The sequence below is a fragment of the Mesoplodon mirus genome (genome assembly GCF_964341445.2).
Source record: "Mesoplodon mirus genome assembly, chromosome: 5".
Taxonomy (NCBI): domain Eukaryota; kingdom Metazoa; phylum Chordata; class Mammalia; order Artiodactyla; family Ziphiidae; genus Mesoplodon; species Mesoplodon mirus.
The window spans coordinates 46,946,748-47,079,463 of NC_138980.1; the positions used below are offsets into that span (position 1 = coordinate 46,946,748).

General features: G+C 43.6%; 3 protein-coding genes and 1 pseudogene across 6 annotated transcripts; 2 read left to right on the forward strand and 2 right to left on the reverse strand.

The window, feature by feature from the left end:
- Positions 1-20,576: 20,576 nt before the first annotated feature.
- Positions 20,577-37,044, forward strand: LOC309805047 (interferon-gamma-inducible GTPase 10-like). Its single transcript, XM_082622875.1, has 2 exons — positions 20,577-20,753; positions 35,423-37,044. Exon 2 carries the CDS (start codon positions 35,443-35,445, stop codon positions 36,685-36,687), a length of 1,245 nt encoding a protein of 414 aa, XP_082479001.1. The 5' UTR covers positions 20,577-20,753; positions 35,423-35,442; the 3' UTR covers positions 36,688-37,044.
- Positions 37,045-68,939: 31,895 nt separating this feature from the next.
- Positions 68,940-109,755, reverse strand: ZNF496 (zinc finger protein 496). 3 transcript variants are annotated; one of them, XM_082620278.1, is made up of 10 exons: positions 109,518-109,755; positions 109,175-109,338; positions 107,631-107,747; positions 106,856-107,282; positions 106,247-106,430; positions 100,296-100,372; positions 81,056-81,188; positions 80,403-80,510; positions 79,190-79,303; positions 68,940-72,360 (listed from the first exon to the last, which is right to left on the reverse strand). In XM_082620278.1, exons 4-10 carry the CDS (start codon positions 107,243-107,245, stop codon positions 71,606-71,608), a joined length of 1,761 nt encoding a protein of 586 aa, XP_082476404.1. In that variant the 5' UTR covers positions 107,246-107,282; positions 107,631-107,747; positions 109,175-109,338; positions 109,518-109,755; the 3' UTR covers positions 68,940-71,605. The 3 variants fall into 3 exon arrangements, with proteins under 3 accessions (XP_082476404.1, XP_082476405.1, XP_082476403.1); XM_082620279.1 differs by having other exon boundaries at positions 81,056-81,167; positions 109,175-109,400; XM_082620277.1 differs by having other exon boundaries at positions 109,175-109,400.
- A 214-nt stretch (positions 109,756-109,969) lies between these two features.
- Positions 109,970-112,993, forward strand: LOC309805331 (uncharacterized protein; the record flags this gene model as incomplete). The annotated part of the gene is made up of 4 exons (XM_082623257.1): positions 109,970-110,357; positions 110,796-110,844; positions 111,287-111,363; positions 112,801-112,993. Exons 1-4 carry the CDS (start codon positions 110,347-110,349, stop codon positions 112,991-112,993), a joined length of 330 nt encoding a protein of 109 aa, XP_082479383.1. The 5' UTR covers positions 109,970-110,346.
- Positions 112,994-120,491: 7,498 nt separating this feature from the next.
- On the reverse strand, positions 120,492-120,883 carry LOC309804135 (nuclear transport factor 2-like; annotated as a pseudogene). Its single transcript has one exon. The product of its transcript is annotated as a nuclear transport factor 2-like (transcript).
- Between the last annotated feature and the right edge of the window lie 11,833 nt (positions 120,884-132,716).

Genomic DNA, 132,716 nt, shown 5'->3' on the forward strand with positions numbered 1-132,716 from the left:
TTTTGTAAACAGAAACATCTAGTCCATAAGTGAGACAAGGGGGTGCGTTTGCACCTCCGGGGCAGGTCCTGGCAGCACCTCTCAACTTGCTCTCCAATCCATTGAGTTCTGGTCACCCAGAGCCACAGCCTCATTTTGAAAGGAGACACAAGAGAAAGACAGTTCCTCACAGCCTCTCTTGTACACTCACACTGGCACTCAGGTAAACTCAGGTGAGTGCCTGTACACTCGAGGGGGAGGAAGATGCCCCCAGAGAGCCCCTGTGTCCTGCTACATCCATTGACAATAATGACGTCACTTTACCTGTGAATGGTGTTTCGCACCTTACTGAACACTTTCAAAATTTCATGTGGTCCTTGTACCAGTGTGGAGGTGCATGCAATTTACCCGCGTTTTCCAAATGAAGAGATAAAGATGTAGACAGGTGCTGCTAGATGTGGAATCAGGACTCATGTGCCATGGGCTCTTGCTCAACGTTAATTTCAAAATTAATTAATTTTCAGCCCTTCCTGTAGGAGGACAGCCTCTGTCCAGGAGATGGTAAAGCCCTAGGGTGGGCACTGGGATGTTCTCAGCCTAGTATCCCCAGAAGACAGGCACGGGGTAGTGCTTCCACCTTTGCTGAATGAGGTGTTGATATTGTGGATGCATAGTCTCTAATCACGGGAGAAGCAGTGGGCAGCACAGCTTGGCCATCAGCTCTACTGGGCACCGCTTAAACACTGATGGTCCCAAACCCTGCTGTTATACCTGGTGGGACCATGGACATGGTGAGCTGCTGGGATGAGAGGCTGGAGGGACAGGTACCTGTCTGACCCATGGGCTTGCTCTGGTCCTTTAGGAACCTCTTCAGGAGGTAGACACACTCATGCCCCAGACCAGACTTCCTTTGCTTTTCAATGGCCACATTGCCTCCCAGTTGCACTTGGTGTTGAGGGTGACATGATGGCAGCCATCAGTCTCTAAGTGATGTAGTCCTGCACATCAGAGCAAACTGACAAAACCCTTGGACGCTGCCATCAGCCGGGACCTTGAATCTGGCCATGAGCTGGAGAACGTGAACCCTGGAAGGCCCCAGCCTCATCAAGGGTGCTCTGGGGTGGGAGGTGGGGGGCAGGTGAGAACCCAGGGGTCACGCAGGCTGCCTCACACACTGGTTTTCTGCTCAAAGCCTGAGGACCCTTTCAGGTACGAACGAACTTATTTACAACTCAGAAGTAGAGGCATGATGTAGAAAACAAACTTATGGTTACCAGGGGATAAGGGGTGGGGGAGGGATAAATTGGGAGATTGGGACTGACATATATACACTACTATATATAAAATAGATAACTAGGGCTTCCCTGGTGGCGCAGTGGTTGAGAGTCTGCCTGCCGATGCAGGGGACACGGGTTCGTGCCCCGGTCCAGGAAGATGCCGCGGAGTGGCTGGGCCCGTGAGCCATAGCCCCTGAGCCTGCGCGTCCGGAGCCTGTGCTCCGCAATGGGAGAGGCGACAACAGAGAGGCCCGCGTACCGCAAAAAAAAAAAAAAAAAAAAAAAAAAAAGATAACTAATAAAACCCTGCTGTATAGCACAGGGAATTCCACTCAATACTCTGTAATGGCCTATATGGGAAAAGAATCTGGAAAAAAAAAATAAAGAGTGGATATATGTATATGTATAACTGATTCACTTTGCTGTACACTGGAAACTAACACAACACTGTAAATCAACTATACTCCAATAAATATTAAAAAAACAAAAATGATGCATATTCAAACACATTGTCACTATTAAAATTTTATTATTGAGAATATTTACTATTTGAAAAGGTTTTATGTATACTTAATATGCAAAATAAATGTTAAAATGTAAAAAAAAAAATGCCTGAGGACCCTTTCAAAACGTGCAGTTTGTATTTGTGCTTTTCGGGGACATTGAAAGTGGCTGACTGGAAGCCCTCTGAGTCTGTTTTATGATCCTCCCCTCTACACAGTGCTTTTAGGTGAATTGCCCATTTTTCAGGGTTGCTCCCCCCACCCCAACCTTGACAGCCTATCCCTCCCCAGGTTACTGGAACTGGCCAGCCAAGCAGGGGCTGCATTGCTGCCCCCTGACCTGCTGGGTGAGGTGAGAGGCCCTGGACCTCAGGCCTGGGGTCTCTGCAGCGGGATGCTGTGCTGCCTCCTGAATCACTCACCTTGGTTGTCACTGAAGTAGCCCATCATGGCATGCAGGTAGTCCTGGAACAAGCACTGCCGGCCCAGCACCCAGGTCAATTCTACTCCCAGGAGGCTCCCTCCTGTCTCAGAACCATGGCATCAAGGACTCCACGTTCCGATGCTCAGTGTCAGACTAAGTGACCCTCTGGTCCTCCAGGCACATGAAGGCAATGTACCCATGTGCTGGGCTGAGCCTCTGATGCCACATGTGGAAGAACAACAGAGAGTGGAACACTGGGAAGGGCAGAGGGTCCCATCTCTAGGTCACAAGTGACCTGAGTTGTTCTGACATCACTGGTTCAAGCCCTCTGCATGATCCCCACTCTAGAGATGAGGACACAGAGGCAAAGAGAGGCCCCTGCTCATGATCACAGAGCTGGGAAGCAGTAGTGCTGGCTTAGAAGCCAGACCATGAGGTTTCAGAGCACACAGAGGATCCCTGCAAATCTGGAGGGAAACCGCAGTGATTTTGCCACCGCACTCCCACCCCTCAAGGACTCAGAAGCCCTGGGGTCCAGCCCCGGGTTGGTCCTTGCTAACTGTGTAACTTGGAGAACAGTCTCTGAAATACTAAATCTCTTTTCTTTTTGAGGCAGGTGGGTGGGCAGTGACTTGGGTGAAGGGCTGGCTGGGGACCGGAAGAGGTGGGTATACACAGCTGCACAATGGGAGTTGTGTCACTAGCAGCAGAGCTGGGCTCTGGGGCTTCCCCAGGAACTAGGAGTCCTGGGGAATCACACGGGACTCCATATCCCTCTACATCTTGCTGCACCTAAAATCCGGTAAGAAGGAAAGGAGACAGGGAGGGGAACAAAAGCCACACTAGGAGGGTTTGGACAAGGGGAAGCAGAGGACAGGGGCCTATCCAGGTTCCTTCCTCTAGAGATGGCCCCTTCTCGGAGGTCACCATCTAGTCTTGAACTGATTTCAGCTGCTCAATCCTCCACCTCCCAGTGTGGGCAGTGCTGTCAACCCTCAGGACGTGATGAAATAGAGGTAGCCCGGGAAACCTAACTGAGGTGAGTTATACTTGGGAGGAGAAGGAGGGTCAGGGAATAGCCAGGCTCCTTTAGAAATGCATTCTAGGGGGCCCCCTTCCAGGGCCCAAGAGTGGGCTGTTGTCTAACACTCGGAAATGAATTGCCTGAGGAGATACACGTACTGACAAAGCAAAAGACTTTATTAGGAAGTGGCACCTGGGTTGAGAGCAGCAGGGTAGGGGAACCCAGGAGAACTGCTCTGCCATGTGGCTTACAGTCTTGGGTTGTGTGGTAATGGGGTTAGTTTTTGGATTGTCTCTGGACAATCATCTTGCTTGCCCATATTTAGTTTGACTCAGGGTCCTTCCTGGTGGCACACATCTCTCAGCCAAGATGGATTCCAGTGAGGAGGATTCTGGGAGGTTGGTAAGACACAGGGACTGGTGTCTCCTCCCTCCTTACACCCATCACCCAGGTTGCATAACTACCACATTTACTTCATCCTGATGCCGAAAACTTGGCCTCTGTACACCAGTGCTGAATCGAATCTCAGAGACAGAGTTTTGGGTGAAGTAGAAAAGAATAGCCTTATTGCTTTGCCAGGCAAAGGGGGACACACAGGCTCATGTCCCTCAAAACTGTGTGTCAACCTGGGAGGATCTGGTGAGGAGTTTTTATAGCAATGGTTCAAGTGTGGAGTTGCTGATAAGATTAAGGTGTATGCAGGGCCTGCACTCCTTTAATCTGGTCTCAGGTAATCTCTTGAGAAGCTTCTGTGGTTCTTGAGGTTGTCAAACTGTGACCTCTCTGGAGTGAAGAATGCTTCATCAAGTAGTTAACATCTTCCATTTGGTGGGGGTTTTAGTTTGGCAAAACAGATTAAAGATATTGTTATGTATAGCCCTTGATGGGGAATGAGGACCCTGCCCCAAGGCTGCACTGTTGTTTCTTGACTGCTCCTCCCTTGTCTCAGCATCCCCTGTGTTCTCTGATTAACAACTGTTTGAACCTGCCCTTTGAAACTCAGGAAAGGTCATGGAGGCTGCATGGAGCCTATTTCCTACAAACAAGAAATGGGGAACACAGAATGGCTTTTATGCCCAGGAGCCCCTCAGGGTCCTGCTTGGTTACAGGACCTTGTCACATTAAACAAAATTAACAGTTATCCTTCGTATTGCTTAATGCCAGATGCATAATTTAATTTTCATAATGGATGTAAATATGTCTTTTTTATAAAAGCATTTATTTATTTATAAATTTATACAATTTTTGAAGGTCACACACCATTTACACTTATTACAAAATATTGGCTATATTCCGTGTTGTACAATACATCCTTGCAGCCCTTCTTACACCCAGTATTTTGTACCTCCCATAAATATGTCTTTTAGAGCAAGGTTTTGGAATCAGGATGTAAATAAGGCCCATTCAGACTGCTTCTGTATGTACCCCCATGCTGAAACTGAGCAGGGTCCTGTGGGGCTCTCCTGGGCACAAAAGCCTTTCCAGGTCCCCCATTTCTTATTTTCGGGAAAGGACTTAAGCATCCTAGACCTTTCCTGAGTTCCAAAGGGCAGATTCAAACAGCTACTGATCAGGGAAACAGGGAATGCCGAAACAAAGGCATTTGCAGAACAGTCAAGAGATTGTAGTGTAGTGATTAAAGCAGGATCCTGGTTCCTCCTCACGGAACATACATAACAGGGCTTCCCTGCTAGCACAGTGGTTAAGAATATGCCTGCCAATGCAGGGGACACAGTTTTGAGTCCTGGTCTGGGAAGATACCACATGTCACGGAGCAACTAAGCCTTTGCACCACAACTACAGAGCCTGCACTCTAGAGCCCGCGAGCCACAACTACTGAAGCCTGCATGCCTAGGGCCCGTGCTCCGCAACAAGAGAAGCCACCACAACGAGAATTCCGCTCACCGCAACGAAGGGTAACCCCCGCTTGCCACAACTAGAGAAAGCCCATGTGCAGCAATGAAGACCCAGTGCAGCCAAAAAAAAAAAAAAAAAAGGAATATACATAACAGTATCTTTGAGTTCTTCTTCAGGAACTAAAGCCCCCACCCAGTTGGAGGATGGTAACTTCAGGCTGAGCACAAGATTCCTGGAAAACCGCCCTCTTACCTCACCACCAACCAATCAGAAGAAACAACCCTGCAGCCCTCACCCCGAATTTTACCTATAAAACCTTCTCCCCCCAAACCATCAGGGAGTTCAGGGTTTTTTAGAGCATGAGCCACCCATTCTCCTTGCATGGTCCTGCAATAAACCTTTCTCTGCTCCAAACTCCGATGTTTCAGTTTGTTTAGCCTCACTGTGCATCGGGCACATGAACTTGTGTTCAGTAACAATACTAGGCATTCCTTTTCTTGGTATTTTCTTCTCATGGAAATGAGCTCTAGAGTCTACTTTTGCTTTCTGTTTCCTAATAATCATTGTAATTGAAAGAGACCGAATTTGCTTGCTATTTATCAGATGCTGTTTACAACTTACATGGGACAACATTCTTGCCCCTGGAAATGCTGAGGATAGAACTTGGGGTGTTTCCCTTGTTGACTGTGTAGACTGAAAAAATACGTGCAACCTAAAAGTTGAGAGTTATGTTTTATTCGGTGGAAATTTTTAGGACTTAAGCCCATGAGGCAGCATTTCATATAACCCTGAGAGGACTGCTCTGAGGAAGTGAGGCAGGGGGTGGGGGAGCCATGTCATATAGAAGTTTTGCAACAAAGGGCAGGTGGTCTGAACATCAAAAGATTATTGTAAATTAGAGAAAACCAGATATCCCAAGTTAAGGAATTTAGTGCTTTTCTATGTATGGGAAGATGCAAGAGTCTGGGCTCACTGAAATCATTCCTTTGATATGCACCTCAGCCATCTGGGGCCAATATCCTGTGTTTTCACATGCTGAGTTTCCTCAGGGCTCACTGTGGGGAGTGGCTGCAGTCTGATGGCTGCTAGGTGGCAGGTATTCTTCCCTTCCTGAGTTCCTTCAGGGCTCACCAGCTCACCATCCATGGTGGCTGCATTTGTTGATGACAGTGACATCCTTTGTTTACTGATATGGCAGGAACTATTCTATTTCTCAACTGAAAAATATTGCACAACATAAAGTTGGGAGTTACGTTTTAATCATTGGCCTTATTGAGGATGAGAGCCTGGAAACAGCCTCTCAGATAGCTCTGAGGGATAAACTGTTCCAAGGAGGTAAGGCAGGAGCCAGCATATATAGGAGTTTTTGCTAAAAAAAAAAGCGTGTAGTCATACATCGAAAGATTACTGCTAGGGCTTCACTGGTGGCACAGTGGTTGAGAGTCTGCCTGCCGATGCAGGGGGCGCGGGTTCGCGCCCGGGTCTGGGAGGATCCCACATGCCGCGGAGCGGCTGGGCCCGTGAGCCATGTCTGCTGAGCCTGTGCGTCCGGAGCCTGTGCTCCGCAACGGTAGAGGCCACAACAGTGAGAGGCCCGCGTACCGCAAAAAAAAAAAAAAAAAAAAAAAAAAAAGATTACTGCTAATCACAAAAAAACTAGACATCTCAAGTTAGTGATTTTAGTGCTTTTCTATTATCCACTGGAAAAAAATGCACCATGTGAGAATTGCAAGTTAAGTTTTATTTGGGGCAAAATGAGGAGTATAGCCCAGGAGACAGCGTTCCAGATAGCTCTGAGAAACTGCTCCAAAAGTATTATATATGATTTTGGTGAAGGGGGGTATGTACACGCAAACACACATTTTGGCAGAGCCTTGCTGCTAGTCACGAGGAGCAGATGCCACCATTAATGATTTTAATGCTTTTCTAGATATGAGAAGATGCAATAATCTGGCTCATAAAATCTTCTCCTGGGAATTCCCTGGTTGGGGAACTAAGATTCCCCAAGCCATGTGGCATGGCCAAAAAAAGAAAAAAAAAGGGAAAAAAGTCTTCTCCTGAAAATATCTAACCATCTAAAAGCCTGAGGCTTCCCTGGTGGCGCAGTGGTTAAGAATCCACCTGCCAATGCAGGGAACACGGGTTCGAGCTCTGGTCTGGGAAGATCTCACATGCCGCGGAGTAACTAAGCGTGTGCGCCACAACTACTGAGACTGCAAGTCACAACTACTGAGCCCACGAGCCTAGAGCCCGTGCTCCGCAACAAGAGAAGCCATTGCAATGAGAAACCTGCACACCGCAAAGAAGAGTAGCCCCTGCTCGCCACGACTAGAGAAAGCCCGTGTGCAGCAACGAAGACCAATGCAGCCAAAAAAATAAAAAAATAAAAGCCTGTTTGCCAGTTTTTCCCAGAGCACAGAGTGCCTCACTCCTGATCTCCACCCTGAACTCGTTTCAGGGTGTGTTGAAGGTTAGCGGCTGCAGTGGCTAGTGACTTAATCCTTGTAGAGGCAGATGGCAAGTGCCAGTTTTTAGTTGGCACTATGTACTGGAAAGAGATGATGCAAGAGCTTGGGCTTATTGAAGTCATTCCTTTGATATGCATCTTAATTATCTAGGATCAGTATCGTGTATTTCTCCATCCTGAATTCCCCTCAGGGTGCAGCTGCAGTGGCTGGTGGCTTTAAGGTCCCAACATCCTTTGTTTACTGAAATCGCAGGTGACATTCTTCGTCAGCGCCCTCATGTGAGAAGAGGATATTGATTCAGACCAGGTCTCCTGGGTTCTGTGGCTCCAGCAGATTTAGGAACCCCCTGAGATTGTGTGAAATGTTGAGTGTGTGCTTTTTTGGGTTGGTGGCAGTGGTGGGTGGGGGATGTTCTTAAAGATTTAATAAAATTCTTTAACAAAGACCATTTGACTAAGGAAAGGTAAGTGACAACTGGCTTAGAAGGGCACTCCGCCAAATCCTTTCAAATGAAACAATTCTGAGATTCCACTGCCAAAGGAGAGGGAAAGAAAGGGAGCACAGAAGTGGGAGAAGAAGGCTGGTAAGGACAGAGACAAAGACTGAGCAAAGAGAGAGAGTTATGGGGAAGGCAGATTCCATGATGGGCAAAGGTAAAAACCTGCTTTTAATGTCAAGCCCCCTTGCACCCTGCCTGTGTTTTCAGTGCAAACCCAAGCGGAGACCTCAGTGGGTAAAAACCAGCCCCAGGGCCAAGGTCTGGGCAGGATCATTCAGAATTGGCCCAGTTGGAACCACACTGTCCAAAGAAGGCCAAAGCCAAACTGATCATGCATCATCAATTACCAGGCAGATTACTCCTATTAACTTTGCATTAGTGAAGTGTAAACACCTCATCAGTTTTCATGTTGGATTGGTCCTAACAGTTTAGAAAAAAAGAAATTGTAATTCAAGTTTGTTAATTTACTTATTTACATGAATACTCGTTAGGTCAGCTGGCCAGTTAGTCTGCCAAGTAAGCGAGCATGAAATGAGCCATTACACATTTTGAGCCATTACACATTTTGGCTCTGATACAGCAGTCTGACACCTCAACTGTCATAGAACTTAACTTTTAAAAAATTATTTATTTATTTATTATTTTTGGCTGCATTCTGTCTTTGTTGCTGTGCACGGGCCTTCTCTAGTTGCGGTGAGCGGGGTCTACTCTTCTTCGTTGCGGTGTGCGGGATTCTCACTGCAGTGGTTTCTATTGTTGTGGAGCACGGGCTCTAGGCGCGCAGGCTTCTGTAGCTGTGGCGTGCAGGCTTCAGTAGTTGTGGCTCATGGGCTCTAGAGCACAGGCTCAGTAGTTGAGGTACATGGGCTTAGTTGCTCCGCGGCATGTGGGATCTTCCCAGACCAGGGCTCGAACCCGTGTCCCCTGCATTGGCAGGTGGATTCTTAACCACTGAGCCACCAGGGAAGTCCTGGGACTTTGAGAATTTTATTAAATCTTTAGGCAGCATCCCCCACCCCCACCCACCCCCACCCCCACCCCCACCCAAAAAAAGGCCACACTCAACATTTCACACACAATCATAGAGGGTTCCTAAATCTGCTGAAGCCACAGAACCCAGGAGATCTGGTCTGAATCCATTTTCTGTTTTTCTCACATGAGGGTGTAGACAAAGAATGTCACCTGCGATTTCAGTAAACAAAGGATGTTGGGGCCTTAAAGCCATCAGCCACTGCAGCTGCACCCTAAGGGGAATTCAGGATGGAGAAAAATGGGATAATGGCCCTAGACAGTTAAGATGCATATCAAAAGAATGATTTCAATAAGCCCAGACTCTTGCATGTGCCCTTACATAGAAAAGCACTAAACTTATTAACTTGAGCTGTCTGCAGTTTTTGTGTGATTAGCGGTAATCTTTTGATGTTCGACTAATGTTGTTTTTTTTCCACAAAATCTCCTATATATCCTGGCTCCTCCCTTACCCCTTTGGAACTGTTCCTCAGAGCTATCAGAGAGGCTGTTTCCTGGCTATTAGTCCTCAGTAAGACCACCAAATAAAAGATAATTCTTCACTTTTAGGTTGTGCAATTTTTGTTCAGTCAACAAGGGAAACATCCCAAATTCTATGTGTGGCATTTCCAGGGACAAGAATGTTGTCCTCTAAGTTATAAACAGCATGTGAGTAAATAACAAGCAAATGCAGTGTCCTTCAACTACAATGATTATTAGAAAACAGAAAGCACAAGTGGACTCTAGAGCTCATTTCTACAAGAAGGAAATACCACGAGAATGCATCCCTGGCATGGGGAGAGGTACAGACAGAAAGGGGACTGAGTGGGCCTTATTTAGATGCCAAATCCAAAAACTAGCACTAAAAAGATATACTTACATCCATCATGGAGATTTAATCATGCACCAGGCATTAAGCACTACCAAGGATTACTGTTAATATTGTTGGATGTGACAAGGTCCTGAAATTCTGTAAGAAAATGCCCATGTTTTTTAGAAATTCCTTCCTGAGTTATGTAGGTGTGGAATGGCAAGTTGTCTAGGATTTGCTTTGGGATTAAGTTCAGCAATGAAATGGACAGAGATGAAGCAAATGTTGTAGCTATGCAACTGGGTGGTGGATGTAAGGAGAGGTCTGTATATTCTTCTTTCTACTTTAATGTTTGTTTGAAATGTTTCTAAAAACAAATGCTTTTGACAAGCAAATGTAGTTTTTAGGAAGGCAGGCCTAGGGCAAATACACAAGTGACTTTTATTTCAAGTGGTAATAGGTTGTTATTTTTCTGCCTCCAGTGCTTCCAGCTGCTCAAAGTATGCACTTAACCCTCTTCAGGAGGTGTGGTCCGCATTCCCTCCCCCACCAGTCTTATATTTATCCCTCAGTGCCCAGGGGTCCTGCAGCCAGTAGAGCAGGCTCTGGGCCTGGCCTCAGCACAGGGCTGAGAAGTGTAGTGGCCTGGTTTCCTCTCAGATGACCCATCATCTTGTCCATAACCACAACAGAACCTGTGGGTGAGTGACAGTGGTGTAGTAGGATCAGGTCTGCACGTCACCCACATTCCACAGCAACCCCGCTACCAGTAAATAACGACTTCTGAACTAGAGGATGGTAAGACCAACCTTGTGTTTGTGTATGTAACATTGTGCCACTTATATTACCAGAATGTAGGTTCTTGTCTCGTTGAAGAAAGAATTCAGAGACAGGACACGGAGGCCAAGAAAGCGAAGTGAGGATTTATTAAGCTATAATACACTCTCAGAAAGGAGAGCAAGCAGGCTCATGTGAGTAGCTGCCCTGAGTTCCTTTGGCAAACTGGTTAAAAATGTTTGGGTGGAATATTCACTGGGGAGGGAGGGGCATATTTCCTGATTATTTATCCCAGCTACACCTTCCTGAGGGGAGGAGGGATTTTTGTTCTTATTTGTCTTGATTAGAAGTGTCACGGCCTTGGTGCATGATGGGAACTTCTTATCTGCAAGCCCTGTTGGTTGCTTGGACTGAGGTGACCAGGCACTGGAGCCTACTGGCTTTTGGGGGAGCTCAAGCCAATGACTACTCCCTGATACCTCCACCACCAGTGTCCTCATCCTTAGAGTGAGCTGCAGCCACCTCCAACCTCCCCAGTAAACCCTGCAAGAATAGCAGGTAGGTCTGGTCCAGGCTCCTGTGAAGTTACTGATTATTCCCTGGGTCCCAGTATGCATGAGACCTTGTGTGTACCATCCAAGAGCAGAGTCTCTGTTTTAATTTTATTGTATTTGAGCAAAATACATTTTATTGTAATGTAGAAGTGTCTTCCAGTGTCTTAATTTTATTGTAACGAGCAAAAAGTTACATTCCAATACCAGAGATTCTCACCTTTTGCCACCATTCTTTGTCTGCCTCTAGGACCCTGTCACGACAGATGTATGGTTTTCTGTCAGTCCAGAGGTTTCTGCTTTTCTTTGTCTGCCCAAGAACCCCCGTCATTCAAAAGATGTATGGTTTCCTGCCACTCCATCCATGACCCCCCTTTTCTCTGCTCATATCTAGCTATCTGCCTGCTCTAACTCTTAGAAAGCACTTGCTTACACACTTGCTGCAGTCCCTACACCAGCTGCTACCTCTATTGTACCTGCAAATCAAAGCAGAAACCAGCAGGCTGCAGACTCTCAACACAAGCAAGGAGGATGCTGCTTTTCCTGCTTTGCCTCGTTTACACCACCACCTGGAAGACACGACAGAGGGTCCAGGAAGTCCCAGTGGAAATAAGGGGTCTTGTATGGACCAGAGTACTGCCTCCCCTACTCCATTCTGGGCTCCAGGTTCCTGGGATCCGGGACCTTGGGACCTAGCACCTTACTCCCAAGGACTTGGGAGGAAATTCACTCATGAGCAAAGCTGGTAGGAACAGAAAAACCTCTATATGGCTGAAGAATTAACAGAGCCAGAGAAACTGCTTAGACTCCTCAGTTTGTTAGCAAGCAAAAAATGAGGTGATGCTGAGCTGGGCAGGCACTCACCCATGGAAGAACTTGCAGAAGTCTGGCATTCCTGAGGAGAGAATCCAGTACATCACTGGAAGGAAAAGCAAAAGAAAAATACAAGTCTGGTTGCAGCAGAGATGATAAGAGAAAGTTTTCCTGTGCTGGCCTCCCCCAAGAAAACACTGAATGGAAATGATTTATCTGGTGAAGGTGACCGCTCCTGTAGGGGAAAAGAAAAGCAGTGAGTGAGTATCCAGCTTCTTCATCTGATCAGTCAGGGTCGGAGAAATCCATTTCTTTGCACCAGCACCTTTAGTACTAAGGTGGGAGTTCTAGTACTAAGGTGGGGATAAGAATTTAAGGTATTTTAAAGGGATTGTGCTGAGCAGGAAGTCATCCCATGAGCCTCTGGGAGTACCATCCCCAGGGATCTCCCTACCAGGCCCACTGGCAACCCAGATGGGCACGAATGCCAAACCCACACGTCCCCACTCTGCTACTGGCTCCTGTGTGCTCCCAAGTGCATCTGGGAGAACAAGTCCTGGTAGACAGGGAGTGGGGTCTGAAGACAGGATATGATGGTTGGCAAGAGGGACATCACAAACTTGTCTATAGTGCCACCTAGTGGAAAACAAAAGAGGGGTTTCACAAGCCAGCCTGGTGTATTGTAAGGACCAGAGAAAATATAAAAGCTTAAAATTTTGTCTACAAAGGGAAGCAAGAAGAGAGGAGCAAATAATCCTTCACAAGCACAGAAGAAAAACTGAGATAATATCAACACCATAGAACATAACACCACATCTGCTGAAGGCAAAGAGCAAAGAGTGAAGGTGATGTCTGCTACTTCAAATATGAAAGCAGCATTGCATAACTAATATGAAAATAACCACATAGGGAAATAATAGCATCAAAAAAGAAACTGATAATTCTCAAGTGTACAAACTCAAAGGCACAGAATATTGTGATCTAAGTGATAAAGAATTCAAAATAGCAGTTGTGAGAAACTCAGTGAGTCACATGAAAACTCAGAAAGACAACTCAATGAATTCAGGAATAAAATATATGAACTAAGTGGGTTATTTGCCAAAGAGATGGAAATTTAAAAAAAGAACCAAACAGATAGTCTGCAGCTGAAAAATTCAATGAATGATAAGAAGAATGCAATAGGGAGTATCTGCAGCAGGGCAGACAAGGTGGAAGAAAGAGTAAGTAACTTGGAGGATGGGAATTTTGAAATACACAGTTAGAAGAGAAGAAAGAAATATAATTTTAAAAGATCAAAGAAAGCCCATGTGGAGAGAAGGGACAAGATGGCAGAGTAGAGGCATCTTGAGCTCACTTCCTCTCATCAGAACACCAAAATCACAAATAACTGCTGAACAACCATTGATGAAAAAGACTGTAACCTACCAAAAATATATTTTACATCCAAAGACATAAAGAAGACACTACAATGAGATGGTAAGAAGGGAGCACTCACGATATAATGAAATCCTATACCCCTGGGTGGGTGACCCACAAACTGGTGAATAATTACATTGCAGAAGTTCTCCCACAAGTATGAGAGTTCTGAGCCCTATGTCAGGCTCCCAAGCTGGGGGTCTGACATTGTGAAGAGGAGCCACCAGAGCATTTGACTTAAAAGGTCAGTGGGGCTTGATTGCAGCAGCTCCATAGAACTGCGGAAAACAGAGACTCTGATCTTGGAGGGTACACACAAGGTCTCATGCATACTGGGACCCAGGGAATAATCAGTAACTTCACAGGAGCCTGGACCAGACCTACCTGCTATTCTTGCAGGGTTTACTGGGGAGGTTGGAGGTGGCTGCAGCTCACTCTAAGGATGAGGACACTGGTGGTGGAGGTATCAGGGAGTAGTCATTGGCTTGAGCTCCCCCAAAAGCCAGTAGGCTCCAGTGCCTGGTCACCTCAGTCCAAGCAACCAACAGGGCCCACACAGATCTGCCCATAATATAAACAGATGAAATGCTCCAAGCAAAAGACACAGACTGGCTGAATGGATACAAAAACAAAAACAAACAAACAAACAAAAACATATATGTTGTCTAAAGAGACCCAATTCAGATCTAGAGAAACATACAGATTGAAAATGAGTGGATGGAAAATGTTATTCCATGCAAATGGAAATCAAAAGAAAGCTGAAGTAGCAGTACTCATATCAGACAAAATAGATGTTAAAATAAAGACTGTTACAAGAGACAAAGAAGAACACAACAAAATGATCAATCCAGGAGAAGATTTTACAATTGTAATATATATACACCCAACATCGGAGCACCTCAATATATAAGGCAAATACTAACAGACATAAAAGGAGAAACTGAGAGTAAGACAATAATACTGGGAAACTTTAACACCCAACTTACATCAATGGACAGATCATCCACATGGAAAATCAATAAGGAAACACAGGTCTTAAATGACGTATTAAACCAGTTGGACTTTTACTTGATATTTATAGAGCATTCCATCCAAAAACATCGGAATATATATTCTTTTCAAGTACACATGGTACTTTCTCCAGGATAGATCACATGCTGGGCTACAAAGCAAGCTTCAGTAAATTTAAGAAAACTGAAATCATATCAAGCATCTTTTCCAACCACAACACTATGAAATTAGAAATCTACTGTAAGAAAAAAACTACAAAAACACAATCATATGGAGGCTAAACAATATGCTAATAAACAACCAATGGATAAGTGAAGTAATCAAAGAGGAAATTAAAAAATACCTACAGACAAATGACAATGAAAACACAATGATCCAAAACCTATGGGACAGAGCAAAAGCAATTCTAAGAGAGTAATATATAGTGATACAGGGCCTCCCTGGTGGCGCAGTGGTTGAGAGTCCGCCTGCCGATGCAGGGGATACGGGTTCGTGCCCCGGTCTGGGAGGATCCCATATGCCGCGGAGCGGCTGGGCCCGTGAGCCATGGCCGCTGGGCCTGTGCGTCCGGAGCCTGTGCTCCGCAACGGGAGAGGCCACAACAGTGAGAGGCCCGCGTACAGAAAAAAAAAAAAAAAAAAAAAGTAATATATAGTGATACAATCTTACCTCAGGAGACACGAGAAGTCTCAAACAACCTAACCTTACACCTAAAGCAACTAGAGAAAGAAGAACAAACAAAACCCAAAGTTAGTAAAAGGAAACAAATCATAAATATCACAACAGAAATAAATGAAATAGACTAACAATAAAATTAGAAATGAAAAAGAAGTTACAACAAACACCACAGAAATACAAAGGAGCAGAAGAGACAACTACAGCAAGTATATGCCAATAAAATGGACAACTTAGAAGAAATCAAGTTCTTAGAAAGCTACAACCTTCCAAGACTGAACCAGGAAGAAATACAAAATGTGAACAGACCAATCAAAAGTACTGAAATAGAAACTGTGATTAGAAAACATCCAACAAAGAAAAGTCCAGGACCAGATGGCTTCACAGATGAATTCCATCAAACATTTAGAGAAGAATTAAAACTTATCCTTCTGAAAATTTCCAAAAAATTGCAGAGGAAGGAACACTCCTAAGCTTATTCTACAAGGCCATAATCACCCTGATACCAAAACCAGTCAAAGATATCATAAAAAAAGAAAAGTACAGGCCAATACCCCTGATAAACATAGATGCAAAAATCCTCAACAAAATGCTAGCAAACCGAATCCAACAACACATTAAAAGCATCATGCACCATGATCAAGTGGAATTTTATCCCAGGGATGCAAAGATTCTTCAATATAGGCAAATCAATGAATGTGATACATCACATTAACATATTGTAATATAAAAACCATATGATCATCTCAGTAGATGCAGAAAAAGATTTTGACAAAATCCAACACCCATTTGTGATAAAAACTCTCCAGTAAGTGGACATAGAGGGAACCTACTTCGACGTAATAAAGGCCATATATGACAAACCCACAACAAACATTCACAATGGTGAAGAAGTGAAAGCACTTCCTCTAAGAGCAGGAATGAGAGAATGATGTCCATTCTTGCCACTTTTATTCAACATAGTTTGGAAGTTCTAGCCACAATAATCAGAAAAGAAAAAGAAATAAAAGAATATGAATTGGAAAAGAAGAAGTAAAACTGTCACTGTTTGCAGATGACATGACAGGATACGTAGAAAATCCTAAAGATGCTACCAGAAAACTGCTAGAGCTCATCAATGAATTTGGTAAAGTTGCAGAATACAAAATTAATACACAGAAATCTCTTGCATTCCTATACAGTAAAAATGAAAGATCAGAAAGAGAAACTAAGGAAACAATCCCATTTACCATGATATCAAAGAGAAAAAAATACCTAGGAATAAACCTACTTAAGGAGGCAAAAGACCTATACTCAGAAAACTACAAAATGCTGATGAAAGAAATCAAAGTTGACACAAACAGATTGAGAGATATACCATGTTCCTGGATTGGAAGAATCAATATTGTCAAAATGATTATACTACCCAAAGCAATCTATGGATTCAATGCAATCCCTATCAAGTTACCAAGGGAATTTTTTACCGAACTAGAACAAAAATCTTAAAATTTGTATGGAGACATAAAAGACCCCGAATATCAAAGCAATCTTGAGAAAGAAGAATGGAGCTGGAAGAATCAGGCTCCCTGACTTCGGACTATACAACAAAGCTACAGTAATCAAAACAGTATGGTACTGGCACAAAAACATTAATATAGATCAATGAAACATGATAGAAAGTCCAGAGATAAACCCACGCACCTATGGTCAACTAATCTATGACAAAGGAAGCAAGGATATACAATGAAGAAAAGACAGTCTCTTCAATAAGTGGTGCTGGGAAAACTGGACAGCTACATGTAAATGAATGCAATTAGAATATTCTCTATCACCATACACAAAAATAAACTCAAATGGATTAAAGACCTAAATGTAAGACCAGATACTATAAACACTTAGAGGAAGATATAGGCAGGACACTCTTTGACATAAATTGCAGCAAGATCTTATTTGACCCCCTTCTAGAGTAATGAAAATAAAATAAAAAATAAAAAATTCAACCTAATGAAAGTTAAGAGCTTTGGCACAGCAAAGGAAACCACAAACAAAACAAAAAGACAACCCACAAAAAGGGGGAAATATTTGAAAATGAAGTGACCCACAAGGGATTAATCTCCAAAATATACAAACAAGTCATGCAGCTCAATAAAAAAAAAAACACAATCAAAAAATGGTCTGAGATCTAAGTAGACATTTCTTCAAAGAAGACATACAGATGGGTAAAAGCTCATGAAAAGATGCTCAACCTCACTAATCATTAGAGAAATGCAAATTCAGACTACAATGAGGTAACACCTCACACTTGTCAGAATGGCCATCATAAAAAAATGTACAAACATTAAATGCTGGAGTGGGTGTGGAGAAAAGGGAACCCTCCTACACTGTTGGTGGGAATGTAAGTTGGTACACCCATTGTGGAGAACAGTATGGAGGTTCCTTAAAAAACTAAAAGTAGAAGTACCATATGATCCAGCAATCTGACTCCTGGGCATGTATGTGGAGAAAACCACAATTCGAAAAGATATATACACCCCAATGTTCATTGCAGCACTATTTACAATAGTCAAGACATGGAAGCAATCTAAATGTCCATCAACATAGGAATAGGTAAAGAATATATGCATGTATACAATGGAATATTAGTCAGCCAGAAAAAAGAAATAATGCCATTTGCAGCAACACGGATGGAGCTAGAGATTTTCATACTAAGTGATGTAAGTCAGAGACAGACAAATATCATGATATCACTTTGCTGTACACATGAAACTAGCAAAACATTGTAAATCAACTATACTCCAATAAAAATGTTTTAAAATTAAAAAAATAGTATGTGAGAAAATGTATTACATATTTTGACATTACCATACATAGAAAAAAATGTGATACATATATACAATGGAATATGACTCAGCCGTTAAAAAGAATGAAGTAAATATCATTTGCAGCAATATGGGTGGACCTAGAGATTATCATATTAAGTGAAGTAAATCAGACAAAGAGAAATATTATATGATATCACTTCTATGTGGAATCTAAAAAAATGATACAAATTGACTTATTTACAAAGCAGAAACAGACTCAGTCTTAGAAAACAAACTTATGGTTACCAAAGGTGAAAGATGGGGGTGGGGGATGGATAAATGAGGAGTTTGGAATTAACATATACACATTACTATGTATAAAATAGATAATCAACAAAGTCTCTCTTGCCAGTCTCTCTTGTCCCCACAATGATTTCTCAGTCTTTCTTCCATCATGGCATTGATTGTCTCTATATGTCAGAGAGAGTATTTCTCTGATGTACCCAAACTATGGAAGGAGGGAAAGATTCATGACTGACTGCAGAGAAAAGAATATATGCAGCACCAATTTGGAAAGAACTGAGTTATTTTTCTTTTTAGATTCCTCTAGTTACTTACATAATATAATGATTACCTACACACTGAACAACTATCCCAAGAAACAGAACATCTTCAATAACTATACCTATCTATGTGGTCCTATTTACTCCATGCTCTGTCACCAGCCCCTGGGTAACAACTTCATGAAGTACGTGTTTATGATTGCTTTCTTTCATTTGTTGTTTTATCACTGACATATTCATGCCTTAACAATATTTTGTTGTGTTCTCCTGAAACTTTATTTAAACGGCATTATACTGGTTCTTAATTTAAAAACTCGGCATTATGCTACTAATATTTATTTATCTATTATATCTATGACCCATTCTTTACGATGCTGTAGAGCTCAATTTATTTATCCCTTCTGTGTCATTGGCTATCCTCTCCTTTTTCACAGTTATGAAGACTGCTGTTAGGACCACACTTCTACATATCTTCTGGACATTTGTGCATAGTGACTCTTAGGTACCATCTTAGGAGTGGAAATGCTTGCTCTCAAGGTGCATGAATGTACAGTTTTATAAAATTAAGCCATATCAGTTTTTCAAAGTGATTGTATTTTTTAAATTTTTATTATTTTTTATTAATCAAAGTGATTGTGTTGATTTACATTCCCAGCAGGAATGTTTCAGAGATCCAATTGATCCACATTCTCACCAATACTTGATATTTTCCAGCTTTAGTTTTTCCAATTGAATTGATGCACAATGTCATCTCATTGTGCCCAGATTTTCATTTTCCTTGTTACTAAGGAGGTGCTAAACCTTCTGAGTACTTACTGGCCAGATGTGTTTTTGCTTTTGTTTTTCCTGAGAAAGGTCTATTTATGTCTTTTGCCCACTTCCACACTAGATTGTTTCCCATCTCCTCAGTGATTTGTAAAATGTAAAAACTACCTTGTTTCCATTGACCCTTAGTTGACAACATTTGTGCAAATATATTCTCCAGGTTTTTGAAGATTTTTTTTTTCCTGTCAATAAGCATTTCTTTTCATGAACAGAATCTTTTCATTTTAATGTAGTCAGAGTCACCCGGTTTGTTGATCTTTTCTATCCAGTTATCATCTGGGTATCTTGTTTAAGAAAATTTTCTGAATCCTAAGATCAGCTATAGTTTCTTCCAGAGTTTTCCATTTGAAATTTAGGCCTTTCCTCCTCTAGAGTTGATTATCAAAAGTGATATAGGTAGGGAATCAGTAACGGTTTTCCATATGGATAACTAGTTTGTCCAACTCCATTTACTATACAGTGCCTTCTTTACACACTGACATACGATGTACTTCTTCCATTCAACACAATTCTGTAAATCCTGAGTTTAATACAGTGTTCTGTGCTGTGTTCTGTGGGTCAGTTCATTCATCCCTGTGCCAGCACTCAAGTACAGCATTAAAGTATACTTTATTTTTACAATGTATAAAATATACATGAAAAATACCATATATGGTACAGCAAACCCTCCCATTTCTTCTTCTTCTAAAGAAAATTTGGTATTTTCTCCTTAATCTTCCATGTAAATTTAGAAATCCAGGCTCCCCCCTCCTCTCTGTGCCCAGCTCCTTGCAGTTTTGCCTTGTGTCCCCAGAGCCCCTTCTGGTAGTTTGATTCACTCATCAGATGTGACCCCATGACCCGCCAGAGTGATCCAGGCCCCGGGTTGACAATGTGGCAGTCAGGTATAGGTCTCCTAATGATGAAAGAACAAAAAGACAGAGAAAAGTTAGAGAAATGCTTCTCCCTCATTCACTGGAAGCTTTGAAAAGTTTCTCACAGCCTTCTTTCCTCCCTGTTGTCGGTGCTCCCCTGGGTGTCTTGGCTAGGTGACCTCCCAGGGGTCCTAAGAGACCTGCCTTTCCGGGCCTTTAGTACCTCTCTGCCCTCTCCTTACTCACTGATCCTCTGGAAGTCACACTCTTGTATTTTCTCTACAGGAAAATGTGGTGCTGTAGAGAAAGACATAAACATGATTCCCCTGGTTTCATTTTCGTTTCTGGAAATGTTGGTTTCAACTCTCAATCTTTTCTTCCTAAGGGAGGGGCTCAAGTCAGAGGCTATTGTACTTCCTACTCCCTCCATCCTGGGCCTCATTTCCCAGGCAGGACCGAAGTTTGCCAGTCCTTGCTCTCTACTGTGTCTGCCTTTATCTGGGCGAGGACAGTTCTCTGGATTGTTCCTGTGCTGGGGGCTGCAGGGAGCACTTCACCAGACTCTGCATTTTCTACTGTTTTAGTGGAAACATTCGGGTCGGAGCTCTGACCAGAAATGTCTTTTCTCTCTTGAACTGGTGAGTGAGCAAGTTTTTTGCACTTTCAGGGATGGGATGCTTGTTTTTTGTTTGGAGGCCTGAGGGGCAGGGCTGGCTGTTGGAGACCTGTGGCTTGGTGCAGAAAGCCTGGTCATCCTTCTCAGGTGGTTAAGAGAGTGAGGGAGGGCTGAGAACTGCCCAGAGCTGGGGCAATAGTGGTGAGAATGGGAGGAGTGACTGGATTCTGGATAAATTTGATCAGGTTGCAGGATTGGGGGTGTGAAGTGTGAGAGAAAGAAGATTATGCGGACAGCCCCATGTGCAAATGAGGGGTGGCATTGACATTATCTGGCAGGGAGAAGTCTATGGGAGGAGAGGGATGGGGGCTTGAGATAGGTTTGGTCTTGTTCAGTTACTAAAGATCATCCTAGACATACAAACAGGAGATGTTGTATAAACAATAGGATATTTAGGTCCGAGGTCAGGGCAGATGCCTGGGATAGAGATATAAATTTGGGAGTTGCCAGCACATAGATGGTGCTGGACAACATGGGACAGGTTAAGATAACCTAAAGGGCGCATGTATGTGGAGCAGGGTCAGGACTGAGCCTGTTGTAGGGGAGGAAATAATTTTCCTCTACCCTTGTAGGTTCTTATGGCTGGTTTCAGAATTAAAATGCCATGAGGCAGATTAATAGAAGAAAAAAACAAATTTAACTTTGTATGTGCAGGGGTTCCATAATATGAGGCACACCTGCGTTCAGGCAATTGAGGCTTATATGCTATTCAGACTTCAGGAGAAGGGGTAGGAGTCTGGGACTTCAAAGAGGGAAGTCAGTTTACAGGAAGATGGAAAAACAAATGTTTGGTACACAAATATTTGCCATGCCATGCAGAAACAATGGGAAACAGAGAGGACTTTGATCAAACAGGCCTTGCTAAGTTTTCCCAAGTCTACCACACTAGCTCATAGTCTTTGTAGAAATCTCTGGTGGTAGCTCTTCTTCCTGAAATAGGCCCTTTATCTAAGTTCTTTTAGGCAGTTAAGGGGAAGGTAAAAGGTCTTTCTGAGTCATTGGTTTCTTAAAAATAATCATCCTAAAATAATCCTATGCCAAAGAGATACATTTTGGGACAGCAAATTTTGCTCCCCTATGCTATGGGCACCCCAGTTTCAGATCACACTGTGTGGGGGGACGTGCACACAAAGCAAGGAGTGGTCGGCCACACCCACTTCCTGCTTTAGTTTAACAAAATGGTGTTGGGGAGGAGAAATTTTTCCTCTACCCTTCTAGGTTTCTGTGGCTGGTCTAAGAATTAAATTGACATGAGACAGATTAACAGGAAAAAAAAAAACAAATCTAATTACTAAACCTATGAAAGAGGGCTCCAGAAGAATATTGGGTGCAGAGGCAGTCAGGCAATCAAGGCTATGTATTCATTCTGAGCAAAGGAGTTGGGGCTAAGGGTGTGGGACTTCAAAGGTGAGGAAGATAAGGCACAGGGTAATGGGAAGAGGAACTGTTTGGTAAATAAGTATTTGCTTTGCCATGTAAAGACAATGGGACACAGAGAGGAATGGGAACAAATAGGCCTTGGTAAATTTCCCAGTTTACATGTCTAGCTCATATTTTTTTAGTTATCTCTGGTGACAGCTCCCTTCTTGGAAAAAGCTCCCCATCTAAATGCTTTTAAGCAGTTAAGAGGGAGGTAAAAAGGAAAACTTCCTGAGTCTTCTGTTTCTTAAAAATAACCAACCTAAAATAATCCTCATACTAGAGAAGCGTTTTGTGGTGGCAATTTTATCCCCTACACTGGTCATTCATCTGATTTTTCTTTCACCTTTGAAACAAAATGTCTTCTCATTGCTCTAGTACCCTTCGTTTTTATGACTTAAAGGTCACATTTCAAATACATTCAAAACACCCTCTCTCCAGGCTGAGGTCCTTGATGCTAAGTGTAACAGAACATCAGAATGGGACTCATTCTTTCTTTCTCCCTATCAGCTGATACATGGCAATAATTGCTGCTCCATTTCAAGGTAAACCACCACAAAGATATTTCAAATCAGGTGGCCACAAACTAGTTAGACCACTGTCAAAGCTCTCACCTGAATAGCAGGTACAAAAGGGTTGGGGTGAGGGAATTTGTGAAGGGATATTTTGAGGGAGATGTTAGGGTGTGGGATCCCCAGGGCAAAGTTGGAGGGTGATGCCTCCTCCTCACTTCAAACTCAGAATGAGGGTTTTAGCAGGAGCTTTGGGAGAACAGCTAGAGGACAGGGAACTGGGTCTTTCCCAAGCCTGAGATATCTAAACATGAAAGTCAGGTTAGCAAGATGTGGCAGGCGAGCCCAAGAAGGAGCTGGGCAGAGAGTATGTTGGGGTGAAGGGGGTGTCGTGTGGCCCATACGTCTGATCCAGGCCACATGCAGGAGAGAGCTGGTGTGGGGTCACCTCAGGGCATTTCTCAGAGGGCTACCTGCAGGAGGGACCAGTCTAGAGCACGGAGTTGATGAGAGAAGTGTGGGATGTGCATGCACACCTAGGAGTCATCAGTGAGTATGTGGTCTTGTATCGTTGGGGCTGCAGGAGATGTGGGGGACCTGAGTAGACGGAACAAGGAGGTTCCCTAAGGCTGCACATCTCACCTCTCTTTAGGGTTCCCAAGGGGAGACAGTGTTTGTAAAGGGCTTCACCCCTGGATTGGGTGGTTTCACTTCTAGGGAAATGACAGGAGTGTCCGTTTTCAAATTATCTTGCCTTTTGTGACTCTAAAGCCCACCTTAAAAATCTCTCTCCTCTTTCTCCCAGTTCATTTCTCTTCCCATCACAGACTACCGCAGTCTTTTCAGTTTAATATGTGTCAGGATATTCATCTTGAACATATTTATTAATGTATATTAATGTATATATGTACCCATGAAAGCTATATAGTAATGCTTTATGTTTATCCCTTTAATTGTCCACAAAAAGTATTGAGCTTAAAGTCTGTTTTATAATAAAAATACCTATTTGGTCTTTGTCCACAATTCCTGGAAGGAGCTCCTAAAATTGTTGAAATTTCCAGTGATAGGAATGTCTTTTGTAAGATGATGAGATTATTGGGGCAGGGAGCCTACAGAGCATCAGGATGGGGGCTGGTGGCCAGAAAGATCGAGCCAGAATTAAAGGGTTGGCAGTTTCAGTTCCTTCCTACCTTTCCTCCCTCCAAACTTCAGGGAGTGGAGGAGGGCTGGAGATTGAGTTCAATCATCAGTGGTCAATGACTTATTCAACCGTGCCTATGTAACAAAACATTAAAACCCCTAACAAGGTCAGTTTCTTACTTCCTAAACTCAATATTATTTGGGGCATCTCTCTATGTTGATGTGCATAGGTCTACTTTATATTTTCTGACACAGCAGTCAGTCAAATGTATATCCCATTATTTATTAATTATAAAAAGGACACAGTATTATGTAGGGTACAGACGACGCTGTTGTAAAAGAGGGACTCAAACATGGAGACGGAGCACCAGGGAAGGCTTTCCCTCCCTCTGAGGGCAGTGCAGAGCAGAGGTTAGCAGACTGCACAGCTGGGTGCTGGTTTCGTCTTGGTCTGGTAGAGCTCAGGCCCTTCCCATCTTCACGATCCACCATCTCCATGCCCTTGTCCCCATTTGTGTGTTTGTCCCTAGGGGAGCAATCTAATCTTCTCTGATTATCACATCAAGCTTGGCCCACATTTCACTTGGTTCTCTCACTCCTCTGTCTCTCCCCTGGAAAGCAATCTCTATGAAATCAATGATTTCCATTCCTGAAGCTCCAGGGCTGGGACAGTGACTGGCACAGAGCAGACGCTCAATAAGAATTTGATTAGAGAATAAAGGAAAGAATAAAGAATGATTGTGCTTAGAGAATAAAGGGAGGATTTGCTTCTAGAATAAAGAAGTAAAGGAAGGAATTATTTGACAGTTCACATGCTGTTTTCATTCCCCCTGTGATTGCTTTGGGCTTATTGAGACCCCTTTTGTAAGCAAGTGATAGTTTCTGAAGATAGGAACTCAATATTACTGGTACTATATTTTCACAAGTCCCAAAGCCTTCACATCAGAGGGGAGGCTAGGCTAGGTTTTAGGCAGTGGAGTAAGGTGGGATACAATTATCCTTAAGCACAGTTACTCTCTGCTTAAACAAATAAGTTCAGGCCACACAGTCTCAAGTTAATACCTGTGGTTTGCGGTCAGTTTGAATGTTAGCTATGGATACAGGACTTTTCAGTAAGCTCAGAGCCGTTCACAGCACTAATGTCACTTTTGCCACCACTTAAGAGCTAAGCATCCATTCCATTTCTCTTGAAATAGTAGGAATGGTCAACAGCTAAGAGTTTGGTTATAAAATAGCCTGAGGATACATCAATTTAAAGTAAATTTTACAACAAGGAGACAGAAAGTGACATGTGGAGAAGTCCCTAATTTCACAGAACTGCTCCATGATTGCTTCTAGGTGAAGGTTTGGGCAATTGTCCACTCTTTCCCAACTGCTCCTAATGCTGGCTTTACATTCTCCCTCAGCCAACAGATGAATGAGTCCAAGAGTAAAAGATGCATTTTACGTAGGAACCAAGTATACTCAACACACATGCACAGACACAGGCACATACCTGAAAAAGAGATTTTACCGCAGAATTTGCCATCTCTTCACTTTATTCAATTCCAGTGGGTAACTTAAAAAAAAAAAACTCTTGTTATAACCCACAAAATAGATTTCACAACTTCAGACAAGCAGAATGAAGACCACTCATTAGTGGATTTCCCATGCTGGTTTCTCTATAGCTCCCAACATGCCCACTTATCCCAAGTCCCAACCAAAGGGACCCATGGAGAAGTGTGGCCCACCTTGCACCAGATGTGGAATCTGAGGTATCAAGGACTTCTGTGAGCCCAGAATCCAATGTACATCAAGCCCCAAGTTTGTTCCCCATTTGATCATTATCATGAAAGGCTGACAGAAAATCAACATGCTCGTTTATTCCAGGAAAGTATGATAAGCCTCAACATCATCAAAGGGCCTGGTACTGAACAGGACACATCTGGGAAGATGGTGTTTGAAAAGCTCCCACCTCACTAACATCATCTGTAAAGGGAAGAGTTGGTGCCCTGCAATAGAGATAGTTTCTCCAATGCTAATACACAATTAAACTGAGGGGGACTGAAAAGTCCCATTAGACATCTCATCGTTGAAAGCTTACCTAAGGTCCCTATTCCATGGGAGGTCCACCCTGGGGAACTAGTGGAGTCACAATTCCAGATGCCCCAGAAATGGCCAGTGGCTCCTTCTCCAGCTTAGACTCTAAGAGTGTATGAGTGGCACGTCCTGCCCTCCTTCTATACATGTGGTCTCCATCAGAAGACCCCGAATGCCAGGAACATGGAGATGAGAGGCACACTGCCTCCACACTGGAGGGCTGGATGGGTTTGAAGCAGCAAAGTATTTGTGTGCTGATGTGGTCCCTGAAGAATGTCAGAGAGGGGTCCTGCTATGAAAACTCACTGAAATGAGTAAGCCAGATGCCAAGTTCTCCTGTCCTGGTGTGGGCTCCACATTTCATGTCCTTACAGTAGCACAGTCATCAAACAAGTTCCATCTTAGGAGCCCTCTCCCTTACACACTCCTTGGAAGCAGAGGGTGACAGTGATCAGATAGATGTCAGTGGCCCTCCTGGCATGTCACCCCTCCCTGGGGAACAGTCCTCTCCTCAAACAGAGGCAATTCCTTCTGGGACCATCCAAGTTCAGGTTGCTCTAGAAGGAAGAAATGGAATTGTGGAGGGTTGGGGTTGTCCTAGGGAGAGCTGAGGGAAAGGAGGGAAGAGGAACTGGGAAGGACAGTTGGTTGTCCTGCAGTTTTCTCCTTCAGCGGCCCCTCGGGGACACTGGAGCTCTCCTCTGGGTTATTTCTAGATCTGAATGCTGGCAGGGCCCCAGCTCCAGGGGGACTCAGGCAGCGGAAGTTTCAGTTCTATTCCTGGAAATGACTCTAGTTGTCCAGGAAAGGGAGTGCCAGTTTCCTTTCTGCATTCCATAGTGGAGGGGGCACTGGCCTGAGCCAGACTCTAAGGCGTCAGTGTCAAGTTAGTGCACAGAGGCCAAGCACAGAGTTGGGGTGTCCTGGGTCCAGCCCTGCTGCTTCCCTCTAGAGCCATGTCCTCAGATGTTGGTCCTCAGCTCAGTCCTATGTCCACCTTCAGCTTCACCGTCACCCAAACCCTGCCCCTTCCTGAGGCTCAAGACACTGTCTGCAGAGATGCTCCCTGGTGTTGCCCAGCTCACTCAGCACTTGGGTTCACTTGCTATCACCAGCTTTGCTCAGAGTGCATATTCTCCATCCACCATGACCTCCCTGCCGACTCCAAGCTCTGACCCCTACCTGCTGTCAATGCACCTGCTGGGGGCCTGAGACCCAGCAATGCTCACCACTGGCCAGGTGACCCTGGGCATCTGCCTAACATCCTAATGATTGTCATGTGCTCGCTCTCAGATCAGAAAGAAAAGATCAGAAGGGATCAGAAGAAAAAGCTCCCCAAGTCTTCTGTGGTCAGGAGAGAGGCCCCAGACAGAGGACAGTGTGAGTGTAACATAGTTAGAAGTTTTTCAAGGCTTACAATGCTTCCAAGGTTTGGGCAGAAATTGCAAACATCAAGAATAGGATAGGAAATTCTTATGCATCTAAGAGATTGTGAATTCAGTTTAGCCACCATCGATTCCTTCCCTGGGTTAGAAGAAGACAGTTGAAAGGTTGAGGAAAGGGGAAGGCAAAGATCACTTTAGTGAACTTGTTGCAAGGGGTGTGGCCAACAGTGAGGGCTGGATGTTCTTTTCTGGGTAAGATGATATCAGGAGATAAGAGGCTGGGGCTACCCACCTTGCCCAACTCTAAGGAGGAGGTAGCCGGCCTGCAGGTCTGGGCTGTGCCTGTCCCTGAGATTCCAATGGGGATGTCAGTGTGAGCCACCCATGGCCCCACCTACATGAGGGACAGTCACCACACCAGGGGCTTCAGCAGGATTGCACCTGTCCCACCTGAGTGTGTCTTTCCTACCCTTTATTGTTCCCATCCTTGTAATAGGGTCAGTAGGAGGAAGAAAGAGGGAGAAGCAGACTCTTCTCCTGTCCCTGCTGCAACTATCTCACTTGGTGGAGGCACTGAGCCAGGGCAGGAGAGATTTCAACTCTGTAAGTGTCTGCAGGTTGTTTATGAGACCAATTGGACTTTTGCTTACCTGAGTGGGACCAGGAGACAGTATATTTCCTGAGACATTCCTCCCCTCCTCCAACCAGGAAATGTGTGTTTTGCCTCTGTGCATTTCAGAGACCTTACTGATGTCCAGGAATAACTTCCCTGTCCTGAAGGTGTGATGTCCTAAGGAGACCGAGATATTAGAGGCCTAGTCTTGTCAGTCATCCACAGAACAGGGCCGAATTGCAATTGAAAAGCCCAGTAAATATTTGCAAGGTAATGGAAGGACCACACCCATTTTCAACTTTAGCAACACTTTTATAGTTAAGCCACTTGCAGAGGATTTTTCTGGAGTAACTCAGCCTGAACCCTGCCGGCCCACACCCCAGCCTGAGGGCTTTAGGCAAGGCATTTAAGGCCTGTCCTCCTTCCCTTTTCTCCTGTTCCCTGTTTTGCTTTGCTAGTATTCCCAGACCTAGTCTGGTCTCAGATACAGGCCTGACACAGCCTCTTGTTCAGCTCTCCAGCCTGCCCAGTTCCTGGTGGTGAAGTGATGACCATGCAAACATCATATGGGTTGAGGGCCTGCCAGAAGATGGAGAAACATGAGAGGAGGTGGCTCAACCAAAAAAGAGGCTGAATTTGGCTGCCTGCCTGGACCTTGTGAGTTCCTTTGAGCCCAGGTTCAAACGATTTCAGGCATCTAATAGACAGATTAGCCTGAAAGCAGAACCCAAACCTAGAAAAGGTTTTCAAAGTGTGGACCTAAAGTGCAATCAGCAACCTATATATGTCTCTTGTGGACTTTGCCCACATCATACTTTGGGTTCCTACTCCGTGCAGGGAGAAGGCACCTTGCCAGAGACTCACAGACCTCTGATGGGACCTGTTAGGAGTTTCTCCTGCAAAGGCAGAAGCCGTGCTTGAGTCCAAGAAAAATTCCATTTGGTAGGTACACAGTAGTGACCATGACATGCTGTGTCACCTCTTGTCCTGAGGAAGGTTCGTGTGATCTCAGTGGACTTAGGGCTAGAAAGTCTGACTACGGACCATGAGGTGTGCATTGAGGGGCATCACTGAGCAATGGCCGCTCCAGGCCAGAGCCTATGAAATGGGGCACCAGACTCAGAGTGAGTGACCCTCACAATGAGGACCGGCCCAGCCCTGGGGAACTCTGAGTGGTGTTTTTAATTAATACTGAGGTTTTTTATTTTATTTTATTTTATTTTATTTTATTTTATTTATTTTTTGGCTACGTCGGGTCTTAGTTGTGGCACGTGGTATCTTTGCTGAGGCATGTGATATCTTTAACTGTGGTGCACAGTCTCTTCATCGTGGCGCACGAACTTCTCTCTAGTTGTGACGCGCAGGTTTTCTCTTTTCTATTTGTGGCGCACAGGCTCCCGGGTGCATGGGCTCTGTAGTTGTGGCATGGGGGTTCCAGAGCACAAGGGCTCTGTAGTTTGTGGCATGCAGGCTCTCTAGTTGAGGTGTGCGAGCTCAGTAGTTGTGGCACGCAGGCTTAGTTGCCCCACAGCATGTGGTATCTTAGTTCCCTGACCAGGAATCGAACCTGTGTCCCCTGCATTGGAAGGTGGATTCTTTACCATTGGACCACCAGGGAAGTCCCCAAACTGAAGTTTTTAATTGGGTGTCTGTATGTGTTCATCTGCATCTACAGCTAGCTCTCAAATTCATTTGTGATCTTTCATCTTTGCCTTGCAGTTCTTTCTGCCTGGAATGACAATGTCCCCACCTCCTCCCTCAATGATTTCTCTGTCTTTCTTCCATCATAGCATTGATTGTCTCTATGTGTCAGACAGAGTATTTCTCTGATGTTCCCAAACTATAGAAGTAGGGAGAGATTCATGACTGACTACAGAGAAAAGAATACATGCAGCACCAATTTGAAAGAACTGAGATATTTTTCTTTTTAAAATCCTTTGTTTACGTATATAATATGATGATCACCTACACACTGAACAACCATCCCAAGAAGTAGAACATCTTCAGTAACTATACTTACCTATGTGTTCCTATTTACTCCATACTCTGTCACCAGCCCTTGTTTAGCAACTTCTTGAAGTATGTATTTATGATTCCTTTCTGTCATTTGTTGTGTTATCACTTACATATGCATGCCTAAACCATATTTTGTTGTATTTTCTTGAAGATTTATTTAAAGAGTATTCTTTTTTCTTACTATTTTTTTCTACCATTTCTACTAAATTCTATTTATTTTAAACTCAGTGTTGTGTTACTAAGATTTATTTCACTATGTATAACAATGGATCAGTGTTGTAGAGCTCAATTTATTTATCCATTCTCTGTCAATGGCTATCCTCTCCTTTCTCACAATAATGAAGACTGCTGTTAGAAACACATTTTACATGTCCCCTGTACATTTTTGTACAGTGACTCCTAAGTACCATGTTAGGAGTGGAAATGCTGGGTCCTAAGGTACATGAATGTACAATTTTATAAACTTAATCTATATTTTTTTCATAGTGATTGTATTGATTTTACATTCCCAGCAGCTATATTTCAGTGATTCTACTGATTCACATTCTCCCTAGGACTCAATATCATCCAACTTTAAAATTTTTCCAATTGAATTGACATACAATGTCATCTCACTGTGCACAGTTTTGCATTTGCTTCATTTCTAAGGAGGATGCTAAACTTTCTGTGTGCTTATTGACCACACCTGTTTTTTTTTTTTTTTTTTTTTTTTTCCTGAGAAAGATCTGTTCATTCCCCCCCATGCCCTGCACTTCCATACTGGATTGTTTTGCTTCTTAGTGATCTCTAGCATTTTAAAAATACCTTCTTAGTATTGATTTTTAGTTTACGACATTTGTGTCAATATCTTCTCCACATGTCTGGAGAATTTTTTACTGCCCTGAAGCATTTCTTTTCATGAACAGAAACTTTTAATTTTAATGTACTCTAAGGCACCCCATTTTTCAATCTTATTTATACAGTTATCTTCTGGGTATCTTGTTTAAAAATTTTTTCTGTACCCTAAGATCTGCTATATTTTCTAATAGAGTTTTCTATTTGAAGTTAGATCTTTACTCTTCCTCTAGAGTTGATTATCAAAAGTGATATAGGTAGGGAATCAGTAACAGTCTCCAAATGGGAAACCAGTTTGTACAGCTTCATTTACTTTATAGTGCCTTCTTTACTCACTGACATTCCATGTACTGGGTTGGCCAAAAAGTGTCTTCAGTTTTTAAGTAAAAATAAAAGACACACTTTTCATTTTCACCAAGAACCTTATTGAACAACATAGTCACCCTTTTGTTAGACTACCTTCTGCCATTTTTCAGGCAACTTCATAATTCCATCTGCCCAAAGCTTTGTCATCTTTTTGAGCAAAGAACTGCTCCAGGTGTCTTTTACAGTCTTTCAGGGAATTGAAAGTTTTTCCATTAAAAGAATTTTGTAAAAACCTAAATAATGGAAACCTGAAGGTGCAATGTCTGGTGAATATGGCAGAGGAATCAGAACTCCCCAGCTGAGCTGTAACAGGTTTTGCCTGGTCATCAAAGAAACATGCGGTCTTGCATTATCCCGATGGAAGAGTATGCGTTTTCTGTTGACTAATTCTGCATGCTTTCGTCGAGTGCTGCTTTCAGGTGGTCTAACTGGGAGCAGTACTCGTTGGAATTAATCGTTTGGTTTTCCAAAAGGAGCTCATAATAGAGGACTCCCTTCCAATCCCACCATATACACAACATCACCTTCTTTGGATGAAGACCAGACTTTGGTGCGGTTGGTTGTGGTTCATTTTGCTTGCCCCACATCTCTTCCGTTCCACATTATTGTACAGTATCCACTTTTCATCGCCCATCACAATTTATTTTTAAAAAGATACATTTAAGTAGAGAATTACACGTGGAAATATGGTCAAGAAGGTTTATTTTCGCATAAGTTATGTAAGGATCCTAAACATCAAAGCGCTTAACATAACCAAGCTGGTGCAAATGATTTTCAACATTTGATTTGGATATTCTGAGTATGTCGGCTATCTCCCACATGGTATAACATTGGTTGTTCTCACTTAATGTCTCGATTTGATCACTATCAACTTCAACTTGTCTATCCAACCATGGAGCATTGTCCAGCGAGAAATTTCCAGCACGAAACTTTGCAAACCACTTTTGACATGTTCAATCAGTCACAGCACCTTCTCCATACATTGTACAAATCTTTTTTTTTTTTTTGCGTTTCAGTTTCATTTTTACCCTTCTTGAAATAATAAAGGATAATATGCCAAAAATGTTGCTTTTTTCTTCCATCTTCAATACTAAAATGGCTACACAAAAATTCATCAATTTTGATGTCATTTTTTAAATGCACGCTGATATGACAGCTGTCACATACACTCTAGGAAAATTTTTTCAAATGAAGTTAAAGACAACTAAGTGCTACTAGAGCCATTTTATGGAAAAAACTGAACGAACATTTTGGCCAACCCATATGTCTCCCTTTCAACATAATTCCACATATGCCTGAGTCCAAGACAGGGATTGGTATTGTGTTCTGTGAGTCAGTTGGTTTATCCCTATGCCAGCACCCAAGTACAGCATTAAATATACTTTGTTTATTTTTATAATGTGTAAAATATACATGAAAATATACCATACAAGGTATGGCAGGTCCTCCCATTTCCTCCTTGAAATGTGGGTTCTCAAATATCAATCAGATTTTCCAGCGGCAGAGGCTCAGGTTAGAAGGTATTGTATTTCCTGTCGCCTCCCCCTTCTGGGCCTCATTACTCAGGCAGCAGAGGCTTGCCAGCCTTTGTTCTCTACAGTGAGCACAGGAGCACACTGTGTCTGCATTTCCTGGTGAGAACAGTTCTGGGGAGTGTCCCTGCGCAGTCTCAGCATTTTCTGCTGTTTTAGTGGAAACATTTGGATCTGATCTCTGTCATAGGAAGTCTGTTTTCTATCTGGAAAACATGCTCTATACCTGCAGTGGCCAAGGCCAGCTTTGTGCTTGGAGGGCTGAGGACAGGGCTGGCTGGTGGAGAGCTGGAATTCCATCCAGCAGTTCATGCCAACCTCTTTGAAGAACAGACAACCCCTGTGTCTGAAGATGCCTTTTCTTTCTTTCTTTCTTTCTTTCTTTGAGAAAGTTGTAAGAAAATTTGAGGCAACAGAATGTTTACTGGTTTCTCCAGTAGCAAACTATGTAATGTTTAATGCACACTCAGGGTTTTCTGATTCTAGCCTTTCATTACCATAGAGATATTTAAATTTCTTTGAGTTTTGGTAATTAATAGCAATGCAAAATAATTAGTTTCTTTGCCATTTCCTTACTCTGTGCAGGCTATAACCAAATACCACAGACTGGGTGCCTTATGAAGAAAAATCTATTTCTCATACTTCTGGAGGATGAAAGACCAAGATCAAGGCACATGTAGATTAGGTGTCTGATGACAACACACTTCCTAGATGAATTTCTTTTCTGTTTAAGCTCATATGTCAGAAGGTTTAAGTTAGCTCTTTGGGGTCTCTTTTATGAGGGCACTAATCCATTCATGATGGCTCTGCCCTCATGACCTAGGTCCACTTACTAATAAAATCACTTTGAGCATTACATTTTATCTATAAATTTATGGGGACACATTTAGTCCATAGCCCATATAGAAATACAATCTGTCTGTTGAGGTTCAATAGTCTTCCCACCTTCTTCTTAGAAGACAGCACTCTTGTCTCACTTTGACATTTATTTCAATATTCCTGAGCTATAAATGTGTCTCTTCTTTGGTATTCTCCTTTCAACTAACATTAACATCTGCTTATTTCCTTCATTAGTGATCAGTTAAATAAAATCTTTAACATGTATTCATTATATATATATATATATATATATATATATATATATATATATTTTTTTTTTTTTTTTTTTTTTTTTTTTTTTTTTTGCGGTACGCGGGCCTCTCACTGTTGTGGCCTCTCCCATTGCGAAGCACAGGCTCCGGACGCACAGGCTCAGCAGCCATGGTTCACGGGCCCAGCCGCTCTGCGGCATGTGGGATCTTCCCAAACCGGGGCACGAACCTGTGTCCCCTGCATCGGCAGGTGGACCCTCAACGGCTGCGCCACCAGGGAAGCCCTAATATTTTTTGATAGTCATGATTTTACTTTTTTTAAAAAATTGTCTTTGCACAATATGTAGAATGGGGGTGGAGGGCATTCAGCACACCCCTACTGGACAGAACCCACTGGTAATACGTGAAACAATCTTATGGTATAAATACTTTTTAAATCACAGTTTCTTGGTATAACTTTCCTCACTCATAGTGAATGATAGGAAGTCCCATCAATATCATATTAATAATTTCTTTAAATTGCCTTTGTTTAATCAGATGCCCATGTTTCAAAACTGTGCTGAATTGGATAGAGAAAATTAGAGCTCTTATTTGCTTCCTCTGCAACTTCCTGTCACATGTTTTAAGTTCCACCCAAACTGGTCCATAAAGTGAGATAAATAGACATTAAGCTGCCATGGGGTAACTATTACCACAATGACTATGTTCTTGGTTGTCCGCCTTATGGAACATACATCCTGGCGGGCAGGCCACCTGGTGGGCTTGTCTGTCTCCTGCCTCTCCCACAAGGCAAGTCCTGTCCTGATTTGCTGCAGGTTATTGGAAGTGAAGGTCTTCCTGAAAGTCGTCTGTGCTCACTAACGTGTTGACCTAAGTGATTCTTCCTGCAGAATGGAAAGATGCTGGGCTCTGTATTCAGGTTTCAGAAAAATACAGACAGTCTATATTAGTTTCCCATTGCTCTGTAACAAATTACCACAAACTTAGTGGCTTAAGACAATATACGTTCATTCTTTTATAGTTTTGGAGGTGAGCAGTCAAAATGAGTCTTAAGGGGCTACAATTAAAGTGTCAGTAGGACCGGTTCCTTCTGGAGGCTCCAGGAGGTAATCCATTTTCTTGTCTTTTCCAGGCTCAAGATGCTGCCTGGCATTCCTTGGCTCATTGCCCTCCCTCCATCTTCACTACAACCTTTGTTCCTATTATCCCATCTTCTTTTCTGCATTTGGCCATGCCTCACTCTTATAGGGATGCCTGTGATTATATTCAACCCATGTGGACAAACCAAGATAATCTTTCCATCTGAAGATCATTAACTTAATCACATCTGCAAAGTGCTTTTCGCTATGTAAGGTAACATATTCACAGGTTCTGGGGTTCAGGATGTGGACATCTTAGGGGCCATTATTCTGTCTCTACGTTGTCCTGACTCCTGGGACATATAAATCATCAGCTTTGAAAACAGGTAGTCTTTTCTGTAGCAATGGAAACAAAAGTCATCAGGAAAAATAAATTAACTGTAGTAACATGAGTAAGTGTGAGAGATGGGACTGATCTGTTGAGACCACTGTGTTTCCTCAGCTGAACCTGCCTGTTCTGCCACTTCATTCACCTTACCTCCTTATTCTCTTTCCTGTTCCACAGATCATCCAGAGTTAACTGGCATGGATTGGTTCACCTCATATTTCCTGTCAGGAAAGAATTTTGAGCAATTGGCCCCAAAATTTGTCCCTCACTACTCCACATTGATCAGCAAGGCAGTGGAGGTCCTCTCTCAGGAAAGCGTTGAACGTATTCAAAGAGTCTTTCAGGAGGGGAAGCTAAAAGAGGTGGTTGAAGAGATTCAGGAAGCACTTCAGAAATCTGAGAATGCTCCCTTGAATGTGGCTGTGATCGGGCAATCTGGTTCTGGGAAGTCCAGTTTCATCAATGCCCTGCTAGGTCTTGGTCATGAAGAGGAGGGGTCTGCTCATGTTGGAGTTGTGCCAACTACCATGAAGAAAACCCCCTATCAATATCCAAAATATCCCAGTGTGACCTTCTGGGACCTGCCTGGAACTGGGACTCCCAATTCCCTTCCAGATCCTTATCTAGAAATTGTGGGAGATGATGACTATGACTTTTTCATCATTATTTCTTCCTCACGGTTCAGCTCAAATGATGCTCTCCTGGCCCAGAAAATCAAGGAGAAGGGGAAGAATTTCTACTTTGTTAGAACAATGGTGGATGTTGAATTACATAGTGAAGAGAAAAGCAAACCCATATCCTTCAAAAAGGAGAAAGTCCTTCAGCAGATCCGAGATGACTACCTGACTATTCTCATCAACATCGGAGTATCTAATCCGTGTGTCTTCCTGGTCTCCAACTTTCACCCGGATAAGTTTGATTTCCCAAGACTGCAGGAGACACTGCTGCAGGATCTCCCTGCTCATAAGCGCTACACCTTTGTGCTCCAGTTGTCCAATTTGTCTGATGCTTTCATTGAGGTGAAGAGAGTTATCCTCAAAGAGAAGATCTGGCTGAATGCCCTGAAATCAGCTGCTTTGGCCATCATCCCTTTCATGGCCTTCTTCAGTGGCTTTGATTTGCCTAAACAGGAGAAGTGCTTGAACCTTTATCGAAGCTATTTTGGTTTGGATGAGCAGTCAGTGAAAGAGATTGCCCAGAAGCTGGGCACATCTGGGCAAGAGATCAAGAGCTCCACAAAGTCCTTGGATTTCTGGTTATTTGTGAAGAATGACAGTATAGCAGCAAAGGCCATGAAATGTGCTGAATCCTTTTGCTCAGTGAACGGAGGACTCCGATCTTCTATCTTTCAGTTTTTGAAAGTATATTTTCTACGTTTGAAATTCATCAATACGGTGGCTGATGATGTTAAAATGCTATTGCATAAGACTTTAGAGAGCTGAAGTCTAAGAGAATGAGGCAGAGATGGGTAGAGTTGCCTAACCAAATAACAAAAGGGCTTCAGGTCTTGTGTTCTCTGGGTGGGAGCAGGATCCTCTTCTACCCACCACCAAGGCCAACACTACCCTAAAGTAAAAAGATTGTCTCACTGTTGGAAAAAGACCATTGCTCCACATTGATGCTACACTGCTAAGTAAAAGGGATTTGACCATAACCTCTTTTCTGTACTCTCTAAGTTATTTTGCTCTAATCATGACAGATATGCACCATATAACTTTCATTAATCTCCTGGTGTTATAAGGTATTTTTCATTTGCAAGTTTTACTCTGATAATAAACATTTGGTAGTAATTAAGATAACTGTTATCTATCGGCTTTTTATGAATTATTATCCCCAGTCATCATTTCAATACCATCCTCACCAAAATAAGGGAAAATACACAACTATGGGAATATGGCCAAGTGAATAGTTGATGATGTGTATGGGGAACCACAGCAAGTAGAAGAGAGGATTAGAGAAATGGTATAGAATGTAATATTTCTAGATACTGTTAGAGATTAAAGGGAGGGAAACCAAGTCAGCGTTTCTATCTCTAGGACTTTTTCAACACTGGATGGATTAAGAGACCAGTGAACAGGGCACGATGAGGGACAGGAGATTTGAGAGAGTGAAGTTGAATTAGGAAGGAAAGAAATGATTAACTGAACTGGGATAAATGAGAGAAGAGAGTGTTTTTTTCTCTCACCCCAAATTTTACATCAAACTTCTGAAACAGAAGCACACAACAACAGTGCCTGTCTCGAGTCTTGGGGATTCTCACTCCTGCTGTAACTGTAACTGTACATGTGACTTTCTTCTCTTCTTCCCTATATCACTGGTATAGGGTAGGTGTTTTATGGTCTAAGAGATGTACGTCGCTGAGGCCTTCCCTTAGATCCCCACACTCCGGAGGCTCTCTCAGTGGGTGGAGGGCACTGAGATGTGAAGTAGGGCATGAGGGGCCCACAATCACCCTGCTCCTCCCTGCTCCCCCAGCGCTCAGCAGGGGACTCCTGTAGGGCAGAAGCAGTCAGTGGGGGATGAAGCAGATCACTATGTGTGCTGCCTCATATTCAACAGATATGCGAAATGATAAAAGGGAAGGAGCTCTTGACTTTCTGTTATGGACAGGTTGCATCAAAACATTTTTGTTCATCAGATGTGACCAACATGGGGACTCACATGACCTTCCCCTTCTCCAGAAATTATGACTTTCCACATTCCCCAGGCTTTTTCACTTCATTTCAGTGGCCTTCCATCAAGATAGCAAAGGACAAATCAAATGGGTCTTGTGTGGGTCCCAGTGGAAACACCCTTGCTACAAAACAAGAGTTATCAAATATTTACGTCTGTGGTTTTGTTCAAAGTTCCCTTATTCCCAAATAAGACAGGCAGGGTTAATGAGTCTTTCTCTCTAGGAAGAAAGAACTCAGGGGAGGAAAATAGAGAATCTGTTCTGGTGCCTTGTTTTCATCATCCAGAGTGAACAGGAGGGTTCATGTACCTAGGAGAACATTCAGGAAGTGCCTGAATGATTCCCCTCGCAGGGAAAAAAGTGGGGAAATAGGAGGAGGCTGTGAAGAAGAAGAAGAGAGGTCTCAGGGTCTGGTAGGAGGGGACAGAACTGTGCGGTGTCTCTAAACTGAGACCTTTGAGTCTAGAACATCAATATGTGTGAGCATCCAGCCAGACTCTGTCAGCAGAAGCTTCAGAAGTTCCTGTGGGTGGCGCTGTAATGGTTGACCGCCACGTTAGGCATTGGGTGAGACTCTCTCATTCAGCAGCAGCCTGCAGCCCATAGCCTGAAACACCACCTCATTGTGCCATCCACTTCCTTGGTCCCCATGTGTCTTACCTTGTGAGCACAAAACTCCTTTTCATGACCACTAGAGGGTTGGTGTTACTGAGAAAGAGAAGGCCCTCTTTTCCCTTCATCCCTGCCTCTCAGGGCTACTGGTTGAAGGCATCTTCCTGTCTTCTTACCGCTGGATTAGTGGTAAAACAGTTCCTATCCTGTCTTCTCTCCCAAATCAGTGTCTAGTAGATACAAATTGGTTCTTTGCACTGGGACACTTTTGAAAAGCGTGTGGTGAATGGTACAGTTTCCTGGATACCTGACACTTGAGCAGAGACAAAAAATGTGCATATATGTTGGAAGAGTGCCCCCAGTAAAGGGAAAAGCAAATGTAAGGTTGTGAAAATGGGAGGAACTTGCCATGTCCACTGAGTAGGTAGTAAGCCCCAGTGGTGGAGTAGTGACCAATGGGAGAGTGGTAGGATATGAAGGCTTAGGAGTAATCAGGGAACAGGAATGTAGGACAATGGTGGGCATGGTCTTTTCTTCAGAATTTATTCTAAGTATGATGGAAACATTGAAGGTGTTAGGCATGACTTAATTTAGGCTTGGCAAATAGATTACAGTGGAGGCTGAAAGGATAGGTCTAAAGCAACTAAAGGTGATTATTCATTCCTTCTTGTTAGAGATGATGGTGGCTTGGACAACAGTGAGAGAGACAGAGAGTGTGAGAAGAAACTGGGTTCAGGATGTATTTTGAAGATAGACCTGTCAGGTTTGCTGACTGACTAGATGAGGATGTTAGAGGGAGAGTATAAGAATCACCTGATGATTCCTTCTGAGCAACTAAGTAAGGGGGGTGCCATTCAAAGAGATGGGGAAGTCTCTGAGAGAGTAGACCTGGGGGTAGGTGTGGGGTTGGGGAATTAAGAGTCAAGATCTAAGAAAAGGATTGTTAGACTTGAGGTGTCTGTTGGAACTCTGAGTGGAGGTGCCATGTGGACAGGTGGAGGTTTGAGTCTGAGGGTCAGCAGAAATCATGGTTGTGCTGCTTTCTATCTGTCTGACCTTTGGCAAATCACTGAGAAGCACTTCCCTTTACCCTCAAAATTAGGATCAACTTACCCACTCAAGGACATTTTGGGGAATACAAGTCCTGGGATGATTTAATATTTACATGAAAGGAGTATGGTGCAGTGAAAGTGCTCCATGGAGTGACAGAATTTATTAGGAGGTAAGCCACAGGTAAATTAACTTGGGAGAGAAAAATTTATCATTATAAACCTGTCTCCAGGGAACAAATGAGGAAGGGAATGCAGGCAAAATGGTAAGGTAATCACCATACTTCCCCCTGAATCTGGGGCTCCATTAGGTTCCCTCGACTTCTCCCTTTTATTGACTACTTTTTTTCCTGTCAATGAGTTAATTTGTTCATTTTTTCCCACATTGATATTCACTTGTTGCAGCAACATTTGTTGAAAAGGCATTCGTTTTTCCATTGAATGTAGTCTTAGCAACTTGTTAAAAAATTATGTGATTATTTTTGGGTTAACTTCTGTCCCCACTATTCTATTCCATTGTTCTGTAGGTCTAAATACACATTTCTCCAAAGAAGATATACAGATGGCCAACAAACATGTGAAAAGATGCTCAATAACACTAATTATTAGAGAACTGCAAATCAAACCTACAGTGAGGTATCACCTCACACCAGTCAGAATGACCATCATCAAAAATTCTACAAACAATAAATGCTGGCTGGACAGGGTGTGAAGAAAAGGGAACCCTCTTGCACTGTTGGTGGGAATGTAAATTGATACAGCCACTATGGAGAACAGTATGGAGGTTCCTTAAAAAACTAAAAATAGAACTACCATATGACCCTTCAATCCCACTAATGGGCACATACCCAGAGAAAACCATAATTCAAAAAGACACATGCACCCCAATGTTCATTGCAGCACTATTTACAATAGCCAGGTCATGGAAACAACCTAAATGCCCATTGACAGATGAATGGGTAAAGAACATGTGGTACATATATACAATGGAATATTACTCAGTCATAAAAAGGAACGAAATTAGCTCATTTGTAGAGATGTGGATGGACCTATAGACTGTCATACAGAGTGAAGTAAGTCAGAAAGAGAAAAACAAATATCATGTATTAACACATATGTGTGGAATGTAGAAAAATGGTACAGATGAACCTGTCTGCAAGGCAGAAATAGAGACACAGACTTAGAGAACAAATGTATGGACACCAAGGCAGGAAAGAGAGCTTGGGATGAATTGGGAGATTGGGGTTGACATATATACACTAATATGTATAAAACAGGTAACTAATGAAAACCTGCTGTATAGCACAGGGAAGTCCACTTCGCTATACTGTAGAAATTAACACAACATTGTAAACAACTATACCTCCCTCCTCCCCAAAGAACTAGTTTATCTTATAACTGAAAGTTTGTGTGCTTTGACCTACACTTCCCCATTTTCCCTATCCCCAGCCCCTCACTATTATATGCCCTCTTTTCATAAAATCAACTTTTTAGATTACTTTTAAGTAACATCAAATAGTATTTGTCATTCTCTTTCTGGCTTATTTCACTTAGCATAATGCCCTCCAGATTCATCAACATTGTCACAAATTACAAGATTTTCTTCTTTTTTGCATAATATTTCTCTGTGTGTGTTTGTATGTATCATCATGTTTTCTTTATCCATTCATGTGTTAAGAGCACTTCACCTTTGAACACTTTAAATCACTTTTTTAACCATTCAATTTTTTCCCACATCTTAGCTATGTGAAGAATGCCACAATGAACATGGGAGTACAGATATTTCTTCAAGATACTGATTTTGTTTCCTTTGGACAATACCAGGAGTGGGATTGCTTGATCATATGATAGTTCTAATTTTAATTTTTTTTTTTTTTTTTTTTTTTTTTTTTTTTTTGCTGTACGCGGGCCTCTCACTGCTGTGGCCTCTCCCGTTGCGGAGCACAGGCTCCGGACACACAGGCTCCGCGGCCATGGCTCGCGGGCCCAGCCGCTCCGCGGCATGTGGGATCTTCCGGGATCGGGGCACGAACCCGTGTCCCCTGCATCGGCAGGCGGACTCTCAACCACTGCGCCACCAGGGAAGCCCTAATTTTAATTTTTTAAGGAACATATGTATCAATATATTGTCATAATGGTTTTACTGACACATTTCCACCAAGAGTCCACAAATATTCTCTTTTCTTCGCATTCTCTCCAACACTTTTTATCTCTTGTCAATTTGACAAGAGACATCCTAACATGTGTGAGTTGATACCTCATTGAAGTTTTAATTTGCAGTTCCCTGATAGTAAAATTGAGCATTTTTTCAAGTACCGGTTGGATATTTGGATTTCTATTTTAGAAAAATGTCTATTCAAGTCCTTTGCCCATTTTTAATTGGATTATGCTGGTGGTTGCTCTTGGGTTATATAAGTTCTTTATATTTTTTGATATTAACCTCTTATCAGATATATGGTTTGAAAATATTTTCACCCATTCTGTAGGTTACCTTTTCAATTTGTTGGTTGTTTTCTTGGCTGTACAGAAGCTTTTTAGTTTGATGTATTCCCACTTGTTTATTTTAGCTATTGTTGTCTGTGCTTAGGGCATCCTATCAAAAAAATTTATTGTCAAGACCAATGTCAAAGAGATTTCTCCCTATGTTTTCTTCTAGGAGTTTTACAATTTCTGATCTTATATTTAAGTCCTTAATCCACTTAGAGTTAATTTTTCTGAGTTATGTAAGATAGGGGTCTAGTTTTATCCATTTGCATGTGGATATCCAATTATTCAACATCACTTATTAAAGGGGATATCATTTCACCATTGAGTGTTTTCTGAACCATTGTCAAAGATTAGCTGAACATGTATGTGTAGGTTTACTGCTGGGCTCTCAATCTGTTCCATAGGTCTAAGTGCCTGCTTTAATTCCAGTAGCATACTGTTTTGATTACTATAGCTTTCTAATACAGTTTGAAAAAGGGAATTGTGATGTCTCCAGTTTTGTTCTTCTTGCTTAAGATGGTTTTACCTATTTGTATTCTTTTGTGCTTTCATACAAATTTTAAGATAGTTTTTTTTCTATTTCTGTTTAAAATGCCATTGGGATTTTGATAGGAATTTTACTGAACCTGTGGATTGCTTCGGGTAGTATGAACATTTTTGCAATATTAATTCTTCCAACCCAAGAACATGGGATTTTTTTTTCCATTTATCTTTGTCCCCTTCAACTCCTTTTGTAAAAGTCTTATAGTTTTGGTGTACAGATCTTTCAACTCCTTGGTTAAATTCATTTCTACGTATTTTAATGTTTTGATGCAATTGTAGATGGTATTGATTTTTAGTTAGTTAGTTAACTCATTGTTAGTTTACAGAAATGCAACTGCTTTTTGTATATTGATTTTTTCTGCCACTTTACTGAATTCATTTATTACTCCTAAGAGGTTTTTTTTGTGAAGTCTTTAGTATTTTCTAGATACAAGATCATGTCATCTACAAAGACAATTTTACTTCTTCCTCTTGAGTGTGAATGTCTTTTATTTCTTTTTCTTGGCTGATTATTCTGGCTAGGACATTGAGTACTATGCTGAATAGAAGTGGTAAGAGTGAGCATTCTTATTTCTGACCTAAGAGAAAAAGTTTATAATCCTTCATCTTTGAGTATGATATTAGCAGTCAGTTTGTCATATATGACCTTTATTATGTTTAGTTATGTTTCTTCTATACTCAATTTATTGAGAGTTTTGTAATAAAAGGGTGTTAAATATTGTCAAATACTTTTTCTGCACCTACTGAGATGGTCATATGAATTTATCCTTTATTCTATTAATGATGTATATCACATCTTGATTTTTGTGTATTGAAGCATCACTGCATTTGAAGCATAAATCTCACTTGATCATGGTGTATAATGCATTTAATATGCTCTTGAATTAGGTTTTCTAGTATTTTGTTGAAGATTTTAGCATCTATTGTCACCAGGGAATAAATATTGGCCTATAATTTTATTTCTTATGTGTCCTTATCTGGTTTTGTATCTGGATAATATTGATATTATAAAATAAGTTTGGAACTGCCTCCACCTTCAAGTTTGTGGAAAAGTTTCAGAAGGAATACATTTTCCAGCCCTTCACTTTCAGCAGATGTGTGTCCTTAAATCTTATGAGTGTCTTGTAGACAATAGATAATTGAATCTTTTTTTTTCTATTCAACATTCTATGTCTCTTGAGAAATTTAAACTATTTTCATTTAGAACAATTATTGATAAGTAAGGGTTTACAATTACCATTTTTAAATTGTTTTCTGATTATTTTATAGTTGGCTTTGTCCTTTTTATTCACTCTTGCTGATCTTCCAATGAAGATCTCTTCTGGTTGAGTCTGTTTGGGGATATTTGAGCTTCATGTACATGGATATCCATATATCACTGAAGATTTTTGAAGTTTTCCACATTAGTTCTTTAAATAAGCTTTCTACCTCTTCTCCTTCTCTCCCTTCTCCTTCCGGGACTCCCATAATGCAAATATTATTTCACTTACTGATGTCCCATAATTCACATAGACTGTCTCCACTTTTTTCATTCTTATTTGCTTTTTCTCCTCTGACTAGATAATTTCAAAAGATCTGTATTCAAGTTCACAGATTCTGCATGAGTAAGCCTGCTGTTGAATCTCCTTACTGTATTTTTCATTTCAATCATTGTATTCTTTAGCTTCAGATTTTCTGTTTGGTTCTTTTTTATGATTTCTATCTCTTCATTGATCTTCTAATATTGTTCATATATTGTTTTCCTGAGTTATTGAGTTGTCTGTGTGAATCTCATTGCACTTCCTTAATATAATCATTTGGAATTCTTTTTTTTTTTTTTTAGGTAACACACAGATCTAAATTTATTTGGGGTTGTTTACTGAAAAATTATTCTATTCCTTTGCTGATGTCATGTTTCCTTGTTTTTTCATGTTTATAATGCCTTTGCATTGATATCTGTGCATTTGAGTGAGCAGTCACCTCTTCCAGTCTTTATGGACTGACTTCAGTTTGGAAAGACCTTCAGTTGAAGGTGGCTGTGAGGGCACCTGTGAGGTGGGGTGTAACATCTCTGGTTCCAGGGAGGGTGCAGTGTTATGGTCTCCTTGAATCTCCATCAGCTGAGGTCAACTTTGGGAAAGACTCTAGTGTTCCATGGTGACCAAGACTAAGGGAATACTGCAGGTGTGTGTGGTGACAGTGGAGGCTAAATCTATTGAGGTTGTCAGTGCAAAAAGCTGCTGGGGTCCTCTTGTTCTCTTTTTTGCCCATTGGGAAAGTTCTAGCTGAGTAAATTCCTCTTAGTGCCAGGTCTGGAACACAGGTAATCAGAGCATCAGCAGATTCATGTCCTGGACTCAAGGTTTTGCAGAACTATAGTGACACCTGGAGTGTGCAGCACAGGAGCACTTGCTGTGGCAATGGTGGTGGTGTGTGAAATGTAGACATGTGAAAGTCACTATGGAATGAGAGTCCGAGTTACGGGAGCTCGTAGTAGTGACTCGGTCCTTGGGGGGAAGCAGGATGAAGTAGCATGGGACCAGGGATTAAAAGGCATAGCAATGGCCTGGACCCAGCTGTGGGGTGCAATGGAAGCATGCCCTGGGGATGGCAGGTCAGAGTCCTGACTCAGGCCCCAGCGTGTAGGACACAGAGCAACAACATCATAGCTCAGTGATGGTGGCTTAAAGACCCAACTCAAGACCCTGGGGGCAGGGCATAGAGAAGAAATAGTGTGGCTTCTGTGATAGTGGGTCGAAGTTGTAACTTAGAACACTGGGAGCAGTCTGCAGCACAGTGGCAAGGCATTTTGGCATCCAAATAACTAAGAGAGAGGTGCATCAGGCACTTGGATCCCTGGAGCCATATCCAGCCCCAGAGAAGAGACAAGGCAGAGGCAGTGTCATGATAAGCAAGGTTTCCACACAAGAAGGACATTCTCAGGAGGTACATGCAGTACCCCTGGAAACAAAGAGTTAAAAATGTTAGGGCACCTCAAAAAGGCATGTATTAGTCAATCAGGTTAACAAGGCTCCCAGTGTGGTCTCCTATCCTAGGGAGTTCTACCCTGGGGTGGCCAGTGCAGCCTGAATAAATTAGTTTAGTCCTTAGTTTCTCAGGGCCTGATCAAGGCAGTTAGATTCAAATGATATTGTTTGTCTATGACATCAGTTTATCCTTCTCATGAGTGTGGGTGATATCCAGAGATGTTTTGGGTAGAAAGTTCAGGAGCTCAAGCCTTCCTGTGCTGTCTCATAGTCAATGATGTCTGGTATGTCTCAGTAATTAAAACTTTACATTTTCTAAGGCACTGTTTATTTTTATTCAGATCTTTTATCCAAAAAGGTTGTGTGCAAGGAAAAAATTTTTTATTTAACCTAACCAGAAACACACATTGTGTTTAAGAATTGGTTAGCATAAAATCTTGAATTTTTAAAAGATTTTTAAATGAATTTACATAATCTCCCACCCATTGATGATTAATAGCCATCTTAACTTTTCATCTTTTCAAGCCTTTGGAAAACAGGTTGATGGTGATGGAAAGCCTTTTCAGGGTACCCCATGGAGACAGAAGTATCAATGAATATAAGAGAAGAATGTACAGTTGAAGGAAATGAAGATAAACTTGGTTACCTTACAATGCCGTGTTTAGCAAAATTATTTTTATAAAGAGGATACTGATACATGACACGTTTGGACAATGGTAACCAATATTATCAGGGAATATCACACACTGTAGGGAAACTGAATTTCTAAAATGTTTGCCTATCTAACAAAGTTGCTTCTTAGTTCTGTTAAAATGAGCACTCTTCTTATATGCAACACATTTCTCTGTTGCCCAAACAGAAGAAGATAAAGAAATATGTGACTTGTTTTGACCAACCAAAGACCTCATTGTTTTCTCAACAGTGACCAGATCAATAGTGTGCTCCTGACCAGAATAGGGCAGACCTTGATGACCACATGAGACTTTTTGCTAAAATTGTTAGGATGGATTCTTTGTTGATGGTATTCCCTGACTACCTGTAGGGTGAGTGTCTTAGGTGTGTGACACATAACGTTCCCCTAAAAAGTCAGTTCAGCTAAGCTGGTTTCTATTATAACTGGAAAAAAACATCTCAAAGCACAAGCTTGGCTGATATAGTTCTTTAGAGGATAAGTTCTTTGAAAACATTATATCTGTGACTTTAGTGTTACTGGTTAGAAGAGTGTCGAGAGAGACTGTTTCAGGATACAAGACAAGGCAACGCCTGGATTCAATCAGCCTTAGAGCTGGGGCCCTGGACTAATATCCAGAACTATCTAAAAAGCACAAGTCACCAGTTCCACTCAGAAATAGCCCTAGTGTAGAAGTGATGTCACCAAGATGATAAAGTAGGAAACCCCAACCTCTGTCTCTCCACAAAGGTCAACAATTAGACAGCTATCCATAAACAAAACAGCTCTGGGAGAGCTCAGGACTCCACTTAAGAAAGTTCAGCAACACAGTGAAACAAAAAAACCCCTGGAAATAACTGTATAAAAATAGAAAGAAGGGGCTTCCCTGATGGCGCAGTGGTAGAGAGTCCGCCTGCCGATGCAGGGGACCCGGGTTCATGCCCCGGTCCGAGAGGATCCCACATGCCGCGGAGCGGCTGAGCCCGTGAGCCATGGCCGCTGAGCCTGCGCGTCCGGAGCCTGTGTTCCGCAACGGGAGGCCATAACAGTGAGAGGCCCGCGTACTGAAAAAAAAAGAAAGAAGAATAGTTTTATTTTGCCTGCATCATCCCAACCCCAGACTGGCACTGCTCATTGACAAGAGAAAACTCCCCATCTGGAAAGAGTTTCTTTCACTGACAAGGGAAGAGTGGAGGAAGCAACCAGCTTCCCAAGCTGGCACCACATTAGGTGTCACTTAGGTTATATTCCACCCACAGAGTGACAAAGTTGAGATGTGTAACGATGGCTAGAAACAAGAATGAATATCAGGGGATACCAATAACAGCCATGCAACAAGAGTAACCACAATTCCTAGGGACCTGCTCTTCAGAGAAACCCATCAACTTTTGCCACTGAAGAAACCAATGGCCAGCAGAGCTGCTGTGGCCTACCTTCAGATTTAACTGGCTTTCACCCCACAAATACCAGTCACTGAGTCTCTTCCCACTCCCTCTCCCACACCCACACCAAACAGCTGCTTGTAGGCCTAGATCTGTCTCTGTCTCCTGTCACTGACCTGCACCACTGGGCTCACCTGCATCTAGCATCTTCAGCTGTATATCTGCATGATCAGGTTCAACTTCAGTCACTGACACCCACTGCCATACACACATGACAAGAACTTGCAGTCACAGGAATGCACGCTGACAGCTAGGGCCCCCACAGCTGCCAGTGTGCCCACAGTTGGATCAGGACCTTGTTATTGGCCACTGCCCACAACTATGTGTACATTAGAAGTTGGCCACTGTTACTCACAGGCACTTAGAGCTGGCATCCACAAATGAGTATGTGCACACCACTATTCTGACAACCACTGCCTACCCTGGTCCTAGCCACTAGACTGGGAGCAAAGTTGAGGATCACAAACACCCTTGCAGCCACTGCAGAACCCTGGCAGTGCTTGCCAAGGACCACAGAGTTGTTGATGCTGTGGATCACAGCAGCCTGACCCAACAAAATATTACACACATCCCAGACTCAGAGCCACAACACACCAAACTACACTTGGTGATGTGCACCATTAAACCTAGGGTCACTGGATGCTCCAGCATGTTCCAACATGCAGGTAAAGGTTTTTCATCACAGAAATCAGTCCATAAAGTCAGAGGTGACTGCTTTGTCAAATACATAGGTAACTGTACAAGGTGACAAGAAGTTTAAAAATCAGAGAAAATGACACCATGAAAGGAACACAGTAAACTGACAATAACTGACCCAAAGAGATGGAGATACATAAATAGCCCAACAAAGTAATCAAAATAATTTTTCTAAAGGTGTTCAGAAAGCTACAAGAAAACACAGACACACAAGTTAACAAAGTCAGGAAAACAATACAAAAACAAAATGAGAAGCTCAATAATGAGATAGAAAACATTAAAAAGCACTAAAAAGAAATTTTGGAGCTGAAGAATACAATGACTGGCTTGGAGAATTTTTTTATGTTTTTTTTTTTTCTTTTGGCCATGCTGTGTGGCATGTGAGATCTTAGTTCCCCGACCAGGGATCGAACCCGTGCCCCCTCTGTTGGGGGTGTAGAGTCTTAACCACTGGACCACCAGGGAAGTCCCTGGCTTGGAGAATTTAATAGAGTGATTCAACATCAGACAGGACAAAGCAGAAGGAAGAATAAGTCAGCTGGTGCTTTTGAAATTATCCAGTCAGAGAAGCAGAAAGAAAAATGAAAACAAATGAAAAAAGTCTTTAGGACTTATGGGACACCATTAGTACAACTAATCTAGGTATCCGTGGAATCCCAGAAGGAGCAGAGAGGGAGGTTAATAATTAAAAGAAATAATGGTGGAAAACTTCATAAACCTAGGGAGAGAACTGAACATCAAAGTTTGTAAACTAATAAGTGACCCCAAAAATACAACCCCAAACAATATTCTCAGGTGACTTCAGCATCATGTTGATGTGTGTCATTCCTCTTTTCTCTCCCCTTTGATTAACAACTAAATGAAGATCCATAACCAAACATAAATGCGTCTACACATTACACCAGGGCACCTGGAAGATTTCTATCCCCCTGTGCAACCTAAAGTGGGAGGATAGGACCTTGGTGGGAGCTGCAGAACCAAGAGAGTTGGTGAGCCTGCCCCACTCCCACTTGCTGCAAGGGAAGCTAGAGAGTACAAAATTGGGTGAATACCTACAGGCAATAGAGAATTCGTGGAAGTCCAGCCTGCCTGAGAGGAGAATCTGGCATGTCATCAGAGCAGAATAGAGATAAGTTTGGAGGCAGAGGAGAGGGTGGACACTTGCCAAGTGTCACCCAGGGTGACACTGCAAGGGGCTGAGCCTCTAGCAGCAGCTTCTCCAGCAGAGGTGGTGGGAAGCAGCAACCTCTCCTACAGAGCAAGAAAGCAAAATTGGTGAGCTGCAACAGTTGTGTGAGTTGCAGGTAGAAGTACCTATTTTTCTCCAGCAGCACCCATATTTCTGAGGAAAAAAATTCAGTGGCTGAGGGGAGTGAGAGAAAAAGAAGGAAAGCAGATAAAAATAGCAAAGGATATTGAAGGAACACACTTCCTTCAGATGCATTGCCTCCTGTCTGCTTTGGGACTTCAACAGGAGGTCTGCCCCCGCACTTCTAGATGTGCCCCACTCAACGATCCCCCACCAGTCCATGTGCACCCACAAAGCTTCAGGTTCTAAGCCCACGCCTCCCCACACTCTGCTGCTGGCTCTGTGTGTGCGCTCAAGGGCATCCACAAGAGCCAGCTCTGGAAAAAGGAACAACAAACATATAGCACCACCACCTGGAATAGAAAAGTAAAGTTTCTAATAGCCAACCTGTTGAATTGTAAGAACAAAAGAAGACATTAAAAAAATCTTAAGGAGTTGTCTACTACTTCACTTGTGAAAGCAGAAGGACATACCTTCAAAAAGAATTGTACAAATCAAGGAAACATGGTATCACAAAAGGAAAATGATGATTCTCCAGCAGCCAAACTCAAGGCATGAAATATTTTGATCTAACTGATGAAGAATTCAAAATAGCCATTATGAAGAAATTCAGTGAGCTACGAGAAAACTCAGAAAGACATTTTAGTAAACTCAGGAATAAAATTAATAAAATTAATGAAGGAGAGTTTTACTAAAGATATTGAAACTGTTAAGAAGAAGAAGAAAAAGAACCAAACAGAAATTCTGAAGCTGAAGAATTCAATGATGAGATAAAGATTGAAATAGAGAATATTGTTAACAGGGCAGACCAGATCAAACAAAGAATAAGTGAGTTAGAGGATAGGAATATAGAAATAATTCAATTATAAGAGGAGAGAAAACTCAGATTTTTAAAAAGTAAAGAAATTCTGTGACAGCTATTGAATTTAATCAGAAGAGCAAATATAAGAATAATTGGTGTACCAGAAGAGAAGTAGAAAGAGACAGAAAGTTTATTTAAAGAAATAATAGCTGAGAACTTCCCAAACATGGGGAAGGACTTGGATATCTAAGCCCATGAAGCTAATAGAACATGTTATTATCTCAATGCAAAAAGACCTTCTCCAAAGCATATTATAATAAAACTGTCAAGGATCAATGATTAAGAAAGGATCTTTACCCAGAAATTCTAGTTCTGGGTATTTATCCAAACAAAACAAAAACACTAGCTCAAAAAGACATATGCACCCCCATGTTCATTGCAGCATCATTTACAATAGTCAAACCATGAAAACCTAAATTTCCATTTGACAGATGAATGGATAAGGAAAATGTGATACACAGACATATAGACATAAATATAGATATTATTCAGCCATTTAAAAAGATGAAATCTTGTCATTTGTGGCAACATGGATAGACCTCAAGGACATTATGCTGAGTGAAATAAGTCAAACAGAGAAAGACAAAACCATATGATTTCTCTTATATGTGGAGTCTTAAAAAAAAAAAACCTCATAGATACAGAAAACAGATAGGTAATTGCCATAAGCTAGAGTAGGGGAGTAGGATGGGGGAAGGAATTGATGAAAGGGATCAAAAGTTAAAAAAAAAGAAAAAGACTCTTAAAGGCAGTGAAAGAAGAAAAGAAAGTAACTGACAAAGGAATTCCCATTAGGCTATCAGTGGATTTCTCAGCAGAAATCCTACAAGCCAGGAGAGAGTGAAATGACATATTCAGAGTGTTAAAAGATAAAAATTTCCTGTCAAGAATATTTTATCCAGCAAAGTTATCCTTCAGATATGAAAAAGAAATAAAGCCTTCCCATATAAACAAAAGTTGAGGGAGTTCACCACCGCTAGATCTGCCTTGAAAGAAATGTTAAAAGGAGTTCTTTAAGCTGAAGTGAAAAGACATCAATCAGCAACGTAAAGACATATGAGAGTACACAACACTCTGGTAATGGTGAAAATAGACAGTCATAATTAGAAAACTATAACTCTCTATTAGAATGGCATGTCAACCACCTACTTATAGTATAAATGTTAAAGGATAAGATCATTACAAATAACTATGAATACTATAATTTGTTAATGAATACACAGTATAAAAAGAGGTAAATTTTTACATCAAAAATATACAAGGGGAGCAGTAAAAGGGTGGAACCTTTATCAGATAAACAAATATATGTTGCTATCAGCATAAAATGGGCAGTTTTATGTATGAGATGTTTTATGTAAACCTTATGGTAACCACAAAGCAAAATTCTAGAGTAGATTCACTAGATATAAAAAAGAGGAGATAGAGTGTACCACCATAGAAAACCACCAATTTACAAAGGTAGGCAGAAACACAGGGGGAAAAGAAACCCACTGGAGATATAAAACAAAGGAGAAGGCAAACAATAAGATGGCAGTGGTAGGTCCTTACATATCAATAATTACTCTAAATGAAAATGGATTTAATTCAATCCAAAGGCACGGAGTGGCTGGATGGATAAGAAAAACAAGACCCAAGTATGTGTTGCCTACAGGAGACCTATTTCAGCTGGGGAAATGGGTTGATAATATTTCCCAAAAAAGGGATGGAAGATAATATTCCAAATAAGTGGCAACCAAAAATGGTGACAAGATACAAAGAAGGTCATTATATAATGATAAATGGGTCAATACATCAAAAAGATACAAGAGTTATGAATACATACACACCCTATCTGAAGGGAGAAATGGACAACAATACAGTAATAGCAGAGGGCTTCAATACCCCACTATCGACTGGATAGATCATGAGACAGAAAATCAACAAGGAAACATTGGAATTGAACCCTCCTTTAGACCAAATAGGATCAACAGACATATATAGAATATTCCATCCAACAGCAACAGAATACACATTCTTATCAAGTCCACATGGAATATTCTCCAGGATAGATCGTATGATAGGACATAAAACAAGACTCAGCAAATTTAAGAAAATTGAAATCATACCAACAATCTTTTCTGACTACAATAGTATGAAGCTAGACATCAAAAACAAGAGGAAAGAAGGAAAAATCTACAAATATATGGAAATTAAACAACACAATATTGAACAACATATGAGTCAAAGAATTCAAATGGAAAAAAATTTAAATATCTTGGAAAAACACAAAGGAAGCACAGTATATCAAAATATATGGGATGCAGCAAAAGCAATTCTAAGAGGAAAGTTTATAGTGATAAAGATCTTCCTTAAGAAAAAAGAAAGATCTCAAATAACCTAACTTTACACTTCAAGGAACTAGAAAAACAAGAAAAAGTAAGACCAAAGTTAGCTGAAGGAAAGAGTTAACAAAGATCAAAGCAGAAATAAATGAAAAGAGGGGAGAAAGCAATAGAAAATATCAATCTAATTATGAGTTGGTTTTTTTTTAAAAGAAAGTATCAGAAGTTTAGCTAGACTTACCAAGAAGAAAAAGAGAGAGAGAGAGAGAGAGAGAGAGAGAGAAGACTCAAATGAAATCAGAAATGAGAGAGGAGACACTCCAACTGACACCAAAGAAATACAAAGGATCACAAGAAACTACTGTAAACAATTATACACCAACAACAGGACAACCTAGAAGAAATGGATAAATTCCTAGAATCATACAACCTACCAAGACGTAAGCATGATTTTTTTTTTTTTTTTTTTTTTTTTCCTTTTTGCGGTATGCGGGCCTCTCACTGTTGTGGCCTCTCCCGTTGCGGAGCACAGGCTCCGGACGCGCAGGCCCAGCGGCCACGGCTCACGGGCCCAGCTGCTCCGCGGCATATGGGATCCTCCCAGACCGGGGCACGAACCCGTATCCCCTGCATCGGCAGGCGGACTCTCAACCACTGCGCCACCAGGGAGGCCCCGTAAGCATGATTTTTAAAGTTGGGTATTCATAAACAGACACAGCATAGTTAATAGGAACACCAATGCTTAGAGAAAAAATGAATTTAGTCAAAACAAAGGAAAGCAAGCTACCTAAAAAAATATCGTGAGTTTCAGTACAACTTACAAAATCTCTAATGGAAGCCAAGAGAAAAGAAAATATTATCTTAAAACTATAAGAAATTTTAAACATAAAACTATATATAGGGCTTCCCTGGTGGTGCAGTGGTTGAGAGTCCGCCTGCTGATGCAGGGAAGACGGGTTTGTGCCCTGGTCCGGGAGGATCCCACGTGGCGCGGAGCGGCTGGGCCCATGAGCCATGGCCGCTGAGCCTGTGAGTCCGCAACGGGAGAGGCCACAACAGTGAGAGGCCCGCGTGCCGCAAAGGAGAAAAAAAAAAAAACACTATATATAGCAAACCTCTTTAACTGTGTATTCATATTTGTAATTTTACTTATTAAAATTTATTTATAACCCCCAAAACAATATTCACAGTATTTCCATAATGACTCAGAAATGTGCATAGAAAAGCAAAAAACTTGAGCCATCTGATATGCACATTCCCCACAAAAGTCAACAAGGCAATGCTCCGTCTTCTTGTTTCAGCTTTTATACAGTAAACAAGGTCATTTTTGTGAAATATTTAGAGCCACAATTTTGCATTTTGGTGATTTTCCTGTTTAAGATCACCCCCAAGTGTAGTGCTGATGTGCTGTCTAGTGTGACTAAGCATGGAAGTCTGTGATGTGCCTTACCAAAAACATTGTATGTTACACTCACCCTGAGGCATGAGTTACAGTGCTGTTGGCCATGAGTTCAATGTTAATTAATAATAAATATTAAATAATAAAGAAAATAAATACAAAAAATAAACATATTAAAGACAATAAGTTGTCTTTAAACAGAAATACACATAAAACAGGTTATGTATTAATCAATTGATAAAAATGTTGTGACTCCAGGGCCACACTAACGTAACCTTGCATTTTTTCTAGGAACAATGAATCAGTATCTTCTAATTCAGTGGTTTAAGTAACATTGTAGAACATAACTTCCACAAATAATGAGAATCAACTATACTTTTTGACTTTAAAAAATCAAGAAAAGAGACTTCCCTGGAGGTCCAGTGTTTAAGACTCTGCACTTCCACTGCAGGGGGCATGGGCTCGACCCCTGGTGGGTGAAATAAGATTCTCCATGCTGCAGTTCCCCATGCTGCGTGACACGGCCAAAAAACCCCAAAAACCAAAACCAAAAACAAAAACAAAAAACCAAGAAAAGTTAGACACTTTAGATCAAGAGGGAGCATTTATCTGTAATCAATGTTTAATAAAATACTTTCCAATAATTTAATTGAAGAAAAAGACAAAGTTTCCAGAAGTCTAGTCTGAGATGCAAAAATGAATGAAAAGCAAAAAATTAAAAGCCTATAGATATAATTGGTGTGTACAATTGACTCAATTGTATTTGCCAACCACATTACAAAGGTTAATATAACAAATATAACAGAGAATTTGTAATAATTCTCAATGAATTTATTCAGAAAAATAACCTGTAAAATTATTTGGGGACTGCAAATTATATTAGTTGTAAATTTCCATTAATTTTTTAAAAATTTTATTATTCTTCCCCCAAAGAGTTTGCAAAATCTTTTTTTATCTTTAATTTTATTTATTTTTTTATACAGCATGTTCTTATCAGTCATCAATTTTATATACATCAGTGTATACATGTCAATCCCAATCGCCCAATTCATCACCCCCCCACCCCCCCAATGGCTTTCTCCACTTGGTGTGCATACATATGTTCTCTACATCTGTGTCTCAATTTCTGCCCTGAAAACTGGTTCATCTGTACCATTTTTCTAGGTTCTAAATACCTGGGTTAACGTACGATATTTGTTTTTCTCTTTCTGACTTACTTCACTCTGTATGACAGTCTCTAGATCTATCCACGTCTCAACAAATGACCCAATTTCGTTCCTTTTTATGGCTGGGTAATATTCCATTGTATATATGTACAACATCTTCTTTATCCATTCATCTGTCAATGGGCATTTAGGTTGCTTCCATGACCTGGCTATTGTAAATAGTGCTGCAATGAACACTGGGGTGCATGTGTCTTTTTTTTTTTTTTTACATCTTTATTGGCATATAATTGCTTTACAATGGTGTGTTAGTTTCTGCTTTATAACAAAGTGAATTAATTATACATATACATATGTTCCCATATCTCTTCTCTCTTGTGTCTCCCTCCCTCCTGCCCTCCCTATCCCACCCCTCTATGTGGTCACAAAGCACCGAGCTGATCTCCCTGTGCTCTGTGGCTGCTTCCCACTAGCTATCTATTTTACGTTTGGTAGTGTATATATGTCCATGCCTCTCTCTTGCTTTGTCACAGCTTAACCTTCCCCCTCCCCATATCCTCAAGTCTATGCTCTAGTAGGTCTGTGTCTTTATTCCTGTCTTACCCCTAGGTTCTTCATGACATTTTTTTTCTTAAATTCCATATATATGTGTTAGCATACGGTATTTGTCTTTCTCTTTCTGACTTACTTCACTCTGTATGACAGACTCTAGGTTTATCCACCTCATTACAAATAGCTCAATTTCTTTTCTTTTTATGGCTGAGTAATATTCCACTGTATATATGTGCCACATCTTCTTCATCCATTCATCCGATGATGGACATTTAGGTTGTTTCCATCTCTGGTCTATTGTAAATAGAGCTGCAATGAACACTTTGGAACATGACTCTTTTTGAATTATGGTTTTCTCAGGGTATAGTAGTGTGCCCAGTAGTGTGATTGCTGGATCATATGGTAATTCTATTTTTAGTTTTTTAAGGAACCTCCATACTGTTCTCCATAGTGGCTGTATCAGTTTACATTCCCTCCAACAGTGCAAGAGGGTTCCCTTTTCTCCACACCCTCTCCAGCATTTATTGTTTGTAGATTTTCTGATGAAGTCCATTCTAACTGGTGTGAGGTGATACCTCATTGTAGTTTTGATGTGCATTTCTCTAATAATTAGTGATGTTGAGCAGCTTTTCATGTGCTTCTTGGCCATCTGTATATCTTCTTTGGAGAAATGTCTATTTAGGTCTTCTGCCCAGTTTTGGATTAGGTTGTTTGTTTTTTTAATATTGAGCTGCATGAGCTGTTTATATATTTTGGAGATTAATCCTTTGTCCATTGATTCATTTGTAAATATTTTCTCCCATTCTGAGGGCTATCTTTTCATTTTGTTTATGGTTTCCTTTGCTGTGCAAAAGCTTTTAAGTGTCATTAGGTCCCACTTGTTTATTTTTGTTTTTATTTCCATTACTCTACGGGGTGGATCATAAAAGATCTTGCTGTGGTTTATGTCAAAGAGTGTTCTTCCTATATTTCCCCTAAGAGTTTTATAGTGTTCATTCTTACGTTTAGGTGTCTAATCATCTTGAGTTTATTTTTGTGTATGGCGTTAGGGAGTGTTTGGATTTCACTCTTTAGCTGTCCAGTTTTCCCAGCACCACTTATTGAAGAGGCTGTCTTTTCTCCATTGTATATCCTTGTCTCCTTTGTCATAGATTAGTTGACCATAGGTGCGTGGGTTTACCTCTGGGCTTTCTATTTTGTTCCATTGATCTGTTTCTGTTTCTGTGCCAGTACCATATTGTCTTTTTTTTGTGTGTGTGTGGTACGCGGACCTCTCACTGTTGTGGCCTCTCCCGTTGTGGAGCACAGGCTCCAGACGTGCAGGCTCAGCAGCCCACGGGCCCAGCCGCTCCGCTGCATGTGGGATCTTCCCAGACCAGGGCACGAACCCGTGTCCCCTGCATTGGCAGGCAGACTCTCAACCACTGCGCCACCAGGGAAGCCCCCATATTGTCTTGATTACTGTAGCTTTGTAGTATAGTTTGAAGTCAGGGAGTCTGATTCCTATAACTCCGTTTTTTTTCCCCTCAAGACTGCTTTGGCTATTCTGGGTCTTTTGTGTCTCCATACAAGTTTTAAGATTTATTGTTCTAGTTCTGTAAAAAATGCCATTGGTAATTTGATAGGGATTGCATTGAATCTGTAGATTGCTTTGGGTAGTATAGTCATTTTCACAATATTGATTCTTCCAATCCAAGAACATGGTATATCTCTCCATCTGTTGGTGTCATCTTTAATTTCTTTCATCAGTGTCTTATAGTGTTCTGCATACAGTTCTTTTGCCTCCCTAGGTAGGTTTATTCCTAGGTATTCTTTTTGTTGCAATGGTAAATGGGAGTGTTTCCTTAATTTCTCTTTCAGATTTTTCATTATTAGTGTATAGGAATGCAAGAGATTTCTGTGCATTAATTTTGTATCCTGCAACTTTACTAAACTCACTGAGTAGCTCTAGTAGTTTTCTGGTGGCATCTTTAGGATTCTCTATGTATAGTATCATGTCATCTGCAAACAGTGACAGCTTTACTTCTTCTTTTCCGATTTGGATTCCTTTTATTTCTTTTTCTTCTCTGATTGCTATGGCTAGGACTTCCAAAACTATGTTGAATAATAGTGGTGAGAGTGGACATCCTTGTCTTGTTCCTGATCTTAGAGGAAATGCTTTCAGTTTTCCACCATTGAGAATGATGTTTGCTGTGGGTTTGTCATATATAGCCTTTATTATGTTGAGGGAGGCTCCCTCTATGCACACTTTCCAGAGAGTTTTTATCATAAATGGATGTTGAATTTTGTCAAAAGTTTTTTCTGTATGTATTGAGGTGATCATATGGTTTTTATTCTTCAGTTTGTTAATATGGTGTATCACATTGATTGATTTGCATATACCGAAGAATCCTTGCATCCCTGGGATAAATCCCACTTTATCATGGTGTATGATCCTTTTAATGTGCTGTTAGATTCTGTTTGCTAGTATTTTGTTGAGGATTTTTGCATCTATATTCATCAGTGATATTGGTCTGTAATTTTCTTTTTTGTAGTATCTTTGTCTGGGTTTGGTATCAGGGAGATGGTGGCCTCATAGAATGAGCTTGGGAGTGTTCCTTCCTCTGCAATGTTTTGGACGAGTTTGAGAAGGATGGGTGTTAGCTCTTCTCTAAATGTTTGATAGAATTCACCTGTGAAGCCATCTGGTCCTGGACTTTTCTTTGCTGGAAGATTTTTAACCACAGTTTCAATTTCATCTCTTGTGATTGGTCTGTTCATATTTTCTATTTCTTCCTGGTTCAGTCATGGAAATTTATACCTTTCTAAGAATTTGTCCATTTCTTCCCGGTTGTCCATTTTATTGGCATAGAGTTGCTTGTAGTAGTCTCTTAGGATGCTTTGTATTTCCGCAGTGTCTGTTGTAACTTCTCCTTTTTCATTTCTAATTTTAGTGTTTTGAGTCCTCTCCCTCTTTTTCTTGATGAGTCTGGCTAATGGTTTATCAATTTTGTTTATCTCCTCAAAGAACTAGCTTTTAGTTTTATTGATCTTTGCTATTGTTTTCTTTGTTTCTATTTCATTTATTTCTGCTCTGATCTTTATGATTTCTTTCCTTCTGCTAACTTTGGGTTTTGTTTGTTCTCCTTTCTCTAGTTCCTTTAGGTGTAAGGTTAGGTTGTTTATTTGAGATTTTTCTTGTTTCTCGAGGTAGGCATGTATAGCTATAAACTTCCCTCTTAGAACTGCTTTTGCTAAATACCATAGGTTTTGGCTTGTCGTGTTTTCATTGTCATTTGTCTCTACGTATTTTTTGATTCCCCTTTGATTTCTTCAGTGATCTCTTGGTTATTTAGTAACGTAGAGTTTAGCCTCCATGTGTCTCTGTTTTTTATGTTTTTCCCCTGTAATTCATTTCTAATCTCATAGTGTTGTGGTCAGAAAAGATACTTGATATGATTTCAATTTTTTAAAATTTACTGAGGCTTGATTTGTGACCCAAGATATGATCTATCCTGGAGAATATTCTGTGCGCACTTGAGGAGAAAGTGTAATCTGCTGTTTTTGGATGGAATGTCCTATAAATATCAGTTAAATCTATCTGGTCTATTGTGCCATTTAAACCTTCTGTTTCCTTATTTATTTTCATTTTGGATGATCTGTCCATTGGTGTAAGTGAGATGTTAAAGTCCCCCACTATTATTGTGTTGCTGTCAATTTCCTCTTTTACAGCTGTTTGCAGTTGCCTTATGTATTGAGGTGCTCCTATATTGGGTGCATATATATTTATAATTGTTAAATCATCTTCTTGGATTGATCTTTTGATCACTATGTAGTGTCCTTCCTTGTCTCTTGTAACAGTCTTTATTTTAAAGTCTATTTTATCTGATATGAGAATTGCTACCCTAGCTTCCTTTTGATTTCCATTTACATGGAATATCTTTTTCCATCCCCTAACTTTCAGTCTGTATGTGTCCCTAAGTCTGAAGTGGACCTCTTGTAGACAATATATATATGGGTCTTGTTTTTGTGTCCATTCAGCAAGCCTGTGTCTTTTGGTTGGAGCATTTAATCCATTCACGTTTAAGGTAATTATCGATATGTATGTTCCTATGACCATTTTCTTAATTGTTTTGGGTTTGTTTTTGTAGGTCCTTTTCTTCTCTTGTGTTTCTCACTTAGAGAAGTTCCTTTAGCATTTGTTGTAGAGCTGATTTGGTGGTGCTGAATCCTCTTAGTTTTTGCTTGTCTGTAAAGCTTTTGATTTCTCCATCGAATCTGAATGAGATCCTTGCTGGGTAGAGTAATCTCGGTTGTAGGTTTTTCCCTTTCATCATTTTAAATATATCCTGCCACTCCCTTCTAGCCTGCAGAGTTTCTGCTGAATAATCAGCTGATAACCTTATGGGAGTTCCCTTGTATGTTATTTGTCATTTTTCCCTTGTTGCTTTTAATATTTTTTCTTTGTCTTTAATTTTTGTCAATTTGATTACTGTCTGTCTTGGTGTGTTCCTTCTTGGCTTTATCATGCCTGGGACTCTCTGGGTGACTGTTTCCTTTCCCATATTAGGGAAGTTTTCAGCTATTATTTCTTCAAATATTTTCTCAGGTCCTTTCTCTCTGTCTTCTCCTTTTGGGACCCCTATAATGTGAATGTTGGTGCATTTAATGTTGTCCCAGAGGTCTCTTAGACTGTCTTCATTTCTTTTCATTCTTTTGTCTTTATTCTGTTCAATGGCAGTGTTTTCCACCATTCTGTCTTCCAGGTCACTTATCCATTCTTCCGCCTCAGTTATTCTGCTATTGATTCCTTCTAGTGTATTTTTCATTTCATTTATTGTACTGTTCATCTCTCTTTGCTCTTTAGTACTTCTAGGTCTTTGTGAAACATTTTTTGCATTTTCTCAATCCTTGCCTCCATTCTTTTTCTGAGATCCTGGATCATCTTCATTATCAGTATTCTGAATTCTTTTTCCAGAGAGTTGCCTACCTTCACTTCACTTAGTTGCTTTTCTGGGGTTTTATCTTGTTCCTTCATCTGGTACATAACCCTCTGCTGTTTCATTTTGTCTAACTTTCTGTGATTGTGGTTTTCATTCCACAGACTGAAGGATTGTAGTTCTTACTTCTGGTGTTCACCCTTTGGTGGATGTTGCTATCTAAGAAGCTTGTGCAAGCTTCCTGATGGGAGGGACTAGTGGTGGGTAGAGCTGGGTCTTGTCCCTCTGGTGGGCAATGCCATGCTCAGTAAAGCATTAATCTACTTCTCTGATGATGGGTGGGGCTGTGTTCCCTCCCTGTTGGTTGTTTGACCTAAGGCTACATAGCTCTGGAGCCTACAGGCTGTTTTGTGGGGCTAATGGCAGTCTCCAGGAAGGCTCACACCAATGAGTACTTCCCAGAATTGTTGTTCCCAGTGTCTTTGTCCCTGCAGTGAGCCACAGCCCCCCACACCCCCACACCCAGCCTCTGCAGGAGACCCTCCAATACTAGCAGGTAGGTCTGGCCAGTCACTTGTGGGGTCACTTCTTTTTTCCCCTGGGTCCTGGTGCTCACAAGACTTTGTGTGTGCCCCCCCAAGAGTTGAGTTTTTGTCTCCCCCAGTCCTGTGGAAGTCTTGCAAATGAATCCCACTGGCCTTCAAAGCCAGATTCTCTGGGGATTCCTCCTTCTATTGCCAGACCCCCAGGCTGGGAAGCCTGACATGGGCCTCAGAACTTCCACTCTAGTGGGAGAATTTCTGTTGTATAATTGTTTTCCAGTCTGTGTGTCACCCACCTGGTGGGTATGTGATTATACCATGATTGTGCCCCTCCTACTGCCTCATTGTGGCTTCTCCTTTGTCTTTGAATGTAGGGTGTCTTTTTTGGTAGGTTCCAGTTTTTGTTTTTGTTTTTGTTTTTGTTTTTATGGTTGTTCAGCCATTAGTTGTGATTCTGGTGTTTTCATAAGAGGGGGTGAGCACATGTCCTTCTACTCCACCATCTTTAGCTAACCCATCAAATATTTTCTTTCTTGTATCAGAGTTAATCATAATTCTTACCAGACAACTTTAACAGCTCTGTGGCTTTTGCCTTTATAAGCCACTGACTCTTTCTTTTCCAGAAAGTTCTTTGGGTTTTACCTGAATCTGTCTCCTGAATTGCAATTTCTAAGACTCCAAATAAACTCTTTTCTAATTTGCAGCCTTCTGCATTTTTCTTGGTTGATGGTATGGACTGAGGTTTTTAAATATAGATGTTTCCTAGGACTCTCCATCCAGGGTCTCTTGCCCTTATGTGCTTTCTCCCATGGCCATCTCATTTACTCTCACACCTTTAATTACAGTGACAAGTGTTTCCCCTGCAGCCTGAAGTTCTCCCTGATTTCCAGATGTTCATATCCTGCTGCCCCTCCCTGTGGCTACCCTGAAACTCAGCAAGTCTCACACCGAACTCATGCAGAAATATTCCTTCCTCCTCAAAATATCACCCTTCTGTTCAAGTCAGAAACTGGGAAGTTCTCCCCTGCTTACTTCCCACATATTTCTCAGATCTCTCTACTTCTCTGCACCCTCTGTTGCTGTTACCAGCTCCTGATTGGTATCTCAGTTGTCCTAGCTCAACAGCTTTGAAACTCACCTCCCCCAAATCCCCAGCACTGCCCGCTTCCCCTGACTTCACTGTCCTTACCCTAAAACTCACTGCCCCTACAACGTACCCTACTGCCCCTCCTCTGCACCCCACTGCCCCACTGTTTCTCTCCTAAATCTTACTACCACTCCTCTGCACTCCTAAAACTCACTGCCCTTCCTGTGTACTGTCCTGCCTTACACTGATGCACTGCCCCTCCCCTATACCTCACTATCTCCCCTGTACCTGCTGTCCCTCTCCAGTAGCCCCAGTACTCCTTCCCCTTCACCCCACTGCAGCAGAAACATCTTAGAAAACACATCCTTGTCCAAATGGACTCTCAAAGTAAAGTACAAGGTCTGGTGCTACTCTGGCCTATTCCCCTCTGTCCTACCAGATGTGGAAATTCCTGTCCCCTCCCTTTTTCCTGCTACTTTTTATTCATCTGCCACATCTCACTTTCAAAGTTACTTCTCATGGAAGCCTTCCCTGACTTCATAGACTAAGGAATACCTCCCTGTATCTTCTCTCTGCATTTCTTGTCTGTAGCCTTTATCACGGCACTAATTTAAAAATCATTTGTGGAATTTGTTGCTTAATGCCTTAGTGAGCAGTAACTCAGCACACTATGAAAAGCCCAGACTACCTATACAGGCTGCCTGAATTGGAATCTTGGGTCAGCTGTGTGTCCCTAATCAAATTCCTTAACCACTCCATGCCTCATCCATAAAATGAGGGTAATAATTGTGCCTATTTTGCTAAATAATTGTGAAGATTAAATGAGTTAACATGGGCAAAGCTCTTCCAAGCTCTTCCAATTGCCATAAGAGGTAAATACACAAGTTTCTTCCAGTTATAGGGAAATTCCTGAGCCTTTTTTCCTGCTTCTTGGGTTACCATCTACCAAAGGGAGGGGCATGTCAAGGTTCATATAAAATCTTGCACAACTTATGTGTGTACCTTTCCCTTTCTAGGTCAGATGATGCAGGGGTGAGCTCAGGTTACAAGCTTGGCAGGCACAGCTGTGCCTCTGCCCATGCAGGTCAAGGGGACTGTCACTGAGCAGACTCCTGAGGCTCAGAGCAGTTAAAAGACTCCCAGGAAAATGCTCAGGGCTATGCAGAATGGTGAGACCAGAATCCAGTCAGGTCTCCTCCCTAGGTCTCTCTGTTGCACTCACATGCCTTCCTGGAAAACAGACAGACAAGACAGAAAGACAGAGGTTAGGGAGGGACAGGAGATTATAGTTGGGAGAGCTGAGTACCTCCAAGATATCAGTGTTTCCATGACTGTTGGAGGTTTGGTCTGATTATCAAGACAAAAATGCACTAGGATACACAATACCCAGAAATGGACCACCCCTGCCTCCCACCCCACCCCACCATGGAGCTTCTGCTGTAGCCTTGTTGGAATAAACCAGTCCCCAAAGTGATACTTTGGGGTCCCAAAGAGAGTTGTCCCTCTGAGGAATAGATAGGTGGCACCCAAGAGTTAATGTCATCTATTGCCCACAGCTGCCAAGCCAAAGGCATCTGGACTTTTATAAGTCCCTCACAGCCACCAAGGGAGCAAAGGAGAGGGATGAGCAGTGAAGGCAGCTCCTAGGTGTTTCCAGGTAAAAGAAGTCCTCTTCTCATGAAGTCTCTTCCCCATGTTCTAGGAAAAATGGTACACAAGAAAATGGTCATGTCCCTGGTCTCGAGTGAGTCCCTGGGACGGGTCGCCAAGTGAGAGTCCTTGGCTTCACACAGGAAAGAATTCAGGAGGGAGCCAAAGTAAAGTTAAAGCAGGTTTATTTAGAGAGATATGCACTCCATAGACAGAGTATGGGCCATCTCAGAAGGCAAGAGAGGTGACCCCAGGGCATGAGGTCAGGGTCTTGGAAAGTGAGAGTGGCCCCGAGATGTGGGAGTGGTTAGCTTTTATGAGTTGGGTAATTTCATAGGCTAACGAGTGGGAGGATTATTCCAACTATTTTGGGGAAAGGGCAGAGATTCCCAGGAGCTGGGCCACCACCCACGTTTTGGCCTTTTATGGTTGGCTTCTTATGGTCAGCCTCGGAACTGTCATGGCACGGGTGGGTGTGTCATTTAGATGCTAATGTATTACAATGAGCATATAATGAGGCTCAAGGTCTACTGGAAGTTGAATCTTCCGCCATCTTGGACCTAGTAAGTTCTAACCTGTTTTTGTGGTATCCTGTTCTTCTTAATGGTTGTGTCATTCTTTTAATGGTTGTGCTGTGCCCCCTTCCTTTATGTGTCACCCTTAACCTATTTCAAAGCCGACCAGGGCCTTTTCATTAAAAATGATTTTTTTTTCTTCCCTGGATTTATCATGACTTTGTTACTGAACAAAGTTTGTGTGCCTGATGCACACTGACGCCAAATAAACTGAAACATCAGTTTGGAGCAGAGAAAGGTTTATTGCACGGTCAAGCAAAGAGAATGGGTAGCCTATGCTCAAAAACCTTGAGCTCCTCAATGGTTTAGGAGGAAAAGTTGTTTTGTCTTTTTTTGTTTTTTTTTTTTTCTGTGGGGGGGATGTTTTCATAGGCAAAATTTGGGGTGAGGGCTGCAGGGTGTGTGACTTTCTTCTGATTGATTGGTGCTGAGGAAACTGGGCAGTATTCCAGGAATCTTGTGCTCAGCATGAACTTACCATCCTCCACCTGGGTTGGAGCCTTAGTTCCAGCAGAAGAACTCAAAGATATTGTTATGTATATTCCTTGAGGAGGAACTAGAACCCTGCCCCAACACTGCACTATTGTTTATTGACAGCTCCTTCCTTGTTTCGGCATTCTTCTCCTTTCCCTTGATTAGCAACTGTTTAGATCTACCCTTTTGACTCAGGGAAGGTCAAGGAGGCTGAATGAAGCCTATTTCCTACAAACAAGAAACAGGGGGCACAGAAAGGCTTTTGTGCCCAGGAGGGACCCACAGGGTTCTGCTCAGTTTCAACTTCATCTTTGCTATCCAGAGCCTGAAACTCAGCCAGGGTTGTGGTTACGTCTTCTTCAGCCACATCTTGTGACTCAAACATGGGTGGGGAAGGGGTGTGGAGCACATGGGCTAGAGCACTGATATCCCCTGGAGGGCCCTTTCTCGAGGCTGAAGGAGATCAGCTCAGGTTTAGGGAGAAAGAGTCTGTCTGGCTTCAGACAATCTTTTGTCTCAGACTTCTCTTTCCCAAGTGACCAAGAAAAGTTGCAAAAAAGGAATTTGCTTCCCTCTGCCACTTAAAACCCAGCTCAGAAAAATCTCACCTTTGCCCAAAAGAGTAACAAAACGAAAAATCATGTGTTCTGTATGCTAGATTGTCCGTCCTAGTGGGAGAGTGACTGCATTTATTACTGCTAATCACAAAAACAGACACCTCAAGTTAATGATTTTAGCACTTTTCTCTGTAAGGGAAGATGCAAGAATCTGGGCTCATTGAAATTATTCCTTAGATAAGCACCTTAACTATATAGGGCCAGTATCCAAAGCACATAATGCTTCCTGTTTTTCTCTATCCTTGGCATGTGGGATTCTAGCTCCCCAACCAGGGATCGAACCCACATCCCCTGTGTTGGAAGTGCGGAGTCTTAACCACTGGACTGCCAGGGAAGTCCCTGTTTTTCTCTATCCTGTATTCCCCTCAGGGTGCACAGTCGGGGAGGGAGGGGCAGGGCTGCCGTGGCCGATGGCTTGATCCTTGTTTACTGGAATGGCAGGCAACATTCCCTGTCCACAGAGAACAACCAGTTGGTATCAGAGAATTGGCGTTATGATAGCAGCAGGCTCTTCTCAGCACCTGGAAAAGCTGGTTTCCAAGCTCCTGCTCCAATAGGAGTCCAGTCTCTCTTGGGAGGGCAGAATTGACAAGGTGCACCTTATACCACACATTATCAATATCCCATTTTGATTCAGATACTGAGCTGACAACGTAAACAGGTAAACACAATGAGGTCTCAGTTCTTGGTGGGTGATTAGCAGTGGAGAAAACATTGAGAGAATATACCAGTATCTGTCCACCCTCTCCTTCCCAACTACAATGTGGGTCTATGCCTACCCTCTCCGAACCCCAAGACTGCCCACCTGCCTAGCACCTTCTCAAAGGACAGAGAGTGTGCCTGAGCCAAAGTTCTCTGCTGTCACCAAAGGCAGCTACATGAAAATCTCCACAGGTACAGGAGGCAGCCTTAAGGATGCTGAGGCCCCTGGATCTCTCATCTCAGTGGCCATCTTTGCTGGTGCACCTGGTTCTTCTATAAGTTTGGTGAGTGCACACCTGTTAGACTTTGGGCTTCTTGAGCAGATGGTTAAAGAAAGTTGCTAGTGAAATTTTTAGATCACGACCACAGAATGTCATCTGGACATCAGCCAAGCCATTTTAGAAAAATATGAGTTGTAAAAAAGGAGACCAAGATAAATTTGGTCCAGCCACTCTTAGCAACCCCACCCCCTACCTGCAACTTGATGAGTCATTGTTTGCTGAAGATGCTGTGTTGATATGATTTCAATATGAGCTTATACTCTTTTCCACTCCAAATCTTCTTTTCCAAAATATTTACTCAGAGAAACACTTAAAAATATCTAGGACTTCCCTGGTGGTGCAGTGGTTAAGAATCTGCCTGTCAGTGCAGGGGACATGGGTTCGAGCCCTGGTCTGGGAAGATCCCACATGCCGCGGAGCAACTAAGCCCGTGCGCCACAGCTACTGAGCCTGTGCTCTAGAGCCCGCGAGCCACAACTACTGAGGCCCGGGCACCTAGACTCCGTGCTCAGCAACAACGAGAAGCCACCACAATGAGAAGCCCGCACACCGCAACGAAGAGTAGCCCCCACTCACTGAAACAAGAGAAAGCCCACGTGCAGCAACGAAGACCCATCACAGCCAAAAATAAATAAATAAAATAAATAAAAAATAAGTAAATTTATTTTAAAAAAATCTAGAAATCACTCTGAATTTACCTTCAGTGGGTTGGAAGCAGGCCCCCACCTCTTCTCAGAGCACACAGACACTTTCAAAGGTGATCCAGCTTGATTTGGGTGGGATTGATTTACCCCGACTATTAAGTCTGCACCTTTTCTGACCTGCAACGTTTTCAGGGCAGGTATCCTGGCCCCTTTACATTTTGACAAGATGTAGCAAGATCTGTACATAATAGGCTAGTACAGACATGACTTGTACCAAACCGTTTTTTAGCGGGTGATGGGAAAAGGGCAATCCCCTGCCATATTTATTTGTGTGCTGAGGAGACAGCCCTTTGTCTTGAGGGGGTTACCAATCTGCTTGTGATCTCCTTGGCTACAGCCAAGATACACGAGTGAAGACTGGCCCTTCCCATTAATGTGTGAATCTGCTCTTCCATTTCTTAAGAGAGTTCTGCATCTTATGGGGAATTGATAATACTGCAGTGTACTTTGGTGATTATATGCACATTAATCATGGTGCTCTGGTTGTTGGCTATGGTTTAGAGGGAGGATAAAATTCCTAATCTGTATGGGATGGTCAAAAAGTATGGATGGAACCCCAGGGCTCTGCCCTTGATGAACTTAGGATCCCTAATAACCAGGCTGCAGATGCTGGGTGCCTTAGGTGTGGGGCAGGGCTGCAGGAGAGCCTGGTCATCCAGTCTTCCTCCCAATGCTCCTTTGCCGGCTAAGCTGCCTTCTTATGCATGTTACCTAATCTGTAGACTTGTTTGCATTGGAGCACTGGTAGGCATTGACCATTCCTTATAAGACAAAACAGTATCAACTTTTGTTACTAATAGAAAATGCACCTGGGTTTATTTGATGGAACTGGGGAGTTGACAAAAATGTCATCAAATTCCCTCCATTATGCTGCAAGCAGAAGTGTTTGTGCCTGATCAAAACTCTGCTTTTGGTAGAGAAGGGAAACTATCTCATAGGAGAAAAGCAACCAGGACCAATCTCCAAGTCCAAGGTAGGCACAGACTGGTGTCTTCTCTTCCACTTGTGCCATGATTTGACTTAAGAATAGCAAGGGGCCTTCCCACCACTGGCTTTATCTTTGTTTTTCCCAGCTGTGGCAAGAGGTCAGGAGACAGAGGCTATATGAAAATGGCAGAGGTTGGGTGAAACAGCTATGGTGTTACCAGTTCATCCCATCCCTGGTGTAAAGAAGCAGTTACTTCCTCTCTCCTCTAGAGCAGTCAGATCAGGTGACCAGAACTATCTATCTGAGGCCCAGAAGTTTCACAAGGTGATGCCTGACAACCAGAGGGCCATTTTCAGCATCCTCCCACCTCAACTTGTCTTTGTCAGGCCAACTGACCATTTCTCTCAGCTGTGCTACTTGTTACTTTTTAAACTAAAATGAAAAGTCAAACGAAAATATTAATTCAGTGAGTCGAATTTTATTATGCACCTGTGAATTCATGGGGACAATGCCAAGGGATCAGATGAACAGGGAGGACAGATGTTCTTCAGATGCGGGGTCTCTGAACATCCATGGCAAGGTAGAAACATAGCTCACCTGTCTGCCCAGCTACCCAGGGAGGGTGGGAAGGGACTAAGTCGGTCAGTTCTCCTATCTTCTGGAGGAGCTTTCTCCAGAGCAGGTAACCGCATTGGTTCTTCTGCATGGAAAGAACCTGGGATTTGAGTTGCATCACCCAGTAGGGTTTCTGAATCCAGGGGGAAGGTAACCTTCTGATTAGCTAAGTACCTTGGTCAGGTTTGCGTAAGTGAATGGGGGACTCCCTCACAATATTTGATGGGTACTGAACAGATGCACAGCATCCCCAAAGGTTCCAATTCTGTCACATTCCCTTTCTTTCTTACTTAAGATTTTCAGATAAAATACACTGAGTAGTGTTCCTCTTGGGATCATAACCTCCCCTCTTAATGGAATCCTTGGGCAAGACTGCACAGGTGGGTGGGGTAAATGTACACAGAATCTGGGTTCTATTTGGAATTTTCCCCTCCCTTGGCCTTCAAGATTCACATTTTTCCCTTCTCCTGGCAGATCAATCCAAGAGGCAAATTATGTAGAAAACAAAGAGCCTCGATAGTTTATTTCTTGTTCAGGGTACGACCAAATTATTTTATTGCATTTACTGTTCCTGGGTATGTAGATGAATCTACACGGGCACAGTAATCATAACTATAAAGCCTTGTAACTCTTTCACTGAGTTTGTGGCAGCAGTGTCTCTCAACATGACAATGAAGTGGCTGACAAGGAACAAAGGGCCTCGCATTCATTTGCCCAGCCTTACTGCCTGCTAATGGGACCTGACATACAAATACGTAACACATGCCTGATGGCTGGCTTTCTGATTTAGTCACTGATACTCTATAGCCTCTGTGCTTTCTCATCACTGAGCTGAGCCAACCTGGTCAGTCTGCCAGGAACATGACCATGGTTTTCATTGCTTGCGGTTTCACTACCAGTGGTCACTCCCAGCCCAGAACCCCAGGCAATGAAATTTAAAGGCTATATGCAGAGGACATCCACCCTGGGAGCAGAAGCTTGGATCTGAATCCTGCTTCCAATAGAACTGAGAGCAAGCTAACCCAAGTTTGTATTGACTCACCTGTCATTGACTCAGCAATGACAGCAGAACCTCAGGATTATCTAGTTTTATGGGTTAAACTGTGTCTCCCCATCCCCCCCCAAATTCATGTTGAAGTCCTAACCCCAGTACCTCAGAATGTGACCTTATTTAGAAATAGGGTCATTGCAGATACAATGAGTTAAGATGGGAACATACTGGAAACAGTAGGGTAGGCCCTAATCCGATATGACTAGTGTCTTTATAAAAAGGGAAAATTTGGAGACAGACACATACACAGGAACACCATGTAAAGATGAAGGTAGAGATGGGGTGATGCTTCAACAAGACAAAGAATATCAACAATTGTCAGTAACCATTGAAGCTAGAGGAGAGGCATGGAGCAGATCCTTCCTTTACAAGAAACCAACCCTGCTGACACCCTGATCTTGGACTTCTGGCCTCCAGAACTGAGATGATGAATTTCTGTTGTTCTAAGCCATCCAGTTTTTGGTACTTTGTTACAGCAGCCCTAATGAACTAATACAACTGGCACACTAAGTTAATACATATGTAGAGAATGACTTCACCAAAGGTTCTGTTGTTTCCCCTGCTCAACTCACCCAGTCAAAGAACCTCTCATTCACTGGAGCTGAGCTCCCCTTTCCTAGACACGACCCAATGGGAAAGGAAACTTATGTGCCTTTCAAATGATGATGACTTCACTTCTAACCCCCAGGCATATACCAAGGACCTTCAGGGTACAAAGAAAGGACACTTTGGGGAGAGTGTGCCAACATACAATTTAAAATGTGGGCTTTGCCTTAAATGAGCTCACAATCCCTAATAACCAGCCACCATCACAAATAAAAGGTTTCCATTTGGCAAGAAGCTATAAAGCCCCCCATCAAGGTTTCTGAGCCTGAAAGGGCCATCTCCTAATTTTGAGTGTTCTTGTGGACCAGATGGTGACCAGGACTCAGCCTTCTGATGACATGGCATGGTTTGGTGTGCTTGGCCCTACTGCCCTTGTGCCCACGGGTCCCACCCCACCTTCCTGCCTTCCTCCTAACCCATCACCTCATCTGCAGCTTCTTGCTGTCAGGTAGAAAGTACAGTTACCTCCAGACCTCAGGATGGGGTGGGCATTCAGACAGCACAGGATGGGAGTATATTGAAAGTTAGTTGGTAAGGGACAGACACCCCCCCCCCCCACAAGGGGTCACTGCAGTAGGGGGCGCCCCAGTCCCTCCACTGCTTGGGAAGCACTGGACAGGGTTCCCCTAGACCCGAAAACACTGGGCAAGTCAAAGCTGGTGGTGACACGCCCTCCCGGCTTCTGGCACAGCAGAGACAGAACAAATGCTCAACTGGCCACGATCTCATTTGTACCTGAGAGTAAAGGTCAGGAGGATGTGGTCTCTGTCCTGGGGAAGAGTCTGGAAACAGTCAGTACCGAGCATGAGCGGGATGTGCTCTACCCAGGCTGGAGCTGCACCCAACAACGTGTGCGCCCTTGACTCAGTAGGAGTTCAGCGCCTGCTTGGACCGGCGCTTCATGTGCAGGCGCTGGTGGCGGAGAAGGTCAGAGTTCTGGGAAAAGCTTTTGACGCAGTACCGGCACTGAAAGGGCCGGGACTTGTCCGCGTGAGTGCTACTGCGGTGCCGGGCCAGGTGGTCGGGACGCTGGAACACCTTCCCGCAGTCACAGCACTGGAAGCGCAGCTTGGCCTTGCCCTCTGCCAGTAGGGCGTCGGAAGCCCCGCCCACGGTCCCCGATGCCTCCTGCTCTCTCTTCTTCAGTAGCTCGAGTCTGTCTGGCTGCAAGTGTATCCGCCTGTGGGAGAGCAGGTGGGAGTTGAGGCGGAAGCTCTTCCCACAGGCACCGCACCTAAAAGGTTTCTGGACCTCGTGGGTCTCCAGGTGCCCGTCTAGGTCCTCGCTGTCACTGAACAGCTCCCCGCACACCGAGCATTCGTGTGGCTTCTGCTCCCTGCGACTCCGCAGGTGCCGGATGAAGTTGACCCTCCAGCGGAAGATTTTGCCACAGTTCGGGCACACATAGGACTTTTTGGAGGAGGTCTGCACCTCGCCCCCTGACTCAGGGCCGCTCCGGTGGGAGGTAGGGAGGCTGTGCTGCTTCTCCGTGGGGCTCTGCAGCTCGTCTGTGCAGTAGGGGCCGAGCTGGGAGTCCTCGTCCCCAGAGCTGGAAAGAACAATCTCGATGGTCACCTCCTCATCCAGGCTGTTGTCGGGAAATGGTGCATCACCTCCGGCTACCAGAAAGCAACATGGAGGTCAGCGGTGCTGCCCAGGCCACACTCTAGCCCCTACGAACCCTACCCAGGAAGGTTCAGCGTGGGTCCAGGAACCCACATTTTTGCAAGGGATCTTCCGGTTGCAGATACCTCTGGTGTATCTAGGGGCAAGGAAACCCTTAGCCACACTGTGCCAACATATCCTCGGTACCTCTTTCTCCTCTCTCCCGCTTCCCTACCTTTTTCTCCTAAGCCCCCAGACCCAATCTTTTTTTTTTTTTTCCTAGCCACTGAGACCCCTCCAAGCTCTAAGAGTTTGTATCTATCCATGTAAGTCCTGAGCATTTACACATCACTTAACCTTGACTTCCTTAACCAGGCATGGGGAAAAATCTGTCAGGGTACATTAAAAGCATTGAGAGAGAGGAAGACCCTATATTCTATAAACAGACTGCCAGGAAGCTGCCAGCTACCATACTCTGAGCACTTAAATGACCCAGGGATTGTGCAAGACTTCTGACGTGCCCAGTCCCGTTTGCTCCCAGACACACCCAGTGATACCTGATTTGCCACATTATAAACATAGGCAAACTCGGGTGATGTGCCCAAGGGCTCAGGGCTGAAGGGGAATTGAGCCCTGCTGGGATGTCAGAGCTGTTCAATGGTCCCAGACCGCCCAAGATCACCTCTCCCTCTCAGTGTCGTATCAGAGGCCCACCAACAGCCACTAGTGGTGATGCGTAGAGATGTCCTGGACTTTACAAACTGAGTAGAAGCAGCTCGTTCAATGGATCCCAAGCCTGTGATGTTGGAAAGCTGTACCGTGGGGAGGAAGTGGGTGGGTACTGGGGAACCTGGTATGAAGTCCTGGCCTGCAGCCCAGAGCCCACTGCGCAGCTCCCCTCAGGACTGTTTCCTCACTTTTGTGCAATGTGGGGCTCAGGTCTAAAACAGAGGTGGGGGGCAGTGGTGCCAGGCCCTTCAAGATATTAGTAGGAATATGGTTATTCTGGACTTAATTGCTGGAGTGAGGAGAGTTCTGGCAGCTTAGGGAAAGTGAGAACAGGTGAAACCGGACAGAGCACAGCAGGAAGACCCAAAGCCACAGAGAGCAGGAGAGACAATGGGAGGGGCAGAGTCCATGGGGATATCTGTCCATACATCCTAAGACAAGTGTGAGGGGGACTGGGTAGAACGTGAGACTGGGGAGTGGGAAGGGAAGACTTGAAGATTTAGAAAATTTTCTGTCTACCTGTACTGCAAAAAATGAGAAAGTATATTCTGGGGAGAACACCGAGGGTGTGGCAGGACAACCTTGGATCCAATCAACCTTCTCGGAAGCCAGGAATGGAGGTGAGATAATCCAGGAATGGTCTGCAGAGGACCCTCTTGTCTGACGGTCTGAACTACTGTAAATTGCATGGGAGGCCTACAGTGTTTCTAAGAACATTATATGAGCCGAAACACTGCCACCTTGGAATAAAAAGGAAGGAGACAGGATGAACTGAAGGAAGGCTCTCAGACTTCTAGAGCAAACTAATAGAGCTATCTGGCTGCAAACATGCATCAACCTTGAAGGAAAAGGAAGACCAGCCCCAAAGGCAGTTCAGAGGTTGACAGGACTGCCACTGCATCCACAGGCCCAGAGTGTGGACACAGCCCTGAGCCAAAGATGACTCAAGCCCTAAAATCTAACGGAATTTGCCCTGCTAGGATTCAGACTTGCTTGGGAGCCATCAGCCTTTCTTCTTTTCAATCTCTCCCTTTAGGAATGAGAGTGTCTACTCTCTGGCTGACTTACCATTGCATTTTGGAAGGCACATAACTTGATGTTTGGATTCACAGGTTCACAGTTGGAAGTGAGTACACCTTGAATTTCACCCAAACCTGATTTAGATTAAATCTTGATGATGCTGGAATAGGTTAAGGAATGTTGGGATAGGGTGAATGTATTTTGCATATGAGAAGCATCATTCATGGGGGAACAGAGGGTGAAGTGTTATAGGCTGAACTGCATCCTCTTCCTCTTAAAAATACGTTATGTTGAAGTCTTAACCCCTAGCACCTCAGAATGTGACTATATTTGGAGATAAGGTCTTTCAAGAGGTAATTAAGTGGGGGCTTCCCTGGTGGCGCAGTGGTTAAGAATCTGCCTGCCAATGTGGGGGACATGGGATCTAGCCCTGGTCTGGAAAGATCCCACATGCCATGGAGCAACTAAGCCCGTGTGTCACAACTACCGAGCCTGCGCTCTAGATCCTGTGAGCCACAACTACTGGGCCCGCATGCTGCAACAAAGAGTAGCCCCCACTCTCAGCAACTAGAGAAAACCCGCATGCAGCAGCGAAGACCCAATGCAGCCAAATGTTAAATAAATGAATAAATAATTTTTAAAAAAAGAGGTAATTAAGTTAAAATGAAGTCAACAGGGCAGGACTTAATCCAACAGGTATCCTTGTAAGAAGAGGAGGTTAGGACACAGACATGCAGAGAGATGAGCATGTGAAAACACAGGGAGAAAACAGCTATCTACAAGCCAAGAAGAGAGGCCTCAGGAGAAGCCTACTCTACTGAAACCTTGATCTCAATCTTCTAAGCTGCCAGAATGTTGAGAAAACCAACTTCTGTTGTTCAAGCCTCCCAGTCTGTGGTACTTTATTACAGCTGTCCTAGGAGACTAATACAGTGCATATAGGATGACATCCCCTTAAATCAGATGAAGTGACCAAAAATAGATGCATAGTTTCTAAAAAGGGGGAAATAAATCAACAATAGTGCTGTGTGCCATTGACACAACAGTGTAAAGAATTCCTAGCAGATGAGATGAAACTCATAGATGTGTTGCCCAAAACACCACAGAGAAAGAGTAACACCAGGGTTGTCTCAGCTCAGCACTGATGAATGCAAGGGGTGTGCGGGGCGGAGAGAAGGGGAGATGGAGGCTGAATTGGCTGTGAGGATAATGGTAGAGAAAACAGTGAAGTTATTGGTGTAAGTGCTTTTACATGTATTAAATCATTTAATCCTGGGCTTCCCTGGTGGCGCAGTGGTTGAGAGTCCACTTGCTGATGCAGGGGACGTGGGTTCGTGCCCCGGTCTGGGAAGGTCCCACATGCCGCGGAGCGGCTGGGCCCGTGAGCCATGGCCGCTGAGCCTGTGCGTCCGGAGCCTGTGCTCCGCAACGGGAGAGGCCACAACAGTGAGAGGCCCGCGTAACGCAAAAAAAAAAAAAAAAAAGAAAGAAAAAAGAAAAATCATTTAATCCTCAACAATAACAACTCCACAAGGTAGCTATGACTATTATCTCTGTCTTACAGAAGAAAAATTTAAAACCGAGAGATAAAGTAGACCAAGGTTCAGGGGAACTGAGCTCAGCTGGGGGTGGGGGGGGTGGGCGCTGCATACCAAAGCCTCTGGCTATGCTGTTCCATGGCCAGGGAACAACCAGGCTGCTGTGTGTTTTCAGGGGGAAAAAGCCCATGACCAGGTTGATGGCTAACTCCTCAAGAAGGGCAATCTGTGGCCTGGGAATGAATCATTCCCTGTCAGCTGGGGTTGCTAAGGAGAGAAGCAGGGAGGACAGGAAGCTAGATTTTAAAAAATAAATAAATAAACGCATTATAATATATTCTTATAATGTTAGGATGGGAGGCTTTCTTAAGACACAAAATCAAAAAAGAGACGAATAGCGGCATTTACATATTAAGAACGTTTTTAGAAAACCATTTATGTCCTAAAAAACACATAAACAAAGTTAAAAAACAGGAGGAATTATGCACAAATACTAAGAGGCAACAGGTTGAGACCCACAATTTTGAGTTTCTACTAATTCATGGAAAACGCAAGTGAATGTGGAATTAAGAGCACGGGCCTGGAGCCCTATAACATGGGTTCAGATCCTCAGTCTGATACTCACAGCCTGTGAGTGTCAGATGCTGCCTGGGCAAGAGACTTCAGCTTGGGGGTCCCAGCTGCAGAATGGAGACATCACAGTACCTGTTACGGGCCAAGAGTTTGTGTCACCCCCAGAATTTGTATGTTGAAGCACTAACTCCCAATGTGATGGTATGGGAGGTGGGGCCTTTGGAAGGTAATTAGGTTTATATGAGGTCTCGAAGGTGGGACCTTTGTGATGGGATTAGTACCTTTATAAGAAGAGGAAGAGACAAGAGTTCTGTCTCCATGAGCATGCACCAAGGAAAGGGCATACAAGCACACAGGGAGAAGGCAGTCAACCACAACCCAGGAAGAGAGCCCTCACCATACAATGAATCTGCTGTTGACTTGATCTCAGACTTCTTAATCTCCAGAACTGTGAGAAATAAATTTCTGTTGTTTAATAGAAAATAGCTCTATGGTATTTTGCTATAGTAGCCTGTGCTGGCTGAGACAGTATCTATCTCAGAAGGTTCGGTAAGGATATAATGCACAAATCATGTAAAGACCTTACACTGGTGCAGTGCTTTGGACATAAAGACATAGAGCTTACCAAATGTGAAGGGGGAAGGGGCAAAAAAGAAAAAAAGGACTAAAGAATATCAACTAGGCAATTCACAGAGAAAACACAATAAACAAGAAAAGATATTCTGAGCTTCCTGGTGGCGCAGTGGTTAAGAATCCACCTGCCAATGTAGGGGACATGGGTTCGAGCCCTGGTCTGGGAAGATCCCACATGCCGCGGAGCAACTAAGCCCGTGCGCCACAACTACTGGGCCTGCGCTCTAGAGCCTGCATGCCACAACTACTGAGCCCGTGTGCCACAACTACTGAAGCCCACGCGCCTAGAGCCCGTGCTCCGCAACAAGAGAAGCCGCTGCAGTGGGAAGCCCGTGCACCAAAATGAAGAGTAGCCCCTGCTCGCCGCAACTAGAGAAAGCCCGTGTGCAGCAACGAAGACCCAATGCAGTACCCACCCCCCAAAAAAGAATAAAATAAATAAATTAAAAAAAAGATATTCCATCACAGTGGCAGCTTTACAATGTGCTGGTTGGACTGACACGAATGGAACCAGTTGGGAGGGTCCCTCATGAGCATGGATGTGGGGATGTGGACCCTTCACCTGCTGTCCAAAGTGTGGGAAAGGCTACCAAAATAAAAATGGTGCCTATTCTTTGCAATCTATCATCTCTCACTGATCTCAGATAGCAACCCTTAGCTTCTTGCCATTTCAAAGTATATTCTGTGTCAGAGCCCAGCAAAGGGGGAGTGGAGCTAAAAAACTCCCCTGGGGATTAATGACTATCCACATTCTATAAGGATGCTGCCAGGGCTGAGACATGCTGTGGGCAGGAAGAAGCTGAAGAGGATTCAAAATGTATCTCGAGGGACTTCCCTGGCGTTCTGGTGGTTAAGACTTCGCCTTCCAAGGCAGGGGGTGCAGGTTCACTCCTCGGTCAGGGAGCTAAGATCCCACATGCCTCACGGCCAAAAAAACAAAACATAAAACAAAATGTATCTTGAGAATCAAGCTTTCATCAGGCAGAACTGAGAATGGGCTACACATGAATAAACATCCTCAGCATACAGAAGCAAGCTCCTTAGAAAACCAGGGGTGAGCATCAAAGCTTGTGGGGAGGGCTTCCCTGGTGGCATAGCGGTTGGGAGTCCACCTGACGATGCAGGGGACACGGGTTCGTGCCCCGGTCTGGGAAGATCCCACGTGCTGCAGAGCGGCTGGGCTCGTGGGCCATGGCCGCTGGGCCTGCGCGTCCGGAGCCTGTGCTCCATGGCGGGAGGGGCCACAACGGTGAGAGGCCTGCGTACCGCAAAAAAAAAAAAAAAAAAATGGAAAAAAGAAAAAAGCTTGTGGGGAGGGAGTACTGTCCATGTAGATCTACTGTAGATTTACATAAACATAAAATCCCTTTTGTCTACATAGGATAGGGGGCGAACACAAATGGTTGTGAACCCTGCACAATGGTAGGTGGAAATACCAAAATATCATGCAAGTCTTGCTTCCAAAAGGCATCACAGATTGTGCATGAGTCAGTCTTCATAGCTGCAAAAAGTCCTCCATGACACAGTGGGTTTAAGTAAGGACCGGAGACTTGGGTGTGATATTTGGAAGAATGGCTGAACACTGAGGACATTAACTATGGCGGGATTTTAGTCTTCGCCTCTGGAGGTGGCAACTTGTACCAGCATTACTTGGAGTCTAAATGCTGCTGAGAGCAGTTGGAGCACATTCTCCAGAGGTCCCCCTTTCAGCATTCTGCAAACCTGTTCTTTAATTCCAACACTTTGTCCAGGGAGTCTGGTCTTCCTTGCTCAGGGAAGAAATACACAAACTAGGTGGTCAACACACTACATCAGCACCCTGACTCAACCCACAAGAGAAAGGAAAGGAGGGGAGGGTCTCATATTGCGAGTGAGCTGGGAGAGAACCTAGCAAAACAAAACTAGGGCAGGCAGTTGGCAAGGAACTGTCGGCAGGAATTTCAGAAAGTTCAATTCCTGAACCTACCACCAGCACAGATGTATACACATACACAACACGCATGCACGCACACACACACCATGCACGCAAACATTCACACAGATGTTATGCACACACCACATACATACCACACTCACACGTGTATGCCCACACACATGCAGACATGCTCACATGCATACCACACAATGCCACAAACCATACACACTACACATGTACGCTCACACACGCAACACACCAGACACACTATACATACATCACACATGCCATCACATGCCATATCACAGCCCCACGCTACATGCACACACAAGCTCACGTACACACCACACACCATATACACACATATGCACACTCAAGCCACACATCACACACCCAGGGGCACACTCCCCCACACCCTCTCAGGCATTCCTTTACCTGGGCAGGTGCTTTGAGGGAGCACTGTCTGCTGGCAGATTTGGAACTCTGGCACCTGCGGCTCATCCCATTTTCTTCTTTCTTCTGTCTGGAATGGCTGGAGACTTGGAAAGTCTTTCCAGAGAAGAAAATGAAAACATTGATTTTCCCTGCAGCTGCAGCACCACCCGGGGCGGGTGCATCTTAACAGATGCCAGGCTGTGATCCAAGAGTAGGCCTAGGCTCCCTCTCAGGGCAGCCACTCAGTAAATGTCTGTTGAGCAAATGAATCTGCAGGCAAAATGGGCCAACACCACGAACGTGGGTTTTGAAGCTAGATAGGAGGAATGTGGATCCTCGTTCTGCCCCTTCCACTTGACTGTGGACAAGTAACTGCCATCCCTGCTGTCATTTCCATTTTCTGTGCTGGGATTTCCAGTACTCCACGCAGACGCTGCATAAATGCAGCCTGGACAGGGCCTGCTGGGGTAGAGATGGGATGGGAAGCTAGCCACACCAGAGGCCCTGGATGCTTGTTCCAGGTGGGGACAGTGAGTGAAATACAGATCTGCTCGGTGCCAGCTTTAGGTCCCAAAGGGGAAGGGGTCAAGGGCCTGCTGACGACACCGTACAGAACTTTTTCCCCCGAAGGAGCAGACATCTTGAGGAGTTACAGCACAGTGGTTATAAACACAAGCTCTGGTGACACAGAAAGCTGGGGGTGGGGAGGGGGCTGGGAGATGCTGCTGCTGAACTGTGTCATGTCAACCAAGCCCCAGCACCACCCCCTGCCTCACTTTCCTCACACCACCTGCAGTATGTGGCTGGAAGGAGTAGACAGGTGAAGCGGCCAGAGGCACTGTGCCCAGTGCCCGGCCAAGAGGTGGCACACCCTCCTCCTCCCCTACCTGACCTTTGGAGAGTATCTGACCTCACTGGTAGAGGGACCACTGGGTTGTCAGCATAAGCCAGGTGTCACTTATAGTAGAGGAGAAAGATATTCATATTACATCCTAGTTCCTGGTTGATGAAGTGCAATCCCCACACCTGGCAAAATTAAAATCCCCATATTCTTTCTGTAAGGAATGAGGGACGAGGCAAGACTTGTCCTACCAAGACATGGTCCAGTGGTGACAGAGGGCTGCAGAAAATTGGCAGAGGGAGCAGGTCTGCCTCTGGCTGGCAGCGGCCTTCCATCCCGCTCTATTCACCAAGTTCTGGTATCACTACTCACCTGAGTAGGAGACCTGAGACACATCCTTCCCCTGGAGGTCCTGCAACTCTGGAACACGTGGCTCATTCTCCTCTCCTTGGGAGAGATCCAGCTGGGCAGCTGGGTCAACTATTCACAGAAAAGGGAAAGATACACATTCATCAGTGACCTGCTCCCATAGGAAACCAGGGTGGGAGGAGAGAGAAGTTGCCTGTCCCAGGCAACTCTGGGACAGGTAGAGAAGAGAGAAGTTGGAAGGACACACGACAGGCCATGACACCAACAGGAGCCACACAGGGCCACAGAGAAGTGGAAAGACCAGAGCAAGCAGGGAGAGGGTGGGGGAAGGAGGACACTAAAGGGGAAGCTGTGGGCCTGGGGCAACTCTTTCAGGCCCATCAGTTAGAAAAACAGCAATGAAGAGATCCGTAGGACAAGAATGACAGAAGAAAAGCAAATGCAAGGGATACAAGTTATATTTGGTTTTCTATGCAAAACAGCCAGCTAACAAGCCTAACTTACATGTCACAGCAGCAGGCAATGGTCAACCTGCGAAGTGGCCTTGGGGCCACTGTGTAGAGGTGACCTCCCATCAGGGTTTGGGGGTGAACAGTGAGGTCAGATATGGGCCCCCTAGATCCCTGGTCTCAGGAGAGAGGAGAGTTAAGTCTTACTTGGAGGCAGTGAGACACCGTAGTCCTCCCCAATGATGAACTCTCCGTAGAAGCCAGTCTGGGCAGGGTCTAGAAGGGACCAGTCCTCTTCTGAGAAGCAGAAGATCATATCCTTGAAAGAAGAAACCCGATTCTGAAACCACAGGAGAACAGGTACACCTCAATCCGGGGACAAGCTAGGGGAGGGATGCTACAAACAAGTGGGAAGGAAGACGGGGTTGAGGCAGAGCCCCCGTGCAGATGGGAGAAAGAAAAAGCAGACGGGCTGCTCCAGAGCTCACACCGATTCCCTAGTTCTAGCCTGAGATCCACCTTGGATGCATCTGGTTTGGCAGAATCCAAACAGTGGATGCCTCACAGGGTGGCCAAGGATGTACAGAACAGGCCTTCCTACACAGTGCTGGGGAGGCTGCAACCCACAACTCACAGGCTGGCAAACGTCCACCAGATTACCCACGTGTTCATCCTTTGATGCAGAGATTCCATTTCTATAGTTTATTTTGCACACGTGCAGCATGAGGTCTGTATGAGCGCCTTCGCTGCAGCACTGATGATAACAGATGATAGTTAAAGCTGAAAACAAGGTCTATGCTCATCAACAAAGAACTGTGTAAGTAAGCTACAGGACATCCTAGAAGGCCTGATCACACCCCGTTAGAAAGAGTAAGGGCTTCTCTGTACCACGTAGGAAGCCCTCCAAGGTGTACTGTTACATGAAAAAAGCACCCGCGCAGAGGTTGTCTAGATTGTCCCTGTGTGCCCAGCACCTAAGAGTCTTGACCGTCGGCTGCTTCTGCAAAAGGTGCTAGGACCCCCAGGGTTATGCACAGGAGGGAGACTTTTCTTACACTTTGTGTTATAAACCATGAGAATGTGTCAAAAATTAATTTTAATTTCTGAAATGATGGCATGTCCACATAATACCGGGAGTCCATAAAACTAAAGAAGTCATTTACAAAATGGAAATGTAATTCTTAGTCAGTTAGAGCATGAAGCTAGGTTCTCAAATTTCCTCTAAATACTAATATGACAATTGGTGGTATATGTAAATGTCATTGAAAAATTATTTGTTTTGTTTGTAATAATCTGGAACCTTGATCATTTGATAGAATATTTGAGAGAAGTAAAATGTGAAAGATGAACAACTACTGGTCTAGTTGACATTTCTATTTGTACCTTCTAATCCCAGAAGAACAGAAATACATACATGTATTATTTCTACTAAGCATGTCATTATATATTGGCTTAACAAGCACAGGTTTTCTGCAAAGTGTTTCAATCACAAAGCATTTAAAATAAAATTCCATTTGGGTTTAAAAAAACTGTTTATACAGTTAATTGAAAAGGACTTCAAAATAAAATTTGGGGGATAAAATTTGGGGGTAAAAATGCAACCCACAGTACTTCTGTATAATATACTAACATCTTTTTTTTTTTTTAAAGAAAAAGAATTCACAATATTTTAAACACATGTCCTTGCATCTAAATCTCTGGAATATTACCAGTTACTGCCATACGGTTGCCCGGGGGCCAGGTGCCAGGTGCGGGGGTTGGCGGGTCGACAGGTGGGTGGGGACCTGGGTAAGGAGAATTTTCAATGCATCTCCTCTGGTACCTCTGGACCCTTCCTCCCCCACATACGTGCTTTTTAATTTTTAAATTAAACCTAGTGAGTAATACAATGAACATGAAGGATACACCACTGTTCAACTAGAGTCAATAAATGAACACTTGGCCCTTTTGTCACATTTCCCCCTCTCACATATATGGTGACTGGGTATGTTCACTTGTTCTCCTGGATATCTGGGGAGTTGCAGGTACCACAGGTCGTTACCCCAATATGTGACAGAGTGTATCTCCTAAGAAAGATGTTACTCTCCTACATCAGCACAATTCTTTTAGCACAGTGGCTCTCAACCAAGCGGATTGATTCTGCACCCAGAGGATATCAGGCCATGTCTGGAGACATTTTTGTCACCACTGCGGGGTGGGCACTACTGGCATCGAGCGGGTGGAGGCCAAGGATGCTGCTCAACACCACCCCTACGGCCCAACTCGACAAAGAACTACCCAGCCAAAATGTCAATAGAGCCATGGTCAAGAAACTGCTCTACAAGGCAAAAACTATACAAATCAATTTTCACTGCAAAGTAAAGGAGCTGTTACAGTGGAGGATTCCTGGGCTGAATGTCAGTATTATGACACAGTATGAGTGTGTTTCGTGTTTGGTAATTGCAATCATTGTTGCTTTTGTTGTGGCCATCCATTTACAATGCTTGGTGTCAGTGTATTTATCTCTTGTAAAAATACAATACAGTGTGTGTGTGTGAAAAATAATAATAATAGCACTGCTAACACCAGATAGATCGATGGTATTATTGGGGGTTTTGGGGGGGGGTTTTTTTGGTTTTTGTTGTTGTTGTTGTTGTTTTGCGGTATGCGGGCCTCTCACTGCTGTGGCCTCTCCCGTTGTGGAGCACAGGCTCCGGACGCTCAGGCTCAGCGGCCATGGCTCACGGGCCCAGCCGCTCCGCGGCATGTGGGATCTTCCCGGACCGGGGCACGAACCCGTGTCCCCTGCATCAGCAGGAGGCCTCTCAACCACTGCGCCACCAGGGAAGCCCGATGGTATTATTGTGAGGGCTAAGAGATAATGTATGTTGAATGCCCAACACAATATCTGGCACAGAACAGATTTCAATAAATGTTTCTTAAATGAATAAATGAATATATTAAAAAAAGAAAAAAAACTGCTCTACAACCGAGAAATTTAATATTGGTTCAGTAATATCACCTAGTGTCTTCTGAATTATGAAATAGCATTACCCTTTCAAGGAAAAATATTTTGAAGAGTTTCATGGGTGACTGTGACAAGAGGTCAAGATTGCGAATTGCTGGGTTAAAACTTTCTAATGGGCCCCTAGAAATCTTGCTAAACATACATTGTCTTAAAATGTCAGTCATCTGGGATATAAATAAAATTCAACAGTCATATGTTTATGTTACTACAGGCATATGTTTACAATTACTTATTTATACTTTTCTTTGCCCAAGTCCATTCGATCAGAAAAGATTAAAAGTGTGATACTCCCCTGGGTACTTAGGGATGTAGGAAAACAGGCCTTTATACACGGTTGGAAATAACTGCACATTTCTGAACAATATTTGGGAGAATGTGGCAGAAGCATACACTGTGATCCAGTAATTCTATTTCTAGGAAATGTTCCTAAGGAAATCATTAGAGATGTATGCAAAAATGTGTGTAAAGAACGTAGAACACAATGTTTTGCAGAATCGTATGTGAGATTTCTTTTCTTCTTTATGCTTTTCTCTAGTGTCTGAAGACCTACCTAAGCACGTATCATTTATATTTTAATATTATTAAAAACTGGGGAATTCCCTGGTGGTCCAGTGGTTAGGACCTCAGCGCTTTCACTGCGGTGGCCCAGATTCAATCCCTGGTCGGGGAACTAAGATCCTGCAAGCTGAGTGGTACGGCCAAAAAAACAACAAAAAAAACCCTGAAATAAAATACCCATGTACCCACTAGTAAGATGTATAAACTATTAATAGGTAACAGTCTTTGCTTCAGGTTTTCTTTGAAAGGGTGTGGTGGGATTATGGTCTCCTCTGGGCTTCTCCTGATCCCAGTCCCACCCTCAGACCTTCCTAGAGGGAAGCTGCACTCTGGATTTGGTGTTTAATATTCTATGCATGGCTTTTAAACTCCCACTACATCCAAATATAGCCTGAAATGACAGCACTGCTTTGTAAGTATTTAAATGTTAAACTTGCCTTATATACACCATTCTAGTTAAGATTTATTCACGTTGATATAATGTAGGTCTTTAAGGTATACAATTTCATAGAATTATTCTTCTGTCATAATGTTTAGGTCTTTCCCAGCTCAGTGAACTCTCTCTTCTGTCACCCCATCCATGTGTAACAGTGTCTCCAGAGTAGATGTGTAGAGGGAACATTGGGAACATACATCTTGACCGACATTAAGTATTTCCACATCTTTCTTCAAGTGGAGTACCTAAAGTACACTCCCACTGGCAGTACATCGGCACGCCTATTTCCATACACCTTTGCCAACAACACTGGGTAATGTCAAATATCTAAGGTTCTAGCAACACTGTGGGTATGAAGCAATCACAGCAGCGTAACTCCCTTTACCTTGATGAACATCTCTTCATGAATTTATTGGCCAGTTGGGTTCTGTCTTAAGATGCTCGCTTATTTTCTTTGCCTATTTTTCCATTTTCTAATGAGTTGCTCTTCCTATTTTTTTTTAAACCAGCTTGTTATCAACTGTGGATATACTTCACTATCATTAAAGAAAAGATAACACTATTTCAATTTTTAAAAAATCTAAGTGTTTCAATCACTTTATGGTGATACGAGTAATCAGTAATATTAATGACATATAAAGAACTACAAGAAAATGTTTAACAAATTAGTAAGGTGACCATTTGAGAAAAGAGCTTCAAAATCAGAAATGTGGCTTTGGAACAAAAACAGGCCAATAAAGAAGAGAAGAAAAAGTCCAGAAACAAAATTTGGTATACCTAAAACTTTAATCTACAAGAAAAAACAGAACCCTAATCAATGGGGAAAAAGAAAGATGACTTTCATCTGATGTGCCTGATACAGTTGGCTAACTACTTAGAAAGAAAACTAGATTCTGATCCTTGATCATAAAGAATATAAAAATAAAAAACTTGAAGCCTCCCCACCCCCACAAAGGCTTTCAGGCACTAAAAATAGAGGCCATATGAAGAAGTAATTGGCAGATACTCCACATAAAAATTATAAATATCCACAGTAATGAAAAAGCACGAATGAAATTAAAAGACAAATGGCAAACTGGGAATAAAGGCACACCATTTATGAAAGGCAAAGAGTACTTAAAATATATGGAGTCCTTACACCACAATTGGAAAAGCTTTCCAACCCAATAAAAAAAGGTGAGGGAACCAAGAAAGTAAATATTTTAAAACATGAAAAAAAGTTCACCTTTACTAGTACATGAAAAAATGTATATAAAATACTATTATCAATCTTCACTTTGGGGATTTCCCTGGTGGTACAGTGGTTGAGAATCCGCCTGCCAATGCAGGGGACATGGGTTCTAGCCCTGGTCCAGGAGGATCCCACATGCCGCAGAGCAGCTAAGCCCATGCGCCACAACTACTAAGCCTGCGCTCTAGGGCCCATGAGCCACAACCACTGAGCCCACGCACTCTAGGGCCCACGCTCTGCAACAATGAGGAGCCCGTGCACCACAACAAAGAGTAGTCCCCACTCGCCGCAACTAGAGAAAGCCTGTGCACAGCAATGAAGACCCAACGCAGCCAAAAATAAATTTATATATATATAAAAAATCTTCACTTTGATGAAGTTTCAAAAAGAAAGGTGATGAATTTCACCCGAGCCTAGATGCCAAAATTCTTACAATCCAATCATAGAAATCCTCTGGAATCTTCAAAGAAGCTTCTATACTAATAAGTAAAATTAACAAGGTTGCTGGTTAGAAGGTCAGTATACAAAAATCAGTTGTATTTCTATGTATGAACAAGTGGAAGATGAAATATTAAAAAACTATACCACTTACAGTAGCATCAAAAGTCATGAAATTCTTAAGGAAAATGTTTACCAAATATGTACCCCATCCAAACACTGAAGAACTAAGTAAATGGAAGGATTTAACATGTTCCTAGATGGGAAGACTTCAAAATGTTAAGATGTTAATTTGCCCCACAATGATCTATAAATTCAGTTCAATTCCACATAAAAACTCCAGGAGACTTTATTTATTTATTTTTAATTGATGTGTTGATTCTAAAATTTATAAGGATATACAAAGCACTTAGAGTAGCCAAAAGAACTTTGAAAAACAAAAGTCAAATTGGAGGACTCACTACCAATTGCAAAACTAAGTATAAAGTTATAGTGTTCTTGGCATAAAGGATCAAAACATAAATCAGGGTACTAGGCAGAGCCCAGATGTCCAGACATATGTGGACAACCAATTTTTGACAAAGGTGCCAAGGCAATTCAATGGGAGAAAGGGAAATCTTTTCAGTGAATGGTGATAAACAACTAAATATCAACATTAAAAAAAAAAAACCCTACACCTCATACCATACACAAAATATAATTTTAAAAGGAACCAAAGGGGAGCAGTGGTTAAGAATCCGCCTGCCAATGCAGGGGACACAGGTTCAATCCTTGGTCAGGGAAGATCCCACCATGCCACAGAGCAACTAAGCCCGTGCACCTAGAGCCCGTGCTCCACAACAGGAGAAGCCATAACTCGCTGCAACTAGAGAAAGCCCGTGCACAGCAACGAAGACCCAACACAGTCAAAAAAAAAGAACCAAAGGGACTTTCCTGGCAGTCCAGTGGTTAAGACCCCGTGCTTCCACTGCAGGGGCACGGGTTCGATCCCTGGCTGCAGAACAAAGATCCCATGTGCTACGCAGCACAACCGAAAAAAACAAAAAAGAACCAAAGACCTAAATGTAAAACCTAGAACTATAAAACACACAGTAGGAAAATCTTTGTGGCCTGGGGGTAGACAAAGATTTGTTAGACAGGACACAAAAAGCATTAAATGATAAAAGAAAAAATTGATAAATTCAATCTCATTAAATTTGAAGATATCCAATCTTCAAAAGACATCATTAAAACAATGAAAAAGCAAGCTGTAGAGTGGTAGAAAATATTCCTAATACTTATATCTGACAAAGGACTTTATCCAGAATATATATGTTTTTAAAAGCTCTTAAAACACAATAAGATAAGCAAACCAAAAAGCAGGGAAAATGTTGGACACCTCACAAAAGATGTAGAAATGATACACAAGCACATGAAAAGATACCCAACTTCATTAGTCAACAGACAAATGCAAACCAAAACCATATTGAGATATCCACCTCAATAGCCAAAATATGTTTTTTAAAATAACAATGTCAGGATATGGTAAAGATGTGTAAAAACTGAAACTTTCATTCATTGCAGGTAGGAGTCTAAGTGGTCAAATCATTATAGAAAACAGCCAATTCTCCTATAATTAATTATATACACTTCCTCATGACAATTTCACTCCTAGGTAATTGCCCAAGAGAAAGGAAAACATACATCCACAAAAAGACTTGTATATGAATGCTCATACACGCTTCATTCATAACAGCCAAAAGTGGAAGTGACCCACATATTCACCAACAGGTCAATGGATAAACCGCGCGCGCGCGCGCGCGCGTGTGTGTGTGTGTGTGTGTGTGTGTGTGTGTTGGCTACCCTGCGTGACTTACAGGATTTTAGTTCCCTAACCAGGGATTGAAGCCAACCCTCGGCAGTGAGAGCGTGGAGTCCTAACCACTGGACCACCAGGGAACTGCCCTGGATAAACCAACTGTGACGTAGTTATACAATGGAATACTACTCAGCAATAAGAAGGGACAAACTACTGATACTGGGCTCAGTAAGAGAAGCCTGACACCAAGGACCACATACTATATGATCCCACTTACGTAAAATTTTAAAACAAGAAGAACAAATCTATTGTGACAAAAAGGAGATCAGTGCTGACCTGGGCAGGAAAGCACAGCTTTACTGCAAAAGGGCACAAGGGAACTTCTGAGGTGATGGAGATGTTTTGTATCTTGACTGGGTAATGGTTACATGTGTAGACACTTGTCAAAAACTCTCTAAACTTTGCACTTAAAATAGGTAGATGCAAATTATAGCTCAAAAAACAGATTAAAAGAAGTAAAAATATAGAGACCATTTTCGGTCATCATTATGGTGAAGATTAAAAAAACAATGTTAATATAAAAAATAAACAAATATGGAACAATTATACATAACTTATATATGTATATATGTCATATTAAAATACCACCTGAGAGGGACTTCCCTGGTGGTGCAGTGGTTAAGAATCCGCCTACCAATGCAGGGGACACGGATTCGAACCCTGGTCCAGGAAGATCCCACGTGCCACAGAGCAACTAAGCCCGTGTGCCACAACTACTGAGCCCACGTGCCACAACTACTGAAGCCCGCGTGCCTAGAGCCCATGCCCCTCAACAAGAGAAGCCACTGCAATGAGAAGCCCGCACACCGCAACGAAGAGTAGCCCTCGCTCACTGCAACTAGAGAATGCCCTCATGCAGCAACTAAGACCCAACGCAGCCAATAATAAATAAATAAATAAATTTATTTAAAAACAGACAAACAAACAAACAAAAAACCCACCTGAGACCCTTACCCCAGAGATCAGAGCTTACATGACCCATATGGGGAACACCACTTCAGTGCCCTCGACGTGACACATGGGGAAAGACAACCCAGCCGGGCACTCTCACCAGAACGTGTAACCTGAATCTCATCGTGAGTTAGAACCTATCTGAGCAGTCTGCCATTTCAACTAGTCTTCATTCTTCAGAACTATTGATGCCGCGACAAACACTGAAATTCCAAGGAGAAAATGTTGGACATAGGACAACTAATAATTGGGAAGCATGATGCTCTATGACTATTATTTTAATGTTGAATTTCCAGAATGTAGTAACTGTATTATGGTTATGTAAGCAAATGCCCTTGCTTTTAGGAAATATGCCCCCTCGGCATGAACAAAGAGATAAAAGGGAAGAGTGTCTGCATATAACTCCCTAAAGATTCAGGAAAAAAAAAGGGGGGGGGGGCGTTGGGGCTGAGACAGAGACAGAGTAAGAGAGAGAGAGGGAGGAGGGGGAGGGAGAGAGATAGTGACAGAGAATGGAGGAATTAAAGTGAAGAGTATTTGCAAGTCTTTTCTATTCTGGCAGTCTTCCCCAAGCTTGATATTAATGCCAAAGCAAAAGTTAAAAATAAATATAATATTTAAAAAATTTCTAAAGATGAATCCGTTTGGAACTGAGCTTCTCAAATTTGGATGTACATATCAATCACTCAAGCATCCTGGTAAAAATGCACATTATGCCCCTGCGGGTCTGGGGTGGAGCCTGAGAGCCTACAGTTATCAGCCCTTAAGTGGCTTTACTGCTAGCCAGAGGCCAGTGTGGGGGAAGTCTGTCCAAGACAAGTTCCACAGAGTGGAAGACAAGCCTCAGGAAGCCACAGGCTCTCCTCACAAGGGCTTGCAGCAAAGAACTTGATGTTGGTCTTGAAGCGGGTAAGAATACACCACCCCAAAATATGCCACTTTGGCCTAAGGGCTGTTTTGAGCTGTAGGCAATGGAGAAACAGAAAGACTGCAGAAGTACCCTCCCCCTACTTGCCTAAAGGCAGGGCGTAAATATTCCTTTGTAAAGGACTCCTCCCCTCCTACCAGGGTGGGCAATGTGACTCTTAATAACCAGACAGAACTCCAGACTCTTTATCAGCCCAGAGACAGCATAACAAATTTAACTAAATAACCTTTATCTTCCATTAGTTTCCACATATAGCTACCTTCCCACAACTTACCAGCCCTTGAAGCTCAAAATCCTCTTTGTCTTGTCATTTCTCCATAAATGTATTGCCTGTAGTTAAAATGGTATAATTCTCTGGGTCTGACTGCCTTCTAGTTTTCCTTTCATTTCTGTGAGGCATCCCATGGCCATATAAAATAAATATTTTTCACCTGTTAATCTGTCTTTTATCAGCTCAATTTGCAGTTTCCCAGCCACTGAACCTTAGAGAGTAGAAGAAAACGTTTTTTTCCTCCCTGACAAGTCTCTTAATGAGAAAAAGATAGTAATTGCCACTATTGGTGAAATATGAAGGAAGTCAGTGCTCTAAGACAGCACTGCAGAGGTGCCTGGTTCTGAAGATTCTGAAGAAAAAACTGGCAGTTACGTATTTTTCAAAACAGATATGGATGTTTTTCCCCTGTAAGCCTTGGATAGGTGTCTGTGAATCTACCCCAAACTGCAATAGGAACAAAACACGGTGGGCACGGATGTTCACGGCATCATGTAAGCAAACCCAAGTCCCAGGTCCCGGTAAATGGATCAATGATGCTCCAATCACTGACAATCTGACACAGCCACTTAGCAGGATACCCAGGGAGCTTTTATATCATATGAAGAAATGCTTACATACACACTGGAGACAAAGCATAAAAACAGGACTCAATACAGCATAATCCCAGAAAGGCACAAACAAAACAGCAGAGAAAAGAAGGAAGTTCATCAAAACACTCAGAGATCTTCTCAGATAACTGGAAACATGTAATATCCTTTCACTTTCTAAATCTTGCCAATTTTTATAACAAGAATAGGTGGGGGAAATAAATATGTCCATTTAAAATTAAATTTTCTGAGGAGACTTCTGCTGCCTTCTCGAAGATGGAGCAGACATACACTCCTTTAATTCCCCCCACTAAGTACAACTAAAACCCCAGGAAATTATATATTAAAAAAATACAGCAAACTCTCTCTGAAAGGTGGAGAGAGGAAGGCACACCAGCTAGGGACCTCAGACAACACAGCGAGGAACAACAGAGTGGTGAGTACCCTGGTTTTTCTTTCTGCCTCATACATCAAAACTTGAAGCTGAAGGAGCAGGTGACCCCAAAATACCAACAGGCACAGATAAAAATACAACCCTAACAAAAGCCTGTTCTCTCAGCCACAGGACCAGGAAAGTAGCTAGACAGACAATAACCGCTCTAGTCCAGCAAGCACCACAAAAAAACATGGCCCCCCTGGGCTTCCCTGGTGGCGCAGTGGTTGAGAGTCCGCCTGCCGCAGGGAACACGGGTTCGTGCCCTGGTCCGGGAAGATCCCATATGCCGCGGAGCGGCTGGGCCCGTGAGCCACGGCCGCTGAGCCCGCGCGTCCGGAGCCTGTGCTCCGCAACGGGAGAGGCCACAACAGTGAGAGGCCCGCGTACTGCAAAAACAAAACAAAACAAAACAAAACATGGCCCCCAACCTCGCTCATGCTAGCAGAGAATGAGTGGGAGCCTAGATTTCCACCCTCACCAGGCTGCAATGAAGTGCCCCAACACCCTCACTGGTGGTCTCAGTGAAGGCCAAGGCCAAGCAGAGAGCTGGGATTTCCATCCTGCTGACTAATAACAGTTCTTCCCCCACACAACCCCAACACACACTGTATCAGTGGAGACCACATGGGGAGCTGGAACTCCCAACCTCCCTCAGAAGCCCAAGACATTTTCAAATGAATCAAATAAAGGTACATTTGTGGACTTCCCTGATGGCACAGTGGTTAAGAAGCCACCTGCCAACGCAGGGGACACGGGTTCGATCCCTGTCCGGGAAGATCCCACATGCCGCGGAGCAACTAAGCCCGTGCGCCACAGCTACTGAGCCTGCGCCCTGGGGCTCGCGTGCCACAACTACTGAAGCCCGAATGCCTAGAGCCCGTGCTCCGCAACAAGAGAAGCCACCGCAATGAGAAGCCCACGCACCACAACGAAGAGTAGCCCCCACTCGAGGCAACTAGAGAAAACCCGTGCACAGCAATGAAGACCCAACGCTGCCAAAAAAATAAAAAAGGTACATTTGCCACCAGCGGACTTATCCTAAAAGAATGGCTAAAGAAAATTCTCTAAACAGAAAGGAAACAATGAAAGAAGGAACTATGGAACATAAGAAAGGAAGAAAGGAAAAAGTTAAGTCAAAATATGAGCAAAGGCGATAGGCTGTCCTTCTCCTTTTTAAGTTTTCTAAATAAATATCTGATAGTTGAAGCACCAGTTATAACATTGTCTGACATGGTTGAAAATGTCTGATGTGGTTCTAAATGTATGTAGAGAAACTATTTAAATCAACTGTATCATAAAAGGAGGAGGGGAAAGGGATGTAAAATTTTGTGATAAGTTATGTATATTTAATACCTAGAGCAACTGAGACAGGAAGGAAGGGGGAAGGGCACAACCATTAAAAAAATGACACAACCATTAAGAAGAACAGGATACCACAAAACCCGGTTAGAACTTACGAGGCCCAAGATGGTGGAAGATCTGACTTCCAGTGGACCTTGAGCCTCATTACACGCTCCTTGTAATACATCAGCATATGCTAAATGACACACCCACGGGCACATAACAGTTCTGAGGCCAACCATAAAAGGCCAAAATAAGGGGCGGTGGCGCAATTCCTGGAAATCTCTGTCCCTTCCCCAAAATAACTGGAATAATCCTCCCACTCGTTAGCCTGTGAAATTACCCAGCCCATAAAAACTAACCACCCCATATTTCAGTGCCACCTCTTGCCCTCTGAGAAGGCCTACACTGTCTGCGGAGCGTGTATCTCTTTAAATAAACCGCTTTCATACTACTATGGCTCGCTCTTGAATTCTTTCCTGTGCGAAGCCAAGGACCCTCACTTAGTGGCTGTCCCAGGAACTCCCCCAAGACCTGGGACATGACCATCCTCTCGTGCCCCATTTTTCCTGCAACACAATCACTAAAAAGCTATATTGACAAAGATTCTTTGCTTGACCAAACTTTAGTCAGGCTCCTGAACCTTCCCCTGGGCCCATCTGTGCACTTCCTTGAAAAACTCAATTTTAGCATAAGTCAGTTTAACCAGAACGTCCTGTCTTCCACATCTGATTGGCTTCCTCATCCTAGGTGATGTCTGGTCACCCTGGCCTGTCTGCAGCAAGAAACCTGTCAGGTTGGTCTAGCCAGAATCCCTTCTATCCCTGATGCTTTCTCGTAGTAATTTTCCATCAACTGACCCCACCCTGCTCCTTGGCTATAAGCTATAAGTTCCCATTTGCCCATGCTGTATTTGGAATTAAGCCCCACCTCTCTCCTCCACTGTAAAATTCTGTTACAGTGGTCCCTATACCTGTCAAGATGGTCCTGAATAAAGTCTGCCTTACCATCTGTAACAAGCATCATTGAATATTTTTTTAACAATATAAAGATATACACTTGACAATGCACTAGGCAAACAGAAATGGAATTCTTCGAAATGTTCAAGTAACCCACAGGAAGTCAAGAAAAAGAAAACGAAGAAACAAAAAACAGAATAGAAAAAAAAAACCAGAACAGACTTAAGCCCTAACGTGCCAATAATTACATTAAATACAAATGGTCTATGTACATCAGTTAAAACACAGTGATTGGCAGAATGGATTAAAAAACATAACCCAACTATATGCTATCTAAAAGAAACTCACTTCAAACATAATGATACAGACAGGTTGGAAGTGAAAGGGTGGAAAATATTTAATATGCAATTATTAATCAAAAGAAAGAGTAGCTATATTTATATCAGATAAGGTATGTCAGAATAAAGAAAATTATCAGAGAGAGGGGGACATTACATATAATAATAAAAGGGCCAATCCAACAAGAAGGCATAGCAATCCTATATGTGTATGTCTCAAACAAAAGAGCTGCAAAATATGTGAAGCAAAAACTGACAGAACGGAAAAGAGAAATAGACAAATCAACTACTATAGTTGACAAATCAGCTACTATAGTTGGAGACTTCGACATCCCTCTCTCAAAAACTAATACAACAATCAATTAGAAAATAAGGATACAGAAGAACTCAATAGCACCATCAACAAATAGGAGCCAATCAGCATTTATAGAACACTTCACTAGACAACAGCAAAATGTTTTGTTATTCAAATGGCCACAGAATATATACCAAGACAGACCATACACTGGGGTCATCGAAATCCTGGAAGGAGAGGAGAAACTCCCAACAAATTTGAAGGAGTTGAAATAATACAGTGTGTTCTCTGAAAACAATGGAATTGAACTAGATATTAATCAATAATAGAAAGGTAAGGGGAAAATCTCCAAACCCTTGGACATTTAACACTACACTTCTAAAGTGTGATAAAGAAGTCTCAAGGGAAATTTAAAAATACATTGAAGTGACTGAAAACAAAAATACATTGTATTATAATCTGTGGGACCTTGTTAAAGCAGTAAGTAGCTAAACCAGGGAAATTTATAGCACTAAAATGCTTAAATCAGAAATGCTAACATTTGAGTCTCAAATCAATTATCTAAGCTCCCACCTCAAGAATCCAGAAAGGGAACAGTAAAACAAACCCAAACATGCTAAATGAAGAAAATAATATGAGAGCAGAAATCAATGAAATTGAAAACAGAAAAATAATAGAGAAAAATCAATGAAATAAAGAACTAGTTCTTTGAAAATATCAATAAAATTGAAAACCTCTGAAATGATTGACAAAGAAAAAGGCACAAATTTTCAATATCAGGAATGAAACAGGGATATCACAGACCCTGCTGATAACAGAAAGGATGATAAAGGAAAACTACAAATCACTCCACACACAAAAATTTAACAACTTAGATGAAATGAAACAATTCTTTGAAAAATACATACTATCACAACTCATCCACTATGAAACAGATAGTATGAATAGCCCTATAACCACTAAGGAAGTTTAATATATAATTAAAATATCACACACAACCCACCCCACCCCCAAACCTTCAGGTTCTTATAGTTTCAGCAGATAGTATGAATAGCCTTATAACCACTAAGGAAGTTTAATATATAATTAAAATACCACATACAACCCACCCCACCCCCAAACTTTCAGGTTCTTATAGTTTCACTAGAGTATCCTACCAAATGTTCAAAGAACGAACACTAATTCTATACAATCTCTCTTAGAAAACAAGAAGAGGGGACACTTCCCAATTCATCTTCTGAAGCTAGTATTACCCTGAACAAAACTAGGCAAAGACAGTAAAGAAAACAAACAAACAAAAACCACTGACAGGTATCTCTCATCAACATAGATATAAAAATCCTTAACAAAATAATAGCTAATAAAATTCAGCAATATATAAATAGAATTTTATATCATGACAAGAAGGCGTTTATTCCAGGGAAGCAAGGCTGGTTCAATATTCAAAAGTCAATCAATACAATCCGTAATATTAACAGCCTAAAGAAAATTCACATGATCATATCAACTGAAGTAGAAAAGGTTTTGACAAACTCAACAATCACACATAATAACTCCAGAAAAACAGGAATTAAGAAACTTACTCAGCTTGATAATTTATTTAAAATTTACAGCTAACATTATACTTGATTGTGACAGACTGAATACATTCCCCCTAATATTGGGAACAAGGCAAGGATGGATGTCTGTCCCCGCTGCTGCTATTCAACATTGTGCTGGGAGTTCTAGCCAGTGGAATGAGGCAAGAAAAGGAAATAAAAGCATTAAAACTGGAAAGAAAGAAAGAAAGAAAACTGCCTTTATTTGCAGATGACACGACTGTCTACACAGAAAATCCAGGAACTGTTTAAAATAAAATAAAAACCCAAAACTCTCCTTAAACTGATGTATGAATCCAGCAAGGTCACAGAATAGAAAATAAACATACAAAAATCAATTGTGTTTCTTATACTATAGATGGATGTGTTATCATCAAAATTAAAAATAAAATTTAAAATTGCTCAAAAAATGAAGTACCTACATATAAATCTAACAAAACACATACAAAATTTATATCTAAGAACTACATAACAGTGATGAAAGAAATCAAAAAAATAAGTAAATGGAGAAGCATTCTGCATTCACAGACTGAAAGATCCGGATGATAAAAATGTCAGTGCTCCCCAAATTGATATATAGGTTTAACAAAATTCCTATCAAAATCTCAGTTATACCCTTAATAGATATGGACAAGATTATTCTAAAATTCACAGAGAAAGGCAAAGGGACTAAAATAGCTAAAATAATTTTGAGAAAAAAAAATTAAAAAGGAGGAATCAATCTACCTAATTTCAAGACTTAGTATATAGGTACAGTAATCAAAATTATGTGCTATTAGTAGAGAGAGAGACAAATAGATCAATGGAACAGAACAGAGAACCTGGGAAAAGACCCACACAAATATGCTCAATGGATTTTTGATAAAGGAGCAAAAGCAATTCAGTGGGGGAAAGAAAACATATTCAACAAATGGTGCTGGAGCAACTGGACGTCCACCGGCAAAAAAACATGAACCTCGGGCTTCCCTGGTGGTGCAGTGGTTGCAAGTCCGCCTGCCAATGCAGGGGACACGGGTTCGTGCCCCAGTCTGGGAAGATCCCACATGCCGCGGAGTGGCTAGGCCCGTGAGCCATGGCCCGTGAGCCATTGCCGCTCAGCCTGAGTGTCTAGAGCCTGCGCGTCTGGAGCCTGTGCTCCGCAACGGGAGAGGCCACAACAGTGAGAGGCCCGCGTACCGCAAAAAAAAAAAAAAAAACATGAACCTTGACCTAAGTCTCACACCTTATACAAAACTTAGAGATCATGGACTTAAATGTAAATGGATTACAGATCATGGATTAAATGTATCATGGACTTAAACATAAAATGCGTACATAACTATATAACTTTTAGGAAAAAACAGGAGAAAATCTTTGGGATCTAAAACTAAGCAAAGAGTTCTTAGACTTTACACCAAAAGCATGATCCTTAAAAGGAAAAACTCACAATCTGGACTTAATCCAAATTTAACACTTTTGCTCTGCTAAAAACTCTGTTAAAGGGATGGAAAGACAAGTTCCAGAGTGAGAGGATATATTTGCAAAACACATCCAACAAAGGACAAGTATCTAGAATATATACTGAGCTCTTGAAACAACAGTGAAAAAGTAAATGGTCCAATTAGAACACAGGCAAAAGTCATGAAGAAACACTTCACATAAGAGGATATTCACATGGCAGATAAGCACATGAAAAGATGTACAACATTATTAGTCACTAGGGAAATGCAAATTTAAACCATAATGAGATATCACTTATCAGAATGGCTAAAATTAAAAAAGTGACAACAAATGGTGGGAGGATGTGAAAAATGTAGATCAGTCATACATTGTTCATAGGAATGCAAAATGGTACAGTCACTCTGGAAAAGGATGTAGTAGTTCCCTGAAAAACTAAATATGCACTTGCCATTCAACCCAACAACTGAATGCCTGAGCATTTACCCCAAAGAAATGAAGACCGATGTTCACACAAAACCTGTACACAAATGTTTACAGCAGCTTTATGCAAAATGGCCCCAAACTGGAAACAACCTAGACGTCCTTCAACGGGTAACGGGTTAAACAAACTGTGGTATATCCAAACCAAGGAATTCTACTCGGCACTAAAAAAGGAATGGACTACTGATACGTGTAAAACCCTGGCTGAAGCTCCACAGAATTAGCTGACAGTCAATTCCCAAATGTTACGTATTGTATAAATCCATTTATATAATTTTTTTGAAATGACAACATTACAGAGATGTAAAACAGATTAGTGGTTGTCAGAGAAGGATGAGAGCATGGGATAAAAGAGAAGTGGGCTTGGCTATAAAAGGCAACATGAAGGATCCTCCAGTGAAGCAAGTGATCTGTATCCTATATGTATCAATGTCAATATGCTAGCTGTGATACTGTATTATATTTTTACAAGATGTTACCATTTAGTGTAAAAGTACAAGGGATCTCTTGTTATTTCTTACAACTACATGTGAATCTACAATTGTGTAAAAAAATAAAAAATATATAAACTTTATGTGCAGCCATGATCATAGCAGCATTATTTATAATAAAAGGTGTGTCCATCAGTGAATGAACAGATAAACAAAATGCATTACATACATACCATGGATTATTCGGCCTTAAAAAAGAAGGAGATTCTGACACGTTACGTCATGGATGAACCTTGAGGACATTGCGCTAAATGAAATAAGTCAGTCAGAAAAAGACAAATACCGTGGGATTCCACTTATATGAGCTGTCTAGCGTAGTCAAATCATAGAAAAAGTAGAATGGTGGTTTCAAGGGGCTGGGGGTATGAGGGAATGGAGGGGAATTAATTACTTAATTTGTGAGGAATTTCAACTTGGCAAAATGAAAAAATACTGGAGATTGGCTACACAACAATGTGAATATGTTTAACATTACCGAACACTTAAAAACACTACTGTACATTAGAAATGGTTAAGATACTAAATTTTATGTTGTACACATTCTACCACAAATGAATTTTTTTTAAAAACTAAAAAAAAAAAAAAAAGACCTTCACAATGGTGATTTCTAGTGCACTAGGCAGAAACTATCCTCAATAGAGTGATAAAACAGCATTGTTTATCAAAATCTACATTTTCCTTTCACAAGATGAATACCAAAGCTCATTAGATATTAAATTCACAGTATCTCCTTGTGTGTCATACTGGTCAAAGGTATCAAGTTTTAATAAGAAATATGAGTTTCATCTCCTTTGGGTCATTTGTGTTCAACTATCACAGTACACAGTAGATGCTGAAACAGGTGTGCTGAGCACTAGGGCCCACGAGTACAGCGCTGAGGGAATAGAGACACCCCATCCCATGTACCCTGGTTAATTCCTTCCTATCCTGAGCCCTCTCTACTCCCCAAGTTTAAAGTCTTATCGAATGCACTGTGCGGACAGCAAACTTGAGATGTGTTTCCTGTGCACCTACTGTCCTTCAGTCTTCCAGCTGCCAGGGAACCAGAAACAAAACGAAGTCCATACCTTCACACAGCCCATTCTTGTGGGAGGAGGTGACTCTGTGGTACAGTAACTAGATTTTATGCCAGCCAATGGAAAGCGTTAGAAATAAAAATGAAGGGGTATGGTGGGAAACCAAGGCCGAAGGCAGAAACTGGGCTGAAAAGAGGTGGGTGAGAGCACCTGCCAGACCAACACCAGCCCCTATCCTGTGAGGACACCTGAGAAAGTAAAAAGTAAGCCTCGTGAGGGAACATGGAAGGGGAAAATGCAGAGGAGATTCCGTAACAACTCACTGCACGGTTGTGTGACGGTGCTGAAATAATCTGTGCTTTTTTCTTCCATTTCCTAATATTTCTGAAATAGCTACTACTGTGATTATTATTAAATTTTAAAAAATACCCTATGAAGTAAAAGAGTGAAGAGGTCTCTCTTTTTTCACAGGAAAGGAACTCTAAGATGCCGAGAGGACAACAGACGAGGACTCCAGGGCATTTGTTTTCCACCATCTTTGTCTGCACAGAGGCTCCCGAAGATGACAAACAAGCCAGCATGGTGAACAGCCAGGACTACACAGGCAGGAGGGATGCAAAAGAGCATTTTACAAACTCATGCCCTTCCTGTATTAGTTTTTCTCTGCTAGGGCTGAACAACCTGTGGGGCAGACAGCAAGCTGGCTGAGATCCTGGAAAAGCTGCCATGCAGCTTAGAAAGAGGCAAATATGGGATTCTCAAAGACCCTTGAAGAAATCACTCACCGGGGGCAGCTGGAGGGCAGTCACCTGCTGTGTGTCCCTCAAACTCGCTTCCTGAAGAAGGGAGGTGTCTTGCAGGACTGAAAGAGATCAGAAATGGATAGCTCATAAAATCCTGGGTCTCTTTTTTCACCTGTAGAAAGAGGATTACCAGATGATGCACATAAAAAGCACCTGTGGGACTTCCCTGGTGGTGCAGTGGTTAAGAATCCGCCTGCCAATGCAGGGGACACGGGTTTGATCCCTGGTCCAGGAAGATCCCACATGCCGTGGGGCAACTAAACCCATGCACCGCAACTACTGAGCCTGCACTCTAGAACCGACAAGCCACAACTACTGAAGCCCGCGCACCTAGAGCCTGTGCTCCGCAACAAGAGAAGCCACCGCAAATCACAATGAAGAGTAGCCCCCGCTCGCTGCAACTAGAGAAAGACTGCACGCAACAACAAACACCTAACATAGCCAATAAATAAATAAATAATTTAAGTAAAAAAAAAAAAAGCACTTGCAAAATAAGGATTTCTGTCATTTTGCTTTCAGACATGTCAGTGGGGACAGTAACAGGGAGTGCCTGTGTTCCAGTTGGCTCTGCCACCAACTAGCTATGTGACTCCCTGCAGGTCCAGGGACCTCAGCTGTATCATCCACAATACAAGGGAAAAGAAGGTTAAAGCTCCATGGAGTAAAAGGGGTAAGAGCTGTTAACAATTAAGATTACTGTGGGACTCCAGTGTCATATAAATTTATACATTTATAAGTTTATAAATTGCAAAGCTCTTTAAGAAAGACTATTATCTCTAACAGATGCTCCTGGAAGAGCACTTCCCACAGTGCCCAACCACCATCACTCAAAATGTGTACACATTGTAGTACTGGGATCATCTCACTCTCCCTTATCAAGGGCCTCTGCTACATTCTCGTATGATTTCTCTCCCCTGACCAGCACATGCCCAGGCTTCTGCAAGAAGTAAGCCACACACCTGGCCCACGGTGCAGCCATGTCAAAATGAGCTGTGTTTCAAAAGGTACTCCTTTCACAGAATAAGCTGCACTATCATCTCTCAGTTTGGAGAAAATCTGGGAGGTTAACTGCAGCTCATAGTGTGAAATCAGTGTCAAAGCTAACATCAGAAGCCAGAGTTCCTCACCTTTCACACCTGGGACATAAAGCTTTCGGCAAACAGCAGGGGCAGGTGTGGCTATTGGGAACAACAGCCTGAGACAGGAGCCAGCTCAGACCAGCAGTGACATTTGGGTGGGGTGTGTGTGAGGAGAATTCCCCACGGAAGGCAGCCTCATCACTCTGCTGCCAGAAGCTCAGGCTAGGTGGGCATGGATTTGAGGAAGGCATGTTTTAATTCTGCTCTCATACCTACCACCTTCTGGGGTGTAAAACACAGCCCTACCCTATCTTTCACCAAGATAAATGAGCACATCGATGCTTTAAAGATTACTTTGTGGCTTCCCTGGTGCCGCAGTGGTTGAGAGTCTGCCTGCCGATGCAGGGGACACGGATTCGTGCCGCGGTCCGGGAGGATCCCACATGCCGCGGAGCGGCTGGGCTTGTGAGCCATGGCCGCTGGGCCTGCGCTTCCGGAGCCTGTGCTCCGCAACGGGAGAGGCCACAACAGTGAGAGGCCCACGTACCGCAAAAAAAAAAAAAAAAAAGATTTACTATGGACAGCTTTCAGCCTCTAAACAAAATCTATATTTTGGGGAAACGCTTCAAGATTAGGAACCATATGGCTTTTACTGGAAGTGCTTCACAATGATAAATCACCTGAATGTTTAAGGTGTCCTTAATAGCTAACTCTCATCATGCCTACTTTGTCCATTCATTATTGCTCAAGGAAATGGAAGCACTGACCCTTTTGACCCAAAGCCCATCCATGGTAGCTGGATTATCTCAGAACTTCACCAGGAAGTGAGTAGGCTGCTACAGTTCCTGAAGCACCTCCTCCTCCTGAGGGTCCTGTCATGGCCATCATCAACCTGCATAACCCAGGCTGCTTGCACATGCGTTGTTTATTTGGGCAAATGGTTGTTTCTCATGCCTGTGGTTATGGGCTGAATTGCATCCGTGACAAATTCATATGTTGAAGTCCCAACCCCCAGTACCTCAGAATGGGACTAGATTTGGACATAGGGCTTTTCAAGAGATAATTAAGTTACAATGAGGTAATTGGGGTGAGCCCTAATCCAATATGCCTGATGCTCTTATAATAAGAGGAGATTAGGACACAGACACACAGAGGGAAGACCACGTGAGGAAACAGGGAGAAGTTGGCTGCCTAGAAGCCAAGGAGAATCAGGTCTTAGGAGAAACCAACTCTGCTGATACCTTGATCTAGGACTTCCAGCTTTCAGAACCGGGAGACAATAAATTTGTTGTTTAAGCTGCCCAGTCTGTGGGACTTTATTATGGCAGCCCAAACAAACTAGCACATCTGTCTTGACTTTTAACCAAAGAGAGGCTGGAGAGTTAATTTGATTTGTACAGAAATCAGTATAGTTTCACACATAAAGAAATGTAATATGTAACTTTTAAAAACTGAAAACCTTATTACAATGACAAGGACAACTTCTGTGAATCATAATAACGCATTCCTGCTCTCCTCATACTTTCTTTTTCCATCTATAACTGTAGCACAACTGTATCACAAGTCTGCCCAAACTAACCCTCACACCCTACAGGTCACTTCCTTCAAGCTGAGAGCACCACTTCTTTCCATGATGATTAATTAATTCAACTAGAAATCATGGGCAGGAACTCCCTTGTTGTCCAGTGGTTAGGACTCCATGATTCCACTGCAGGGGGTACGAGTTTGATCCCTGGTCAGGGAACTAAGATCCCGCATGCTGCATGATGCAGCAAAAAGAAAATCAAAAAAAAAAAAAAATCATGGACAGCTCAGGCCCCCTGTTCAGTATTTTATGGGTATCCAGGCATACCTCATTTTATTACACTCTGCAGATATTACTTTTTTAAAAAACTGAAGGTTTGCGGCAACCTTGCATCAAACAAGCCTACTGGCACCATTTTCCCAACAGAATTTGCTCACTTCATGTTTCTGTGTCACATTTTGGTAATTCTTATAATATTTCAAACTTTTCCATTATTGTATTCATTACGGTGATCTGTGATCAGTGATCTTTAATGTTACTATTGTAATTGTTTTGGGGTGCCGTAAACCATGCCCATATAAGACAACAAACTTAACTGATAAATGTTGTGTGTGTTCCAATGGCTCCCACACTTCTCTCCCTCTCCTCGGGCCTCTCTATTCTGTGAGACACAACAATACTGAAATTAGGCCAATTAATAACCCTACAATAGCCTCTAAGTGTTCACATGAAAAGAAGAGCCGCATACCTCTCACTTTAAATCAAAAGAAGAAAAAATTAAACTTAGTGAGGAAGGCATGTCAAAAGCTGAGATAGGCTGAAAGCTAGGCCTCTTGCACCAAACAGCCAAGCTGCAAATGCAAACAAAAAGTTAGTGAAAGAAATTAAAAGTGCTACTCCAATGAACACACAAGAAAGCGAAACAGCCTTCTTGCTGATATGGTGAAAGTTTTAGTGGTCTGGAGAGATCAAACCAGCCACAACATTCCCTTAAGCGAAAACCTAATCCATAACAAAGCCCTAGTTCTCTTCAATCTATTAAGGTTGAGAGAGGTGAGGAAGCTGAAAAAGAAAAGTCTGAAGCTAGCAGAGGTTGGTGGTGTAAGGGGAAAAGCCGGTCTCCATAACATAAAAAGTCCAAGGTAAAGCAGCCAGTCATCCAGAAGATTTAGCCAAGATCATTAAATGAAGGTGGCTACACTGCACAACAGACTTTCAGTTTAGACAAAATAGCCTTATATTGGAAGAAGATGCCACCTATAGGACTATCAGAGCTAGAGAGAAGGCAATGCCTGGCTTCAAAGCTTCCAAGGTCAGGCTGACTCTCTTGTTAGGTGCTAATGCATTTGGTGACTTTAAGTTGAAACCAGTGCTCATTTACAATTCCAAAACTCCTAAAACTTCCCTTAAGAATTATGCTAAATCTACTCTGTCTGTGCTCTATAAATGGAACAAAGCCTAGATGACAGCACATCTGGTTACAACATGGTTTACTGAATATTTTAAGCCCACTGTTGAGATCTACTGCTCAGAAAAAAAGATTCCTTTCAAAATAGTACTGCTTTTTGACTAGTCACCCAAGAGCTCCCTGATGAGATGTACGAGACTAACATTGTTTTCATGCCTGCTAACATAACATCCATTCTGAAGCCCACAGGTCAAAGAGTAGTTTCAAGTTTCAAGTCTTATCATTTAAGAAATACATTTCACATGGCAATAGCTGCCATACACAGTGATTCTTCTGATGGATCTGGACAAAGTTAACTGAAAATCTCCTGGAAAGGATTCACCGTTCTAGATGCCAGTAAGAACATTCACGGGAATTCCCTGGCAGTCCAATGGTTAGGACTCGGTGCTTTCACTGCCGGGGCCCAGGTTCAATCTCTGGTTGGGGAACTAAGATCCCAAAAGCTGCGTGGCACAGCCAGAAAAAAAAGAAAAAAAAAAGAACATTCATGGGAAGAGATCAAAATATCAACATTAACAGAAATCTGAAAGAAGGTGATACCCATCCTCATGGATAACTTTGAGAGGTTCAAGACTTGAGTGGAGGAAGAAACTGCAGGTGTGGTGGAAACAGCAAAGAGAACCAGAATTGGAAGTGGAGCTTGAAGATGTGACTGAATTGCGACAATCTCATGATAAAACTTGAATGGATGAGGAGTTGCTTCTTATGGACGAGTAAAGAAAGTGGTTTCTTGAGATGGAATCTACTCCTGGTTAAGATGCTGTGAAGACTACTGAAATGACAACAAAGGATTTAGAATATTATATGAACTTAGTTGATAAAGCAATGGCAGAGTTTGAGAGGACTGACTCCAATTTTAAAAGGAAAGAAGTTCTGTGGGTAAAATGCTATAAAACAGCATTACACGCTACAGAGAAATTGTTCGTGAAAGGAACGATTCAATCGATGAGGCAGACTTCATTGTGGTCTTATTTTAAGAAATTGCCAGTCACCCCAACCTTCAGCAACCACCATCCTGATCAGTCAGCAGCCATCAGCATGGAGGCAAGACCCTTCACCAGCAAAAAGATTTCATTGTGCTGAAGGCTCAGCAATAAAATATTTTCAATTAACGTATGTACATTGATTTTTTAGACATAATGCTATTGGACATTTAATAGACTAAAGTGTAAATACAAATTTTATATGTACTGGGAAACCAAAATTTCATGTGACTCACTTTATTGAGATTATCTCCACTGGACAGACCAGGAAACTGAGGTTTGCAGAGTTTAGAAGCATGCCCCGGGTCATACCTGGAGGATTCAAAGCCAAGTGTATCTGCTGCCAAAGCCACCTGACTGTGGCCATTAGTGCATTTTGTACAGATATTCAGACACGTCTAGCCAACATCCATGCTCCAAGTCCTGAAGATATCACCCTATCCCCTAGGAAGCATTTTTATATTTCTTTGCAATATTATAACAATCCTGAGAGCAGAAGTTGTTTGGCTGGGGAAAGAGAGGTTCAGAGAGACAAGAGGACATGGCCATGCTCAGCTCCCCACACAGGCCCTACTGGGACAGCGACGGTGCCCAGCTGTCCCCAGACCAACAAAGCCCAGAGGTGCGTCCTCAAAGAGACAAGATGATGCAGCCTCAAAAACACCTACCCATAGTAGAGGTCCCTCTGGGCAGACCTGGCACCCATGAAGAGGATACTCTCATGAGATTCTGATTGAATTGCTCTAGGGAAGGACCAGATGCTGAAAATGGTTCCAGGATACTTAGGGGGAAGGAGAGAACTAAAAATGTCAAGAGCTACTTCCAAGTGCACAGGACTAGGTACAAACACCCCTTCCCCACTCCCTTGGGCTTCCTACCTGGGTCCCCGCTGAGCTGGCCCGAGAGTCTGCTTGGAAGCCCGGGGCCCTGAGCCAGGGCCATGGGCTGGGCGTCCTGGCTCTTTGCAAGGTCACTCTGGGGTTCTGCTGGAAGCCGCTCCTGCTCCTGGTCTGGAGGGCTGTCCCCATCGTCAATCACCACGGGGTCTTCACAGTGCTTGAGCTGCAATCCCAGAGAGGGCTTTTCAGAGCTCGGTGGAGAGGTCCCTGGCCAGATGAGGACCAGCAACTGTGCCAGGGACTGGCAAACCCCTCCCTCCCTGGGCCTGCTGACTGTTGACTCTACCACTAGAAGCTCAGTCCCAGGCTTGTACATGGCTATAAAGGGGGGGGGGTAACATAACCATGCCACCAATTAGGGCCTTTAGGGAATGGAATCTGCTTTTTTAGAAAACCAAACTTCAATGTGGGCATAACCGAAGCACACAGCTCTAGATGGAATTCCTCATCCCTGGCCAGGGGATGCGTGACCCCACCAAACCATCAAAGCACAAGGTGGCCCCCCTTTCCACATCTGCTGCCCAGCCCCACTCTCTCCCTCTCCCTTCCCATCCTCCCAGCCAGCCCAGCCCAGCTCCCTCTGCTCACCCATTGCCAGGGTCTCCCCGGCTCTCGTTCCAGTGCCTCCACAGCAGCCACAGCCTGATCGCCACTCTCAGGTTCCTGGGCCCGCACCCAGCCCTGGATCTCCCGGGGCAGGATGGCCAGAAACTGCTCCAGCACCAGCAGCTCCAGAATTTGCTCCTTGGTGTGCCTTTCAGGCCGCAGCCAGCCCCGGCACAGGTCCCAGAGGCGGTGCAGGGCTTCCCGGGGGCCCGCCGCCTCCTGGTAGCAGAAACGTCGGAAGAGGCGGCGGGAGGACTCGGGGCTGGGAAGCTCACCCTGGGGGCTAGGGTTCTCTCCCGGCGGGCTCCTCATTTTCCTGGGCTCCTCACTTTCCTTCGGAGCCAAGACTCGGGGGCACAGGGCTGTGGGCATGATGGGATTTGATGGGGGTCAGCAGCAGAAGACGACCCTATTTCCAAACAGAAATCACTGGCTTCAATGTTCTGGTCTCCTGCAGTAGTTTTTTGGGGGTGGTGATGGGAAAAGTGAAAGAGCCCACAGAGACCAGCCCTTGGGAGAAGCCCTGGGACATGTGAGAAGTGTCAGTGTGGATGATCCTTATACAAAGGGAGAGAAGGAATGACCCCATTCCCAAAAGCATCATTTTGTGATTCCCCTAACTGGGTGACTGGACAAACAAGGCGGGGAGTCCAGGAGAAAATCAGTGGCATTTCAACGTGGCACTGGCGTTCCAAGCATCCCAGGAGACCAACCGGGCCGCATGCAGGAGAGAGATGTAATTAACGCTCTGTGGTACCTTCGGTGTCCAGGTCCTCCTGGAAAGGACCTGAAATGGATGAGCTGAGAAGGCCGCTATCTTGAGGCTTCAGAGCCAAAGGCACCGTCCTTGCCCTTGAGACCTTTACAAAATGAGCTAGAAGGACAAAGACAGACATGCACAGGAAAAGTCTTCAAAGCTGATCCAGGAAATTCATCCTGCTGGTGGCTAGGGCTGACGATCAGTGCTAGACACAGACTGAGAATCAGCCTTGCTCAGTGGAATATGCACTGGGAAGCAGGGAATAAAGCAGACAGCCTAGAAGATCCCCAGACAAGAGATGGAGAAAGTCAAAAGAGGCAGCCACGTCCTGAGTTTCTTACAGAAAAATAACATTATGTATTTAAAAACATCAGTGCTTTCAGATGAACCTCTACTCAACTCACTAAAGTCTGAATAGTAAACTTTAGCATATATTTAACGATGTCTGGACCTTCCACCTGGCCTCCACCCATCTTGCCTTCTCTTCTCTTCAAACCACAATGAAGAAAACCACACACACCTCACAGACCTTTCTCAGGCAGAACAGAGGTTGGGCACTCATGGCACAGCCTCCACATCTGCAGGGTGGGGCTCAGGGGCCCTTGCACCTCCCCAGTGAACACATACAGAGCGACATCAGAGAGTAGCGGCCACTACTCAAAACTATGGGACCCAGGGAAAAGGAATGGCACATGGGGTCGCACACAGTCCCCCCACCACCACCATAAGGCCTCTGAGATCCTTGGACATGGTCACTTGCCCTCCTCACCAGGTTTATGAGGCTCCCCAGCATGCTAGCACCTTAATCTTAACAGCTCAGTGCCCCCACCCCCAAGGGTTCCATGCAAAACGCAGGCCTCATTCCCATTTCACAGGAAGACAAGTGTTCTTCACAGAAGAACAACAAAGCCACTGAATGGCAATCAGAAAACCCCAAAGCTCCATACCCCTTTGCTTTCCAACATAAAAACAAATACAGACTGGCATAAAAGGACTCTGAGGGTATCTGGCTGGACACACTACAGCTTGCCCCGCCTCCGGATTTCCTCCAGTGTCTGCTCCTGCATCTGACACCCAATCTCAGCCTTACTCACTTGCCACGTTCCATGAACTCAGCCATCACACACCTGCAGGGCCTCTAGGTTCCTCAGGTCTGCACCCAACCTGTGCCCCACCCTCAGTCCGTACTCAGATACCAGCTCTCGGGCATCTGGCTCTAGGCTCTGCCCATCATCCCTAACCAGACAGCCGTGTTCCTGTCACCCTAGCACCTGGCACATAGGAGTCTCGGAAATGATGTGTGATGAATGAATTAACGTTGGTCCCAAGAGGATCCCACAGGGGGGCGGGGCATGCTTAAAGAAGCTCTAGGCGGAGGAACAGAACTGGATCAGCAGAAAGAGGAGGGGATGGGCATTTTATGCCAGGAAAAAGGGCAAGCCTTTCCTCGCTCCAGATCTCTCTCCCTTTTCCCTCTCTCCCTTTCCCTCCCTACACATACACACAACCACCTCCACTTTACCCAGTTCCCGGATCCTCACCTCACAGCCTGGAACTCCTTCCCTGCGTCTAACTCAAATCCCTCCTGCGGCGGAAGTCTTCGGCAGCAGCTCCTCATCCTTCCAGCCCGGTCCCCCGGGTGTGCTTCCTGAGGCGGGTTCTCTGCAGAGGCCACTCCGTCCCTGGCTAGCCGAGCCCCCGTCTCCTGCTCATCCAGAAAACCACGGCTCCGCTTAGGAGGGAAGAAATGGTAGCAAATGGAGGCGCCTGAAAAACAACATTTGTGTTGTCTAATCCCCCTCCCCGGAGACCCACCGCACGGCTCCTGGAAGCGAGGCAGGGCGCGCGGGCCACAGAAGCCTGAGCCGCCTGGGCCGCACTCACCGCCGCGCCGCGTCCCAGTTGGCGGGCCGTGCAGGCCTGACCGCCTCCGGAGCCCGCCGGACGCGGAGGAAAGGAAAGGCCGAAGCCCTCCGGCTCCCTCCCCTGGGACACTTCCTGCTCCGCTCTAGGACCGGGGAGGTCTTCGCATCTCAGTGGTTCGCTCCTCCGCCCCCCGGCCGAGGTGTGCGCTGGGGGTGACATCCGACACCCCCGGCCCGGCCCGGCCCGGCCCGGCCGGCGCGCCCCGCCCTGCCACGCCCCGCTCAGCTCCGCTCGCGCCCCGGCCTAGGAGCTTGGCCGGGGGCTTTGTGGATCAACCACACCGCCTCTGCCCTGCCTCCCGGCGGGCTCGCGCGGGGGCCGCGCGTCGAGGCGGGGCGGGAGGCCGGGGCGTCGAAGGCTCAGCTGGGACCGCGCCTGGAGGCGGGTGGCAGAGCGGGAGGGGCAGAGAACACGGTCAGCAGGAGGGCTCGCGCGGGTGCGCCCTGCCGTGGACGGCCGCTGGTGTAGGAAGGTTGGCCTGGGGGCTCCTCTCTTCGCTGTTCTGCCCCTTCGGACTCCCACACGGGCTTGGGGACGCCCGGAAGGGACAATCCTGGAGCCGAGGCTGAATGCTGGAATTGGGAGGGGGAGCGGAGGAAGAAGGCTGCCGCGCACAGTGGGCCGCTACATTTCAGAATCCCGGTGTGACCACCCCGCACCCCGCGTCCTGTCAGGTCCAACCCCCCTTCCAGCCAAAACCCCTCCTCTAGGTCCGGCCCGCGGCCGCTGAAGAGACGAGGAGGACTGGAGAAAGTAAGACTCACCTCCCCGATTCGTCGTCTATCGGATGCCCAAGGTGTAAGCTCCGGCTTTTGGGGGGTTTGCGGACTTTCACAGCGGCCCTAACACATCCCTTCTGAGCATCAGGACAACTCTGGGGAGTGCGCAGAGGGACTTTGGTCAATCCCGGCCCCCAGTGGGTGGTCGGAGTGCTTATTGCTCCCTTAAGTGTAGGGTGTGCCTAGCTGTTCACACTGAGGCCGAGGGACAGGTTAAGGGACTTTGACTTGAAGTCGAGGGCCCGTGAGGGGCAAGAAGAATTAGGGCCTCTGGACCTCTGGATAGGGCTCCTTGCCACTGCCCTATGCTGAACATAGCTCAAAGGCTCAGAGGGGTCTTCCTGGGGTCATCCTTAATCTTCCAGGTTCTTGGGTTTGGGAGCAAGCATGTACCGGGTCCCTGAGCAGGCCTGATGCCCACCAACCCTTCTCTTTCTTCATCTGCCTGGCCCTGAAGTTGGACTCCCCCACGGAAGAAGGCAAAGAAATGTCTACGTCTACTAGAGGTGATACACTATTACAGATAAATGATTTTTCTCAGATCAAGTAGGACAATACCAGTTCCCTGAAAGAAAGTGGCCTGGTTGAGCAGGTGGGAAAGAGGTGGATGCACTGAGGAACGGGATTTCTTAGCAGTGTTGCTTTCCTTATTCCTTGGACTTGGGAGCCTTTTGTTTCTTCCTCTCAATTATGAATAATCACTCCTGAGTAGGGGAGTTACTGGGAGCCACTATTTGCCGTATGCTTGGATTCTGTGACTTTTGCAGGAGATGGATGGAAGCAAAGGAGTAAAGCTCATTTTTATGTAAAGTGATTGTTCCCCCAAATACAGCCAGATGCAGGCAGGGCCACCCAGAGTTCTTACCTGGAACCTACAGATACAAGTGGGAACCACCCCCTTCAGATCTGACTCAGCGTTAACAGGATTCATGTGCACCCCCTTCTCAGGAATACCAGCCAGGCACCATGGCCTGGAGGAGAAGCTGGGGAAGAACCAAGGATTCGCCAAGGCAGGTCCGACTAAGGTACTTTGGCAAATAGCGCAGCCTGCTCTAAAAGTCCAGATCCTCTACCTGGGTTCCCAGCCCTGTGACTGGGCAGGGAACTACCTGTTGAGTGTTGGTAATTTGTGCTCACAGTTCTGCCCACTGCAGTTCTAAAGCAGATAAAATGCAGGGCCCAGAAATTCCTAGCACACAGCATCAGATCAATCCTCCCTGCCCTGTCCAGTTCCTTCCCCTGAACTGACACCTCCCTGTACACTGTTATCTCGTTGAAGCTTTGTGTTTATTCTGCATTTCGCTTAGCACAGGGGTTATGAGTCAGAGCACCTGGGTTAAAACCTGCTTCATCAATTCCTAACCAGGTGATCTCAGGTATACTTAACCTTTCTGCGCCTCAGTTTCCTCATCCAGAAAAAGGATGATGCTGTCTACCTCGTTAAATGCGCGGGACCATTCGATCGTTTACCAAATGTGTACTGAGTACCTACTAGGCATTCATTATGCTAGGCTCCATTCCAGGTTCTCAGGGTGCATCTGTGAACACAATTGGCTGAGGGGATGGGTGAGAGGGGCAGGGCGGGCAGTTAGCAAAATCAATAACATGATCTGCTATGTTGATCCATGCTGCAGAGGAAAAAGAAAGTGGAGCAGCATCAGGTAACGGGTGCTGGGAATGAGCTGGTGACAGTCACAGTATTAAGAGGTCAGGGCAGATTCCGTTGTGATTGTGACATCTGAGATGAGGGAGTTGATCAAGCCCAAGCCTGGGTGAGATCAGGGTCCCAGGTAGAAGCCACCATGAGAGCAAAGGCCCTAAAGTTGTGGAAGCACAGTGAGGCAGCCAGTGAGCAAGTGCAGTAGGGTGTCAGCTCAGGGTGGAGGTGGGCAGGCAACTGGAGGCCATGGGAAGGAGTTTTCCTTGACACGAGATGGGATTGTGACAGATACCACTAGTGAAGCAACAGAAAGAGAACCCTGAATGTCAATGCTGCTCAAGGACCATCGAGCCATCTCACACTTAATGTATACATTTCATTTGGTTTATATTATGTTGCCTTATGAAAGGCTTGCTGTGTGCCACCATTTGTTTTAACCTTGGGGAGACCATAGTGGACAGAAGATCCTGGCTTTTAGAAGCTGGAAGGGGAATCAGATGGTAGTTGGCATGAAAAAAATAAAACAGGCTAAGAAGGATCCTGCTGGGGCAGTCAGGTAGGACCTTCATGAAAAGGTAACATTTGAGGAGAGAGCAGGTGGAGGGCAAACTGAACAGAGGTGTGTAGAAAGAACATTCCAGCAGAGGGAACAGCATATGCAAAGGCCATAAAGCAGGAGGCTTGTCCCCCTGCCCTGGAGAAATGGGAGGCTGGAATGGAGTGAATGTGGATTTTACACTTAGAGGGTTTCAAGTGAAGGCATGGCCTGATGGGACTTTGATTTTACGTGATCACTGTGCAGAACAGATTGGAGCTGGATGGAGGAGGCAGAGGCCATGTTGGAAGCAGCCACAGAAATGCAGGCAGGACATGGTCCATTCCAGAATCAGCTGGTGAACAGTGGTGATTTCCCCCATGGTGTGCTGCTGGGTGTCAAAGGAGTGAGAAACGGCTGTAGTTTTGGCCCCAATTGGGTGATTGGAGGGTCTGCCTAGGAGACTACAAAGCAGGTTTCTGGGAAGGGTTTAGGAGACAAAGATGAGTTTTGGACTTGCTGGGTCTGAAATGCTCAAAAGACAAATAGTTATGACTGTCCAGGGAGAAAGCCAAGGCAGGAGGTAGAAATCTGTTGTCACAGCATGGAGCAGGAATTGAGACCCTGGGATGGACAAGTGCAGATTGAGAAGCTGCCTTGGAGAGGGTGGATCTGCCACACCAGCTTTGGAGACTAGGAAGAGATGAGGGAGATCCAGAGGGGGAGGAGAAGAAGAAAGGGGGAAGCGGGGAAAGGGAAAGGAGAAGGTGCAGCCACCATGAGCTGGAGAGAAATCTGGGCAGTGCCGAGCCTTGGAATCCCAGGCAGGCAAATGTGTTTCAAGAAAGAGGGATAGTCTGTGAAGATAAGTGCTGCTGGAAGAACAAATTAGATGAGGAAAAACACCGATAAGAATACTGACCCTAGTATTTGGTATAGAGGGCCCCTGAGCAGAGCAGAGGTGGTAGAGCTGCTGGGATGGAGTAGTTTGGAGAGAGAAAGGAGGTGAGGGAGTGGAGACAATTGGGCAAGAAAAAGTGGCAGTGGCCAAGGGAGCACGGGTCCCATCTTAAGGATGGGAGAATTACAGTGTGTGGCTTAAAAGAAAGAGGGGCTGGGCAGGAGCCAAGGGGAGCAGTGAAGGGAGAGGAGAAGGCAAAGTGACCTCTGGGCCCTGAGGCTGACGGGGAGCAGGTGAGTGGAAGTCCATGGTGGACTTCTGAATACTCAGACACTTTGGCAAAATAAGAAACAGGGTGTGATGATTTATTTTATGCATCAACTTGGCAAGGTCAGTGTGCCCAAGTATTTGATAAACACTAGTCTAGATTTGCTGTGAAGATATTTTTTAGATGAGATTAACATTTAAATTAGTAGACTCTGGGGCATCCCTTGTGGTGCAGTGGTTAAGAATCCGCCTGCCAATGCAGGCGACGTGGGTTCGAGCCCTGGCCTGGGAAGATCCCACCTGCTGCAGAGCAGCTAAGCTCGTGCGCCACAACTACTGAGCCTGAGCTCTAGAACCCATGAGCCACAACTACTGAGCCCGTGAGCCACAACTACTGAAGCCCACGCGTCTAGAGCCTGTGCTCCGCAACAAGAGAAGCCACCTCAATGAGAAGCACGTGCACCGTAACGAAGAGTAGCCCCCACTCACTGCAACTAGAGAAAGCCCGAACGCAGGAACGAAGACCCAATGCAGCCAAAAATAAATAAATAAATAAATAAATTTTAAAATAAATAAATTAGTAGACTTTTAAGTAAAGCAGATTATCCTCCATAATGTTGGTGGGCCTCAACCAATCAGTCTTTAAGGGTAAAGACTGAGGTTTACACACACACACACACACACATCCTATTGGTCTTGTTTTCCTGGAGAACCCTGACTGATCCATGGGGCCCTTGGCTAACAGGGAGGAGCAGGAGATGGTAGAGGTGCGAGGGCAGGAAGAAGACATGACACGCTCACCTTGCAGAGTGGAAAGTGAATAGGCTGTAGGAAAGGAAACCATAAATTATACCAAACGTGGAAAGTCAACTGTGCACCATGAAGTACCATGTGTAGCTTTCCTAAAACCTAGTATCTACATATGGGAGGGCAGCAATTACATCTTCCCCTGGGGAGGAGGTCATCATTCCACAGAATATGCTTGTGGACCGATGACAAATACAGGTGTATAAGATGTGCCACCTCGCCGTCTGGTTCCTGGACCAGCCACATCTGCCTTACCTGGGAGCTCATTAGAAATAGAACCCTCAGGCCCCCAAACACAGCCTGCATGGTTAGCCAGATACAAGGGGACTCTCTAGCTCTTTGAAGTTTTGGGGTTTTTTGCCACGCCTCATAGCATGTGGGATCTTAGTTCCCTGACCAGGAATCAAACCTACGCCCCCTGCAGTGGAAGCGGGGAGTCTTAACTTCTGGACCGCCAGGGACGTCCAAGCTCTTTGCAGTTTGATAAGCTCTGTTGTAAAGGGGTCAGCATGGTTCTGGGCATAGTAGATGCTCAATAAACTGTAGCTTAGACTAGCAGTTCTAAGACTAATAGTGCTGAATATTACTGTGACTTATTCACAGGCGTCCAGGAAGCAAGGACAGCAGGGCTCTGACCTGGTCCCCAGTATCTAGCAGAGGCTATGGCTGGTAAAAAGGGCTTAGTGAGAATCCATTGAGTGAAGGAATTTGGCTTAATTTTCTCGCAATACAGGCCTCCCAGCTGTCACATGAAGGCTGCTCATCTATTTTCATATTTTGTTTTGTTTTGTTCCTTTTGCTGAAGTCAAAAAGACTTTGAGAACTACACAAAGGCCAACATAACCAACTACTTAAGGGCTCCAATGAAAGCACCTAAAATGACCCAGTTGTTCCCTGGAAAAAGGTGCCATCCCTTTCCTCGAAGTCACATGTGGATGCTGTGGTCAAAGAAACAAAGCCAAAGCGCCAAACATCAGTTTGGGGGGCTGTTGATGAGCACTGGGGTGTTAATACTGACTCATCCAGACCACCAGGGACCAGCCTGTAGTTTGGCAAATTCAGTTAACTGAAACAACCAGATTTATTGTACTGGTGCCATGAGGGAGGGGGCATAGAGGATGCTGGAGTGAGGCTTGATAAAGGAAGAAAGAAAGTGTCTTCTTAAGGTCTGTTTGCAGCTGAAGGTTGGAGGAGGACGGTACCAGGGAAGTGGGGTCACTTCTGCTTTGCGTGCTATTTAGAGGTGGGCTCAGGAGGGGTGGGGTTAACTGAGGGTCAGGGGTTGTCAGGAGGTGAGGGTAATTTAGCCGTGGAGTCATAGATGAGTGCAGCAAGCAGATCTGGGGAGTCAGTGGTAAGAAAATAAGAGTCACTCCAAGACGGGTGCATTGTGGCATTTCACAGCTGCTACAAAACCTTAGGGAAGGCACATTTCCTGTGGACACACAGCTGCTTTACTGTGTGTCTTCTTTCCTGCCTGTTCTTTTCTCTCTCCTCACTGATTTTCACAGTTTTGCTCCTGGACAGGCTTTGACTCTTTTAGGAGGGAAACAACCTTGCATTCAAGTTACTTAGATTCTAGGAGGCAGTGGATAAGTTTCTCCACTCATGATAGGATGACACAATACCTGGCTCACATGGATCAAACAAAATTTTTTACATAAGTACCCAAGCACAGAGCCAGAGATCCTTAACAGGTACTTATGCATCATAGTCCCCTTTTCCTCCTCAATTAGCTGCACATGAACTTTTAAACTTTTTAGTGTTCGACACCTCCTATTACAGTGTATCTCAGTTTGCTTTTCTGCTATTGAACACCTGGATGGCACCACATATTTTTGCTCTAGACACAAAGAATTCTGAATTACTCCTTATTCCTCAAACACTCCAAGTACTTACACTGAATCTTTTAAACATAGCATGATCTATTTCAGGAATTTCTTGACCCTAACTACTGGCTCTCCCAATTTTGCCAGTCTCCCTTCAGCCCCATTCCCTCAAGCTCAGTTTACTTCATGTGCAGATAGGGATGGTAGTGAGGATCCTGTAATGGGTAGAAATGTGTCCCACAGCATGGTATATCTAAGTCCTAATTGCTTATTACTGTGAAATTAACCTTATTTGGAAATACGGTCTTTGCAGTTGTGAACAAGTTAAAACAAGGTCATACTGAATTAGAGTGAGCCCAAAATCTGATGATGGGTGTCCTTATAAGTAGGCCATGTGAAGATAGACACACAGGATGAAGGCCATGTGACAACAAAGCCAGAGATGGGAGTGGTAGGTCTACAAGGCCAGGAACACCATGGATTGCTCATAATCACCAGCAGCTAGGAGAAGGCAAGAAAGGATTCTTCCATAGAGCATGGTCTTACTGATGCCTAGTTTTCACATTCTGGCCTCTAGAACTATGAGAGAATAAATTCCTGTTTTTTCAGGTTAACCCATTTGTGCAATTTGTTATGGCAGCCCTAAGAAACTAACACAGGTCTGGATACACCCACCCACACACACCCACTAACTTGGCCTGCAGCATTAGGAAACTTGTTGCAGTCTTACTTCTCTGCTTATTTTATTATTATTTCCAGTTTCTTGTTCCTAGCCTCTTACAGATATCTTTTACAGATTTGAGACCATTCAATGAAACATGAAAGTTGTCACCTTCCGCTTTTCCCTGCCTGTTACCTCCCAGATTTAACTGGTTAAAATAGACAAAGTCCCCCAACCATCTTCTCTTTGGCATTCTGGTTGTCTTTGTTGAAGTCATCTCTCTGGAATATTGAGGTAATTGCCAACAGATCTGCTGTCCTAATCTCTCTCTTCTTTGAGTTAATTTAATTTAGCATTTACTGGGTATCAACTCAGAGCAGCCCAGCTCAAGGGTGAGCAAGTGGGGCTTATTCTGGAAGACGGGAAAATCTCACTGGTACAACATGAAGATGAAATAAGTGAATGAATGACCATGATGCAAAACACTTGCTATTTGGAGGGAGATGTGTGACAAACCTGCAGATGAGGTAAGAGGTCCTCATACACCAGGCTAAAGAACTTGGATTTCACTCTGTAGGCTAGTGTTTCTCATGCTTCTTTGCCTGCAGCCCAGAGAAAGATGCACAAATCATGATTCACTCTGATAATTTCTGCTTTACTCTATTCTGCAGGAAAAAGGCTGGGCTGTTGTTGGCAGATTCTCTCCTCAGCCAAACTGTAATCAGGTTTCCCTGATCATTTTTCTACTAGACCTGACTTTTGGGCTTCCATTCTTGCTTTGCATTGTCCAGTTTTAGCAAGAACCCTGATAAGTCAGTTTGACCAGAAGTCCCCACCCTAGAGATTTCTGATTACCCTTGAGATCGCTGATCAGCTTCCTCAACCCCCACCATCCCTCAGGTGATATCTGATCACCCTGGCCTGCCTTCAGCAAGAATCCCCTCAGGTCAGGTCACTTTAGCCCGAATACCCCTTTACCCCTAATGTTTCCCCTTAGTAATATTCTATCCACTGACTCTTCCACCCTGCTCCTTGGCTATGGATTCCCACTTTTCCTTGTTGTATTTGGAGTTGAGTCCAATCACTCTCCCCCATTGCAAAACCCTGTTTCAGTGGTCCATACACCTATCCCAATATTCCCCTGAATAAAGATTGCCTTGAGGCAGGAGATAGATGGGCTCCAGGCTAGACATTTACAACTGGCCTCCTGTTCACACTTCCTGGGGTGAGAAGAAGATGGGCTCCACGCCAGACATTCATTACCAGCCCCCTGATTACATTTCCTGAAGCAAGAGACAAAACGGGCTCCAGGACTACATATTTATGACCGGACTCCTGTCTATATTTCGAGATCTGCACCTCGATATAAAAACCAGCAAGAGAAATAGGGTAAATAACCAGACATTGGACATTTTTATGGCAGGGACAGAGTGGGACTAAACCTTGTTAAAAGATCAAGAGGTCATACATTTCTCCATCCTTGGGGCTAGGGAAACATTGCACATGCGCAGAAAGGCTCCTTGTGGGTCAAAAAGGAGGGGGCACCACCCCATAATATGTGATGTTAAGGCCGTCTCATAGACCTCTGGGCTGTAATCCATCTTGGAAAAAAGTTGTGCACGCATGTTGGGGAGGGTCCTAAGGCAGGTCAGGTGTGGAAAAAGAAACCAGATAATTGGTCAAAGGTAAACAAAGACCCGGATGCCCACACCCTTTCTCTCCCCGTGTGCATCTCTGCCTTGCTTCTGTCTTAACTAAACAAACTTTCTCTATTTGCTCTCCCACTTGTTGTTGTGCTATGTCTCTAATAATAAACTTTGTACCCGTTTTTACAGTTTTTGCCTCCGTGAGAAATGCATTTTTCACTGGGGGCAAGAGCCAGGGGGTGTGGTGGTTAGGATTCCTGGTTTTCATCCAGGCTACCCAGGTTCAATTCTGGGGCAGGGAATTAAGATCTCGCTTCATGCCACCAGTCACCGCTGCCTCTCCAAGATCAGCCTTATTGTGCTTTAACCAGTGTCATGAATAATTTTTCTTTAACACTATCATAAGCTGTTATGGGTCTTTTAACAAAATGGAGTGTTGATGAACGGTTCTCATTAGGCTAAGGGGATCTTGACAGGTACTAGAGTTCAGTTAGTATTTTGGGGAAACCCAGGAGACAGGTGTGTGGGCTGCTGGCTTACTGACTTGACAAGAATGTAGACAGTTAATAGTGAGTACAGGGGGCTTCCCTAGTGGCGCAGTGGTTGAGAGTCCGCCTGCTGATGCAGGGGACACGGGTTCGTGCCCCGGTCCGGGAAGATCCCACATGCCGCGGAGCAGCTAGGCCCGTGAGCCATGGCCGCTGAGCCTGCGCGTCCAGAGCCTGTGCCCCGCAACGGGAGAGGCCACAGCAGTGAGAGGCCCGTGTACTGCAAAAAAAAACAAAAAAACAAAACAAAACAAAAAAAGTAGTGAGTACAGGAGTTGAAGGCTGGAAAGTCGGCTGCCCCATAACTGTGATGGAATCCAGTCGCTGAAGGGGGCTCTTGTATGTCTCAGTCACCATTAGGTTGTGGAAAGACATTGCCAGGTAAAAATCCTCTCCCAGATCTGTGGAATGTCTGGGAACCAAAACCTCTTGGTTTGTAGTAGCTTGCTGAGAAAGAGCATCCTAAAGCCTGTGCTGTGGGCTTTGGAAATAAGAAAGGTCCGGCTCCTAAACCTCATCCTGAATGGTAAGAGCCAGAATTCTGAACTGTAAGGTGGGCCCTGGGTCTGGCTCATGCTGGTAGCCTTCCTAGGGACTCCCCAGCTCTGCCACGAGGAAGGCTAATGGGACTTAACAAATGAGACAGATGTACCATCTAAAACCAACTTGATGTGAACATAGCTATCTTCCCTGTGGCTCAGATGATGCAGATTTCCCACTTTAAGAATAGATCATGTAAATGTTACTTTGTGTTCCTATTTTCTTTCTTTACAATATCTATTCTAGTTGAAAGGTTATCATCTACTTCTATCCTTAGCCTCACTTCCAAAAACATCTGCCTTTACCCCCCACACAACTACCTGGTATAATTTCTTTAAAAAGGTTGTGTGTTTGTTTGTTTTTGTTAAGAAAATTTCCGTGGTTTTATTGTATCATGAGGCATTGAAACATCTGAACAAATCAGTACATCTGGGCAGTGCGGCGGCAGCATCTTTCTCCTTCCCTTCTCTGGGTCACTAAAACGACTTGTCAGTAGATTAAAAAAAAAAAAAGACAACCTTTCGCATTAACTTGTCTTTCCAAGGCATGCGCTGGTACAACACAAACTTCTCCTGTCAGATGCAACTAGTCTAGCGTCCAAACATCACGCACAATACCTCAGTAGCAGCAGCGTATTGCGCTTACTCCCACCGCGGCCCTGCTCATTTGTGTATGATATTCGGAGCATCTGGAGGAGTGTGAATAGTATTGGGAAGAGGGGGGAGGAGGAAAGAGCATGAGTGCCTGGCTGGGAGAGCGTTAGCCCAAGTTGTGCAGGGCAAGCCTGAACCTGTCATTGGTGCAAACCCAAGCATCAGTTGATGTTCTTTAATAGGAGCATCTGGTGGAAGCCCGTGGTAGTGTCTTCACTTGCGCTGAGCTGGGCTACAACCGTGCTGATGATGCAGCTCTCTGGCGTGGGCTGATGGTGCTGAGCCGTGATGCTGTGCTGGATTTTGCGGAATGGAAGCTAGACAATTTCTCCACAATGGCAGCTTTCCCCTGAAACTGCTGTCGTTTCCAGGTAAGGCATGGCGCGTCAATATAAATTGTGCCTAGTTGGGTTCTGTCGTTATCAAATAACTGGTAGTAATGTTGAATGAAGCTGGATACAATCTGCTCCCAAACTGGCTTGTCTCCCATTCTGGAGCATCACCGGTCTTGTTGAGACCCAAGGGGCTGCAACAATGGCGACAGAAACCCAGCGCGGTCTGTCTGTTCGTTTGTTTTAAAATTTACTTACTCTAGTAGCACAGAGCTAACACCCTGATAAATCCTCAGAAATTATCCAGCATCAGACTCCTTAACTGAGTTGAAAAAGCCTGGAAAAGTTAACAGCCGCATTTGAGGAATTTCTAGGGACACAACAAGTACATCTGACCCCTGATTTCCGGGACTCTTTACAGGGACCACTGCCTGGTCTCTCTGTTATTACAGAGCTTTCCCATTGCTAGAAGCCGGACACTCCAAGCCCTTGGACTTCTCCCTTGCTTTCTCCACTGAACCCTCACGCCTTGCGTAATTCTTTCTACTCCCACCCCATCTCCACCGGTGGCCCCCGCCCGGGATCCAGAAGTTTCTGGGGGTCAGCCCCGCCAGTGCCACTTTCGTTCTCTGACGCAGGTGGTCGCGCCTTACAAAGGCCCTGAAGCCTAGGGAGGGGCGGGCTGGCCGCAAGGGAGGGTCTAGAACAGCGGCCTCTCTGCCGTCGCTCTACGGGCTGGGAAGGCGAGGATCGGGGAGGTGTGCATCCTGCCAAGTACATAGGCGCCCGCGCGGGAATTTCTAAGGGTGGGCGCTGTATCTCAAACAGGCTACTCCGGCAGACGGCTGGACCCAGGAGCCGCCCGCCACTGTCGGTAACCACCGGTCACCAACTTTGGTTCCAGGACACCGCGGTAAGAAGGGCTCGCGCTGGCCCTATCACCCTTGGAGGGGTGACATTGCGTGGTCTTAGGTAGTTCCTCCCCTCTCCCATAGATGAATGAGAGAGGGCTTGGGGATGAATGTTTATTCCCAAATTGCCATGCAGGTATTTGAAATCAGAATTAACCGGAATTTCAGTTCTCCCATTTCTAGGGCGGAAGGTTGTTCAAAGAAATTTTAAAAGCAAATCGTTTTCCTAGGGAATCTTCTGAAAAAAGGAAGCGAACACGTTTTTGTCTCTCGATTGTTCCGATGCGTCGTTGATGACAAATTGAATAAACAAGAAGAAAAGGCGTGGCACCGCGCTGGCTTTCCTGCACCGCTGCTGTTGCGCACCTGCGGGGATTCCTCACATTCGCAAATGAAAAAGAAAAGCTGGTCTCCCAGAGTTGAGAACCACTGCCGAAGGGCAAATCGCCCCCGGGTCTGAGCTTCCATCTTCTCCTTCGACTACAGCTCCTCACGAGGTTTTACGAATTTGCCTTCCCTCTCCTTACACTTCCACCGACATCTCTGATACCAAGCGCTTTTTGCACTCGTCTTTCCTACTGGGGACTTTAAAAAAAAAAAAGAAAAAGATCTGCGAGTTCAGTTTCTTTGGACTGTTGTCCGCCCAGGTCCTGAGGGCTCAGTGAATGCCACTCAGAACGAGAACAGGGAGCCCTTTAAACCTGGAAGCTCGCAACAAATCCTTTCCCAACAGGTCTTAGACTGGTGTGTTTCACCCTGTGAGTTGTGCATGGCTTAATCAACGTAGTGGTCCAGTATTATTATTTTTTTAATGGAAGAGACTAGTGGAGTTTAGATGGCCAGAGCACATTGTTCTAGTTTTGGAAATGAGTCCATAGACTCTGGTATGTCTGAAATAGGGCTTTTGTTTTCTCAAGATCTGCGAGAAGTAAGAATGAGGGGAGTATCCACCAGCAAGAAACCACTGGTTACTTCATTACAGTTCCTATCTCCACAAGTTTATGGGGTCTTTTAGAGAACAAAAGGAGACAGCCCCGCCTCCCAAATACTTCGGTTTGGGGATCAACACTGGGAGTCTGGGAAGTCCTCAAAAGTAAACTCACAATCTATGTTTGAAAAGCCATTCAAGCATGTGTTTTTGAAATCTACCATAAATACCCATAGATAAAGTGGAATTTGCATTTGAAAAGGGATCCAAATATACATTTAAAAGAGGAATCAGAGGAGTCCCGGCTTTATTGGGAACAACAAAGAGAAGCAGGACCTTGAGTGAGGAAAATGAAAGGAGTTTTTTTGTTGTGTTACTTTAACTTTTAGAACACTTGACAAAATTCTGATTATAGAGGGGGCTGTTTTTTCTTATCAGGCTATGTCAGGTAAATATTGTTCCCTAAATTTTGTTCCCATTTTATACATACATGCATATTTACATACACATAAATACATATGTACTAGATACAATGTTAAATATATTTCTTTGGCTTTCAATTTTAAAAAGTCAGAGAGACAGTAACCATATTATTAGATTATGAGTTCTTAAACAGCAGCCTTTGAAACTGTGTGTGTAATGAAAATTCTGATTCCTGGCTCCCTCCAAAACCTTCCAAATTTTAAGTACTAGGTGAAAGTCTTTCCAATCTGCATTTTAGCATCACTGGTCTGTCAGTATTTCTCAAAGAGCAGTGGGAGCCCACCTACATCAAAACTACCTGGGGTATATGTATATATTGTGAAGTAAGTTTAGTTAACACAATTTTAGTTAAATCCATCACCACACAAAGTTACAGTTGTGTGTGTGAATTTTTTAAAAATTTATTTATCTTATTTTATTTTTGGCTGCATTGGGTCTTCATTGCTGCTGCACGCGGTGCTTTCTCTAGTTGCAGTGAGAGGGGTCTACTCTTCCTTGCCATGCCCCGGGCAGCTTCTCTTGTTGCAGAGAACAGACTCTAGGTGCACAGTCTTCAGTAGCTGTGGCTCGCAGGCTCTAGAGCGCAGACTCAGTAGTTGTGGCACGCGGGCACAGTAGTTGTGGCTCACGGGCTCTAGAGCGCAGGCTCAGTAGTCGTGGCACATGGGCTTAGCTGCTCCGCAGCATGTGGGATCTTCCTGGACCACGGCTCGAACCCGTGTCCCCTGCATTGGCAGACGGATTCTCAACCACTGAGCCACCAGGGAAGCCCATATGTGTGAACTTTTAAGATCTACTTTCTAAGCAACTTTCAAATATACGATACACTGTGGTTAACTACAGTCACCATGATGTACTTTACTACCCCAGGAAGTAAACTGGAAGTTTGTACCTTTGGACCACCTTCACCCATTTCGCTTCCCTCACCCCCAACCATTGGTGGTTTTTTTTTTTTTTTTTTTTTGGCATGTGGGCCTGTCACTGTTGTGGCCTCTCCCGTTGCGGAGCACAGGCTCCGGACGCGCAGGCTCAGCGGCCATGGCTCACGGGCCCAGCCGCTCCGCGGCATGTGGGATCCTCCCAGACCGGGGCATGAACTCGTGTGCCCTGCATCGGCAGGCGGACTCTCAACCACTGCGCCACCAGGGAAGCCCCAACCATTGTTTTTTAATGAGGAAAAAAAAGGAAAATTCCCCAGGCAGGGCGGGGCTATAACGCCTGAAGCATCCCTCTCTGCCCAAACTCCAGGGGTGGCTTTAGAGTTTAGTTGGGGCGGGCGCGACTCCTCTCTCTGCTGGAGAATGGGAAGGCAGAGATGCACCTCGGTACCCCCCGTAGTGGAGTGGGGCGTTTTAAGTTATGAACTTCCTCAAATGTCTGCTCCTATCGGCAACTCTTCTAAAATTAAAGTGGCTTGCTGGCTCAAAGGCTGAAAAACACTTTTATAAAGTGTACTGCTGCGCGCCGCCTCCCAGGGGAGATCTTGGGGCTCCACCCTTTTTGGGTCTCCCTGGCCTGGGGCTGAGGAGTTACCTCCTTGCAGTCAAAGTCAAAACTTGTTCAGGGGAGTCCAGGACAGGAGGCTCAGAGCCTGCCGGGAGCACACCCAGAGGTCCTGGAAGACAGGAGGGAATACAGTGACAAAGGCGCGATCCATTGTGCGGGGCGGATTCCAGGCCTTCGGAGCACCGCGGAGGTGTTCCGAGGACATCACATTCAAACTGCATCAGTTGGGAAAATGCACTTTCGTTGAAATGGTGACCCGTGGAGAGCCACAAGCTCTGGACATTTAAAAATACAAATTGCAAGATCATGCATTTTCCTTCTCGAGTCGTCATAAATCTATTCCTTGCAACTCCGAGCTCAGCGGGAGTTGAATTTCTCTAGCAGTTTCACTTTGCTGTGACCACCAGAGGGCGCAGAAGATGCTTCGGGCGGTTTGCGGGGTTCAAAATCATCCGTTGAGTCCAGCCCGTGGGCTAGAAAATTGGTGGGGGAGTGTTAACACCACGAAACCCGAGCTACCTTCGCAGAGCTAACCCGGCTGGTCGAATATGTATTGCTGGAAATGCGGAAGCAACTCTCAGGGGAGATGAGCGGCAGACATCCGGGCATCCTTGTCCCGCGCATGCCAGGACCGGCTGAGCTCCCCTTCACGCTCACGCGGGTCCACTTCGGTGCCGCGCGCTCCACACACAGGCCCCTAGACCAGCTCACTGCAGCGCCTGGACAGGGCTTCTTTTTCCTCTTGTCTTTGTTTGACTTAGAGGTACAGGACTGATTTCAGCTGAGCAAGTCCAAGGCTTCTTTCCTGCCTGTTGTGGAAACAGTTGGCTTCTCTTCACACCCATGTGAAAGGGATTCATCCCTGACTCTCCTCAGGTGACATTTGCTTTACAGAAGCAAAGGAATGAAATGAAAAGGGCCTTCCGCTTCTTTCTTTTTTTTTTTTTTTTTTTTTTGCCGTACACGGGCCTCTCACTGTTGTGGCCTCTCCTATTGCGGAGCACAGGCTCCGGACGCGCAAGCTCAGCGGCCATGACTCACGGGCCCAGCCGCTCCGCGGCATGTGGGATCTTCCCGGACCGGGCCACGAACCCAGGTCCCCTGCATCGGCAGGTGGATTCTCAACCACTGCACCACCAGGGAAGCCCTCGCCTCTTTCTTCTTCTTCTTCTTTCCCCCTTCTCCTCTCCCATGCTCCTCCCCTTTGTCCCCTTCCTCATATTTCTCTTCCTCCTACTACTTTTTCTCCTCCCCTTCCTCTTCATCCTTCTCCTCTTCTAACTTCTTCGCACTGAATTTGGGATTTAAAAGCCCTTGGAGAGGAGTTCTGAAGGCCAGGATGGTATCAGTCTTGCTGACTTTGTCCAGTTTCATGATTTTTGTTCACAGTTGGTTGTAGCAATGTTGTTGGAAGGAAATAAACTACAAAACTTAAGTACGTATTTGTGGTTTTGTATATAATACACACACACCCAAATGTGAATGTTCCCTCATCATATCGTTCTTCTCTATAATTGACTGTGCAACTTTCTAGATTTATCTTTATCTGTATTCAGATATTTTGGGGCATAGTTTTTATCCAGAATGTCTCTGTTCACAGCCCTGCGGGTTAAGGAGTGAACAAGGTATGCAGGTTTCCTGTATTTTTGCTGGTGTGTGTGTGTGTGTGTGTGTGTGTGTGTGTTTATCACCTGCATGGGAGATTAAAAAATTATTTTACTTAAATTCGATCACAAGATACATATATTTGGCATGAAGCTTTCTTCATTTAGCAACATACTATGTGCACTGTGGGTACGATATGAAATAATGATTCCTTATTCATGGGCATTCTTTTCTTTATTCTCTTTGTACAGCAAGCAGTTCTTCCCTGAGTACCCCTGAACATAAATCATGTGAACATAAGTCAGTATTCCTTCAGGAGAGAAACCTAGGAAGTGGAGTCACTACTTCAGAGGTTAGTGCAAATTATCCTTTCAGTGCACACTTCCAGGATAAGGTGTAAGCATACCCACTTGCCTGCATTGTGGTCAATGATAGATTATGTCAGACTTTTAAAGTTCCTGCTAATCTAACAGAGAAATGGGTTCTTTTTGTTATAATTTGCATTACCTAATCACTGGGGGGACAAATATCTTTTTATATGGATAACCATTTTTATGTTAATGGCAGCCAGCATCCAAGATGACCTCTATTCCATCTTCTGCTGTTCACACCCTATGTGGCTCCCTCCCACATCCTACCAGGGTTAGTTTGTGAGACCAACAGCTTAAGGCAGAAGGGATGGTATATCCCTTCCAGGATTAAGTTATAAAAGCTTTCATCTTGGTAGCTCCCTTGCCCACTTGTGCTCTCTCCCTCTGTCTATCTCATCGCTCTCATAGAAGTTGGGAAGCCAACTTTTATATTGTGAGCAGTCCTATGGGAAGGGCATTGTGGCCAGGAATTGAAGCCTCTTGCCAGCAGCTGAGTGCCAGCTTGGAAGTGGTTCCTGTAAACCCAGGCAAGCCTCAGAGCCTAGCAACTGTCTGAATCTTTTTTTTTTTAATTTATTTAATTTATTTATTTTTGGCTGCGTTGGGTCTTCATTGCTGTGAGCGGGCTTTCTCTAGTTGTGGTGATCAGGGGCTACTCTTCTGCAGGCTTCTCATTGCGGTGGTTTATCTTGTGGAGCACGGGCTCTAGGCACGTGGGCTTCAGTAGTTGTGGCTCGGCGGGCTCCGTAGTTGTGGCTCTCGGGCTCTAGAGCTCAGGTCAGTGGTTGTGGCGCATGGGCTTAGTTGCTCCGCGGCATGTGGGATCTTCCAGGGATCAAACCTGTGTCCCCTGCATTGGCAGGAGGATTCTTAACCACTGCGCCACCAGGGAAGCCCCAACTGTTTGAGTCTTAAATGCAGCCTCCGGAGAGACCCTGAGCCAGAAACACCCACCAAACCACGGCCACATCCCTAACACACAGACACTGAGACTACAATTGTTTGTTGTTTTAAGCAACTTGTTATACACATGGCAACAGATAAATAATAAAATGTCTTATTTGCTTCTTTATTTTTAAGAGCACTTTACACATTTTGGATATTAATAATTTATTATATAAAATGAGAATCTTGGGTCTACCCTGGTGGTTCAGTGGTTAAGACTACACGGTCCCAATGCAGGGGGCCTGGGTTCAGTCCCTGGTCAGGGAACTCGATTCCACATGTTGCAACTAAAAGATCCTGCGTGCCGCAACTCAGACCCGGCACAGCCAAATAAATAAATGAATAAATAAATATAGAAAAATAAAATGAGAATCTTTTCACAAATATATAATTCATCATTTATCCTTTAAAAAATTTTTTTTCTGTTATAGGTTATTATAAGGTATTGAGTATAGTTCCCTGTGCCCTGCAGTAGGTCATTGTTGGTTATCTATTTTATATATAGTAGTGTGTATATGTTAATCCCAAGCTCCTGATTTATCCCTCCTCTCCCTTTCCCTTTGGTAACCATAGGTTTGTTTTCTATGTCTATGAGTCTGTTTCTGTTTTGTAAATAATTTTTTACTATTTTTTAGATTCTACATATAAATGACATCATAATAGTTGTCTTTCTCTGTATGACTTACTTCACCTAGTATGATAATCTCTAGGTCCATCCAGGTTGCTGCAAATGGCATTATTTCATTCTTTTTTGTGGCTGAATAATACTCCATTGTATATATATACCTCATCTTCTTTATCCCTTCATTTGTCAAGGGACATCTAGGTTGCTTTCATGTCTTGGCTACTGTAAGTAGTGCTGCTGTGAACGTTGGGGTGCATGTACCTTTTTTAATTAGCGTTTTCTTCTTTTCCAGATATATGCCCAGGAGTGGGATTGCTGGATCATATAGTAACTCTATTTTTAGTTTTCTAAGGAACCTCCATACTGTTTTCCATAATGGCTGCACCTATTTACATTCCCACCAGTAGTGTAGGAGGATTCCGTTTTCTCCACACCCTCTCCAGCATTTATTATTTGTAGACTTTTTGAAAATAGCCATTTTGATTGGAGTGAGTTGACACTTCATTGTAGTTTTGATTTGCACTTCTCTAATAATTAGTGATCTTGAGCATCTTTTCATGTGCCTGTTGGCCATCTGTATGTCTTCTTTGGAGAAGTCTCTATTTAGGTCTTCTGCCCATTTTTTGATTAGGTTGTTTGTTTTCTTGTATTGAGTTGTAATAGCTGTTGGTATATTTTGGATATTAAGTCCTTGTTGGTCACATCATTTGCAAATATTTTCTCCCAGTCCATAGATTTTCTTTTCATTTTGTTCATGGTTTCCTTTGCTGTGCAAAAGCTTATAAATCTGCTTAGGTCCCATTTGTTTATTTTTGCTTTTATTTCTATTGCTTTGGAAGACAGACCTAAGAAAATATTGCTATGATGTATGTCAGAGAATGTTTTGCCTATGTTCTCTTCTAGGAGTTTCATGGTGTCATGTCTTATATTTAAGTCTGTAAGCCATTTTGAGTTTATTTTTGTATATGGTATGAGGGAATGTTCTAACTTCCTAGATTTACAAGGGGCAGTCCAGCTTTCCCAACACCACTTGCTGAAGAGACTGTCTTTTCTCCATTGTATACTCTTGCCTCCTTTGTCAAAAATTAATTGATCATAGGGGTGTGGGTTAATTTCTGGGCTCCCTCTTCTGTTCCATTGAGCTATATGTTGTTTTTGTGCTAGTACCGTGCTGTTTTGATTACTGTAGCTTTGTAGTATTGTCTGAAGTCTGAAAGGGTTATGCGTCCAGTTTTGTTCTTTTTTCTCAGGATTGCTTTGGCAATTCTGGGTCTTTTCTGGTTTCACACAAATTTTAGGATTGCTTGTTCTAGTTCTGTGAAAAATGTCATGGGTAATTTCATAGGGATTGCATTAAGCCTGTAGATTGCTTTGGGTAGTATGGCCATTTTTTTTTTTTTAGTATGACCATTTTAACAATACTAATTCTTCCATTCCAGGAGTGTGGGGTATCTTTCCATTTCCTTGAATCATCTTTGATTTTCTTTATCAATGTTTTATAGTTCTCAGCATATAAGTCTTACTTGCTCCTTTATTTTCAGGAGCCCTGTACACATTTTGGATAGTAATAATTTATTATATAAAATGAGAATCTTTTCACAAATATATCCTTCATCATTTTTCTTTTAACTTTATATATAACATCTTTTGTCAAATGCAAGATTTAGAATCAAGGAAATATGAAGCTGAGTTTTGCTAAGTGACTGGGGGTATAAACATTTTAAATTGAAGTAGGGAGAGAATATTATAAAATTGAAGAAGATTCTTTGAGGTACTGGGAAACAGTGACCAAGAACCTTGAGATAGGTCCACATTCAGGCCTGGGACTCAGACAAGAGCAGTTTAGGGGAGTGTTGAGAGCAAAGGATTTGGGGCTGCACAACTTTATTTTTTTGGCTGCACTGCATGGCATGTGGGATCTTAGTTCCCTGACCAGGGATTGAACCCACACCCCCTGCATTGGAAGTGCAGAGTCTTAACTACTGGACCACCAGGGAAGTGCCTGTGGGGCTGCACAACTTTTAGATCAGCTCAGCTGCCACGTCCCATGGTGTGATCTTTTTTTTTAAAATTATTTATTTATTTATTTTATTTTTGGCTGCGTCAGGTCTTAGTTGCTGCACACAGGATCTTTATTGTGGTGCTTGGGCTTCTCTCTAGTTGTGGTGCACAGGCTCTGTAGTTGTGGTGCGTGGGCTCGCTAGTTGTGGCTCTCATGCTCATTAGTTGTGGCACGGGCTTAGTTGCCCTGAGGCATGTGGGATCTTAGTTCCCCAACCAGGGATCAAACCCACTGCATCCCCTGCATTGGAAGGCATATTCTTAGCCACTGAACCACCAGGGAAGTCCCTTTTATGGTGTGATCTTGTGCACTAATGTAACTTCACTGTAGTTCAGTTTCCTCAAATGATAGTAATCATAGTTAGTTCTCACCCTATAGGGTTATTGTAGGAGTAAAACATTTAATAGATGTGTTATTATATAATGTAATAATATCTACTAATGTACAATACTTCTAGGTTATAGAATAGTACATTTTATATAGCATATGTGTGATTATATAGGCACTATACTATAATTTAGAATACAGTCTACAATATATACAGAACCATTTCTTAAATATAACACGCTGTATTGCAAGCAATGCTTATTATCTAAACTTCAGTTCCCTCATTAATAGAATAAGGATGTTGGTAATAAGAAACATGTATTTGGTCTTTGTCCCTAGTTCCTGACACAGAGTTTCTAAAATCCTTGATACTCCCTGAGTGATATGCATGAGAGAGTATATTTTTTAATTCAACTAAGTCCCTTTCAACCATACCTGAGTTTATACTTATTTGAACTTATTTGAACTCAAGTTGGGCTCCTAGGTAGCTTCAGGATGGGGACTGGTCGCCACAGGAACCAATAATTGTGATGAGAGGGTTGGAACTTTCAGCCCCACTGCCCAACCTCCCAGGAGGTGACAGGGACTGGAGATTGAGTTCCGTCACCAACGGCCAATGATTTAATCAACCATGCCTATGTGATGGAGCCTCCATAAAAAAAACCCTAAATGGTGGGGTTCAGAGGGCTTACAGGTTGGTGAGCATATGGAGGTACTAGGAGGGTGGTGTGCTTGGAGAGGGCATGGAAACTCACCCCCACCCCATACCTTGTCCTATGTGTCTCTTCCATTTGGTTGTTACTGAGTTATATCCTCAAAAAAAAAAAACTAGTAAATACTTTCCTAAGTTCTGTGAGTCATTCTAGAAAATTATCTACCTTTTATTTTTTATTTTATTGAAGTATAGTTCATTAACAATGTGTGAATTTCTACTATACATCAAAGTGATTCAGGTATACATATATATGTATATATATATATTTTTAAATATTCTTTTCCATTATGATTTATCACAGGTTATTGAATATAGTTTCCTGTGCTATACAGTAGGACCTTGTTGTTTATCCATTCTGTATGTAATAGTTTGCATCTCTAGCAAATTATTGAAACTGAGTTGGGGAGTGGGCATGGTAACCCTTGCGTTTATAGCTGGTTGGTCAGAAGTACCCGTGACAACCTGGACGTCTGATTGGCATATGTAGTGGGGTCAGTCTTGTGGGACTGAGCCCTTAACTTGTGAGATTTGACACTGTGAGATTTAATTCTGGGTAGATAGTATCAGAATTGAGTTGTAGGACACCCAATTAGAGTCCAGACATTTGCAGAATCAGTTGTTGGGTAGAGGAAACCCCCCCACATTTTGTGTCATGAGTGTGAGCAAAAATAGTTCAGAGGGTTAAATAGGGTGATGTCAGCAAAATGTTTTGCGTAGTCCTGGCACAAGATTTTCAGAGTAGATTACCTTGAAATTGCTGAGGAAAAAGAAATTGAGTCCTTTTAAACTAATGCATATAATCAAACAGAAATTGATTGTGTACTTCTATTTGCAAAACTTGGTTCTGACCCCTGGGAGAAGAAGATGAGGAGGCAACCATGTGTAAGATGGACTTTGAATGTGCTTTTTTTTTTAAAAAAAAAATATATGTCTACTTCTTTATTATGAGGTATTTTTTTTGGAATGTGCTTTTATTTTTTAATTTTTTATAAATTTATTTATTTATTTTTGGCTACATTGGGTCTTCATTGCTGTGCACGGGCTTTCTCTAGTTGTGGCGAGTGGAGGGCTACTCTTCACTGCAGTGGGAGGGCTTCTCATTGCAGTTGCTTCTCTTGTTGGGGAGCACAGGCTCTAGGTGCGTGGGCTTCAACAGTTGTGGTTCGCAGGCTCTAGAGCGCAAGCTCAGTAGTTGTGGCACACGGGCTTAGTTGCTCCGCAGCATGTGGGATCTTCCCGGATGAGGGCTAGAACCTGTGTCCCCTGCATTGGCAGGCAGATTCTTAACCATTGCACCACCAGGGGAGCCCTGAATGTGCTTTTAATAGTTAGAAGTAAAGGAAATTAGTAATACAACATTGTCAATCAAATATATGCCAATAAAAATTAAAAAGAAAAAGCCATTGGCACACCTACTTAAAAAAAGAAAGAAAGGAAGGAAACTAGAGAAAATTGGGGGAGCATAACAGTCTGACCATTAACTTCTTCCTTCTCTTCCTGATTTCCTCTGGGTTATTCCAG

Excerpts from the sequence above, each read along its gene's own strand:
- LOC309805047 (XM_082622875.1), top strand. The coding sequence starts at position 35,443 with ATGGATTGGTTCACCTCATATTTCCTGTCAGGAAAGAATTTTGAGCAA.
- ZNF496 (XM_082620278.1), bottom strand. The coding sequence starts at position 107,245 with ATGCCCACAGCCCTGTGCCCCCGAGTCTTGGCTCCGAAGGAAAGTGAG. Across the intron at positions 106,431-106,855 it reads CGGGGAGACCCTGGCAATGG|CTCAAGCACTGTGAAGACCC; the intron begins GTGAGCAGAGGG and ends CTGGGATTGCAG. Across the intron at positions 72,361-79,189 it reads CCCTCAAAGCACCTGCCCAG|CCGGAGGTGATGCACCATTT; the intron begins GTAAAGGAATGC and ends GCTTTCTGGTAG.